Source organism: Mustela lutreola, chromosome 1 (genome assembly GCF_030435805.1).
Source record: "Mustela lutreola isolate mMusLut2 chromosome 1, mMusLut2.pri, whole genome shotgun sequence".
In the NCBI taxonomy this organism is placed as follows: Eukaryota; Metazoa; Chordata; class Mammalia; order Carnivora; family Mustelidae; genus Mustela; species Mustela lutreola.
In genome coordinates, this window is record NC_081290.1 from 58,968,795 (window position 1) to 59,112,973 (window position 144,179).

At 43.2% G+C, this 144,179-nt stretch overlaps 2 protein-coding genes and 2 long non-coding RNA genes across 8 annotated transcripts; 2 read left to right on the forward strand and 2 right to left on the reverse strand.

The window, feature by feature from the left end:
- Positions 1-7,356: 7,356 nt before the first annotated feature.
- On the reverse strand, positions 7,357-19,277 carry LOC131825965 (uncharacterized). The gene is made up of 3 exons (XR_009351383.1): positions 16,569-19,277; positions 14,719-14,793; positions 7,357-12,876 (listed from the first exon to the last, which is right to left on the reverse strand). It is a non-coding gene; the product is annotated as an uncharacterized LOC131825965 (long non-coding RNA).
- A 5,116-nt stretch (positions 19,278-24,393) lies between these two features.
- LOC131825998 (uncharacterized) lies at positions 24,394-53,551 on the reverse strand. Of its 3 annotated transcripts, XR_009351395.1 has the most exons (5): positions 53,445-53,551; positions 32,314-32,526; positions 31,903-32,204; positions 29,978-30,167; positions 24,394-28,101 (listed from the first exon to the last, which is right to left on the reverse strand). It is a non-coding gene; the product is annotated as an uncharacterized LOC131825998 (long non-coding RNA). The 3 variants fall into 3 exon arrangements; XR_009351388.1 differs by having other exon boundaries at positions 31,903-32,526; XR_009351394.1 differs by having other exon boundaries at positions 31,903-32,505; positions 53,445-53,549.
- A 49-nt stretch (positions 53,552-53,600) lies between these two features.
- BOD1L1 (biorientation of chromosomes in cell division 1 like 1) lies at positions 53,601-108,223 on the forward strand. Of its 3 annotated transcripts, none has more exons than XM_059165277.1 (27): positions 53,601-53,991; positions 60,626-60,750; positions 64,946-65,136; positions 65,869-66,483; positions 67,096-67,245; positions 69,564-69,730; positions 71,236-71,347; positions 71,990-72,128; positions 73,078-73,150; positions 75,504-81,618; positions 83,457-83,521; positions 84,420-84,504; positions 88,804-88,850; positions 90,216-90,276; positions 91,751-91,821; positions 92,420-92,492; positions 93,920-93,999; positions 95,668-95,752; positions 96,087-96,160; positions 97,442-97,517; positions 97,706-97,740; positions 98,753-98,798; positions 100,921-100,970; positions 101,067-101,151; positions 101,568-101,721; positions 104,132-104,272; positions 106,823-108,223. In XM_059165277.1, the coding sequence occupies exons 1-27, from the start codon at positions 53,755-53,757 to the stop codon at positions 106,938-106,940; spliced, it is 9,270 nt and encodes a 3,089-aa protein (XP_059021260.1). In that variant the 5' UTR covers positions 53,601-53,754; the 3' UTR covers positions 106,941-108,223. The 3 variants fall into 3 exon arrangements, with proteins under 3 accessions (XP_059021260.1, XP_059021265.1, XP_059021273.1); XM_059165282.1 differs by having other exon boundaries at positions 104,135-104,272; XM_059165290.1 differs by lacking the exon at positions 104,132-104,272.
- Positions 108,224-129,409: 21,186 nt separating this feature from the next.
- On the forward strand, positions 129,410-133,232 carry NKX3-2 (NK3 homeobox 2). The gene is made up of 2 exons (XM_059154342.1): positions 129,410-130,025; positions 131,541-133,232. Exons 1-2 carry the CDS (start codon positions 129,560-129,562, stop codon positions 132,068-132,070), a joined length of 996 nt encoding a protein of 331 aa, XP_059010325.1. The 5' UTR covers positions 129,410-129,559; the 3' UTR covers positions 132,071-133,232.
- The last annotated feature ends 10,947 nt before the right edge of the window (positions 133,233-144,179 follow it).

A 144,179-nucleotide genomic window follows, 5' to 3' on the forward strand; every position in this document is an offset into this window, starting at 1 on the left:
AATAAAATCTTAAAAAAAAAAATTTATTTCCAGTCATCAAGGAAGAAATACTAGTTAATGGGGAGAATTTGGGCTGTGGACTCAAAAAGATGATGGTTTGAATACTGTCTTGGACAGTTTCTAGCACATAGTAGGTATATATGTTAATTTTTTTTTCCTTTCTGCATCTGTACATTTCAATTCAAATGTAATGGAGTGGAAAGAATTTGAACTGGAAGCCAGAGAAGTGTGTATTCCAGCCCTCCTCTGCCACTGCTTTCCTCTGTGACCTTGGGAAGGTGATACCAACTTGCTGTTCCTTGGTTTCTTCAGTCTTTAAATGAGGATAACAATGCCAATCTAGCCTACCTCTAGACTATTGTGGGGATTGAATAAATGGATGTTCATGAATTCACTGTGAAAAGTATAAAGAGCTCCCTAAATATTAGGGATCACAATGGGACATAGCCTTCATCAATAATCTTTGGGACAGCCTTTAGGGAACAGGAATGCTTGCAGAAAAAATGCAAAGTGGCTGTTACCTTTGCAAGGTCACTGCTGTGCTACCGGCATTGACAAGCCTGAAGAACAAGCAGGTCGAATACGGGGAAAATCTTTCATGCAACAGAAGATTTTTGTCAGCAGAACTGAGTGGAATGCCAAGTCACAGACGGTTCTCTAAAAGCATGATTAACTTCCTGATCAACACTTTGAAGCAATTTAGAAAAGTCACCAGAAACCATAGACTCCTGGAAGTTTAGATGAGGAAGAGAACCTTGTAAGTTGTAATCTCAAATGCTTCCTTTTCCAGTTGAGAAAACTGAGGCTCATTCACATAGCTAATTTCAAATCTGTATTCCTTACTATAACGCCAAGTATTTCCTTATGATAAAAATGAGGAATAAGAATCCTCAAAATCCTAAAAAATCATTAAAGCAGAGTCATTACTGCACAGAGCCCTTCAACCTGGACCTCCGAGGGGATTGAACCTCCAAAGGTTTTGGAAATTGAGAAGAAATGTGAACAGAATATAGAATCCCCATAGACAGCATAATTTGTAAAAATTAGCGTGGCATTTGAGGCACGTGAGATGAAAGTCACCACAGAAATGCCCAGCCTTTCATGAAATAACTAAAAGGAATAGAGGGTTTCACATTTTATTATAGCTTGCAGGTTTCCATTACATTTCAAAGTTGCCCTGTTTAGTTAAAAGAGTTCAGCCCTTCCTGAAAAGACGAACTCCAGAGTTTTAACTCTTCTTTGGTAATTTAATATGACCCTGTACATTTTTTTCCTCCAGGCTGGAAACTGGGTTTTGTCACAGTAGAGGTGCCACAAAAAGGAGATAGCCCCCAGCAAATGGTCCCATCCAGAAAGGAAGTAGGAGGTCTTTTTTTTATTATTCATTAGAACACTATGATCTTGTTAGGATAATGAGAGAGTTGTGTGCACCCAAACAAACGTAGCTCGCAGAGGACATGTTCATAAACACATGTGTGCAAGTGTAAGCTTGGAACTGAGCTACTCTTCCTACCTACAAAGCAAAGACTTAAAAAGCATCCTCTCACAATTTCAGGCTTGACAGTTCATTACGTATCCCATTATTATGCCCCAAACTTTAATAAATGAAATACTCTTAGGTACTCTCTGTTATAGTTTTCATTGTGGCCCCTGTAAAGATATATTGAAACCCTAATCCCTAGTACCCTATAATGTGACCTTGTTTAGAATTAGGGTCTTTGCTGAAGAAATTAGTTAACATGAGGTTAGACTGTAGTAGGGCAGACCCTTCATCCAGTATGACTGGTGTCCTTATAAGAAGAGTTGAGATAGGTGAGGTGCCTGGGTGGCTCATTCAGTTAAGCATATGGCTCTGAATTTTGGCTCAGGTCATGATCTCAGAGTTGTGAGATCGAGTCCTGGGTTAGGCTCCACTCTGAGCATGGAGCCTGCTCGTGGTTGAGATTCTCTCTCTCCCTCTCCCTCTGCCCCTCCCCGACTCTAAGAAAAAAAAAAAAAAAAGTAGAGACACACGAGGGAAATGCCATGTGACAATAGAGACAGATGGGAATAATGAGGCTGTAAGTCACAGAACTTCAAGGATCGCCAGCAACACAAGAAGCCAAGAGAAAAGCATTGGGAAGCTTCTCCCCTAGGGCCATCCAAGCAGACGTGGCCCTGCTGACACTTTGATCTGGAACTTCCAGCCTCCAGAACTGCGAAAGAATATATCTGTGTTGCTTTCAGCCACTCAAGTTTGCGGCATCTTATCGTGGAAGCCCTGGAAAACAAATATGCCTTCAGCTTCAATAAGGACAGAAAATCAGGCCTGAGACAAGGAAAAGCAATGGGACAGGGGTGCAGAGCAAGGCAGCCAACGTTCAGGGCCTCCATCACCTGGCAGGCTGGGTGCTTAAACTCGGGTTTGAAAAATGGTCTCTCCTGTCACACGGCTGTGGAGAGAGAAGCAGGAAAGCCACCTTTATTGCTGACCTGGCATCATAAAAATAATTAGCAAATTGCCCCAAGGTGCTTCTGGAAGGTGATTCAGATGTCGCTGCCGTTCAGCCTGAGAGAACAGTACAGAGCAGCCGCCAGCCTGCTAATGCATCACTTTGAGGGAACGGCCATGTTTATGAGCAGATATTATTCTAAATTGTTCTCCATGGCACAGAACATCTTTTCTACACTGGGGCCGTCCAGACTTAGCTCACAAAGAACACCCGCAGGTGAGCAATGAAGGTCATGTCAGTCTGAGTGAGTGAACGTGACAGCTCCCATCAGCTTCCAAAGCCAACAGGCAGCCCATGGAGCCACCTGGGACCAGGAAGATTGATTGTGCAACTTCTCAGAAATGGGCCATTGTCCAGGAAGTTCAGAGTGTAGGACATAGGCCCTTGAAGTCAGTACCCGCAGAGTTTCACAGGCCTATAAGCATCTGGAGAAAGAAAACTAAATACGTTAAGATGGTTTGGTAAGATGTTCACAATCAAACTTGATGCCCAAGCTCCCTTGTCAAGTTCTAACGATCAAAGACTCTCATTCTTTAATCTAACCCTAAGCATGCTTTGTCTTCAGTACCTACATAAGGAATCATTTCATGGCTATCATTTTAATTTTACTTTCTACTATTCACTGCAAAGTTACACATTGACATTGAACATAGAGAAGCAGGACAGGACAGGGAGAACAAATGATGGTCCTTGCCACCATCTAACGATGACTTTGATGTTCCAAAAAGCACATTGAACTCTTCAGCTCTATGATGTCTTTTAATCCTTATTGTTCTGAAATCATACATGAGGAAACCGAGGCTCAGATGATTTACACGGATTATCTACTCCAAATCCCACTACAAGTTGAGGCACAGGTGTAATTCAAGCAGAGAGCTGTTTGCCATCAAAATCTATGCTACATATACTGCCTCATTTTTGTAATGGAGGAAAAAAAAATTCAAAAACTGAGACTAATTTGTGATTCTAACACTGTGAGTGAGTCTGCATGGATCTCAAAGACATTCTCTCTATCTTTCCCGGGCAGGCAAGGATTTCTAAACTGTAAAGTGTTGTTCTGCAGACAATGGACAAGTTTCTTTTTTGTCCCCTCTGGCAATGCTTGGCATGTGCCAACAGGCACTGTTTCTCTGCTTCCACAGGATTTTGAACAAAGCCAGTTGTGTGGATATTGTATGCAAGGCAGGCAGCATAAGCAAGCAATTGGTTTGTGTGTGTGTGTGTGTGTGTGTGTGTGTGTGTGAGTATGTGTGTGTTTAAGTTTTTATTTGTTTATTTGAGAGAGAGTGAGAGAGAGCATGACAGGGGAGAAGGTCAGAGGGAGAAGCAGACTCCCCGCGGAGCTGGGAGCTGCAGAACTGGATCCTGGGACTCTGGGATCATAACCTGAGCTGAAGGCAGTGGCTTAACTAACTGAGCCACTCAGGTGCCCCAGGCAATTGTTGTTTTGTTTGTTTGTTTGTTTGTTTGTTTTTATTTCTTTTCAACGTAATGGTATTCATTGTTTTTGCACCACACCCAAGGCTCCATGCAATCCATGCCCTCCCTAATACCCACCACCTGGTTTCCCCAACCTCCCACCACCCCCCCTTCAAAATCCTCAGGTTGTTTTTCAGAGTCTATAGTAATGTTCATCATCACTAGCCATCAGGCAATTGGTTTTTAAGATGAGACTGGTAGCAAGTTGAGGAGGCAAAGAATGAAGTGTATTCTCTACCCTATGTTCTATGGGACCAGGGGAGGAAGCAAAGGAAGTCTCTAGACAAAGGTAGTAATTAAGTCAATACAATCAAGGTACAGAATATCTTTGGTTCTTCCTTGGGAGACTCTCTGATCCACAGGGGGGAAATCAGTTGAGAGCTTGCAACAAAAAACAACTCAGGATTACCAGAGAGCCCCCAGGTCTCCCGCTTGGGACATATAAAATGTCTCACTCCCCTGCTTTTAAATCAAAAACAGGAATCTTTATTCAGTAAGTTCCAAAAACGGTTAAACAAATTATGGTATAACTATAGATTATAGTAATATGGCCTTACTAGAAGTCATATTTTCAGTAATAGTTAATGCCATGAGACAATGCTAATAAGAGAAGATTACACATAAAAAAAAGAGGATTCCAGGGGCACCTGGGTAGCTTAGTCAGCTAGGGTCCAACTCTTAATTTTGGCTCATGTCATGATCTCAGGGTCATAAGATCAGTGCCCATGTCAGGCTCTATGTGGGGTGTGGAGCCTGCTTGAGGTTTTCTTTCTCCCTTTCCCTCGGCCCCTCTCCTGTTCATTCTCCGCTCCTCTTCTCTCTCTCTCTTCCCTTCTCTAAAAACAAAACAAAACAAAACAAAATATGATTCCAATGTACCTCTAAAATACAATTCTATTTCTTTGAAATATATATAATGTCTGTTGATCTGAACGGAAAAGAGAGTGAAATGAAACATACTGAAATTATTAATGGTGGCTATATGTGAATGAAGAGATAGCAGTTGATTTTTATTTTTTATTTATAGTTTTCTTTATTTTTAAACACATTTCACAACTCCATATAATGCTTTACAGCAAGAAAAAATAATGTCTTTAAATATTTCTGGAAAATAAGAATATTGAGCAGTAAATTGCAAGAACCACTTTCCCACTCCAACTCTGCTTCAAATCCCTTCCCTGGGCCAGGTGTCCACGAGGAAAAAACACAGAGGTTGCTGTTCATATCTAGAGTTCCACGACTCCAATATACACCAGACCCATTAGTGAATGTAGGCAAGCAGGAAGCATATGGAAGGAATTGAAAAAAGCAGGATGGGGACACCTGGGTGTCTCACTGGGTTCAACCTCTGCCTTCTGCTCAGGTCATGATCTCAGGGTCCTGGGATCAAGCCCTGCATCGGGCCCTCTGCTCAGCGGGGAGCCTGCTGTCCCCTCTCTCTCTGCCTGCCTCTCTGCCTACCTGTGATCTCTCTCTCTGTCAAATAAATAAATAAAATCTTTAAGGGGAAAGAAAGGAGCAGGAGGTACAGAGGAGTCAGACAGGGCAGAAAAATTGAGAGAGAACAAAAAGAGCTAAGGAGAGAGAGATACAGACAAAGCAGGTATGAATGCAGATTTTTTAGATGAATTCTGATTTCACTGGGCTCTACATTTAAGTCACAGTCCTTTAAAACTGTGATTCTTCACAGATCTTCATCTGCCTTCATTATTAAAACTTGAAACATCTTGTCTAATGGGTTCACCACACAAGCCCACCAGGATAGAAATTAATCTCTTTGCTAAGGCAGGGGTAACTAGAGGAATGTGATGAATTCAAACTGAAATGTGAATCTAGTGCCTCAAGCTAGAAATGACTCACCCTTGAAATAAAGCAATTATTTGTGTTATCTGCCCACTTCACCTTTGGCCTTTGGTTTATGTGGAAAACAATTCAGTTAAAGATGGTACTGATTAACTCCACTCCACTAAAACACTCACAGGTCCTTTCACTCCAGACCCCCACTTGCCAGTGACTTGGGGACAAAACTCCCTCCCGTCTGAGGGCTACCAAGGCCTCTTTTCTCAGGAAAACAATGTGGGAAACAATCATTTTCACTCTGCTAATAAAATTGAGATCTCCATTTTCTGTCTCTGTTACGTCCTTCAGAACACCCAGCTATTCAAACCACAGGACACACTCAATAAGTACTTTAACTCTTGGGCAATCATAGTTTTTCAACCTTAGAGAACTCCATGGAAAATCAGAGGCCATCAAGATCATGGAACAAGTTATAGTAGAACTTTAGCTAGAGACCATGGAATGGCTGGACCATTATATTACCAAAGAGATTCCTTACTTCTTCATGAGTACACACCACTTTAGAATCTTTGCTCATTCATAACCTTCGGGTAGGTGGGAAAGCACTGATTTTCTGAATTTACAGAAACCACTCAGATTTCAATATTCTCTTTAAGGAGACTTGAGGCTGAATCCCCACCTGATAAGATTTTACACATTTCTGCAAGAGGCAAAGAGTGAAGTAGTTGAGAAAGCAGGTTCTGGGGCTAGATGTCTGGGTTCAAATTCTGACTTTGGCACGTACTAGTTATTTAACGTTTCTGCACCTCAATTTTCTCAACTACTAAATGGGGTATGATTCTGGTACCATGTAGAGTTAGCATAAAAATCAAATAGTTAAGTTCTTTACCTAGTCACTGACACAATACCTGAAATCATTTTAAGTAAATGGAATGATCACCAACCCCCGCTTGATCATAGATGTGCTTGGAATTTATTTCCTACCTAATTTCTATGAATTTGAAGAAACTACAATAAAGGCAAGTATTCTTTGCAAGTTAGTTAGTCAATGTGTTTATTATTCACATCAGAAAGTATTGTGAGCACTGAAAATTTTTCATGCCAGCCACCCCTCAGCTCCAGGCAAACTGTGACCATTGGTCACCCTATGACTAGTCCATAAGAGGATGTTACAGACTAGAAAGAGTCACAGAAGAAACCCATCGAGACTGGGAGTGGGGAACTTGATTTGTCCTGTGTTTACAGGCTGCATACACATATAAAAATCATCCTGCTGAGCAACAAAGATTAGCACACACCATGCACTTTACAGTAGTTATAGCCTGCCTTTAAAAACAAAACAAAACAAAACAAAAAAGGGGCGCCTGGGTGGCTCAGTGATTTAAGCCTCTGCCTTCAGCTCAGGTCATGATCTCAGGGTCCTGGAATCGAGCCCCACATCGGGCTCTCTGCTCAGCGGAGAGCCTGCTTCCCCCTCTCTCTCTGCCTGCCTCTCTGCCTACTTGTGATCTCTCTCTATCAAATAAATAAATAAAAATCTTAAAAAAAACAAAAAACAAACAAACAAACAAACAAAAACCCTGGATCTAGAAAAGATGATGAGCTGTTGGAGAAATAAGATGGCCAACAGTGCAGGAGATAGTGCCCAAAGTGGGTATTTCCCTTCTGGATCCCTACAAATCTCTGCATTCACCCCCTTCTCTGTCCTTCCCTCATATCTGACTACTAGACCTCAGGTCTTGGCACCACATCTGTCCTCAAGGAAGGAAAAAATGGTTGAAGGAGCCAGAATTCAATAATCCAGGGCTTTTTATTGATGGTCCAAATTAAAGATGGTACTAATCAATACCATCCCACCAAAACACTCACAGGTCCTTTCTTTCCAGACTTCCACACACTGGTGACTTGAGAACAAAACTCCCTCTTGTCTGAGGACTATCAGGGCCTCCGTGCTCTCAGGAGCACAATGTGGGAAACAGTGGCATCTCCCACAAAACCTCTGGGGTTATATGACCACCAGAGCCATCTCCAAAACTAGTCAACACTCACTTATTCTTCCCCCATTCTCTCTGACTTTTCATGGACCTGGATTCAACTCCTGCCCAGCCCCTTCAGGCTGGTGCTTCAGTCCTGCTGTTTGGCTCTCTCAAGCCAGCTTCACCTTCCAAAACTTCTGAAAGACATAGAATCTAATCTGAAGACCCAATGTGCCTGAACATTCCCAGCATCACCATAGTCACTACTCCTACAACTGGAGAAATTTCCTAGCGGCCTTAAGAAACGAACTCCCACTCTCCCTTCAAAGAATTAGGCAAGAAGTGGTTAGTAAATACTTGGCACACACACCTTCAATCCACCCGACTACACCCTCAACAGCTGTCACTCATCAATGCTGATTCTCCTCTTCAGACATGGAGGAGATCTTGGAGTCCTCATTAGCCCAGGATTCTGTGTGTGATTCACAGATGAGAGGAAATGAAACCTATTAGCTATCCCTACACTGGCTTCCAAATTCACAGAGACCTAATTAGCTTTGTACATAGCCTGAGAAGCAAAGGTATAATAGTGCCTGCAGTCTAGCCAGCCTATGCACTGCTTGTAGATGACCTCAGCTCCCTTGCTTCATAAAATGAATTTGGCCCTCCTCCAAGCAATTGGTCTGGTTGGGCTAGGTTTGCCCTCCTAAGGTCCTAAGCACTCCAAATATCACTTGCCCCACTAGCCAGTGCCATTAATTTGCCACTGAGACAGTGACAAACTATTTCTTCTCCTTTTCAGCTTCTTTTTATTATTTGTATTATTTTTATTGGTGTACTGATCTCAATAAAATGTATCCATATTAAATGTTCAGCTCGATGAGTTTTGCTAAATGTACCCCAGCCCCTTGTAACCACCACCCAAAACAAGACAAAACATTTTCCATGTCCTCCAAAGTTCCTTGCCGGTGGAACATTTCCCATCATGGAGAAAAGCCAGCAGAAGTTATCCGTTCCCTTTATGCGGATGGTATCAGATTCCTAGCTGGCTTGTTAAATTGCACTCTTTCAAGGGACTAGTCCAACTACAGCTATAACCTCAAATAGCGCCTTGTATTCTCTATCTAAAACAAAGAAAACTCCATTTTGTTTCTGTCCCTGAACTATTGAATTTTATCTCCCCAGGCTTCATTGACCTTCTAAAGGTTTTTTATATGTTTTCTTATATCCTGGTTTCTCCACTTATCTTCTTTATTGAAGTATCAGTTTTTCAGAATAGACTGTGTAAGTCCTTTTATAGCATTGCACGGCAATCTTATATATTAGGTATCTGGTGGGAGAGCTGTAAACTCAGAAGATTGTGGTGGGTATTGTGCTTGGGACCTGCCATAATATTTTTTTGTGTCTCGCTCCCTGTAATATCACACATGATTAGAGTCTCTGACTTAAAATCTATCTGGTTCTCAACCTGCGGGATATGTTATATGTTCCGCATAACCTTTCCATACTACTCCGAAATTTTCTCAAATTCATCAACCCCACTAAAGGAGAACTGTTTGTTAGAAATACAAAAAGAGTCATGATGTGGCCGCTGTTCTTCCTAAGGCAGAGTCATTTTGCCAGATGATGAAGGATGTGCCAGGCTCTGTGGTTCTAGGTACTTGCCAACCTCTATGCCCAAGCAAGTTAAGAATAAAATATTTCTAGGTATTTCCATGCTAGCCAGGAGTGGCCTGGATGGCAAAAATGTGAAAGACGCTCAATCTGATTCAGCTGAAAGGAGACGGACACAGGCAAAAGCATGAAGGAGAGAGCAGAGGTCCTGTCCCTGATGGTTTTTTTCCAGACCCTCATTGCTGCCTGGCTGGGTTATTTCAACAGCCTCCTAACTGGTCCCCTGCCCCTGGTTTCACCCAGATCTGTCCTCTATACCACTGGCCATGGCTTCCTATATCACTCTGCAACGGCTTTCCCATGACAACAAACAAAGCCCAAACCCTACTATGATCTCCATAGGGGAGGTCACCTCTGCCCTGCCTCCTCTGTTCCACTCCTACTACTACACCTGAGTGTTCCCTTCTGTTGTTCTACAGGCCTTGCCCAGGACAACCTGCTCTCTCAGATGTCCTTACATCCCCAGCTGCTTTTTCCTCTGCCTGACATTTGTGTGTGTGTCTCTCTCTCTCCTTTTAGTTAGTTCTGCATCACCATGAATTAGCTTGGATGTTATCTCCTCCAACATTCTTCCCAAACACTTCTGAATAGCTGTGTCTCTCCCTCTGCACCCCTGTAACCCTGTCACCATCTTTTCAGTGCTTCGGCATACCCCCTCCCAATAATAGGGGTACCATTCCCTTAGAACACAATGAATAGGACTCCCTGGAGTTATCCAACATGGTAGTGTTGAGGCTTTGCACCCAAATCAGGTGTGTGCATGCCTGTCTCCTGCCCTTCTCCCTCACTACCCCCACAGCAAACTCCACTTACAGTCATGACCACAGCTCTTTTCAGAGGCTCTCTTCTCACCTGTGGGTCTTCAGGTTCTCTTCTGAACCTTCAGCCTTCAAACCTATCAATTCCATCAAATAAACCCATTTTGCAGATTCTGTGCTTTGGGATTTGAAAGTGTTCATTTTTCCAATGGTTCTCAAGTTCAACTCTGTCTGAGTCAGTATCATTGACTTCCACTAGGGTCATGGGCAGGCAGCACCATTCCCCACACAGCCCTAAGCCCCAGAATTCCTCCCTGACCAGAGTCCCAGGGCTCCTTACAAAGATGAGAATTCAGCCACATAATAGTAATAAGGAAGAGTTTGGGACCCCTTGCCCCTTTAGTCTTAGCATTAGCTCTTTACAGACAAGGGTCATACCTTCTATTTCTTTTAACCTTTTCTCTCTCCCCAGGTGAGGTGACTTCATTCTGAAGGCCAAAGAGGTTGGCTCCATTGTCCTACCAGCCTCGGTGGTACTTGGGTTAATTTCAGTCCCAGAAGGCAGCCGTTAACTTGTCTTCTCCCTGGCTACTGCTTTTAGCAAAGGCTTAAGGAGAATGAATTAGAAACTGTTAGCCCTGTTCTTCGGTGCATATACTATTTGTTTCTCGGTTTGGGCAAGCCAAGGATGCTTACAGGTTGGTCAGTGCAGCTGCTGCATAAACAAGGATAGAAGGCAAATTTGCATAGAGCTTCATTAAAAAAAACAAAACAACAAAAAAAATCAGTCTACAAGACGCCCAACTAGGCTGTGAGCAGATGTTACCTAACAACAGAAACTTCAGAGCAGGAGCCCACCTGATCACGGTTTTGGCCCCAGGGCGTTGTGTTCACCAGTCTCTGCCTGGAGCATGAGCATCTCAGGATCTTTATTCTAATGTGTTCCTATTCTTAGGGAGGAGAGAGCTGCTAAGAAACAAACAAAAAACAAAAACAAAACACACACACAATTTTCTCTTTACCAACTAGTTAAAGTATAAGGTATACATAGTAATTACTCACTTAATGATTTTAGGTAAATGCACTCACAAATTGATGAACGATTTGGAGGTAAGAAATGTAATTTATCTTTAGTTGAGAGACGTATATATTTTTTTAAGATTTTATTTATTTATTTGACAGACAGAGATCACAAGTAGGCAGAGAGGCAGGCAGAGAGAGAAGGGGGAAGCAGGCTCCCTGCCGAGCAGAGAGATTGATGTGGGGCTCAATCCCAGGACCTTGGGATCATGACCTGAGCCGAAGGCAGAGGCTTTAACCCACTGAGCCACCCAGGCACCCAGTGAGAAATGTATATTCTTAAATAATAAATAAAAATTGAACCAAAACCCATTTTTGAAACATAAGAATCCATAAGCAATTGCACTACTGGGTATTTACCCCAAAGATACAGATGCAGTGAAAAGAAGGGCCATATGCACCCCAATGGTTATAGCAGCAATGTCCACAATAGCCAAACTGTGGAAAGAACCAAGATGCCCTTCAACAGATGAACAGATGAAGAAGATGTGGTCCATATATACAATGGAATATTACTCAGCCATCAGAAAGGATGAATACAGAACTTTTGCATCAGCATGGATGATGGGACTGGAAGAGATTATGCTGAGTGAAATAAGTCAAGCAGAGACAATCAATTATATGGTTTTACTTATTTGTGGAACATAAGGAATAACATGGGGGATATTAGGAGAAGGAAAGAAAAGTGAATTGGGGGAAATTAGAGGGGAAGATGAACCATGAGAGACTCTGGACTCTGAGACAAACTGAGCGTTTTGGAGGGGAGGGGAGTGAGGGGTTAAGTGAGCCTGGTGGTAGGTATTAAGGAGGGCAAGTATTGCAAGGAGCACTGGGTGTGGTGCATAAACAATGAATCTTGAAACAATGCATCAAAAACTAATGATGTATTTTATAGTGACTAACATAACATAATTTAAAAAAAAAGAATCTGTGAGCTATTTTGTTGATTTGATTACTCTACATTTTCACAAACCTGAGAAGAGTTACCTCTAAAAACCTCGAAGAACAAATCATAACAAAATGCCCAATTTGGCACCTGTGATCAATAGAGAATCTCTTTGACAGGGAGCCTCCTGCACAGTGAACCAGGTTGTACTTTTTCTTGCAAGTTGAATGTTGCAGATTCTCAGTTTATTCCTAGACAGTGAAGTCTCCCAAAATCATATATTAGAAGCAGATGTACCATGGGAGAGAGAAGGAAGGGAGCAGAGGGGTAGAAGAAGACTTTGGTTTATTTCCTGAACATGGCAGAACATCATTCTCTGCTCTCAACCTTGGTCCTGCAGCAACCTTGAGTCCACTTTCAGGGACAGCCCATAGGCCTCAAGAATCAATCTGCTTGACTGAATTTTTCTTCATTAAAAAAAAAAAAAAATCAACTTGTTCTTTTGAAGCCTCAAACTGCCAAGTGAAATAATTTGTCTCTCCACGCTCTGCGAGTTAACTAAAGGTGGTTGGGCCGTCCGCCTCTGGATCTCTGTTTGGCCAACTTCAGATCATATTCTATTCTTCATTGTTCATCATAAATCAGTTCTTCTGGTCTTTTAATCACCCTTATTGCTGTGTTCTAGACTGGCTCCAAGGCAGTAAGTCAATTAGGAAATGTTTGCAAAGTGGCTTTAAAAAATAAAAAGTGTGGTTAAGTACAGCATATCACAGAAATGTGGCAGTGCACCAAACAGGGAATCTGGTGTTCTAGATATGGCCTTTGTGTGTACAGGGGCATTCTTATAATAAATTTCTTATGATAGATTTCACAGTTGTCATACTACAGTGGATTGATTCATTTCCCCTTTGATATTTCTCTTATTTCCTAGGAGCAAAACCAAATCATATTTCTTTGAGATATTTGCGTGGGTTGAAAGATAAGGACAGCCCTGTTTTTATAGCAGGAGAGATTGTATTTGGATAGGACCTTCCTGATGGCTAAGCAAACAAAGAGATAATCAACGAAAGAAGACTGGAGATTCCATCAATGGAGATCTTCAGGAAAATAAATAAACAAGCAAAAAGAGAGAGTGCTTGAATTAAGCCTAAGGTAGCAAATAGGCCTCGAGTTAGGTTGAATTTGGATCAATTCTGATCCATTGGTAGCAGCCGCCTATAAAAATGGCTTTAATCAGGGATGTGGAGGCCATGTCCAGGCTCAGCAACGTCTTCCCCAAATGTAGAGGAGGCAGACAGAGGCATGCATGATATCTATCTTTTAGGTGTTAGGCAACCTGAAGGCAAGATGTACAGGGGTTGGCCTCACACAAAACACCCATTCTCCTGCCATAGGAGACTACACACTCCATACAGGATATGTGGCTATCAGCTAACATAAACTGCATGAGTGTTCAGAGGTATATGCTAAGCTCTTGGAGGTAGTGGGCAAATGCATACCACTTGTGACATAGTGAAGTTTACAAACATTCACATCTATGTTTCCTTATGTTACACTCACTTCATTTACAACAAGTGTATTTTGTGCCTCCTAAGATTCAGATAGTACCTATAAGCTGGATATAACTGTGAATCAAAAATAAAATACAGGTGCTGGGCTTTCTGGAATTAACATTTTCATGAAGGCTAAGTTGGAAGAAGACATGGGTATGGAACGCAATTTGGAGATGAAAAAACTAGTGGTGGTTATTATGAAGGGCACATATCATGGAGCACTGGGTGTGGTACATAAACAATGAATTCTGGAACACTGAAAAGAAATAAAAGAAAAGAAAAAAAGAAAACCAATGTTCAAATAACATGTATAATTTATCCATTAAAAAAAAAAAAAAGTGACATGCAGAAGAAAAGGACTCTAGCCAAAAGTTCCCAGTGTCATTTCTCTCTGTCTAGCCCTGGGCTTCTACTCCATTATTTTGCATAACCCCAATCCCAGAGCTGACAGCCCCCTACTTCCTCTTCTCGGAGGACCTTGAGGACTGCTTATCTCCTGGGCAGTGCAGACCTTCTGGGACACCCTTCCGCACCATGAGGGCTTCTCCAGTGGTGCCATAGACCCCTGATGGCTCCTTCAGAGAATGGGAACCCGGGTCTGGAAGGGACCAGGGGGCTTCACAGGCAATGTGAGTCAAGCTTGTCTTCAGACAGCAGTTAAGATCCGAGGTGGAGAAGAGAGGGAAAGGCATTGCAAATGGGTGGAGTGTAAGAGTAAGAGGTAGAAAGGGTGTGAGCTGCATGTGAGGGTAGAAAATCACAAAACATGTAAATGCCTTCAGGGGACAATGAGTAGACAGGTTTAATTAGCAAAGTAAAAAAAATGCATACATTTAGTGCCTGTCTCCCATAAGCAGTAAAAAATTCTATTTAATCCTCACAGCAATGACATGAGTTAGGAAGGCAGACATCTTCCCTCATCACAGATTGGGTAACTAATAATCTTCATTGCTGGTAAACCACATGCCCAAGGTCATAGACGATTAAGTGGCAGAGTCAGGATTCATCCCCAGGTCTTACCCTCTCCCTGACCAGCGTTCCCTCTGGTGAGTTCATGGCCAAGCATGCAAGGTCCTCGGTCCCAAGACGGTGAGACTGGGGGAAAGAGTGAAAGCCAACAACCAATTGGGCAGGAGAGAAGACAGGCAGACCAGTTTTGCCCATCTGACAATGTTGTTATCCACAGTGGCCTCATACGTGATGTGTCCGAGGAAGATGGGAGTCAGCTCTCCATCAGCAACCCAAGCCTTCTGTCTGCCACAAAAAGGAATCCTTGACTGTTTCTGCTTTGAGGAACTTTAAAAACCTAGAGATGAGCTCCTCCTAGGCTCTCCCCACCTGCCCTCCACCTGAAGATACAGGTAGCTGGCTTCTCAGAACTGACCCCTCTCCTTCGTCTTTCCCGCAGAAACTCGGCTTCACCCCTTCTCATCCTCCCTCCTCCACAAGGCCACAGACGCCCAGTCTCAGCAGGTGACTCCAGCTTAATCTAATCTACTCTAATCTAAGCCAGTCAGGAAGGTCCCATTCCCTTATCCAAATGGACTTAGATATGAGTATGTGTTGCATTTGGGCCCATGGGATATGAGGATGAGTCAGCCTGGAAGCTTCTGGGAGATGGTTCTTCACTTTTAAGAGGGTACAAAGAGGAAATGACCTCTGCTTCTTCTGAATATATACTTTGCTCCTCAATGCATGATGCCTAGAATTGTGGCAGCCATGTTGCAAACGTAAGGGGACCAGGCTAAGGACAGACCAAGGTCACAGACTAGTAAGTGGCAGTGCCAGGATTCATATCAATTTAACAGAATTGCTCTTACCAGCTCTTGTCATGTATTCAAAGAAAGATGGTTCCCTGTGCTGATTCACTATGCATGACAGTGTTTCTTTTGGGGCCAGGGGGTGGATTTGATAAATAAGAGGTTCTAAAAAGGTAGTATGGGCTATAGGGGGAAAGGGACAAAAAAAAACCATTATGAGAACAATCACTTTAGCTATTAAATGGGTACCACATAACATCCTTTGAGAGGAAGGAAAAAATAATGGAACTTTTAAAAATTTTTTTGGTTGTTGAACTATGCTTCTTGAATAGGAGCCACTCAGAAGCTAGACCACAATGATCACGGCTTCAATAGCGTGAAAACAGGACTGAAGGAAATGAGTCACCACACAGGAGGCAGCTGTCAAATGCACATTTGTTGGTTTTGTGCACTCTTTACTGTGGAACAGGGGTCTGCAAAGTGCAGCCCTATGGCCACATCAAGCCTGCTCCCTGTTTTTATAAATAAAGTTTTGTTGGAACACAGCCAAATCCACTTGTTTACATATTGTCAGGGTTGCTTTTGTGCTGAAATGTCAGTGTTGAGTAATCACAGCAGAGACTCTGCGGTGCGTAAAGCTGACCGTCCTTTTTCTATCTGGTTGTTTATCGAAGCTTTGCCACCACAACTTAGAAGGAAGAGGACTGACTGACAGGCTGAGGATACAAATGATATATCTATCACCCACAACTAAGGTTTTCGGGCGGACTCCCTTGCCATCGAAAGTGCGGGATACGTGGCCTTTGCTTTTCTCATCTGCCGGATCTCTGTTGATTTCCACAGAACTGAGAGGATCTGAGTCCTAATCCTGGATCTGCCACTTACTCCCTATGTGACATGGAACAATTCACTTCACCTGGAAGGAAATCAAAATTAAAAGTTAAAGAGGCTGATGGCCCCTGCTCATGGAGGCTCACAGGCTACATGTACTCTAAGGATGAGATTATCATCATTATATATATATATATATATATATATATATATATATATATATATATAATGTGCAAATATATATACACATATGACCAACCAAATATAAAAACAACTCACCTAAACCCATATGAATTCTGATCCATAATCCACAGCAACCAGCCTGAGAAACCAATCCATGACCCCCAATAACCAGCTCAGGAATCCAATCTGCTACTTATAAGTTAGACCTGGGGGAAATGAGACCACTATCTCTAGCAGCTAGTACAGCAAACAAATCCTGTAACCATCAGCCCAAAATAGCCAGGGCTTGATTAATAACTGACAGCTTTGCTAATTTTCATCCTCACTTCCAAAGAAAGACCAACCAGAGAAAGCCAAATATGTGCCCCACCCAATCTTACAGGTTACTCAGCTTTGAAGGATCCTCCCTGCATCTTCCCGGTGCCTCTGGTCTCCAGTAAGGACCTACCCAAAGCCTTCTTTGTTTCCCACTAAAATGCTTTCCCACTCCCATGCCTGTCTTTGAGTCTCTGTAGAAACAGAGGTGATGGTGAAGGATTCTTTTGCAGTATCAGGTTCAGCAAAAACAGCCTTGCGCTCCTCATTTGGTTGATTTCTCTTTATTTCCACAGATCTTGGAATCAAAGAATCTTAGTTCTAGTACCGGATCTGCCACTCATTTCATATGTGACATTGGTCTTACCACTTAAAAAAAAAAAATTTAAACAGGCAGTGTCCCTACCTACAGTTAGTTTATAGGCTACAAACGCTTTAAGAGTGAGATTATTTCCATACTGAATCTAGGTACAAAGGACAGAGGTAGCCCTGAAGGACTGACAGGTTGTATCTGGGTCATATACCTAGTAATTGCCTGATATTGATTAATTGATCATCATTGGTATCTTTGACTACTATCAGTAGAGTCATTGAGAAAATATCTTTCCCCTAAATTCACAAATTTCTTCCTTTCTAAGTAAACCTGAAAGTCCCTCATTTCAAAATATGGTGCAGTCATTTGTTTGAAAATCCAATTTCACAAATGGCTCAACTGTTAAAGTAATATTTTAATGGATCTTGATTCAAACCTTACTCAAACCTTCTTTTCTAAGCTTTCCATTAGTGGAGTCAGTTGAGTTTATCCAAAGCACTATCGGTTTGCTTCATGGGTGCCTAGAAATTTCCACAAATAATACACTTTTGAATATTTTAGATGTTTTTAATCTTTTGCAGAATACTTACTTGGTTTATGGTGTGCAAAACAAAAGACCGATTGTACAGAACTTTCACTAAGATATCACCAAGTGCCTTCGTTGATAGTATCATGATTTTGTTGCCCATGAGCATTCTATAAATGTCCTTAGAGAAGTCCCAAAATAAACTTATAAAGCCACGGTTTCTATTAGTTAAAAAAGCAATATATGAATATTTATTTGGATTTTTTAGCTTCAGCCCAAATGTTATGTGACATATAAGCAAAGTCCATCTTGTAAGTTCTGTAATACCCAGCTTCTCCTACTATATGCAAATTGAAAAGTACATGGGACAGTGTGGGGAGTCCTGGGATCCAGTCTGTTGTCTACCCCTGACTAAGCTCCAGACAGTAACATCACAGCTTTGGATCCCTATTTCCTCTCTTGTAAGATATCACTGAGGTTCATTTCAAGACTAAAAAGCTATCATCAGTGAGCTCCATGAATTTTAAGAAATAGTAGTAGAAAAACAATCTAAGGGTTTTGAAGGGGCAGGGGGTGGAAGGTTGGGGTACCAGGTGGTGGGTATTATAGAGGGCACGGATTGCATGGAGCACTGGGTGGTGGTGCAAAAATAATGAATACTGTTGTGCTGAAAATAAATAAAAAATAAATATAAAAAAAAGAAGAAGAAATAGTAGTAGAAAATGACATTTTCCAGATGTTCAAGAGGATGATGTCCATCTGGAGGAGGCTTAACTTCATGAAATTTTAACAATGTTCACCTCGAGGAGCACTGGGGTCAAAGTGGAATCTAGGATGACTTCTGTCCAGGTGGTGTTCCCGGACAGAACAATATTTAGATAGCATCATCAGCATGGTGATTGAAAAGGTCAATGAGGGAAGGCCTTGACTTGGCCACTCATGGAGCAAGAGCTGAGTTAAATGCCACTCATGGAGCAAGAGCTGAGCTAAATGCCAGGGATTTGGGAGTAAGACACTGCCCATCCAGATGCCACAGCAGGTGAGGAGAGAAGTGATTTGCAAATGAATAGAGACCATTCACTTGGCTCTGATTTCACTGTATGACCCATTTGGTAAAGAAATGGATGATTCTTGTTATCTTCCCAGGTAGTGTGGTAGTTACCAGCAATATGTCTGGATTCCAGGGTTCAAACCCCATTTTGCTACTGACCAACTGTCCTCTGCCTCAGGCTTTTCCTCATCTAAAAAGCATGCAAATCTGAACCTAATGATGTACTATGTTACGTTGGCTAATTGAATTTTTTTTTTTTAAAGGCATGCATAATAGTCATACCTACCTTGTGGAATTTTCTGAGGATTAATTAGTAAATATATATAAAGCACTTTGTATGATACCTAGCAAACTCTAAGGATTCTGCAAACACTGGTAACTTCTAGTTCCTGTTTATTGAGCATTGTTGAAATAGTGTACATGCATGATGATTAATCCTAAGGTAGGTTCTGTTCTTTTCATTTTGTAAAGAAAATGAGGCTAAAACAATTTAGGTGGGACCATGATTCAAGCTAGTCAGTCTGACTCTAGCATTAGCACTAAATGTATACTCTATAATTTGGGGGAGGGGTGGAGAGGATGTCCACCCTCTGCCTTAACCTGCTTTAACCTCCATGCAGGAGGTTATTTCATGTTAGAATCCACAGTGCCACACATCTTAAGGCATAGTTATTAGAGAACTGTAGCTTCAAAAATGCAAGTGATGTAAATATTTTTATTTCCCCCAAGAGGGCCAACAAAACACTGTGAGGTTCATCTGATAGTGTACAACAATCTAAATTAATAATGATAAAACAAAACAAGCTGCCCTTTATATTTAACAAGTATGAATAGCACATATGAAAACCACAACCAACAGACTGCCCCAATGATACATAATAACTAATTGTCCTTCCAGAAAATAGTGGGAATGTTAGCCTGCATGCAGCCATCCATGGGAGCTTTTTGTTTTGATTTGTTTTAAGACTTTATGTATTCATTTGAGAGAGAGAAATAGCACAAGTTGGGGAAGGGGACAAGTGCAGAGGGAAATAGACAAGCAGACTCCCCACTGAGCAGGGAGCCCTACTTGGCGCTTGATCCCAGGACCCCCAAGATCATGACCTGAGCCAAAAGCAGACACTTAACCCACTGAGCCTCCCAGGTGTCCCCATTCATGGGAGCTATTTGAAAGTGTCTGACTTCTCACTGAACACCAATTTCAGCCTTTCACAAACTCCAGTAGTACTTAATTTCAGTTTCTAAATACTAAAGTTTAATATCCCTTAATGAATCATGTAAAGTGTAGAAGTGCATGGCATTTGGAAAAGAAATGAAAGAAGAGGGGGAAGAAGGAAGTGATGAAGGAGGGAGGAAGGGTAAGAAAACCTCTGGAATTTTGCATCATCTACCAATAAGAACTGAAGAAAAGGATATCCTAATCTGTAAAATCTTTTCTTCCCAAAGTCTAGTGCACAGTCTGGACTGTGTATACATTTTCTTTTCACTAGAGCTCAGAAACTCTATGAGGTCATGGTCAACCCAAAAGGAGAAATCCCATATGGCTTCGTCTTACAGCTCTGTCACTTCCACTTCACCTAACCAATTAACAATTCATAATTAGGTCCAGAGTTGAAATTCCTTAGTCACTGCCCCCTATGAGGGGAAGTTGTCAGTAAAACAAAACAAAAATATGCCACACTTTTCCACTTGCAGACAGATAAAATTCGCCACAGTTAGCTGGAGAGGTGATGTGAGCCCCCATGACTACAGTATCCTAACTCTGAGCACTTTGTGATCTGGGCAAGAGAGACATCTGGCCACTTCCTTCAGAGACCCACAGGGCTTTTATTATACCTTTAAGGATGGCACTTCCGCACATCTATATCTGTACCTGCATCCTCTTCTCTGCAGGTTTATTTCCCCTCTCGTGCCCTGATATCCCTGAATATCTCTGTGAGTTTTATTAATTCAAATTACCCTCCTCACATAATAGGTATATGGCTTCATTTTAGCATGCACTAATACTGAATTCCAGCCCAAGTCTTGGTGACTAAATATCACATCTACCGCCTTTTGTGATTAGTTTTTTTTCTCATAATCTGCCCATCTGTATGGAGGTTTGGAGACATAATTCACCTCCTTTAAAACTGTTCTTTCCTCTAAGTCCCCAGACACAGTCTGCATCTCCATTCTTCTCTTGAAGTCATACTTATTATCATCCAGAGCAATTATTTTCATGACTATTTCTGCCTTCCTATCTGTATGAGTTTCCTCGAGCTGCCTTATCAAAGTCCCACAAGCCTGGCAGCTTAAAATGTCAGAAATGTATGGTCCTATAGTTCTGGAGGGTAGAGGTCTACCGTGTTGGTTCTTTCCACAGCCTATGAGGGATAATCCTCCCTGTGCCCTCTCCTGGCTTCCGGTAGTTGCCAGCAAACCCTGGTGTTCCTTGGCATGTAGAAGCATCACTCCAACCTCTGTCTTCACATAGCCTTCTTCTAAAGACACCAATCATTGGAATTAGGGACACCCTAACTCAGTCTGATTAATTACATCTCCAAAGATCCTATTGCCAAATAAAACCATTCACAGAGACCAGGGTTAAGACTTCAATATACCTTTTTGAGGAGACATGATTCAACGGAGAACACCATTCCTGTTCACTTTAGATCCTTGTGCTTCCGTCAACTGGACTTTAGGACAGATAACCTGTTCTGTATTCCCAGGATGGAAACAGCTCAAGGAGCCATCTCCATCTCCGCCCAAGCTCAGAATGCCAATTCCATGATGCAACCCCATGGACACAACCAGCCATGCTCCTCACAAAACTCCCACTCCCTTCCAAGATAGAAATATCTATCAGAAAAAAATAATGAAACCATGCCTGTGTTTCTACCATCCTGAAAACCCTCTCTGCTGGTGCTGTTTTTCCACACCTACTTAGTGGGGAGCTGATAATAAGGCACAGCAGGCCCTTGGCCACAACCCGAACATACCCATCATGGTTCCATTTTGGTCAGACTGGGTGGTAAAGAATGAAGTCTCTTATCAAACAGACCTGAATGTAGATAAATCCTGGCTTTGTCCTTTACCACCTACGTGACCAGAAACAAGATACCTCACCTATTTTGCCTCTGATTTTATATCTGAAAATGAAGTTATTAATAGTACTAGTAATGGAATTATTATAAACATTACAAATGAGTATGTAAAGTGTTTGGCTTGATGTCTGTGATGGGCTGAATTGCATCCCTCCAAAATTTGCATATTGAAGCCTTAAGCCCCAGTACCCCAGAATGTGAGTGTATCTGGAGACAGGGCCTTTAAAGGGATGACTAAGTAAAAATGAGGCTGTTAGGGTGGACTCTGATCCAATCAGACTGGTGTTATAAAAAGGAATTTAGAGGCACAGAGAGACACCAAAGATGCCTGAACTCAGAGAAAAGCTCTGTGAGGCTACAGCACAAGATGTGCATCTATAAACCAGAACCAAGCCTGCCCACAACTCGGTCTTGGGCCTCCAGCCCCCAGACCTGTGAGATAATATATTTCTGTTGTTTAAGCCACCCAGTCTGTGGTATTCTTTTTTTTTTTTTTTCCAGTTTTCTTGAGGTAAACTTGACAAATAAAATTGAATGTATTTCAAGTGTACACTGTGGTGTTTTGATGTAAGTATGCATTAAGAAACAATTACCACAATCAAGCCAATTAGTATAGCCATCACCTCACATAGTTACCATCTTTCTTGTGTGGTGGGAACACTTAAGATCTCTCAGCAAATTTCATGTGTTCAAGACAGTATTGTTAACTACAGTCATAATACTGCATCATACATCTCCAGAACTTATGCATCTTGCATAACTGAAACTTTATACCCTTTGATCAGTATCTCCCGTTTCCCTTTCCTCCCAAAACCTGGAAACCACCATCCAACTCTCTGCTGTTAGGAGTCCAACATTTTTTAATTCCACATATCAGTGAAGTCATGGACTATTTGCATCTTTGTGTCTGGCTTATTTCACTTAGCATAACATCCTCCAGGTTCATCTACATTGACACAAATGACAAGATTTCCTTCTGTTTTTCAGTGAATAATATTCCATTGTAGCTATACACCACATTTTCCTTATCCATTCAACCATCAACAAACACCTAGGCTGTTCGTGTATCTTGGCTACTACAAACAATACTGCAATGAATATGGGATGCAGACATTGAGATGCTGATTTCGTTTCTTTTATATAGATATGCCTAGAAGTGAGACAACTTCTTAATTTTTTGACGAACCTCCCTACTGTTTTCCATGGTACTCTACTAATTTACACCTCACCAACAGTGTACACAGGTTCCAATTTCTCCGTATGCTCGCCAGCATCTATTGCCTTCTGTCTTTTTGATAATGACCGTTTTAACAGGTAAGGTGCTATGTCATTGTAGTTTTAAACTGCCCTTCCATGATGACAAGTGATGTTGCACACCTTTTTATATACATGCTGGCCATTTGTAAGTCTTGTCTGGGAAAATGTCTATCGGACCCCTTGTCCATTTTGTAACTCAAGTGTATTTCTTTTCTTAAACTGCTAGGTTGTTTGAGTTTCTTATATATTTCCGATATTGACCTCATGTAGGATACATGGCTTCCTGGGCTTGCCTTCCTCCTCCTTTGATCAAAATCCAAATGTCTTTCAAACTTTGGCTAAAATGGCTCCTTGATAAAAGCGTCCACTGGGAATCATCTGCCCTTTCTCTGCCACATCCCAGAGGCCGGGAAACAGAATCCAGATCCACCCCCGCTTGCCTTCTCTGTGTTGCTGAGCACAAGTCCCCACAGATAAATTCTGTTTGAAATGAGGGAAAGTAAACATAAAGCTGCAGCCTGGAGTAGAGATGAGGAGTGCCAGGACATTGTCTACTTAGGAAACAGCTTTATGTTTGCAACTTTGGTAAAATTCAAAACAGGAAACCCTCCCAATTTGAATTCCAAATCCAATGGCATTCATAGGGAAGGAATTCTACCGGCCCCTCCAAGAAACACGAATCTTCCAGACACAATGAGGGGCTAGCTATCTTGTCCAACACCCCAGATTCTCAGCATCTCCTGAGTAAAGAGAAAATGAGTTCTCAAGGGAACAACAGAGGTGGCTACTGTCCCAATGGTGTCTGCAAGGCTGAAGGCGTACGTGGCTTTCCAGCATAATATAAATGAACCTGAAGAAAGTCTAAGTGTTACCAGTGACAAGCTGCAAAAGGTAAAACCTCATTGTGCACTGCCCACAACACACACCAAGGCAGGCTGGCCGGCAATGGGCATCAGAGACAAGAACTGGACCTCATAGCCACATGGCTATATTTAATGATAGGGTAACTTTGGACAAATCACTTAACCTTTCTGGGCCTCAGGTTTCACCTATCCAAAAAGAGAGCCATAGAAGTTGATGTTAAGTTCTTACTACACCCTAGACGCTCTGCCAATTGCTGTCCATGCCGTATGCAACCAGATTGAATGAGTTCACGTGTTTAAAGCTCCCGGTTCAGAATGCAACACAGGATAAACATTGAAAACAATAAATGATGGTTCTTGTTACTGTGAAGAAAGATGTTATCCCTACAGCCCGTTCAGATGGACTGGCAGATTTTTCGTTTCTCACAGCTCAAGCACTGGCTTTGTCCCCCCACCCCCCCACCCCACCCTTCAACACCCACCCCCCACCCCCCATCCCCCCCACCCCCCCGCTGCTGGATGGGGGCTTGGCTGCACTTCTAAAGATTCTCAGCCTCCCTGTCTCTGATCTTCCAAATGCGCGTAACAATCCCTGCTTCACAAGGTCCTTGGGACCAGATACCCGGGTGGGATGTGCAGCTGAAAGGCCTTGAAACGTAATGTATTGTGTGCGTGAATAAGAGTATTCTGAGTATTCCCCCCACCACTATGTTTTCTTCGCTCCCATTCCCACAGTAAATGACCATGACTGAATGCTTAAGGGAATAGAAGATGTAGATCAAGCCTCCCCATGGGCAAGTACAGAGGACAAGCTATAACTCCATGCTATGCCATCCCAGAGGTCTAAGCCTTGTACCCTTCAAGTTTAGAGGCCACAAATAAGCCACACCCTGGTAAGGTCAACAGAGCAATAAATGGGCCAATGCATTTGACCAATTTCTCTGTCCTCCCCACACCTTCGCACCACTCTGGCTGCAAGGAGCGCTGGTCTACTTAGAAGGTAGTTGCGATGACAATGAATGGCATTGGTGGGGTGGAAGAGGGGTGATTAGAAAGGAAATCATGGATTTTGGAGAGGCACAAGAAATGCTTACTTCTAGCCCCTGCTTAAGTGTGCTTCCCTTGAAATGTTTCCTGACCACGCTGTCTGAAATATCCCCCCTTTCCTCATGACTTTCTAACTCTGTGCCTCAGTTTCCCTTTATAAAATGAAGATAACAATTATACCTCTTTTAGGGTGATGATACGGATTAAACACATTATACAGGTAAATGTTTACAACAGGTATGGTGCGTGGGGTTTCACAAATGTTAGCTTTCATCAATAGTCTTAGTAGTATTATTTCCATCTAATCGCTATTTTACTCTAGCAGGTATGATATTCTGAAAGCATTATCTTGGCTTCTGATTTCTTTTATGTGGTTGTTACCTGACTTCCCCACTAGGTCTCAACCTTTATAAGAAGGAGCCTAGACTCTCTCTGCACTAAATGCTTAATAAATATCAGTAGGTTGGATAAATGAATGATTTAATGAGTCAATGAATGAATAGGCAACCCCTACACTCACATGACTCATCTCTCAAATCCCAACAACATATTTGTAGAACACAGTTTCTTTCTTTCTTTCTTTTTTAAGATTTTATTTATTTGACACAGAGAGAGGGCTTGAGAGAGAGGGAGAGAGAGCACAGTAGGCGGTGGGGCAGAGGGAGAAGCAGGCTTCCCACTGGTCAAGGAGCCCCTGCAGGACCCAACTCAGGACCCTGGGATCAAGACCTTAGTGGAAGGCAGATGCCCAACTGACTGAGCCACCCAGGTGCCCCTAGAACATAGTTTCTTATATGAAGTTTAGACATGAAGAAATAGGGACACTGAAAGATGGACTATCCACATAGGAATGTGGGTGAGCAGTAGGCTGGCTCTATGCCACGCACCATGCAGAGCCCTACTGATTGACTATGGATTGATTTAACCATCCTCATAGTTGTCTGTTCCACAAATATATGTTAAGTTCCTGTCCTGGACCACACACTGAGCTCCCCAACCCCATCCACAAGGGAGGCGGTCTTTAATCCTGGGCTGCACCATACTGCTGGACTCGCAGTTATACACACAGGAAAGCAAGACTGGGGGCAGACCTCACAGTGAAGTGGGGAGGCTGGGGGCCACAGACCCCACAGCACTCCTCCTGAAACAGCTGAAGCACAATTGAGTCTCTTCTTCCTGTGACACCTGATTAACTCATAGATGACTGTCACTGCCAGAGCTACATTGTCCCAAGGACAAGGCCATCTGGGTCCAGTTTCGTGAGCCTGCAAGTGCAGCTTTGTTTGTTCCGGTGGGGGCAGGGGGAGGATGTTGATAAGCATCACCATGATCCATGACTTACCATTCATTTCCTAATCAGTCATCACATTTTGTTCAAGCGTAATGCTGACCTATCCTATTTAACGCCACATTCCACAGGAAAAAGCTACTGCTGAGATGACTGAGGGAAACCCGCCAGCTCTTGGCCTTGCTGCTGCAGCAAGCAAAAGGAACTTGGATTTTCGGGATATTTTCCCTCTCGTTATCTAGGGGTTTTCACTTTGTTCAAAGCCTGTGTCCACCTCCTCTTCCCTCTTTCCCCCTATGGTGCCGAGACAACCCGAATTACTTACAGCAGAGCTATGTCTGGCAACTACCTCGACCTCCTCTCCCAGCTCCAGCCCCCTCCCAGCAGTTGCACGCACACGCATGCGCATACACGCACTCCCGTCATCAGCCAACACAACTCTGAGACCTTTGGCCAATCACCTCCTTCTCAGCCTACATTTCATCAACTCTAAAATGGGGAGATTGGACTAGGTCATCCTTTTCTGTTCTGAAATGACACCATTCCAGTTTCACATGATTCTCAAATGATGGCGTTCGAGTCCTAAATTATCTGAAATGGAAGACAGGTGTCGACATAATCCAAGATGCCCCTCCATCTTCCAACGGTTTTCCACATCTCCATACCAACTATCCTATTATCTACTCAATTATTTTCCTTTAAGTTGACTTTTTTGCTTAAAGGCCTGTAGTTAAAAGGGACAACGTATCACTACCATAATCAGAAAATCATAATCTTTTGTCATAAACAGAATCATAACTAAAAGAAAATAGAGCAAACAGAAAATTCTATCTAGGTACTATCACCCACCTCAAGACGCTAGCCAGCTGCTTGCACCTCTGTGTTGAAATGGCAGCATAGCTAGTGTTGAAAGGTGGCTAGAGTCATGCTTCCACAAAAGGTGATTTCTCCTGGCCTTACTCACCATTGACAAGGGCCACAGTTCTCTCCCCAAGGCGTGCTGGTGTTATTTATCAGAAAGGCTGGACACCATGCCACCCAAGTTCACTCTCACATCCTTCTCTTTGTGTAAAACATCGTCACTGTTGTTCTTTGTTCACTATGATACAGCGTTGGGAAGTGTCCCTGTCTGCATTTGTAACCATCTCCTTCACCTCCGGGTACTGCCAGGCAGCCAGGACAGGGAAGCAGAATACTCAAACATACTCTTACACACAAGCACAAAATGCCCCCCAACAGCTTTAAAAAAAAATTTTTTTTAATCAAAACAAACAAACAAACAGCACACTGCCTTCCCTGGCTCTTCCCCAAGTCCACAGCACTGGGACTCTCTGACCTTGGGCAGTTCAATGTTGCTGCCTTTTTGAAAGAAATCACTGCCAGCGTACAACCAAGAACAGCTTCCCCTGAACATCTGAGGAGCCTCTGGGCAGTTTGTCCTTTTCCCTTTCCTCTCTTCAGAGACACCAAGAGGAGGAGGAAGAGCAGGACAGAGACTAGAGGAGTAGAGGCAGGAAAGAGCACAGGGGAGGCGCTGCCTTAGTTTATTTAGCACGGTGTAGGGAAAAAACACTTCAGTGTCTCCTCCTTAGATGCAGTCTGGCACCTACTTCCAATTCTATCATTTTGCAGCAACATGAACTTGGGTGAGTTGCTCATCCTCTCAGAGCTATCATCTCGTCCTTTGCAAAATGGCTCCTGTTGGGAAGATGTCCAGAGTCCCGTCAGGTACAAGGCCAGCCAGGCAAGAGAAGAACACTTCCCAGAGATACCTCTTCTACCTCTTTTAGCTTTTCTTAACTTTGGCATCATTCATGGAGGTCCAAAATCTGCCCTCTTCATATTTGTTTATTTGTTTGTTTTGCCTCCCAAATCCTGGGTCTCATCTGCAAAGTAAAACAAAGAGAGAGAAAGAGAGAGACAGAGAGAGAGAGAGCACGTGCTGTGAATTTTCATAATTTAAGGGTTTCTCCTACGATCTGATTATGGAAAGTGATGTATAGGGGCCCAGTGGAATGACAAGGGAGCAAAGAATGGGGAAGAAAAGACTTTACACCAGCAAGCCCAATAATCAGCCGCTTTTGAATAATCATTAGCAGCCTACTGGAAGCTCCAAGTCCCCAAAAGGTTTTCGGGATGAGAGAGTAACACCATGAATCTAGAAAATGTGGTGCATTTTGTGCATAGATTTGAATTAGAATTCTTGGTTGGTTTTGCATCTGAAGTTGAGGAGGTAGGCAAAGGCACAAAGAAAAACAGAGAAACACTCCCCCCTGCTGGTAATAAGGTAAATAGCAGCATAGATGTAAAAAATTTCCATGAGTGTGGATGTAAAAAATTTCCACTCATGCCCTAAATGTTTGAAAAGGATTCACTACGTGCATTTGAATTTAAATTTTATGGAACCCATTTTCCCATATGAAGCTACCTTCAAATGTTGTAGAAGTGATCAAAGAACAGGGGCCTGTTTTCCAATGATTATGTTCTTCACAGGACATTATTTCTTTTCTTGAACAGGAAATACATTAATATGATTTTAAAATCAAAACAATATAAAAATGATATGTTGAAAAGTGTCACCTCTGTTTCTGCCTTCTTTGCCCATACTTCAGATGTTTTTATTAGATTTTTTATGTAAATACAAACATATGCGGCTATATAATCTTTTCCCTTCTTTCTCACACAATAGGTAGCTACTCAACACTGTTCTGTATATTGTTTTTGTCACTGATATGTCTCACAAATGTTTCCATTTCAGGACACTGTAAGCTTCCTCATTCTTTCTTCACCGAGCATCTTAAATACAGAAGGAAAAAAAAAAATACACTGCCAGTTGGGAAACCATATACATTGGTTGACTTAATTGCAAAATGTGAATGATTTAAAATTTTTAGCATAGATATGACCTTCAGCCCACATGACCCACAGACAAGCACTGTCCATGACCCTTTGTAATAAACTTGTCTCCTGCTTAGATTTTTGTTCCGGTCCTCCTGTGAATTAGCATCTCTGCTGTGGTACCCACCGCGTTCCGTGCCAGAACAGAGCTTTGTCACCAATGAACTTTACAAGCTGGTGCTCAGAACTAAAACAGCTTCATGCCACTGAGATTTCTATTAAAAACCCAGGGTGAAGAAAAAAGCCTTTCGCTTCAGCTGAAATGCTCTCGTAAAGGGCAAAACAGAAAATACAAACACCGCTGCCTTTTTGCTAGTTGGTTACCACAGCCGTCAGCACCTCCCAAGCGTGGCAGTGGGAGCCAGGTTTGGCGTATTTGAAACAGTTAGAAAATGGTGCTTCCAGTGCAGACAGCAAGTCAGTGAGATTGTCAAGGTCAAAGAAAAATCCAGTTATCTATAACAAACACTGACCGTACAATTAAATTATACCAGTCAGAAAAATGTTCGATCCTCTACAACTGGCTTTTCCAGAAAATTCACCCTCAAAGCAGTTTGCACCATTGGTTAGCATCCAGCTGACCAATTTCCCTTTGTCGGCCAACATACTGCAATATGTCAGTATTGCAACTAGTCAATGCGTCAGTGCCCACTCACATTTCCGGGGTCCACCCTAGCAGTCCCCCACAGCTTCAGTGCTAGCACACAGATATCTTACCATCAAGGAATTGCTTCTCTCTACCCAAGGGCTTTTTTGGCTACAGAAGTACACTCTGTACAGTCCAGGCATGCAAGGCAGGACAGATGTGCCAGGACATGAAGTTCCCCATAGAGCAATGCAGGATGAAAACTGGTAGATACATACCATAAATAGTCAGCCTCCTTCCCTCTTGCTGGAGTGATGCTGAAGGGTGTTGTACCCAGACTCTCGGGGGACACAAGTGCAAATGAGCCCCAAATGTTCACAGTAGTGAGCCACTCATTGACACGTTCTCTGTTGGCTTTTTCCTTCTCCACTCTCTTGTATTTTTCCTGGGATCACCCCCTATGACAATCTGGGTCCAATCAGGAGACAGAAAATACACAGTAACCCACACAAAGCAAGTTGAGTACAAAGAACCATTAACTGTGCTAGAGGAACCGTAAGATACAAAGAGACTCTGTAAGGCACCCTATGGCTTCAGATGAGTACCCATGGAAGAACCAGGCTTGGGAGGGATCCAGACATCTTTGGAGAAGGTGTGGCTCTGCCCACCAGGGAGCAGAGAAGTCTGCTGCTATGGCCAAGCTAGGGCTGGTCCAGAGGTACTTGTGAGGTCACACTCCAAAGAGCAAGTGAGAAAGCCAACAACTAGAAACTGATCTTAGGGTGTAGAGTCAGGGAGTCCTTCAAAGACTGTCTGTGCTGCAGCCTCTGGTTTCCATGTTGAAGGTGCTACACGAAAGTTATGACCACCTTTGCAGAGACTGCAAAGTTGCCAAAGGGCCATGTTTTGGCCTGTGGCTGAGGGAGGCCCCACTGGTGCTCTCACACCCTTAGCTGAGCTTCATCCGGTCCAGAAACGGCAGGAGACCTTCCTCTTTATTACTATTAATAATAATAATAATAATTTTATTATAATAAAAGACAGAGTCTCTGAAGGACTCCCTGACTCTACACCCTAAGATCAGTTTCTAGTTGTTGGCTTTCTCACTTGCTCTTTGGAGTGTGGCCTCACAAGTACCTCTGGACCAGCCCTAGCCTGGCCATAGGCCATGGCCATAGGCCATATCCACTGAAGTTAAATAATCACCAAACCTGTGGTCTAGTAATTCCACTAGCAGGTATAGACTGAAAAGAATAAGAGTATATATTCACCCAAAGATACTACAAGAATGTTGACACCAGCTTTACTCACAATAAGGAAAAAGAGCAAATAACCCAAATGTCCCCCAAGAAGAGATTAGATAAATAACTTGTTATATATTCATAACAATGGATAAAAAAGACAAAGTACTAATATGACATGATAAATCTCACAGACATTATGTTGAACAAAGAAGGAAGACTCAAAAGCAAAATTACTATAAAATGCCATTCTTGTGAAGTTAAAGAACAGTAAAAATTAATCATTGAGGCTAAGTGTCAGAACAGTGGTTATCTCTAGGTGAAGAGGTTACTGACTGAGAAAGCACACGAGGGAACTTTCTACAAAGGTGACAAAGTTCTGTATCTTAATCTCACTGATAGTTATACAGGTGTATTCAAATTACCCAGGTATATTTGAAAAGTCCACAAGCTGAACACTTAAAATTAGTGCACTTTGACAAACCTTGAAGTTCTTAATTTTACCTGTTTTTTTTAAGATTTTATTTATTTATTTATTTGACAGAAAAGGACCACAAGTAGGCAGAAAGGCAGGCAGAGAGAGAGAGACAGGCTCCCCACTGAGCAGAGAGCCTGATGTGGGGCTCAATACCAGGACCCCGAGACCATGACCTGAGCCGAAGGCAGAGGCTTAACCCACTGAGCCACCCAGGCGCCCCTCAGTTTTTTGGGGTTTTTTTAAGGACTTTTTTTGAACACCCCAGTTTAACAAATTAGTAACTGCAAATAAAAGGCCTTCGGAATCAGAGTTCTGGGTTCAAGTCTCATTTCCACCACTTCCTACCTTGTGAGAACTTGAGAAATCTATTAGCCTGTCTTGAGCATCAATTTCCTCATTTACAGAATGAACATAATAACTCAGTTGTCTCCAGTCTGCAGAGAGGATTCTATACATAACACGTGAAAAAGCACCTAATACTTACCAACTATTGTGTTCAATAGCTCTTCATTCCTTCTCCAGGAATTTCACAGTTCCTTCACTTTGACTTCCCCAAAGCAGGGTTTGTGTCTGTGATGGCAAACGTGGGATGGGCTCATCCCCCACTGTCCATTCCCACACCTGAGGATAGGGTAGTCGGCGGTGCTCCTCTTCCTTGCTGACCCCTAACGCGATCTCCACGAGGTGCTCCCTGAAGCTGCACATTCCATGAGGGCTGGCACATTAAATAAAACCTATGCACCATCCTGACCCAGGTTATATTAATCTTTGCCTTGTCTGTAGCGTCTGGTACAAAGATTTGTCGAGGTTGTGAAAAACGATAAAAGAACTGATATTTATTTAGCATCTACAGCTCAACCAACTCAGCCCAGGGTTATATAGAGAGAGCTGGTACCTCTTAAATCTTCACAAAAATCTTGTGAGAGAAGCATAATTCTTGTTGAGTAGTCAAAGAAAATGATGTTCAGTCTTACTGAAGTCAGAAGCACCAATTCACAGATCACAGGTGGCTAAGGCAGGTATAAATCCAGGTCAGTCTGTCCCAATGCCCAAGGTCTTTCCACCATGGCATGCCACACTTCATCAACTATGGAAAACCAATGCATGCCTATCGTGAGACAACAGACAATTATGGATGAATCATTCAGAATCGGGAACAAGGAAAATAGACATGCATGATGCCATTAAGAGTGAGTTAAAAAGAAAACATAGGAAATGATTTCATGCCAAGAAGTAAATAAAAATAAGTGAGCCCTGATGGTTACAAAGGAGCAACACAGAATCGCCAGTCTACCACAGTCATCATTTATTGGCTGCTAATTCTGCAGATTTGCTTTTTCAAACGTGAGCACATGAGGTATTCTGTCCATGGAGCAGAGAGCGCCTTGGCTAATCCCAACTGAAGGTCAGCTTCACAATCTCTGCAGAGCCCTGCTGATTTTTCTTGCTTTCAGTTTGGTCTGCTTTCCTGCCATTCCATGTATCTCATCAGAGATCAGAGATGGGAACACAGAGCTGGCCTCGGACAAAACAGAGCTCTTTGTTGGGGAAGACTGAGAAGACCCAGTGTGCACAGGCCCTGTGCCATTATGAATCTGGAAATACACACTGTAATGCCTTCTCTCCTGGGGAAGCAGAGGAAACAGGAGAAAAGACAGGGTGGGGTAAGAATGCCAGACTGTTAGAGCCACGAGGATCTGCAGATGCCATTTTGCCCATTTCTTCAAATGCCAGTCATGACTACCATATTCCTATGCCATCTTTACTATTATTTACTTTTTCTCTTCCTTTAAATAAGTCCATTTACTTGACTGTATTGACCCTCATCCTAGGAAGCAGATCAGTGAAATTATACGCTTGGTGTGCTAGCTATAGTTTTCCTCACAGATATTAAAATAAATATGGTACTTATGAAAGTTAAAAATGTTCACCCAAAATCATGATGAGATATCACCTCACACATGTCAGAATGACTAAATGGAAAACACCAGAAACAAGTGTTGGTGAGGATGTGGAGGAAAGGAACCCTTATGCAGTGTTGGTGGGAATGTAAATTGGTATAGCCACTGTGGAAAAAGTATGAAGCCTTCCTCAAAAAATTAAAAATAGTAAGAGTACACTTATCATAAGCACTAAGCAACATATTGAATTATTGAATCATTATATTGTACAACTGAAACTCATATAACACGTATGTTAAGGATACCTCAATAAAAAAAGAAATGAAAAAATTAAATATAGAACTACAATATTATCCAGCAATTCCACGTCTGGGCATTTAGGAAACAAAACCCTATTTCAACAAAATATCTGCCCCCTCACATTCATTACATTATTACTTACAAGAGCCAAGACATGGAAATAACCCAAGTGTCCACTGATGGCTGAAGGAGTAGAGAAAATGGGGTCTGTATGTAAAATAGAATATTATTCATCAAAAAAACAACAAAATCCTGCCAATTGTGATAATATGGATGAATCTTCAAGACAGTATGCTAAGTGAAATAAGTCAAAGAATGAATACTTACATGTGGTATCTAAAAACACTAAACCCATAGATACAGAGATTAGATTGGTGGTTACTAGAAGCAGAGTATGAAGGATGGGAGAAAATAGTTATAAAATAAATAAGTCCAGGGGATATAATGTACAGCATAGTGACTATAGTTGATACTATACTATAGATTTGAAAACTGCTGAGAAAATAGAGCTTTAAAAGCTCTCATCACAAGAAAGAAAAATTGTAACTATTGTGGTGATGGATGGTAACTAGATTTATTGTGGTGATCATTTTGTCATATATAGGATGTCCAGTCATTATGTTGTCACCTGAAATTCATGTAAGGCTATAGGTCAAGTGTATATCAAAAAAGAAAAAAAAAAATCATTCAGCCATCTAACATGTAAAATCAACAATGCAACCCCCTAGTGGGACATGTACCATTAACACGATGACAAAATATTGCTAAAGGTTGTTGGATTCTAGCCTTTTTTTTTTTTTTTTCAGTAGTAGCAGAAATTCGGTGGTACAGGCACCTGGCTGCCTCAGTCAGTAGAGCATTTATTTGACTCTTGAACTCAAGAGTCATGAGTTCAAGTCCCACATTGGATAAAGAGATTACTAAAAATAAATAAAATAACTTTTTTCCGAAGTGTCCATTTCGAGGGGCACCTAGCTGGCTCAGTTGGTACAGCAGTGACTCTAGATCTCCAGGTTGTGAGTTCAAGACCCACATTGGGCATAGAACTCACAAAAAATAATTAAAGAAAAATTAGAAGTTTAAAAAAAAAGAAAGAAAGAAATTTAGTGGTCCTAGGGGATTTTAAGGAAACCCAGCCAACCCAGTCCACAGCATAGTGACTCTGATGAAAGAGTAGCATCCACAACCCTTTAGCATCCACACTGCTGCCACCCCATCCCGAATCCTTGGCTGCTCCTTGTAGATCGCATAAAGTGCAAAGAGGGGTACTGGGGACACTGTCCTTGAGGAGGAAACTGAGGCACAGGGAAGAGAGCTGATGAGCAAAGATTGAACATGGAAGTGATTGCAGGAAAGATCTTGAGCCTGAGACCTCTGACATAATATCTCGAGATACCTGTATTACCCTTGTGCCTTGCAAAAGCTTCCACACTGTGCCAAGGAGATAGCCCATGGTCTCCCTCCTCCTCTGGCTTCCTCCACACCTCTGGTCTGGAACAACACTTGAAGCATGAGAAGAGGCAATCTGGGCCAGGACGGAAGGTAGAACAGTGGGTTTGGACGACGATGGCCAAGGTGCTACTGTTCTGAACGCTCTTTGCACCGAGAATATACAACCAACGCATGAGAGCTTCAGGGAAATAGACACAATTCAAATGCACCTGGACCATTTGGGCCCCCGTTCTCCCCTAACGGACACTGAAGCATCTAGAAACGCACCCACCAGCAAACCCAAATCCTACTCCACAAAGATTGAAGAATAATTTGAGACAGCTTCCACATCTTGGTCTCTTTCCTCAACTCCTCCCTTTTCTCCTCACCCTGTCCCTCTCCAGCCATGCCCCTCTGGCATCCCGTTCTCGGGATCTTTCTCTCTCAGGGCATCCAGTATCGTTTCACCTGGAGAGCACGCCAGCCTCTGCAGATCTCCCCACCCACTGTGCTGTTCCACACACCAGCAGCCCAGCCCACCTTGCTGGTGATGGAGTCTTCCTCGTCTGAAGCCTGGAGGTGGGATCATAAACAATGAAACTTGAACCGTCTTTTTCTGTCCACCCGATTTTAGCTCAATATAAGCAATCATTTTCCAGAGCAAGAGGGAGAGAGTAAATAGCACAGGGCCCATAGCCTGCCTTTCAGTGAAGAGCCCCATCACTCTAGCTAAGGTGACACCTCCCAATGGTGATCCTGTATTGGTTAGGGGTCAGGACCACTACACTGACAACTGCACGGGGGTGGGGGTGGTGGTGGTGGTGGTGGTGTGTGTGTGTGTGTGTGTGTGTGTGTGTGTAAGAGGAGAGAAGATGACTCAGTTGTGGGGTATTCGCTGTCCGGAGGGGCAACTCTGATTAGATGCTGATTAGAATAATGAATTAGTAACAGACATAATGATAAGGCACTACAAGTTGCTCATTCCATGTCTTGTTTATTGTTCTCAACTGCCCTGCGAGGTTGCCATTCATATGAACCCCATTTATGTGGACCAGGTTGCCCAGAAGAGAGTATTTTGTGTGGTTTCTCACATGAAAAACTTGATCCTACTTTTGAGGCAAGTGGCCCTTTGTCTTGGAAATCCCCATTTCAGAAATCCCTCTGGGTTACACATATACAAAGTAAGTATACAAACTTACAAAGTAAGTTCATTCCTACCCACAGATTTTGGGAAAAGGGGCTGTTTTAGTGGAGAGGGTGCTTAGGAAAAGCTTGTGTTTAGAAGAGAGAAGCTGGTAAGTGGAGTGATAATGGATCTTCTCTCATATATTTTCTAAAAAATTGATTCTTTATTTATTTATTTATTTATTAACATTTTTAAATCTGTAAGAATCCACATAGTGGGCCAAGAAGCCTTCTGGGAGAAGAGGGTTTGGTGTTTACCTACTATTTACATGTATTAGAACACATCCAATGGACAAGGGTAGACACATATGAGGCCAGATAATGGGAAGAAAAAGAAGGATCTCCAAGAGGAAATTTATCAAGGGGGAGGAGTATGGATGAGCACCCTAAGCATGTGTTGTTGGAGCACAGTGCTGGTTCTGAGTCATGAGTAGATGCTGTAACTCACAACACTGCTCTCTGGGTACCAGGCCATGACTTAGGAAATATGGTTGCTCTGTGGTGAAATGGAAGAGCTGACATCTGATGGGCCATGGACCTGCAACCCAAGCCAATCAAAGAGGAGTATTCCTAGTCAAAGGTAACCCAGAGAAGGACTATCGTGCATTGTTCTGAGGGACCATTTCTGCTGACCACAGGGACAGTCCAGCTTCAGCATAGCGATAAGGTTCCCAGGTATCGTTTGATATAGGAAAAGACGTTAGGGTTCAAAGCCAATGGACAAGAAAGAATTCAGGACATCTTTGATGCAAAAAGGTGGTTTTATTAAAGAACAGAGACAGTGTGTAAACCTGGCAATTCACAAACCTGTACCCCTGGGGCTAATAATGTATGCTAATAAAAATTTAAAAAAAAAAAAAAAAGAAAGGACAGAGACCAGTGGGCAGAAAGAGCTGCACTGGGGTCATGAGAAGTGGCCCATTATATGCTTTCAAGTTGGAAGGGGGTTAGGGTAGCCTAAGTCTGTAAGGAATTTTGGAAGCAAGGTTTCCAGGACCTTGAGGGGGGCTACTTATTGTTGGGAAAGTCATTTATTACTGTCTAATAAAACCCTAGTTATGAGACCCTTCAGATGCTTGGTCATACTTGGAGGATGATGGCCAACATGTATCTTAGGGGATAGAGATAAAGGAAATTTCAAAAGCAATTTTTTTCTTTTTTTTTAATTTATTTCTTTTCAGTGTAACAGAATTCATTGTTTATGCACCACACCCAGTGCTCCATGCAATCCGTGCCCTCCCCATACCCACCATCTGGCTCCCCCAACCTCCCACCCCCCCCCCGCCCCTTCAGAACCTTCAGATTGTTTTTCAGAATCCATAGTCTCTCATGGTTCACCTCCCCTTCCAATTTCCCTCAACTCCCTTCTCCTCTCTAACTCCCCATGTCCTCCATGTTATTTGTTATGCTCCACAAATAAGTGAAGCCATATGATAATTGACTCTCTCTGCTTGACTTATTTCACTCAGCATAATCTCTTCCAGTCCCGTCCATGTTGCTACAAAAGTGGGGTATTCATCCTTTCTGATGGAGGCATAATACTCCATAGTGTATATGGACCACATCTTCCTTATACATTTGTCCGTTGAAAGGCATCTTTCCAAAGCAATTTTTATATGTTAAAGTAGACTTACAGGATTCTGGGGATTACCTGCTGCCCTTAGCAAAATATTAGCTGAATTCCTAGAAGAAGGTCACTCTGCCTGTTTCAAAGACTTGTCAATGAGCTATAGGTGTAGGAAAATTTAGTAATTTCTCTTCTGCCTTTGTCTCCTGCATTCCCTCAGCGGAACCCCAGTGGGGATTCTTGGGCATCTCATGAAAGGCCCCTGAAGACAAGGGGTGGACAGGGGAAGAGACGGCACTGCCTGCTCATCTGAGCAGGAGGACTGCAGGTAGGAGGACTGTTAGCAAAGGGAACCATGTTGTATTTCTATGAGCTGTTGAGGTCCAGGGATTTTCAGTTTATGAGCATATGAGCCAGCTGAGGCTTAGAGAGGCTTAATAAGAGGATCTCAGCAGTTCTTAACCCTCACAACTCACAGAACCACCCAGGGAGCTTCTCAGACAAACTGATGCTGTGTTTGAAACCTAGTCCAACAGAACCAGTCCTCTGGAGTGGAGCCAAGGAATTGACAATTTTTGAAAAGCTCCCTAGGTGAATCTAATGTGTGGTCAGGTTGTAAAGTACAGGACTAACTCAAGATAGAGGGGTAGATGAGAGAGAGAGAGAGGCAGATGCTGCCATTTTATGGATTAGGAAGCTGGGCGCTCGAAATTCAAAGGAGCAGCCCCAGTTCATTCTGTCAGTAGCAAAGTCCTAGGTCACATCAAGGTCAGTCTGATTGCTGCCCCACATGGACTGTATTCTATCATGTTGCTTTCACAACTGGAGAATGAGAAAAAAGAAACCAGGACAGACCGAACAACAGAAACACCCTCCAAGACTTCAGCTTCCTACCTGTTAAAAATATCCTTGCAGGAAGTAAAAGGATTTTACAATACTCCTGCATAGCAAGGAAAAGCCACTCAGGTCAGATCAACATATTTCAAGAAAGGCTTCTTTCTTCCCACTTCTTTGTAGCTGGAAATGTCAAGCTCAAAGCACTGAAGGTATGGAGGCCGGAGCTGCATGAAAGGGAGAAAGAACACAGCTGGTGTGGCTTGGACTCCGAGGGAATCGCAGGCGTGCCTGGGCTCCCAGCCACAAAGAGCTCAGACAGAGACCGCCACCTTGTGGGAGAAATAGTGCAAGACAGGCTGGTCCCAGAGCCTCAGACCAGGGCCTCTGGGCACTAGCACTTTCCTCAGAGTGTCTGTGAATACGCAGTGAATTTCAATTAGAGCTTCCCTTAGAATTTGAATCAGAGCTATCATTTATTGAAAGCTTACAATGCACCATGTTCTAAGCAAGGCCGTTCAAGGGGGCCCTTCACCAGCCACCCCCACCAACACAAAACAAACACACACAAACCATGGGGTTGGCGGTATTCTCTTCATGACAGCAATGAGGAGACATGCCTAGAGATGTGTCTCTAGCTCAAGTTACAGAACAAGTAGTGATGAGCCGGGATTCAACCTTGGGCTCAGGATGGGGGGTGGGGGCTGACAGTGACCCTCATTTGCTATTAGGAATACAGGGTCCATCTGACTCCAGAACTCTTGGCAGAGTATGTGATGGGGGAAAATGCAGGCAGGAAAAATGAATGCCAGCCAAAAACCTGTCCTGGCAACTGTCCCACTCGCTGTCTTTTTATGCCCTCTCCTTGGTGTGTAACTGGGCAGAAAACAAGGGTGAACCTGAGGGGCACTTGAGTAATGTACTGGTAAGTATTTAAAAACTGGCTTTGTTGGGGGGAACCCTCATTCGTGGCATTTTTCAATGTCTGTGGTATAAATATTCTCACTGTGGCCAATTTCAAGCTACCAACTTGGCATCAACTACTTCACAAATTTCCTAATAATTTAACACAAGCTTGTTGTCTGAAGTGGCTCCAATATACCTATGGAACCGATTTGGTCGAAGAAAATAATACTGGGCAGTTAGAAGTAGGGACCACCCCATCCCCCGGTCGGTCCAAATAACCCAGAGTGTTTTAGCACCCTTCAGTGATCTCATTCAGGTTTCTTCTCACAAGGGCTAATGTGTAATTTAATTCATTTTGGCAGACCCACACAACCGGGTTTTGCGACTGGCATTGTGCACAGAACACTAATGAATGAAAGCTCTGGGGTGCCCGGGTGGTTCAGTGGGTTAAAGCCTCTGCCTTCGGCTCCGGTCATGATCCCAGGGTCCTGGAATCGAGCTCCGCATCGGGCTCTCTGCTCAGCGGGGAGCCTGTTTCCCCCTTCTCTCTCTCTGCCTGCCTCTCTGCCTACTTGTGATGTCTGTCAAATAAATAAATAAAATCTTTAAAAAAAAATGTCTTCCAAAAAAAAAAGAAAAACAAAAGAAAGCTCTGGGTTCCACAGGCTGAAAATCCAAGTGAGTGACATTCCAGACCAGAGGAATAGGTTTCATGAATCAAACTGGAGAAAAGATCCATCCAAGTCAAGACTGGGTTCAATGGATGAAGGAACAAATTAGAACCCTTAAAAATGAAATAGCAGAGTGAGAGTGGAGATGAACTACATATGTATGTATGTATGTATGTATATACTCTCTCTATATGACTCTCCCACTAGGGGAGAGGAGGTCACAATGAATATTCGTCTTTGAACATCAATATAAACCTAAACAGATAATAATGGGATTTCTATAAAAGAAAAAGGAATAAGGGGCACCTGGTGGCTTAGTCAGTTGAGCAAGCAACTCTTGGTTTCAGCTCAGGCCATGATCCTGGGGTCATGAGATCAAGCCCCACATGGGACTCCTACACTCTGTGCAGAGTCTGCTTGAGATTCTTTCTCCCTCTCCCTTTGCCCCTCCCCCTGCTCATCCTCTCTCACTCTTTCTCTCTCTCTAAAGTAAATAAAATCTTTAGAAAGAAAAAGGAAGGAAGAAAGAGAGGAAGGAAGGAAGGAGGAAGAGGGCGGAAGGGAGGGAGACAGACGGACTATGGTAACCGGGAATCGTGCTTTCCTTTGGATTCAGATTCACTTTGCTCCTTCTTAGAACACTGGGTTAAGTTTGGTCTTCCTGGGAGGAAACAGTGGAATGCCTACCTGCACAGGCTTTAGGGGGATAGCCTGTGACACTGATCAAGTCACATGATATTTATAAACCTCAGATTCCTTGTCTGTAGAATGGTGGTATTGATGATACCTTCAAACCCACTTCTTAGGTAAATCAAGTGTGAACATTTATCCACATTTTATTTCAAATTGTTGGCAAGGGAAAATACCTCAATAACACTAGTTCAAAGGTTTTCTTTGCGGAGGAAAACAAATGTGATTTAATAAACATTACTTGACTGGAGGTTTAAAAGATGAATGTGTGGTTTACAGATTATTAGAATAGCATCAGGCTTAAAAGAGCATTGTACCTTTGAATATCTGGTTAAAAGTTATTGCATGTATCTAAAGAACAAGAGTTAGCAGAATGGAGTCAATCTAACTTCCCAGAAGGACTCTAAATCACATTAAACTCCATCAGAAAAAAACACCAGCACTTTATCAGGAAGGCGGGAGCCTTCCCAAAGGGGCTAAAAATCACATCAGCCCACAAAGTTCTGCCCCAGATCAGATTTGGAGTGATTTCCTTTTGTGGTAACCATCACACTGGGCTGGTGTGAGGATTAAATGAAATGCTAACAGCAGTTAACTTCTACTAAATGTGTGTCCTGTGCCAGGACCAGTGGTGAGCACTTGACTTCCATTAAAAAATCATGTCATTCACCAGTTTAAAATTCTCCAGGGGCTTTTCCTTGCACTTAAGAGAAAACACATCTCCTATCCTTGATATCAAAGCCCTACATGGTCTGATTCCATCTGCTATCCCTTTACCCCTTGCCCAATATCCTCCAGCTGCAAACCTTGTTTCTGCTCCTCAAACACAATAAAGCTGAATCCTGCCCCAGGACCTTCACACTAGCTGCTCTCCCTGCCAGGGCTGCTTCTCTTCCTTTTCTCATGGCTGGCTTCCCTAGGACCTTCAGATTCGAGAAAGACCATCCCTAACCTGAAAGCTGCTAGTCCCTCACCCTCGAGCATATGGCTCTACTTAATCTTCTGTAGGGCACTTATCTCTGTCTGAAATGTTATTTTTGCATTTATTTGATGACCAGCTAATTCCACTGGGACAGAAGCACCGTTAGGACAAAGGTTTATCTGTCTGGCTTACCTGCACTCCCTCCGACATCTAGAACATTTCCTGAGAGGGCACTTGGGTGGCTCAGTCAGTTAAGCTTCTGCCTTTGGCTCAGGCCATAATTGCAGGGTCCTGGGATGGAGTCCTATATTGGGCTCTCTGCTCAGCAGGGAGTCTACTTCTCCCACTCACTCTCCCTTTGTGCTTTCCTTCTCTCTCTCTCAAATCAATAAATAAGATCTTTAAAAAAAAAAAAAAAAAAAAAAAAGGAGCATTTCTTGACCTGTAGTAGTAGCCCAAAACATACTTGTGGAATGAATGAATGATATCAATCATATCTTCTCCTAAACCATATGGTTGCTCTATTATTCTTTGCATTAAACAAATAAGAAAACAGCACAGAGAGATGTGGAACAATTTTCCCAGTCAGACTGCTAGAACCAGCAAAGCTAAAAATGCAAACCCAGCTGTTGCTCCAAAGCCCCCAGGCTCTACCCCTTCATAGTCATGCCTGTAAAAACAAGCTTCTTCACTCATATAATCTATTTTATATATTACACATTTAGTCTAGAAAATTGGTATAAATCTGCCCTTGCTTTAGACTTTAATCTGTTCTTCTGCATTCATTAGTCAAAGAGCTATGTACTGTTTTATGTTAATCAAAATCAAGAAACAAGCTCACTTCAGGGGTGAACATGCCCATATTTGTATAACTATACTTTTCCTATGTCTAACCTTGAAAATTAAGCTTACTAACTTACTTACTCATGCCTTCCACACCCCCTGCCCACCCACTGACTATCATTTCTTTTAAAACCAGGTTCAAGGCTGCCTTCCTACAGACTGCTTGCTTCACTTCTGAACTCAGCTTACCCCAGCACCCTTCCATATATGTACATGTTCATTTTTTGCCCATGTTGTCCTCATTTTTTACATGATCTGACTGCATTTATTTTACTTCAAATATATATTATAATTTAAATTGAAGTTTAAAAAGTAGTTATTGTTTGTACCTGCCAAGCATGTTTTGTCTTTACAGTGAGCACTCTGGCTCCTTGGGAAAGGGGCCCATGCCCACGGGGCTTCCTGTATTAGGCAAATGTACATGAGACCAACAAGATAGTGGAGAACATCTCTTCACTTGCCTATTAACAGAAAATTGAATATATAAATAAAAATGCACTTTCTTCTCTCTTCCTTCCTTGTTGAAATGTCTAGATTTGGGGAACAACACAGATATTTTCTTTATTGCAAAACTCACTGTTTAACCACGACTGTAACTTGTTCAACATATTTACCACATCAAAGTATGTATTTCTGATCACCTAAAATAGTGGAAATTCAAGTTTACATTCAAGCTAAAAGAATCTTGAAAGCTAGTCAGGCTTTTTATTTTCTTCTTTGAGAAATGTGGTTGGGGAGGCACAGAGGGAGAGGGAGACAATCTTAAGCAGATTGCATGCCCAGCACAGAGCCCAATATAGGGCTGGATCCCATGACCCTGAGATCAAGACCTGAGCTGCAATCAAGTCAGCGACACTCAACCAACTGAGCCACCAAGGTGCTCCAGCTACTCAGGCTTTTATTATCTTTTTTTTTTTTTTAATGGTTACCTGAATCTCACCTGTTAATTATGATCTCACTCTTTTGCACAGAAAGAGTGTGCAAAACATTTGAATAATTTCCTAACTTAAATCCAGAGAAGCACAACCATTGCTTTAGTATTCATTGCCAAAAATAATTACTGATGACTATTTTATTGTTTTCTTTGAAGAAGTGAGCATTTGTCTTGTCTTTCTCTAACTAACTTTGATATATCTTGAGGCATATGGTTCAACTCCATGGAAATCATTATCTAGGTACACCTGGGTGGCTCAAATAGTTAAGCATCTGCCTTTGGCTCAAGTCATGATCCCAGGGTCCTAGGATCCAGTTCTGCTTCTCCCTCTGCCTGCCATTCCCCCTGCATGTGTGCATCTTCTCCTGCTCTCTCTAATAAATAAATTAATAAAATCTTAAAAAAAGAAAGAAAGAAATCCTTCTCAAGTCAAATCTTTGTAGTGAGAAAGTTCCTGCATTTTAAGAGTTGTCCCCACCCAACCCATGGCCTCTCTGAATAACTGAGGCACTAATATGGAAAGAACAATTCATCTGCCTTGAAAAATATCACATTTGTATTGACACTGTGATGCACATCCATATCGATTAGGAGTAAGTGTTGAGGTCAAGGTGGTTTACAAAGGGGTAAACACTGATGAACACTGGTGTTCATTAGGCTCCTGCACACCTGACACCACTTTTCAGCATCCCTTCTCATCTGTGGGAACATCTATGAAAGTTCCCTCCCATAAACATAACACACACATTCCATATTAAACAATAGGACTTTCATCAGTTAGGATGATTTTTGCAATTTGTCTCACATAATCAAAGAGGACTAGGACAAGTAACTGGGTAGCAGAACTATGGGGAATGCGGGCAGAGCCTTCACCGCCGATCTCTCATCTGTGCTTCACTCCGCGGGTTCACAGTTTTTGTTTTTTTTTTCCCCCTCTCACAGACTGACTCTGTCCGTGTGGAACAGGACCTGGTGGTTGACTACTCCAGACATGTGTTTACATCATGGCCACCAGAGAGGGACACCAGTTACCTTCAAATGTCACAAGTTCTAATTTGTGCAGCTCAGATCAACGGCTTAACCCTAGATTGTTAACGGTTGTCTATAAACCTCTTTATTTTCCTCATTGTCTATAAAGAACATGAGTCAGCAGTGTAATCAGTGCCAATTGAATTTAAAGCCAATAAAACTGGCCAATAAAATTGGATATAACCTGAGATAGCCTAGCTGATCACCCACACTGCTCCCTATGGCAATGGCTCAATTGGTTCACTATAGTGTGGGGCGACCCTTCAGTCTTGCAAGGCCAGAAGGTGAATATCAGGTCACGAAGAATGGATGCGAATCCCGGTAGTTTGACAATTAACCAAACTCTTAGAGCTTTGTACATTAAAATAACTCCAGGGACTGGAATTAGACTAAAAAATTAAAATCATTCATGGGGAGAGGTACTTCCACCCAGTGGAGAGATTACTTTGAATCTCTCCAGGTGTTGACAGCATCTTTTCTTCCTATAGTAAACTACCCCCCCCTTTTTTTTTTAAGATTTTATTTCTTTATTTGACAGAGAGATAGCGCAAGAAGGGGTAGCAGCAGGCAGCAGGAAAGGGGGAAGCAGGCTCCCTGCTGAGCAGAGCCCAATGTGGGACTCAATCCCAGGACTCAGGAATCATGACTTGATTCCATGATTTGATTCCAAGGCAGACACTCAACCAACCGAGCCACCCAGGCACCACCACCCCCACTTCTAGTAAAATCCAAATGTGAAGCCAAATATGCCCCAAATGATCACAGAGTCACAAGAGGAACAATTAAGATCATCTAATTAAACTTAATGGCTTCCACCTAATAGCTGAAGGGGTTCAGAACAAGTGTTTCCAAAATATGCCACTTTGTCATGAGGGTTATTTTGAACTAAAGGTAGTCAAGACCCAGCAGATTCAGGAAAAGCTCTTTACCTCCTCCTCAGCTGCCTAAGCTTACACAGGAAAGGGAGCCTGTAACACGAAGAGAACTATTACCAGTTTTTTTTTTTTTTAAAGTTCAGCTTTTTATTGGACATGTTACGAAAGAGGTTTAGTCAAAAAGACCGAAGTCCCTGTCATCATCAGACTCCTCAGATTCTTCTTTCCTTACTTCCATTTCTTCTCCTCAGATGGGACAGCAGGGTTGAAAGGGGCAGGAGCTCCTGCTAGGGCAGTGCCAGCTGATGGGGCAGGTCTACTAGTGCCTACACTGCAGCTGTGCTGACATTGGCCAACGTCACTGCAAACAAGCCTGGCCAGAAAGCTTTAACATTTACACCTGCTGCTTTACAGCGGGCATTGATCTTATCTTCTGTGACTGTCAACTCATCATCCAGCAGAGTGGATGCAAGTGAGCTCCAGGGGGAGGCCAGACTGCAGGTAACTGCTGGATGGGCTCTGCCAGGCACCATGCTAGTCACTGATGAAGGAGGACCTCACTCCAACATGGCCTCACCTTCCTTTGAATAGCTGAGCACCTTAGTGGCGCTGAAGAAAGGGGTTAGAGATCCCTTCTTTCCTAAGAAAGGTACCTGCAGAGCAGGGCAAGCTTTGTTTTCCAAACATCTCTCGCCTTTCCATGAATAGCCTTCCTTCCCTTCATATCCCCAGACCTCTACCGCTTTCCTCAGCTGTTACCTGGCTGCCCTTCGGGTCTCATATGTTCATAGGGTTCCTGTATGTACAGAATGATATTTGTTTTTCTCCTGTTAAATCTCATATCTATTTAGTTGTTTGACCAGCCAAATAACCTAGCAGGGAAGAAGGGATAATTCTTCTGCCCCTACATACCAAACATATTCTCTCCATAGACAATGCCAATTCTAGACACTTTGGATCCCTTCCTTTCACAGATGCCTGTCAACCATCTCCCCTCTGAAAATATTCCTTACTCTAAGATCAAATAGTCTGTATGCAATTTCTTGCTTAAAATCACTGTTTTCTCCTCCTCAAAATTTCTACCTAGAATTTCTACCTAGATTCCACCTAGACCTGAATTGGATTTAAGGTATTCAGATAATATCACATAATTTCCACAGATCTTCCTTTCATTTCCACTTTCCCTAATTTCCTTCCAGGAGGTGTGACTTTTAGTTTTCAGGGCACCATCTATCATCTAGAATATTCAAGAAACATATATATATACTAAAGCTATTTTTAAGATAAAAACAATTGGGTGCCTGGGTGGCTCATATCATGATCCCAGGAGTCCTGGGATCGAGTCCCACATCATAGTCCCACATTAGGCTCCCTGCTTAGCAGGGAATCTGCTTCTCCCTCTGCCCCTCTACCCTGCATCCTCCCTCTCTCTCTCTCTCTGTCTCTTTCTTGCAAAAATAAATAAAGACAACCATCATGAAGACTAATTCTTATTACTGTAAAGCTCTTTTCCATCTTTATAAGCACATATAGAATATCTTTTATTTAAGCCATCTGCTATGTCACCCCAGTTGTCAAAATAGCCAGCAACTCAGTAACATTAATAGATACTGGCTCCTTAACTGCATAATAAATCTTAGTTTTGTTAATCTGATCACTATCATTACCAGTTTAAATCTTAAAAGCTGAGTAATATGAAAAAAGTGAAGTCATCTGCGTTAAAGGAGTATCTTCTTATGAAAAAAAAAAAAAGTGTTCACACCAGAAAGCATGGAACAAAAATATGATAAAAATACTCATTTAAGGGAAAGATAAATGGCCATCAGAGTTCCCCAAACACAGATGAAAAATTCATATTCTAAAATTCTATCTTGGTATACCCACCATCTCCTTCCCCCAAGGCTAAGAGCAATTTTTTCACAAAGTAGCAAATCTGCATGTATCTTAATGGACAGTTTAATGTTAACTGATGGGCTACATCACAGAATATTTCTTACAAAAATGAAATAAACATCCCATAATAAATTAGCATCTATTATGCATATAGTATATACCCAGTATAAGACCTGGTTTTCTACCTTGATTATATTCTCATTTATGGCACACTTTGACCTTTTACTTTATACCCTGACCTCTGCTCAACATGCAGAGCTTCCCCCTTTCTCTCTGTCCAAATTCCACCCATTCTGTGTGGCAGGGAGGCAGAGGAGAAAATCCCAGATGCCAGGCTTGATCTCACAACCCTGATATCATGACCTGAGCCGAAATCAAGAACCAGAGGCCGAGAGGCTCTTGGTGGCTCAGTTGGTTAAACGTTTGCCTTTGGCTAAAGTCATGACCCCAGATTCCTGGAATTGAGCCCCAGGTCACATTCCCTGCTCAGAGGGGAGTCTGCAGTTCCCCTAGCTTGTGTGTGTTCTCTCTCATGAATAAGTATCTTTACAAAAGAGAGATGCTCAACAACTGAGCCACAGAGGCATCCCACAACTCCAACCATTCTTAATGATTTACTTCATCTGAGATGCATTATTACAAACCACCGTCATTTATATGACTTGGCTACCCTGTGAATTAAGCATTATTTCCTCTGTTCAGAAAAGTAACTTGTTATCTAGTGAATGGCACTTCTTCAATACAGACTTCCCAACTGAAAGGTCTCACAACCACACCTTTTGCTGCCTCCTTCCAGCCCAGGGATTGGCAAACTTTTCCTATAGATTGCCTTATGGTAACTCGTCTTACCTTTGCCAACCAGTCTCCATCTCAACTGTAGCCTTGCAGACAAAGAAGCCAGACAATTGAAACCAAGCAAACCCAACAGGTGTGGCTATGTTCCAATTAATATTTATAAAGACAGGTAAACAGGATTAGGTCCGTGGTTTGTCTAGTCTGATGTTTCTCAGATGGTGATCCCTCAGCGTTTGCTGAAAAGTGAATCTCGGGTCATGACCCAGACCTACCAGATTAGACTCTGGGCATGGGGCTGGCACTGTGTGTTGACCAGCCCTCCAGATTTGTGAGGCATGCTAAAGTTTGAGAGCCACTGCTAATGTTCCTGATTACCCCCACAGGACTCTCCTATCGCATAAAGTATGAATAACTAAGGTGACAGATATGTCCCACTTCACCAGAAAGTGTCCATTCCCTGCCTCCCACCCCTCCTGACTTCTCTCCTCCTCTGGATTTCCTACCCCAATATTCCAGGGGCTTATGTTGCCCAATCCTGGTTCTCTGCAACCATTCCCACGATCTTCCCAGTTCCATCATCCATTCTACCAGCTAGGTCTCAGCTGCCTTCTTGAATTCTGCAGCTCTTCCAGCCCCCATTTCCAAAGCACTCCTACTCTTGAGCACTCCTAGAATCGCAAGGAATGAGGTTTCCAGTGTCTGCCAAATGTTGCCCAGGAACCACCCATCCCCCTCTCTAGCTTATCATCCCTCTGCACCGCCCCATCTCCATATTCTGACCCCAGAGCAAGAAGGCAATTCTTTCAAGCTCCTTCAAGACAAAAAGCAATCCCCCTTCCAGATTCACATTTGATAACGCTCTGCCCAACTATTACCTCCACCTGTACTGGTGATTTTATACTGCAGCAGAAATAGAGAGATAGCTGTGAGCTTGGAGTTTGCTATGGAAAGGCAAATAATACTTGTCCTCTCCCATACAACCTTACAAAAACTGTCACAAGAACTTAATGCGAGTTTGAACCCCACCTAAAAACGTGTTCTATTCTCACTGAAAACATGAACTTTCGAGGTTTCAACTAGGATTAGTGTTGATGGAGAGTCATTTAGGAAATGATATTGGTCAGTCTTTTGATTATGAAAGGCAAGGCCTAGGGCCTGATTTGGAGTGGAGAAGCCCTGGGGAGGGGAGGGAAAGGAACCAATCCCGCCCAATAAGCCAATGGGCTTCGTTGGGGGTTAGGAGATAGCCATAAACCACTGACCTTCACTGGATTAACCCTCAGAGACAGAGTTTAGAGGATGGGGTAGAGGTGAGCGGTCAGGCAGGCTGGTCTGTAAAGAGGGGGAAATCACAGGGCCCTGTAAGGGCCTACTTAGCCAGAGCGATTCCATCCAGTTAAACAGTGATTTTGTTGTTTATACAGTAGAACTTAAACTGTCCCTGTCTCCCCCCCCCCCCCGGGACTTACTTAAAAACAAGTCCTAGAAACCAGTCCCAGGTAACAAAGCCCAAATACAAGGATGGGTCAGGCCAAGTGGAGGTATCCAATCAGTGGGGACCCATACTGTCTCCCTAGCAACCAAGGAGTATGGGCCCTGCCCTTTGGGCACCTTTTGGACACCAATTCTGACTAAGGTGATAGGCTAGTTCAAATATCTACTACAGGGTAAATTGTAATTCAATTGGTCACTTATGTGTGACCTAGCATGACTGTGTAGCTTTCTCTGTGTGTTACAATCTCATTGGCCACCTGTGTGTGGCCAGGCCCAATCACAGAGCCTTTACCCTTAAAAGCTAGTCTGTAAGGCAGAGAGAGGTCACCTCTTTGTAAGAGATGGCCCCGACCGGTCAGTTTGACAGTCAGTTTGATTCTCAATGCTTGGAGTGAAATAAAGCTTTGCTTCACCCTTCGCTTTGTATCAGTCTCACTCCTTTGATTATGGACCCAACAGCCCAGACACCTGGCAGGAGTATGGTGTCCAAGGATATAAATGGCGACCAATGAGTTGCTGCCATAATAAATAACATACACTTAACAATATATTATATCATTCCCCGCATTCCCAAAGTACTCATAAAATTTGTTAACCATCATCTTAGCATCAGACTTAGGGAACAAAATCGCATTCATGTTCTTTGAGAAAAGCAATTGATCCTTATCAGAATGTTCCAAATTCCGACACAGTGGGGTAGGGGAACAATGGCATTTTTTTTTTAAGACCTCACATCACTATTGTCAAAAATTATATAGACAATTATATTGTCACAAGAGATATCAAAGCAAAGAGGTCATGGTAAGAAATGATGATTGCTTAAAACAGATTAAAAAAAAAAAAAAGATTTAAATATATGCCATTTCCCCTCCAGGTATTCACAATACTCATCTCTAGGACCTGTCTTCAAGAGTAAAGAAAAGTACCTTTGAAGAGTCAAAGCAGTGAGGATTATCGACCCTCATTCTTTCAATGTAACTAGTTGACAAGGCTGCAAAATTTTCAAGTTACACTGTATCTAGTATGTGTATACCCAGTGTAACTTGAACCCATGGATACAAACAGTTATTTCTTTTAGATTCAATGTGTATTATTGAGTAAAACAGTTATTTCTTTTAGATTCAATGTGTATTATTGAGTAAAACAGTTAACACACATTTTATAAAATTGATTGTGAATCATCTATTTAGATTATAATCAGTTCTCACCTTATTACATTTTAGAAAATATTTAGGATTTTCTATAGGTTACTCACAAAACAAAAACAAAAAATATTAAAATTTTATTTATTTATTTGAGAGAGAGAGAGCACACACAAGTAGGGTGGAGGGGCAGAAGGAGAGGGAGAAGCCACTACCCACTGAACCAATTTATTTTTGCCAGCAAATGCCTTATTGTCTCATTATATTTTTAAAACCTAGATCACTATGCCTAATTAAATTTATGGAATTTTGCTGAATGTTTATGGGTGATTCTTAGTTATTCCCCAAAAGCTGAATAAATTTGATACATGCACATAAATATACCAAACAAATGCCATGTCTTTTATCCTACTATACACGTAGTAAATAACACATATTTAGCACCATATTGTATTGCATTGTTGATAATTAAGGGAAACATCATACTTGCATCTTATTTTCTCTAATTTTAAAAATGGATAAAACAATTATGTCTTACACTATTTTAATTTTCATTGCTTCTAGTAATCTTTTAAGATTCATTCCATGACTTTTTCTCTCTGCAGTCTTCATTATGATCCTCAAAAAGCAGGACACTTTATTTGAACTGAAACAATGAAGCCAAACTGTTACTCACAGAAAGTGAATCCGATTTGGCTAGTTTTATGTTGAAAACAGGCTCTGTTAACAATGGCCACAGTCGCCAAACTGTGGAAAGAACCAAGATGCCCTTCAACAGACAAATGGATAAGGAAGATGTGGTCCATATACACTATGGAGTATTATGCCTCCCTCAGAAAGGATGAATACCCAACTTTTGTAGCAACATGGATGGGACTCGAAGAGATTATGCTGAGTGAAATAAGTCAAGCAGAGAGAGTCAATTGTCATATGGTTTCACTTATTTGTGGAGCATAACAAATAACATGGAGGACATGGGGAGTTAGAGAGGAGAAGGGAGTTGGGGGAAATTGGAAGGGGAGGTCAACCATGAGAGACTATGGACTCTGAAAAACAATCTGAGGGTTTTGAAGGGGCGGGGGGTGAGAGGTCGGGGTACCAGGTGGTGGGTATAATAGAGGGCACGGATTGCATGGAGCACTGGGTGTGGTGCAAAAATAACGAATACTGTTATGCTGAAAATAAAAAATAAATTTAATAAAAGGAAAGAAAGAAAACAGGCTCTGTTAATTAGGGTATATGACACACTTTCCATGGTTGACAAAGTTTCAACCTGAATGAGCTGTATCATTAGCAGAAAAGTTTTGACCAAAACAAAACTGAAGTATAGGATAACAAAACAAAATTTTAAAAAGCACTTTAACTGAAACAATTTATGAAAATTAACAATGTCTAGATTTTCCCCAAACTTTGGAATATATCAGGTTAAACAATGTACATCTCATTGGAAAAAAATAAAGTCTCATTTATAGTCATTTGATATTTTAATAAAGTCTATTTGGTTTATTTCCCAGAAACTGAAAAAGTGAACAAGGACTAGATAAACAAATCCTTTGGCAAGTCAGGTGGTTTTCAATTCTTTTGCTTTGAAGGAAGGTTGAACAGTGAATTCGTAAGTCATCAAATCTAATTTTTTGATACCAAGAATTGAACGGCATTGCTACAATAAAAGTCCATTCCCGGATATAGTGCCTGTTTATACGAATACGGTTTTTCAGGGCATGCAGATGTAAAAATTAGAAATAAGAATAAAAGCTAAAAAAAAAAAAAAAAAGAAAAAAACAGAAGTGATGCTCAGCTTTCCAGAAACGAGACATATTCAACCATACACATATGAATTTGTAAAATATCCACTTCGCCAAGAAAAGTATTTTCCAATAAACTTTACATTCCATTAAATAATTATGAAAAATACTTATTCTATTTTGACCACCTACAACAGTAATTAAAAACAAAAAAACAACAAAGAAAAAAAACCTCAGTCCAGAATCACCCGATTTGCCTGCTGTCTGTATAATCTTGGCATTTTACTTAATGTCTCAGTTTCCTGATTTTGCAAACTGAGGACAGTACCTACTAAGACGTAGCTCAGTGTTGTTCTAAAGACTAAACGAATTAATGCGTATAGGAAGCGCTTAGCGCCATGCCGGGCACAGAGTGCGAGCTTTATAAGCGTTTCCTGTTACTACTAGTAAAATAATCCATAGCAAACCCTCAAAACTAAAAGCTTGTGCGTTTGTCTTCACCGTTAGGAAGATGCTGGAGGGATGGACCAGAGGCACCCTCGGAGAATTAGAGGGGGATGTCCCCGGGAAAACAGGACGTAGAGAGGGGAAGAGAGACAGGAGGTCCCTGGAGCTCCCAGCTTGGAAGAGAACGGGAGCGGGTCACAGGCTGAGAGCGAGCGCAGACGGGTAGGAGAGTTGAGATAAGCAGTTCCTCCTACGGTTCGCATCATGCCTGCGGATCGCGACTGCTCCGTGAAACAGGAGCAAGAGCGTCAGGCCTAAATGCCACCGGGAACCCGGCCAGCTCCGCACCGGCGCCCCCTCGGCCCCCGGCCCGGGGAGTCGCTTGGCTCACGCCCCAGACCACCCCCGACTCCGATACTGACCTTTGGCCCAGACGCCGCGGCTGGCTCGGCTTTGTAGCCGCCACTTCCGCCGCAGCCCGGCCTCGCGAGGGCGCCCGCGGGCAGCCGGAACTGGCCCCTCGCGGCCCCCGTCGCCGCACCTTCCTTGTTATTGTCACCGCCTTTACCCCCACTCTTCCCCTGGTTCCCTTTCACTTCCGGGGTTGCTCTGGATCCGCTGGTTCCGTAACAACATCCCGTTGGCTTCCCTCAGGCGGCGGGACCGGTGCAGCCGCCGCCTACCAGGAGCGCCCGCCCGCCCGGGCCTGCGCCTTCCCTGGCCCAGGCCTCCATGGCCACCAACCCGCAGCCGCAGCCGCCTCCTCCGGCGCCGCCGCCTCCCCCGCCGCAGCCGCAGCCGCCGCCACCGCCGCCGGGCCCCGGGGTTGGCCCGGGTGCCCCGGGCGGCGCGGGGGCCGGTGCAGGTGCCGGAGACCCGCAGCTCGTGGCCATGATCGTGAACCACCTCAAGAGCCAAGGGCTCTTCGACCAGTTCCGCAGGGACTGCCTGGCCGACGTGGACACTAAGGTTCGGGGCGCGCGGGGGCTGCGGGGGAAGGGGAGGACTCCAAGGGCCGTCTTCTCCGCCACTCACTCTCATTCGTTCATAGGCAGGCTGCGCTTTGACTTCTTCAGCTGGGGCTCCTCCTGAGCCCTTCCCAGGTTCACTGTGCCACTGCTTCCTCTTTGAGAGGCTGCCAAGCACCAGGCACTGTGCAAGTCTCGGTGCGTTCATTCATTCGCCGATCCTTTCGTTCGTTTAACCGACTAGTGTTAATAAGCTACTACGTGCAGGCACTGCTTAAGCGCGTGGAATATAGTGGTGACCAACACTAAGTCATTGTTCTCAAGGAGACTCGTCTGAAACACTAACGCTAATCGGGCTTTCATCTCGGATTTCCCCCCCACCCCCCTGCGCCTCACTTTGTATCCAAGTTATTTTTACCTCCTCTTTTGAAGATTTCTGGGCGGTAAGAGTCTTGTCTTTGTCCTTTGGGAAAATGTTTAAGTGATAATGAATCAACTTAACTTGCAGTGTGCCTTGCTGTACACTGTGGGGATGCAAAGGTAAGGAGGCAGACCTAGATGGCTGGAAGGTGGCTTAGGGAGATCGGGACTCTTGTTTCTACCAATGACTACCTGATTAAGGTAGTTTAGGTCAGGTCACTTCTCTGAAGTGGCAAGGGGTTGGGGATACGGTGAAGGGTTGGAGGAGAGGTGACAGCAGGTACTGAAGGGGAAAAAAGACAGGAAAGAAGAGTGAGTTCTGGAGAATAATGGGAAGAGGGGGGATGGTCAGCAAAGTGCTTCCATGTATAGAAAGAGTTAGGGGCTAGAAGGGGAAGGATTTTGTACCAAATGTCAGAGTGAAAGGGGTGGTAGCAGGAATGGGTACACTGAGCTGGTTCTGCGAAAAATGAGCAGAGAACACCAGGACAGAGCAGTCAGTGAGACAGATGGAAAAGGGAGTCTGGAATTCTGGAAACTCTTGAAAGAAACAATTAGAAAATTGGGGATTTGGTCTTATATTTGGTTGGGTCCATGAGACTGTAGTTTTGATGGAATGAGGGTTTTCTCAGCAAATTCAGCTTTTTTGAGGAACCTCGTTTCTTTGAGAAAGGGGTGTTTGCAGCTTTCATAGATGCTTCCTTGTGACATGGAGTTCACCTGGATTTGATGAGAACAGCACACAAATTTGCTGTCTCCTCTGGGAAAACCCTTCGGACAGTCTGGGGGTATCTTCTCTTATAAGGGCTCTGATCCACCTTATAGACCAGGAGTAGAATTCAGAATTGGGGTCTTTACATCACAGAGAATTAAGTATACTTGTGGATGTTTTTCTGTGTAGGAAGTATATAGTTTTCTTACTTTGTTATAGGGAATATGCACAGCCATCATTTTGAAAAAAATCCCTTTTGCTCCTTCCCCCCCCACCAATGGGAGATTAGACAAGTCCAGGTAGATGTTACCTAAATAAAGCTGGTTATTTGTATCCATCAAGTAGAGATCTCAGTTTGCTATTCCGAAACTTAAGGATCTGTATGTTATCCTTGTGTACCCACATTGGAAATTTAAATATGCTGAAAGGGGTGCTACATTATCTAAGACTCAACTTTTTTTTTTTTTTTTTTAAGATTTTATTTATTTATTTGACAGAGGGAGAGAGATCAGAAGTAGGCAGAGAGGGAGAAGCAGGCTCCCTGCTGAGCAGAGATCCCAGTGTGGGCCTTGAGATCATGACCTGAGCTGAAGGCAAAGGCTTAACCCACTGAGCCACCTAGGCACCCTAAGGCTCAACTTCTTCTTCCCACTAAATGTTATTGTTGCATGTCAATAATGTCCCTGCCAGATCCTCTCAAAGTAGAATTTGAAAACCTTTATTGGGGGAAGGAAGGAAGTACTTTTGTCTTGACAATCTAATGAAGCTAGGACCTTCTCCCAAGAAAAATGCATATACATATTAAAATACAGTTTTTGTAATTCAGAAATGGTCAACTCCAGACAATTACATGTGGCTTAAACTAATACATAGTTTCAAGGAGTTCAACAAGATCTCTTGTTTTAATGTTTGAAACTAGGGAAGAGTAGAACCGAAATGATACCCCTTCCCTGGCAGAAGAGTTTGCCTGGGTATGGTGGAAATTCCGCAGCCCTCACGTCCTTTCTCTTTCTTTATTCTTGATGCCTGCCCCCCTCTTTTTCTCTTTGTCTTTCTACCTCTGTGAACTGCTCTTTCTGGTTATCTTGCTCCTCTCCCCGTGACTGTCTCCCTCTTCCTCTTCTTAGCTTTACAAATAATTATGTCAATTTTAATTTAAGGTATTGCTTCTTATTTTATAGCATCTTATACTCCCTTTTCTTATTTAAAAAAAAAAAAAGGTCTTAAGTTTGAAAGTCTCAATAAACATACAGAAGGGGCGCCTGGGTGGCTCAGTGGGTTAAAGCCTCTACCTTCAGCTCAGGTCATGATCTCAGGGTCCTGGGATCGAGCCCCACATTGGGCTCTCTGCTCAGCAGGGAGCCTGCTTCCTCCTCTCTCTCTGCCTGCCTCTCTGTCAAATAAATAAATAAAATCTTAAAAAAAAAAAAAAAATACAGAAGCCACGATTTTCTTTGGTATGAGCTTAACATCTTCCCAGTGTGCTGAGTGGACCAGAGTAGGCCTGAGATGCCTCATGCAGAGGCACATCACGAATAGAACTGTTGAATCTCAGCTGTAAGAACACCTTACAATTGAGACCTCTTGTGGTATGGTGCTTTTGGTCACTGACCCCAGAAGACTGACCTGCTTTGTGTCAAACTCTAACCTACAGTATATACTTTGTAGGGTTGTAGCAATAACTGAAGTGTCAGTCACATGCATATTTAAGAATCAAGACATTTGATACCTATCAGGTGTTTTCCAAGAGCTGAACTGTCATCCAGCCCAGTGTGTTTAAAACAAGGTGAGAAGTACCAAAGTCTGTCTCCATTCCAGAAGACTGTAAAACCTTTCAAACTGCCCTGGGGTCCTTAGCCGACCAAGAGAGGGATCTGACCATAGCAGACCAAATCTCCTACCCAAAGAATTGGAACCTTGGACATCCTAACTAATGCTAAGGCTCCTGTGCTGTAGATTACAAACTGCCAGATCGCTGGAGCAAACCGAGAGGTTACAAAGTTATTCTGACCTTTTGCTCTGAGGTCACACTGGAGAGTATGAAGAGGGAAGATCAAGAGAGGCCCATCATTCTATCCCAGGCAGGGAGCTCACCAACCAAATAAATGTAGCACCTTTCTCCCCAGGTAATAAAGGTCAATTTTGGATACTTTCTCAGTTACAAGTGTCTCCTGCTCACTGTGATTATTGCCTGTCTTTTTCCTTTTAGATTTGAAAGGAATATCAAAGAGCATATAAATTTATTCACCCAACAAATATTTGTTACGTACCAGGCACTATGTTAGGTGCCAGGATACAGCATCCCTGCTGTTATGGAGCTTGCATCCCAGCAAAGAGAAACACAGGGAATAATGTGTAATAGGTTCTGTGGAAGAAATAAAGCAGGGTGAAGGTGGAAAGGGATGCTGATTTGTTTTCAGTAAGTTGTCTGGGGAAGATTTCAGTAAGATGATACTTGAGCCATCACTGAATGAACTGAAGAAGCCATCTAGCTATATGGGGCTAAGCATTCTAAGTAGAGACCACAGGTGAGGGGGAAAGTGATAGAAGATGAGAGAGAAGTGGCCCTCCTGTCCTCCCTTCACAGATCTGACAGGCCCTGGAAGCTATCATAAGAGTTGGGCTTTTACTAGAGCAGAGAAGCCACTGGCAAGTTTTGAGCCTAAGGGCATGATCCAACTTCTCTGTTAGTAGATGGATTGGTTTTAGGAAATTATTAGTAGTCCTGATATGGTTTGGATAATGAATTATATGATTACCCTGATTTTAGAAGATTTACCTAACTGCTGTATGAAAAATAGACTTCATTTGTTTAGGAGTAGAAAGAAGCCAGGAGATCAGTGACAAATCTAGACAAGAGATGAGTGCCTTGGACCAGAGTGGGAGAAGGGGGGGTGGGTCTGCCCAGATTCAGACTGTATTTTAATGCTAATGATGACAATTTGCCAGAGGTGTGAAGCTGGGGAGAATCAGGGATGACTCCAGGTCTTTTTACCAGAGAGCACTGGCAAAGAAAGAAAAGAGAGAGCATCTCAGAGGAAGGTTGGAATCCAAGATACTGCTGGAATCACTAGGCTTTTTATTGAAAGGAGAGTGTGGCAACAGGGAGAATTACCTATTATCCTTCACATTGGAACTTGCCATGGAGCCACTAGAGGGCTAATACGCTGTGATGTTTGAGCCCAGTGGGAAGGATTATGTTTTAGAATCACTGGGTGAAAAGAATTAGTTTTAGTTCACATTGATGTTGGTTAAATGGAGGGGGGTGTGAGAGATGATCATGAGTGTTTCTTGTAGGATAGAAAATAGGTATCAGCAAAAGTCTGGAACTTGGGGAGGGATAAGCTGACATAACAAAGGGATGAAACCTTACCATCTGTGCTGGAGATAGTTATCTGGCCATCTCCTCTAATAACTGCATTTTAATTGCTTATCTGCCAAGCAATGTTGTAAACTATGTGAAAGCAAAGATTCAGGGAGTGGGAGGAGGAGGCTTCCATTCAGTGGAGAGAGAAATGCCGGCCCCAACCACCTACAGTAACAAGAGTTGCTGGAAAGATGGTATATATAGAAGGAACTTGGGGGAAGGCTAGGGGAGCCTAGTATGGGTGTCGGAATGACATCGCAGAGCTTACCCTTGAGCTCTGAAGGTGAGAAGTTTGCCAAATGGAAACAGGGAATGATAAGTATAGAAGATTGAAAGGCATGAGAATTTATCGCAGGAGTATAAGCTTTGAAGGATAAAGAGAACAGCAAATGGCAGAAGATGAAGCTGTAGTGTTGCTGAAAGTCATTCAGAGATGTTCAAACTCATTTACATAAAAAGCCACATGAAAGATAGAACATGAGCTGGGGGGGGGGGGCCTCTAGGAATGGAGTGTGCAGCCTTGCTGGGGTGAGCAAACATTCCTTCTAGGCAGTGTCCTTTTAAGAAGTGACACAATATGGAGCACCTGCCTGGCTCAGTCTGTTAAGCATCTGTCTTTGGCTTAGGTCATGATCCCAGGGTCCTGGGATTTTGCTCCCTGCTCAGCAGGCAGCCCACTTCTCCCTCTCCTGTTTCCCCTGCTTGTGTTCACTTTCTCTCTCTCTCTCTCTATCTGTCAAATAAATAAATAAAATCTTTAAAAGAAAAAAACAAAGAAGTGACATAATCTGTGTCCTCTCTTCTGATTCCCTTATCTTAGGGGTTCTCAGCCTCAGCACTGTTGACATTTTGGGCTAGATGATTCTTTGTTGTTCTGGGTTCCCTTCTGCACTCTAAGATATTCAGCAGTATCCCTACCCTTTACCCACAGAATGCCAGTAGCAGCTTCCTGAGCCGTGACAACCAAAAATGTCTCTAGACATCATCCAATGTCCCCTGAGGTGAAAGTAGAGGGCGAAGTTGCTCCCAGTTGAGAACCACTACCTTACATCAAATTAATGCCCAGTTCTAGTTTTGCCCCTTTGTAACTTCTCTTGGTTCCATGCCTTTCAGCCTATTTCTGCCACCCCAGTACAGACCTTCATCACTGGAGTACTGCATCCTTTCCTATATATATTTTAGGTCTCTTTACTCTCTCACTCTTGGAAGATTAATCATCAGAAAACTCAGCTGTCACATATCACTCTGCTCATGTGCACTCAGTTCCTCTCCTCAACTCCATAATTTCAGGCTTCGTTTTTTGGTTTTTTGTTTTTTGGGTTTTGTTTTTTTTTTTTTTTTTTTTTTTTTTAGATTTTATTCATTCATTTGACAGAGATCACAAGTAGGCAGAGAAGCAGGCAGAGAGAGGAGGAAGCAGGCTCCCCACCGAGCAGAGAGCCTGATTCGGGGCTCGATCCCAGGACCTTGGGATTATGACCCAAGCCGAAGGCAGAGGCTTTAACCCACTGAGCCACCGAGGTGCCCCAATCCCAGACTTCTTATACAGGTACCCAAAGTGCTCCAGCCCCCAGCCCCAACCTGTTTCCAACCTCCTATCTCTGCCCTTTTATATTCTCTTATCCAGACAAATTGGATGCCCACAAATGCTCCTGACCCCACGTTTTCTCATTCAGTTGCTCTTTGCTTCTGTTGTTGGCTGTTTGTTCAGGGCCCACCTTTCCAGTTGCCGGTAGCATTGGGGAACCTTGAAGGTCCAACTCAGATGCCACGTTATCAGCAAAGACTTCTTCCTTTGCTCTTCTCCCTTTCTTTGCTCCAAATCATCTAACATTAATATTTATTTGTGTCTTATTTTCTAGTCCCTTGTCTACAAATAAGACATGTCTTTCTTCTTTGTGTTCCTCCCATCTCCAAACATCTTGTCTTAGGCAAAGAAAGTAGTATTTGAATGTCTAGGTTATCCTAAAGCAGCATAGGCATAAGCTGAGAAACTTGGTTGCCACTAAGTTTGATACGGTAATCTAAAACATATTGACACTGTTAAAAATACTCAAATTCCTAAGGCTATAAATACTGATATTGTATAACATTGAAGATTTTTAACATTTGTGTTTTTTTTTCTCCCCTCTCTAGCCTGCCTATCAGAACCTGAGGCAGCGAGTTGACAACTTTGTTGCGAACCACTTGGCAACTCATACATGGAGTCCCCACCTCAATAAGAACCAGCTAAGAAACAATATTAGGCAGCAAGTGCTCAAGTAAGTCTCAGAAGGGCCCAGCCCCTGGGCAGGCCTGACAATGTCCATCTACTCTGTGGAAGGCAGGGATGTTACATGGAGGTCTGATGTTATTTTGTCAAGTTTGATTGGCTGTTGCATATGTGATGCTGTGTAATTTTAGAGCGAGCTGTCTTATCACTGCACATTCCCCATAAATTATAGCAGTCTGATTTCTCTGTAGACCTGGGGAACTAACTGAAGGAAGAGGATGACAATGTGACTTTAAAAAAAAAAAAAAAAAAAAAAAAAACCTAGCCCTAGCGTAGAATATTAATAGATGGTAAGTGCCAGAATATTGCTATACCATTCATTCACAACTATTTTCTTGACCCCAAAAGATCAGGCTTTTTTATTCCTCTTTGACAAGTAAAAAGACATTCTAGATTATTGCAATTAAGATAATTGCCTCTGACTTGAGGTTGTGTCTTGTATCTTCTAATACAGTACTCCCAGTACCCCCCTCTTTTTTTTGCACTTTACTATGACTTTTAACTCTGTTTTTAGTGATGATATGCCCAGTAAAGGAAGGAAAGTGTGTTTGGACCCAGTAAAGGAAGGAAAGTGTGTTTGGGTAAACATAAGATAAAGAGAATGAAAAGAACTGGAATGTTTAGAGGGACCTTTAAAAAAAAAAAAAAAAAAAAGGTGTTCCTAAAAAAGCAGATTTACAATACTATCTTGTTCTTGAATATAAATATTTGACAAGACAAGAAGACCTCGACCCTGTATCTTTGCTTCACCACCCCACAGCCTGCTCAAGGGGTTACTAAGTTATTTAAAGAGTACCATTTCTTCCTCTCTTGACAAATATTTACATTCAAGTTCATCTTTTAGAATGAAATGTGACTTCCAAACCGTTAAATCCATTTTCTACCTGCCACCTTTTCATACCCTCTTGTCCTATAGGAACCTCACTAACCTAATAGTGTGCATACTCCATTGATAGTTCTATCTGCAAGAAACCCCACAGAACTTCCTACTCTGACTCAAAGACCTATTTAGGTCCAGGTAATATGAGAAACCAGGAGCCTGGGGGCCCTTACTAGCTTCTACCACAGAAGAGAGGAGGGAAATAGAACAATAGTTTTGTTGTCTACATTTTATAGGAAGTTTAAGGAACCTTTATAAAAGAGCCTAGGAGAGATCAGAAGATGCCAGGGAGGACTGCATAGTAAGATCTGATGAGAGAAGCCAACGCCCTTCCTAAAAACTTGAGGCAGCCGTGGTTTGCTGGGGACAGGGCCTGGTGGGGTACTTATTTCCAGGCTTTCAAGAAAACAGGGGGAAGGGGGAGAAACCTACTGACTATTTCTACAGAGTACTCCTAATTACTGAGGGCTCTCACCCTTTTCACAAATGATTACATAGCTTTAAAAACAGAGTTTTTCTTGGGTTGGAAGGGGAGGTGCTTTCTTTTTTTCATATATTGAGAGACTAAAGTGGAAGGCAGATTTCCTTGTATTGCATTTACTCCTTAGCATACAAAACCTAGAAAGGATGGAAGCTGTCAGTTATTCTTTTCTTGCTCCTGTAAAATAAGGCACTTAAAACTCTTAGGGCACCAATATTAAGACATTTTCACAGACTCTTGTTTGGTGAGAGGTTGCTATACCCCATCAGTAAGGGGTTCTCATGACTACTAATAGTTACTGTTGTAGTGTGACTGGCTTCTAGAGACATTTTAGAACAAGGGAAACAGCTGTGTCTTGGATAGCTTAATCATTACTCTTCTTGGGACATTTGTTAATTTTCTTCTAGCCATGTTATTTATTTTTAAATAAAATATTCTTTTATTTAAATTCCATTAGTAAAGTCATATGTTACTGATTATAATATTTTCAGGCTTCCTTAAAGAAAGAGTTGTCTCCAACTACTGTTGTAGGGAGAGACTAGTCCCTATAAATAGAATTTCTTTTTTATTTTATTTTACTTTATTTTTATTTTTTTACATAAATAGAATTTCAAAGAGTTTTTCATACAAAGACATTGAGAAATATTCAGTTGACCATTAGCTTGAACCATCTACAGTTGCCATTTTTGTAGAACAAAAACCATCTAATTTCAGCAGTTTCAAATAGTTGAACTTAATCGTTGGTATTCTGACTCAGTAGCATGCTTTTTATGCATTTATTTGAACAACAAAGTCTAAAATGCTACTTAGCTCTAAATAATGATCTTAACTGAGCAATTTAAAAGGAAGACAATGAAGTAGCTTCAATCAGGAAAAATACCACCTGCTGGCCTTTTGGCCTTGCCCTTGGATGGATACAGGGTTGTGGCTTCTCAGGTGAGGCAGATGTGACCACACTGTGATTGAGTGAGCCCACTAGGAGCCCACAGTTTTCTTAGTGGGTTTACTTGAGCGCAGTGTGGTCACAGAACTGGCCTCCACTTTAAGATCAGAGCTGACCTTGGTGGAAGACTAGACTGAAGTAGACGAGGACCTGGAATATAAGCAGAGAAAGAGGCTGCAGCAGTAATTTTAGGGAGGGTGGGTTTTATTTTTTATGTAACGCCTTTGTATTATGCCTTAAAACATTTTTTAGATTGGTTGTCCTTTTCTTTTCCACCTGCTACATTTTGAAGGTACCTCTAAGATGTAACAGTGTTTGCAGGACTTGCAATTTTTTTTTTTAATCTTAGAACTTTAAAAAGCAGGTTACCTACTTTATATGGTGTTGACTCATTTTTCTCTATGGCCCACATAAGTAGAATTATAGTATCACAAGGCTGCAAGGTGCCTCAGGAAATGGAAAGCTAATCCATCCTCTACTCCAGACTGAGCTGCAGTCAAAAATAGCATTGTAATGTAAAAGAAGAAACACCTCCCCCATTCTGCAGAGAGCCTGAGGCCTAGTGGCTGGAGGGACCAGCACCCTGCTCTTGCAGCACTCTCCAGGGAACTTTGGCTCCTTGAGTGGTTTGTTTTGTTTTGTCTTAAGGAAGAAACACGTTTTAGGTACATTTCTTAAAATCCTTGTCCTCTTCTCTATCGCGTGCTCTCTCTCTCTCAAAAAAAAAAAAAAGGAAAAGAAAGAAAAAAGAAAATGCTTGTCCTCTTATTTTACTCAAGGTTTTGTGATTTTCTACAATTTCAGACTCCGTTGCTCCCTTTGCTCCTGTATCTCTAGTGTATATTTCTCTGAGCTCTTTCTTCCTCTTCTGTGGAAATCAAGGCTCAGTGCAAATGTCTTTTCTTTGTGACACATTCCCAAATGTTCTTAAATATATCTAATAATTCTTTATTCCACTTTTTCCCTACAGTAGATAGTGTGTTGTAGTGCCTATCTGGTATTTTAATTGTTTGTTTCTATTTCTCCTGCCAGCTGGGGACCAGGTCTGATTTGTAGTGGACAGTGACCAGCATAGTAACAGTCATAACATAATTGTTGAATGAATAAATCGCCAGTTTTTATAGAGGAAGATAATAAAAAGAAAGCCTGAAGTCTTAAGTCTTAAGTTTTGTTTTTGTGTTTCTGAATTTTTCTTTCTTTTTTTGTAAGTTTTAATGAAATTACACGCTGTGTGTTCTTCAGTTTTCCTAAAGATCCTAATACTTATAAAAGTTTTATATTTTTCTGTTAAAAAAAAAAGTTGTGGAGTACATAGGTTTATTTTATACCCAGAATTCAGCTTTAGTGAACATTTTATTCTCATATGCCCTGCCAGGGTTGGAGTAAGATAGGCATCACCTGTTAAGTGTGGACTCTAGATAGTCTATTATGTCTAGCTTTCTCTTTTGTTTAAGATTTTTTTAATTTATTTGACAGACAGCAAGAGAGGGAACGCAAGCAAGAGAGTGGGAGAGGGAGAAGCAGGCCTCCCGCCAAGCAGGGCTCAACCCCAGGACCCTGGGATTATGACCTGAGCCAAATGCAGATGCTTAAAGACTGAGCCACCCAGGTGCCCCTATTGTGTCTAGTTTTTAAGGATTTGGTTTTTGTTTTGTCTGCTTTAGTATTTCCACTAGTGATACCAATGATAAAAAGCATACCAACTTTCTTGTAGTGTGGTGTATTTCCCACCGCCTATTCTTTCCATATATTAAGATGAGTGGATCAGGGCAATTTAAGGTTGCACATACATGTAATAGATACAGTTTACTTAAAAGTAATTAATGCAAATAATTTGAAATTGTTTTTTACTTTTCTGTAAAAATTTTCTTGTGTTTCAGATCAGGAATGTTGGAGTCTGGTATTGACCGAATTATTTCTCAGGTTGTGGATCCAAAGATCAACCACACATTCAGACCTCAAGTAGAGAAAGCTGTGCATGAGTTTTTGGCCACACGAAATCACAAAGAGGAAGCAAGTGGCAGCACAGCCCCCGATGATGAGAAACCAGACTCTTCCATCATTACACAAGGTGCCTTGCTTTTCCTCTTGGTCAGTTCCATTGCTTTGCTTCTTGAACCGAGTATAAAGTTAGGGATATGTAGTTCCTTAAAACATCTATCTCTGTGGCAATGCTAGTGAAATTATATTTATTTTAAATATCACCTATATTCCTTAACTGACAGAACGTTTCTTTTTTAGATTATCACAAAATAATAGACATTTTACTAATGTAGTGAGAGTGTATGCATGTGTATGTATGTGTGTGTGTGTGTTTATGTGTGTTTCAGTAGAGGGAATAATTGAAATAGCTAAAGGGAATTAAGACTATTCTCAGTATGGTGGCTTTCCTGTGATTCAGTAGAGAATTTAGAATGTGCTAGGTACTAACAATGGTATCCAAAAGTCTAAAGAAATATGAATGGTGTGTATAGCATATGTGTCTTATAAAGATGGCAGTGGCTTGTAGTGTTAATTCAGCAGAGGGGCTTATCTTCTGCATAAATGTTTTCTTTCTCTTTTTTTAAAGGATTTATTTATTTTAGAGAGAGAGTGCAGGTGCATGAGCACAGAGAGGGGCAGAGGGACAGGGAGAGAATTCTCAAGCAGACTCCCTGCTGAGTGCAGAGCCCCATACAGGGTTCAATCCCACGATCCTGAGATTGGGACCTGAGCCAAAATCAAGAGTTGGGCACTCAACCAACTGAGCCACCCAGGCGCCTCTGTGTCACTTTTTTTTTTAACACTTGTCTTTCCCTCAAAGGTGTCCCAGTTCCTGGACCCAGCGCTAATGTAGCCAATGATGCCATGTCAATCTTGGAAACCATAACTTCTCTTAACCAAGAAGCCAGTGCGGCCAGGGCTTCGACAGAAACGTCAAATGCCAAGACCAGTGAGAGAGTATCCAAAAAACTCCCTTCTCAGCCAAGCATTGACACTAGTACTGAAAAGGAAAAAACTTCAGAGGACATAGCTGATAAAGAAAAACCTACACCCGATTCTGCAGGGGAAGGACAGGAGACAGCTCCCAAGCCTGAAGAATTTACTGATCTCCCTTGTCCAATTGAAGAAATTAAAAATCACACAAAAGAGAGCAATAATTCAGTTCTGCTGAATAAGGATGTTCAACAGGAAAGCAGTGACCAAAAGAACAAATCAACAGACAAAGGTGAAAAGAAGCCAGAGAGCAATGACAAAGGAGAAAGAAAAAAAGAAAAGAAGGAAAAGACTGAAAAGAAATTTGATCACTCCAAAAGGAACGAGGACCTACAAAAAGTAAAAGAGGAAAAACAAACAAAGGAAAAAGAAATAGAATGTTCAAAACTCCCTTCAGAAAAGAACAGTAATAAACCTAAAACCATTGAAGGGACAAAAGAAGGTATATAAAAACTTGCAAAAATCTACAACTGTTTACACATCAGAAAGTGTCCATTGGGGACGAGGTGTCAAATTTGCCTTCAGATTTTAGTAACTATTTCAGCTGTTTCAAAAGCCTAAAAAGTCATATCCCCTTTGCTAAAAAATGAAGAATAAACATTTGTATATTTTCCATGCCAATGTACCAACTCACAAAGTAAATGAAGAGAAAAAGTCTAAACCTTATAATTTAACTTATAATTTATGCACATACATTATTCCAAGCAACTTAATTTATAGTTATATATCCTAATCTTCAAAATATTAGTAAATAATTCACTTTCTTAATATTTGCTTTGGTATATGTCATTTACATCATAAATTAGTAGTTATTTTTACAGAATACTAGTTTGTCTTTGTATTTTCTCAAAACAGCTCTACCTTGATACTGGTTACAAATGATGAGAGATTTCTATTTTTTTTTTTTCTATTTTTTGAGAGATTTTTATTTCTAAAGTTGAAGATCTTTGACATGTATTTAATGCAGGAATTATAGATGTAATTTAGGAATCGGGTGCTGAATATGTTTTTGTAACAACGTGCTTTATCTTCGTGTTTTGTTTCCTTTTTGAAGATTGCTCTTTGATAGATTCTGATGTGGATGGACTTACAGACATTACAGTTAGCTCCGTCCATACCAGTGACCTTTCCTCTTTTGAAGAAGATACCGAGGAGGAAGTTCTAATGTCTGATAGCATGGAAGAAGGAGAGATTACATCAGATGGTAAAGCATTTTACTTAATAATGCCTCTGTGAAGCTTTCCGTGGAACATTATTTGTATATTCAGATGGCTGTTTCGTGAAAGACAGTGTGGTATAGTGGCAAGAGCATGGGACTTTGTAGTTGAAAGATTTGTTTCTGAGTCCCAGCTCCGAGGTTGTCTGTCTGAGCAAGCTTGGTAAGTTACTCAGTAAGCCTTGGTACTCCATCTTTTAACTCCATTCCTCAGGTTTATTAGACGGTGTAGATGAGACAGTGTACATGAAGATGCTGTATGTGTAAGTGTATGTGTCTGGGTTTGTACAGGTGATGTTGAGGGAACAGTCTATAAGATTGCCCTTACTTCTGACACCAGTTGCAAATTTGGGATCCCCAAACCCACTGTTAGGTTTGATAATTCTCTAGAAGGACTCACTGAAAGCTTTAAAATTTATGGTTATGGTTTGTTACAGCTGAGGGACACACATTAAAATCAGCCAAGGAACAGGCATATAGGTCAGAGTCCAAGAAAGTTCCAAACACTGAGCTTCCAGTTGGCCTTTTCGTGTAGAGTTATGGAGAGCATTACTTTCCTGCCATTGATGTCAGACAATATGTATGGCTAATCGCCAACTAGGGAAACTCACATAAGCCTTGATGCCCAAAGTTTTTGTTGGGGCTCCATCATGTAGACATAGTGTCTGATCTCAGTCCCCAGCCTCTCTGAAAGTCAGGCTGATACTTCATGGCCCAAATCTTCCAACCCAGATCATACTGTGATATGATTTAATTTGACCCAGGAGCCCCAAGCAAACAAACACCTGTCAGACATGACATTCCAGAGACTCAGAGATCACCTCCCAGAAGCTAGACCACAGTCATGCCTTGTCCCAAGACAAAACCATACTTCTCTTTACAGTTTGTTTTTCAGCTAACCCTTATTAAGCACTTACTGTATTCTAGTCATTGTGTTAAGTTCTCACATTCCTGTGTGTATGAGCTTCTGTAATCCTCACAACAGCCCTGGGGAGTAGGTCCAAGTGAGGAAACAAAGTTCCAAGAGAAGGGTTCCTGTCCAGGGTCACGCAGCTGTTGAGCTCCAGGGCCAGTTTCAAACCTGAGTCAGGGCTTCTAACCAGCATTTTGTGTGGCTCTGTATCACACGATTAACTTCTGCTTTATGACCTTTTTAAAAAATCAAATATTTGCAACTATTTGTAAGTAGCATCTTGTAAATTTGCTGTTGGCTTTTGGATAAAACACTGTAAAGAGAAAATCCTAGAGGAGAAAAAGTAGATGCTTTTAATTCCACAAATGTATTTTTCAGTCTCTCCCATTTTGCATTCTTAGTAGCCCCAGGATGACCAGCTTAAAAAGCAACATCAGTATTCAGCCACTTTTCATACCTCTTCATGAGGTCAGTTCTGTAGGCTTTATGTAGGATGATGAATGCTACTCATCCTGTGAGCACCCCACTTTCTGAAGCTGACTAAAATTCTCATTCTGGGTGCTTTTGTGGGGCTCTTCAAGTTTTTTCCTAGACAGGACTCCTGGTTTTCTATGTATGAGATCCAGAAAGTAAGAAGGTGATTATTTTTAAAGTACTAAGTGGTAGGAAATGAAAAACTTGTTTACAAGTGTTCTACTTGACTGTGTGATGGGGCAACATACCCACCATCCTAGGGTAGAGGTGTTTTATTATTATTTATTTTAATTTTATTGATTTGAGAGAAAGAGCATAAACAGGGCGAAGAACAAAGGGAGAGGGAGAAGCAGATTCCACACTGAGCAGGGAGCCCAACTCCGGGCTTAATCACAGGACCCTGAGATCATGACCTGAGCTAAAGTCAGGTACTTAACCAACTGAGCTACCCAGGTGCCCCAAGGTAGAGGAGTTTTAGTGTATACTTTGTGTAGGGCCTCTTGTGTAGGGACTCTTGTATCATTAAAATCTCAAATTAAAGAAAAGAATTTCAAGCCCACGTTAAAATGTGGCTTCAAGTAAATTTATTCAATTTTACGGTCGTAAAATATTCATACCAGGTCCACTGACCTACAAATGAGAATTAACTATTTGTCAAGGAACAATAAATAGCGATAAGATCTGATTTTTCTTTGCTTTCTTTATGTGTGAGAAGTTAATTGTAAGAAATAAATTAAGATTTGGATTACAGCCATTAAAATGTTTATTTGTGATTTTTTGCATACTGATATTTCCTATTGGACCTCAGATGTACTTGAACTACATTGGTACTGTTTTGCCACTTGATGTGGATCAAGCATAATGTTAATTTTATTGGTCATTCACAGAAGCACTCCTTTTTCTGTTGGCTTTCTTCCAGATGAGGAGAAGAACAAGCAGAACAAAACAAAAACTCAAACCAGTGATCCCAGTGAAGGAAAAGCAAAAAGTGTACGGCACGCTTATGTTCACAAACCTTATCTTTACTCAAAATATTACAGTGATTCCGATGATGAGCTTACTGTAGAACAACGGCGCCAGTCGATTGTAAGTTCAGACTAGATCTGTTGCTATTTTAACCTATTTGACTGGTCTGTATGCAGAGTACTGGACAGCACACCAAACTGACATGTCAGTTCTGCCTTCAGGAGCTTGACATTTAATTAGGCAGTACAGACATAAACATGGAATATGGGTCTTTGTGTCTTGATCAGTAGTGAGAACTTGGTAACAATGCTTCACAGTATGGACATGTTTGAATCCAGCGTGGATCGAGCCATACAAAGAGGATGTGCAGCCATCAGTCTAATATGAAGAGGGGGTACAGTCTGCATATTTTCTAGTTAAAGATAGGTGCTTGGATTACTAACAGCTTCTTTTTTTTTATTTTTTTAAGATTTAATTTATTTATTTGACAGAGAGAGAGATATCACAAGTAGGTAGAGAGGCAGGCAGAGAGAGAGGAGGAAGCAGATTCCCCGCTGAGCAGAGAGCCCAATGTGGGCCTCGATCCCAGGACCCTGGGACCATGACCTGAGCCGAAGGCAGAGGCTTTAACCCACTGAGCCACCCAGGCGCCCTATTAACAGCTTCTTAAAGAAAAAGATTGCCACTTCATCATATGTGTACATCTGTTTTAAGATGACTTAACAGTTTTAGAAACATTAAAATACGGAATTACACATTTTAGAATAAGGAAATATTGCATAGAAAAATTATTTGAAAGAAGTGAGAATGCTAATAATGGCTTATCTCTTGAGAAACTGGCTTCATCAGGATTTATACCAATACCTAGGATTTTTGGCACTTTGAGACTTTGAGTTCTGAATGGGTATGGGGTGGTGTGAGTAACCCACAATAACTGGATTCTTGGCTTTTTTAAATAGAAAGGCAGAAAGTCCCACATTTAAAACCTGGGTTTCCAAGAACATAACCAGCCAGTTGTATTTGTTGTAGGACTAGCCTGTCTCTTAAATCTGTACAACTTTCTCCTTTAGAATAATATTAAAAATTACGATATATTTGCTTATGTATACTTGATGTTCATACATAATTTCTAGCTTTTTTTTTTTTTTTTTTTTTTTTTTTTTTTGAGAGAGAGAGAGACTGAGCAGTGGGGCAGGGGGTAGAGGGAGACACAGAGAGAGAATCTTAAGTAGGCTCTGTGCCCCAGCGCAGAGCCTTACATGGGGCTCAGTCTCATAATCCTGAGATTATGACCTGAGCTAAAATCTGGAGTTGGATGCTTAACTGACTGAGCCACCCAGTGGCCCCTCACAGCCCTCCTTTTAGTTAAACTAACTGGTTTATTAAATCACCATTTCCCAGAATGATACCTTTCCCATTCTTTAAACTAATGGCAATCTGAAAGAGTAATTAAAAATTTTCACATCTGTCCCTTATTCTTCTGGTAGCTTCCAAATGGTATAATGAATATGCAGCATTGCAAAGCCCCTTATTTGTAAGAACATTTGAAGGGTAAACATACTTTTTTTCAGTGTTTTTGCTTTTTCCTCATGGTCAGTATAATTGTGACTATTTTGTGGTTTTAGGCTAAAGAAAAAGAAGAGAGACTTTTAAGAAGGCAAATTAATAGAGAGAAACTTGAAGAAAAACGAAAGCAGAAAGCTGAAAAGACAAAGTCTTCAAAAGCTAAGAATCAAGGTATAGGAAGTGTTAACTTTAATATTTTAAATGTCTTATATACTTCATTAATTTTAGATATCCATCTTACTTCTGAGATGATTATAAAATAGAATTATCTAAATTACATCTCAAAAAACTGTGTTAAAAAATTAATCTATTTTCAGGTATGGGAGATTCCTTTTTAATCTGATGTGTTGAATAACTTTTTAAATTCTATTTCTGTGTCTAAACATTCTGTCAGGTGCCAGCTTATACAACCCACATTTTAGCAATTTATTTTCTGTGATTGTGGAATGAATTATCTCTGGAAAATCAGTTGTTAATCCATGAGTAATCAAGCCTTGATGGTGATATGAGTAGAATTAATCAATGCTTTATGTTATCTAAAGTTTCAGACATTTATCTGGAGTATTTCATTGACCCAAACTGAACTTACTCTGGGCAGTGATCCTATATAATATACAAAAACATATATACATTTGCAATTAAAAAAGTATGGCTCCTCCATCTAAAATATTTTTTTTTATCCCAGCACAACTTAAGGATATTAAAGCTATCTAGCATTTTTACAGTAATTAGAAAATCTTAATGAAAAAGAAATACTAATGTTGTTTATAAACTCTGTTCTGAAATGTAGTTTATTGATTATTTCTTTCCTAGGCAAAAATAGTGTGGATTTAGAAGAATCATCAGCAAAGAGTGTGGAACCTAAAACCCCCAGAATTAAAGAAGTCCTTAAAGAACGGAAAGTTTTAGAGAAAAAAGTAGCCTTAAGCAAAAAAAGAAAGAAAGATTCGAGGTACATATTTTATCTGGCAGCATTCCTATGGTAACATTCCCCCGGCATGCTTTCAGAAGAGAGGCATTGATAGGGTTAATAAAGAGCCATACCTTGAATGTGTGTGTCTTTATCACATGTTTATGAAAACCATAGTGTTTCACTTCTTGTCGCATAATTCATTGTGTTAATATCTATATTTCAAAATAGTGTTTCTAAATCATTTTTGGAGGGTGGTCCCCAGAAAAACGCACATGTATAAACAGTTGTTTCTAGAATTTCAGAGTTCATAGCCCCTCTAGAATCTCAGGAAATATCTCCACTGTGGACATTCAATAACCTCTTATTTACAGTGACTGCATGCATTTTCCAGGCTTGCTAGTATTCATGCATCTCCCCATAATCCAGAGGGCTGAACCAAATTCTTACTTATCTTTGTGTTATCATAGTTAATTCTATAAGAATTAGAAAGCTGAAGAGACTCTCAACGTGACTCTGAAGTCCTTGGAGCCATAAGCTATGACCAGGTTGCAATTATGGACATTTATCACAGACTTCAAGGTAGCAGAATCAATAATCTGCAGAACTCAGAGGAGTCTGCTCTCAGTTTTCTTACTGTACCTCATTACTATTGATCTGAATAAATACGACTACCATATTTACTCAAAAGACAGTAAGACGTTTGAAATCTAATTATAGCCAATCAGGTATTCATTTTCAAGCAACAAATTTAGGAATTTTTTTTCAAGTATACTTAACTTTAGTGCCAAGAGTAAGTTACTCACAGTGGGGATTATATTTGCTTCTGTTGACTGAGATAGGAATTAAACTGAAATGCAAGGAGGCTTCCTTTATGGATCAAGTGTTTATAATAAAGAAAAATGAAGCTTTTTTTTTTTTTTAAACCTTCTGAGAAACACTTATATTTGATTCAAATCAAGTTAATGTATGACTCTTCCCTCTCACTTAGGAATGTTGAAGAGAATTCTAAAAAGAAACCACAGTCTGAAGAAGATTCAAAAGAAACTCTCAAGACAAGTGAGGTGTGTCTTAATTAATAAAGCCTATTTTAAATTCTCTTTTGTTAGATATAGGCCATTCAGTCCTTTGGAGTAAAACTTAGAAATTCAATTTGCTCTTTTCCAAGTTAAATAAAAAATCCCTCATCTTTAGCATTCTTGAACTCCCATTCTATTATGGCCTGAATTCCTCATTTTAACTAGTTGATTCATGTAATCTTTTATTTAGTTAACAGCTACTTTTTCCTACTTTCCTTTCCCTCACCCCCTAACCCCCCACCACTATTTCTTATACTGACAATAACAAAATTGCCAGTAATGATAATAAGAAAAAGGGTGGGGGGGATGGCGCCTGGGTGGCTTCATAGGTTAAACGTCTACCTTCCGCCCAGGTCATGATCTGAGTTCCAATATTGGGATCCCTGCTAAGTGGGGAGTATTCTCCCTCTACCCCTCCCTCTACTCATGCTCCCTCTCTCTTGCTCACTCTCTCTTTCTCAAATAAATAAATAAAATCTTTAAAAAAAAAAAAAAGAAGAAAGAAAAAGGAGGGCTCTAAAATCCCTCCACCGTAGCGGACCATCCATTTCATTCTCACACACTCTTCATCCATAAATGTATGTAATTTTGTAGAGTGGATATAATCTTGCAAAATGATTTTAACATTCCTTCTTACTCATCTCGTGTTTCTTTGTAGGCTTCTAACTTATATTTAACGATTGCCTAGTGTTTGATTGAATAGACATACCATGATTTAAGCATTTCCTTAGAGTTGAACACTTAGATTACTTACAAGATCTGATCAATTGAAATAGTAAAAATTATGTTCAATGAATGTTTGGATTATTTTCTTGGGATAAACTTTTACTTTCACTGGATTTAAATTCTTATTTGCCCTGCCATATTTATAATTCTGAAGCCAAACTTTTTTCTTTTTCTTTTTCTTTTTTTTTTTTTGAGCAAGCTCCACACCTAACATGGGGCTCAGACTCATGACCCTGAAATCAAGAGTCATATGCTCTGCCAACTGAGCCAGCCAGGTGCCCCTAAACCCTAACTATGTTAGGGAAAACTAATAAAGATTATTTGTTCGTAGCCAATAAATAATCTTCATTTCTTTATTTAGAAATTACAGATATATTTATGAGTATATCCTGATGTATTAACGGCGTATTTTTAAATATTTAGCTTAATTTTGTGATAAATTTCTTTGAAAAAGTATCTCATAAAATTTTATTCATGTTAATTGGTTGGAACTACTATAAAATTAGGTTGATAAAATCTCTGTTCTTTCTTTGATGAATTTTAAAGTGTTTTTTTAAAGATTTCACTATGCCCTACTCCCTGAGTTAGTAGAATTTCATTAATCTTTGTGTTAAATGCTAAGACAGTACATTGATAAACTGACCCAGAGACACAGAAATCTTTCTGAGAACTTCACCCCATTATTTGAATAAGAATAATTACAGGTAATAGTGAGACTGTACTAAAGTATATTTCATTCATTAATACTAATAATCTCCTCAGTGCCATGCCTTGGGGCTGGAAGGAAGGTCAGATGTGCTCGTCCATCAGTGTCTTCCTTTGGTTATATAAACATACACATGCTTGGGGCACCTGGGTGGCTCAGTGGGTTAAAGCCTCTGCCTTTGGCTCAGGTCATGATCCCAGAATCCTGGGATCCCAGAGCCCTGCATCGGGCTCTCTGCCTACTTGTGGTCTCTGTCTGTCAAATAAATAAATAAAATATTTAAAAAAGAAAAAACCATACACATGCTTTATATGTGATATGGTTAGTGTTACAGTGAGTTATCATGTGCATTTGAAACTTCCTAAGTAAAATGCCCTACAAGTAGCCTGGATTCATGAGGTTTCCATAAATAATTCAGGCTCCTAAATTAAAATGTTAGGAAACTTTTATTTATTTCAGTATAATATTTTTAATTATTTTCATTGTCAGATATGCTTTGGGACTAAAAATATCAGACTGTCATTTGTGCAGCTTATATTTATTAATGGCTACTGGGTATTAGTGAGCTTTATTAATTTAAAGTTAAAGGCCTCCCAAATGCATGGACCCATCTTAGGAGAAATAACTAATTGTGCACAGATGTCTGTGATATAGTGGGAAGAGTCCCCAACTGAGAATGAAATCCTCTCAACTTGTTGCCTGGGTATCAAGTTATAGAGCCACTCTGACCTTCAGTTTCCTGGTGCATAAAATGAGGTCACCCATACCTACCACAGGCTGCTGGCTGAGATTAAGTGACATGTCATACATGACAACATTCAGCATATCCAGTGTACCCAAATGTTAAGTTTAAATATAAAGGTCGATTTTAGTATTGCTCATATTTTAACTTTTATTTTCTTACAGCATTGTGAAAAGGAAAAGGTATCTTCTTCAAAGGATCTGAAGCATGTTCATGCAAAAAGTGAACCAAGTAAACCTGCCCGGAGACTTTCAGAATCTTTGCATTCAGCTGATGAAAACAAAAATGAATCCAAAATAGAAAGAGAACATAAAAGACGCACATCTACCCCTGTTGTGGTGGAAGGGGCACAAGAAGAGCCTGATACAAGAGATGGGAAAAGGCAAGCAGAACGGTCGGAAATTGGCACAGAAGAGCCCCAGAAACAGAAAAGCACACTTAAAAATGAAAAGCATCTAAAAAAAGACGATTCTGAAACAGTACATGTGAAAAGCCTACCTAAGAAAGAGACAAAATCTTCCAAGGAAAAGCCTGAAAAAGACAAGACTCTGTCAGAAGACAAATTATCAACAAAACATAAATATAAAGGTGACTGTATGCATAAAACAGGTGATGAGACTGAGCTTCATTCTTCAGAGAAAGGTTTAAAAATGGATGAAAATATCCAAAAGCAAAATCAACAAACGAAACTTTCTTCAGATGAAAAAACGGAACGAAAAAGTAAACATAAGAATGAAAGGAAGTTATCAATTTTGGGCAAAGATGGAAAGCCAGTTTCTGAATATATTATAAAAACAGATGAGAATGTTCGTAAAGAAAACAACAAAAAAGAGAGGCACCTATCAGCCGAAAAGACTAAGGCAGAGCACAAATCAAGAAGATCAAGTGATTCTAAAATTCAGAAAGATTCTCTGAGTTCTAAGCAACATGGAATTGCATTACAGAGAAGAAGTGAAAGTTATTCAGAGGATAAGTGTGATACAGACTCAACTAATTTAGATAGTAATTCAAAACCAGAAGAGGTGGTTCACAAGGAGAAGCGAAGAACAAAGAGCTTACTAGAAGAGAAACTTATGTTAAAGTCTAAACCAAAAAGTCAAGGCAAACAGTTAAAAGTAGTTGAAACGGAATTACAAGAAAGTGTCACAAAACAGGTGGCCACTCCAAAACCAGATAAGGAGAAGAACACAGAAGAAATCGACACAGATAGACAGCGGAAGTCTAAAGTTGAAGACAAACCTTCTGAGGAAATTGGTGTCGAAGTTGTATTGGACAGTGCTGCTTCCTCAGCACATGGTACACAGAAGGATTCTAGTCACAGAACCAAGTTACCATTAGCAAAGGAGAAATACAAAGCTGATAAGGATTCAGGCTCCTCCAGACCCGAGAGAAAGTTATCAGATGGGCACAAAAGCAGAACCTTAAAGCATGGTAGTAAGGAAATGAAAAGGAAGGAAGAAAATAAATCAGATGACAAGGATGGTAAAGAAGTTGACAGTAATCATGAAAAGGCCAGAGGGAATAGTTCAGTTTTGGAAAAGAAATTAAGTAGAAGGTTGTGTGAAAACCAAAGAGGAAGCTTATCCCAAGAAATGACCAAAGGAGAAGAAAAACCAGCAGCAAACTCCTTGAGCACTCCCAATAGTTCCTCTGTTCAGAAACCAAAAAAGAGCAGTGATACCACAGTAATGCCTGAACAAGAGCCAATGGAAATTGATTCTGAGCCATCTGTTGAAAATGTATTTGAAGTATCTAAAACCCAAGATGGCAGCAGTAATAGTTCTCAGCAAGGCAGTGACTCTGAAAATGTTATGAAACAAAAAACCAATATCGTTCTAAAGGATGAATTAAGAACTTCCACAGTAGATTCAAAAACACCAGCTCCAGCCTATAAATCAGGACGTGGAACAGGAGTTACTGGTAATTCTGAAAAGCACACTGACCATAAAGGCACCCTTACCAAGAAAGTGCATATCCAAAGTGCTGTGTCCAAACTGAACCCTGGGGAAAAAGAACCCATTCAACAGGGAACTCATGAAACAAATACAGACTCTGAAACTAGTCATAGACTATTGTCACGAGCCCCATCAGAAAATGATAGGACACAGAAGAATTTGAAAAACACAACCACACTCACTGAAGAACATGTTGCTCAAGGAAATGCTGATCATGAGCATTCCCCAAATTTAGATCCTTCACCGTCCTTAAGTTCAGTAACTGTGATCCCTCAGAAGGAATCTTGTGATGCAGATGTAAGTCCTTTGATTGACAAAAGGACTGTTTTAGAAGGTGGCACAGCAAGCACTTCCCTTGTAGAGCACTCTGATATTCCTAACCAAAGTTTGACTTTTAGGGAATCAGAAGTCCCTAGGACAAGTGACAGCAAAGAAAGTGGGGCAGTTTCCACAGTAGATACACTGGCAAAAGCAAGCATGGATAGCAGAAGACACATTCCAGAAGGTTTCCAGCCTGCTGTGCTGCACACTAAACAAGGAAAAGTAATTGTGCCTGTTGGTAGCAAGTTAATGGATGTCAATACAGAAAATGAGAATGCTCACAAAGAAGGCAGCTTTATGGACATGGCCAGAAAAGAAAATGACTTCAACACAGAGCCCAGTTCAAAGGAGACAACAAGAGTGGTACTAGAAAATGGCAAAAAGCATGGCATCACTGTTGACCCTGTGGTAGGCATGAGAACAGAAAAAGATGCTGAGACCATCAAACTTAAGTGTAGTAGTGGCCCAGGTGAAATGGAAAACAAATCAGTTGTGTTTGAAGGAAGGACTGAAAGTAGCGAGGTCGACACCAGTGCTGGAAATAACGCTGCTTCCTCAGTTTTACAGCAAAGGAATGGAGAAACTGCTGATGGCACAACCGGGTCTGGCAGAGCAGAAAAGACTTCTTTTGCCACTAGCACTGCAAGGAAAGACGAAGGTGTTCCCCTAAATACAGTAAAGGCAGGGGATGCCACGACCACTTCCTCAGAAACAGGAGAGGGTGAGGTGGCTGTGCCCTGCACAAGCATTGAGGCAGATGAAGGCTTCATAACAGGTGCATGCTCTAAAAACAATCCTCTTCACACTGGGGCAGAAGCCAGTGAATACACAGTTTTTGCTGCAGCAGAAGAAGGCGGCAGCGTTGTCACAGAAGGATTTGCTGAAAGTGAAACCTTCCTTACAAGCACCAAGGAGGGAGAAAGTGGAGAGTGTGCTATGGCTGAATCTGAAGAGAGAGCAATGGGCCCCGTGACTGCTCACGAAGTTACGGTTGAAGATGATGTCAACAGTGGTGTGACAGAAGAGAAGGATGACGCTGTCACCAGTGCCGGCTCTGAAGAAAAATGTGATGGTTCTTCACGTACAGACTCAGAAATGGCTGAAGGAACTGTTACCTTTATTAGTGAGGTTGAAAGTGATGGTGCGGTGACAAGTGCTGGGACAGAAATAAGGGAGGGCTCCTTAAGCAGTGAAGAGGTGGATGGATTCCAGAGAAATATGACGAGAATGGGCCCCAAAAAAGAAACTGAGGGAACTGTGACATGTACTGGAGCAGAAAGGAGAGGTGCTACTTCTATTATGTGCCCAGTAACAGGCGCCAAACGACAGGAAGAGCATGTGGTTACAGGCGCAGCTGTGGCCCTTGTCAGTAATGACACACCACCAGGAACCAGTGCCCCCCAGGAAGGAAATGCTTCTGTGAATGACGGGGCAGAAGGCGAAAGTGCCGTCACCAGCACAGGGATAACAGAAGAAGATGGAGAGGGGTTGGGGAGCTGCACAGGTTCAGAAGAGGGCAGTGAGGGCTTTCCTCTAAGTTCTGAGTCAGAAGACAACGGAGAGAGTGCAATGGACAGTACAGTAGCCAAAGAAGCCACTAACATACCATCCGTCGCTGCTGGGCCTTGTGATGATGAAGGAATTGTAACCAGCACCGGTGCAAAAGAGGAGGATGAGGAAGGTGAAGGGGTAGTGACCAGTACTGGAAGGGGAAATGAAATTGGGCATGCATCCACTTGCACTGGGACAGAGGAGGAGAGTGAAGGGGTATCAATTTGTGGAAGTGCCGAAGAAGGTGACAGTCAGATTGGTACTGCAGCAGGGCACGTGGGAGCAGAGGCTGGAGCCACCATCACCAATGCCAACGAGAGCAATGTTGACAGCATGAGTGGTGCAGAGAAAGGCATGAAACATAGGGAGATCTGCTTCAGTGCAAAAGGGATTGTAGAAAGCAGTGTAACCAGCGTGGCCTCAGGGAAGGGTGAAGTGGCACCAGTTCCCGAAGGTGTTGAGGGTCCCATGACTAGTGCAGCTTCAGGTCAGAGTGACAGTTTGCTCACCAGAAAAGAAAAAGTTGATGATACCACAATTTCCACCGGCCTGGTGGGGGGCAGCTACAAGGTGCTTGCATCCAGGGCAGTCCCAGAATGTGAAGCTGGTCACACATCACCCAGTGGAAAAGAAGACGAAGGTATCATCACCTCAGTGGACAATGAAGAATGCGATGGCCTTATGGCTAGTACAGCCAGTGACAGTGTTACCAACCAGACTTGCTTAGCTGGGGGTAAAAGTCCAGGCAAAGGCTTGATGATTTCCACCAGTACCACGCATGACTACAGCACTCAGTTAAGCACAGTTACAGGCGTGGAAGAAGGTCATTCAAGTGTGCTGAGAACCGGAGAAAATAAGGAAGGCACCAGACTAAGCATGGAGGAATTTGAGGCCCCTATGCCCAGTGCAGTGTCAGGAGATGAGAGCCAGCTCCCTGCTATGAGAAATGAAGAGAAAGATGAGTGTGCCATGATTTCCACGAGCATAGGGGAGGAGTTCGAAGTGCCCATTTCCAGTGCCACAACCATCACATGTGCAGAAAGTCAGCAGCCAGTGGCCACCATGGAAGAAGGCGCTCAGGACTCCGGCCTAGTGAGCACCGACGACTTCGAGGGGCCCATGCCCAGTGCAGCCACAGCGGTTGAGAGCCCTCTTGCCTCAACTAGCAAGGAGGAGAAAGACGAATGCGCACTCATCTCCACCAGCATAGCAGAGGAGTGCGAGGCTTCTATTTCTGGCGTCCTCGCAGAAAGCGAAAAGGTGCGACCCACCACTGTGGGTCTGGAAGAGAAAGATGGGAGCGCCATCATCTCCACCAGCTCGGGAGAAGACTGCGAGGGCCCCGTGTCCAGCGCCGCCCCACAGGAGGAAGTCCAGCCCTCCGTTACCCGAGCAGAGGAGATCAGCGACACCACCATGATTTCCACAAGCACCTCTGAAGGCCGAGAAGCAGTCATGATGGGCGCTCTCCCGCAGGACGACGAGCCACCTGGCACGGCAAGGATGGAAGATTTGAGTGACGCCGCCATCATCTCCACCAGCACTGCTGAGTGCGTGCTGGCGCCGGCCGGCCTTGACAGGCTGGATGAGAACCCACGGACTGCAAGTAGCGTGGATGAGAAAGCGCAACTGTCGGCTCACAGGATGAGCAAGGGTGAGGCCCCGAGGCCCCGCCTGATGTGCGCAAACAGCTGTCCACACCCTGGGCCGCCAGCAGGGGGCAGAGCCGCAGGCATCGAGGACGGGAGCAGCAGGGTGGCAGTCTATGAGCCTTCTGCTGCGGGCGGCCCGCCAGGGGCTGCACAAGCATCGGAGGAGGGGTGCAGGCGGGACGGTTCCTGCGAGGTGCCGCTAGTGAGGAAGGGACAGAGTGAGAGCAAGTTGGGCCTCATAAATGCGGCAGAGAGGAGTGTGTGGCTGAGCTCTGTTCCGAGAAGACAGGGGAGCCAGGAGGTGGCTGCCGCAGGCCATAGCACCTGTTGGGCAGGAAGGGATCTGCGGAGGGGAGTGGACTCATCTGAGAATCTGGCGGGACCAGAGCAAAGGGCGGGGCCAACAACTGAGGACCCCTCTCTCGGGATCTGCTGCTTGCCAGCAGTAAGTCCTGGTGCTAAGAACACAGATGACGTGCTGCCTGCCAGAGACACTGCGGTGGAGCCGTCCTCCCCTGAGCAGTCCTGGCCCACGGCCCCCGTGAACACTACCACTGAATGTATTAATGGCCAAGAATCAGAAATTGGCCCTTGCCACGCGCTAGTCCTTCCAGCTGCCTACAATATAGCTCTGTCTGCTCCAAACTATGACCACGGCTTGACTGTAAAGAGTGATAACAATGGCAAACGGCTGGTTCAAGGGTCCATTGAGAAAACAAGAGATGGTAATGGCATGAGGAAATCATCCCAGGAGGAGGTAGACCTCAAGGTTCCTCCTGAAGAAAATTCACATGACATAGGTGAGAATCTCTGTAATTGTACATTTTAACATCTTAACAAAGATGATTGCTTGTAGAGTACATTTTAAACAGCCTTCCAAAAGAGGATTTTGATTCCAGAATGTCACAAAATAACTTCTCAAATGGGAAGATTGGGCTTAGAAACTTGAGTTTAAAAACTGAAAACCTTAGACCCATTTTTCCTGTGCTAGGAGAGCAGAGTCAGGAAGCTGGGGGAAGGGAAGGCAGCCAGCTAGCTATGTGCAAGTTGCTAAACCTTTGACCCTCAGGTTTCTTGTGAGTCAAAATGAACACTACCTTACAACAGCCCTGCGAAATGAGTATTTTTTTATCATCCTCATTTTACAAATGAGGAAATGGGTTCTGATTGTTTAAATAACTTGCATAGTCCTTCAGGCCTGTTAGAAAAAAATTACCTCAGAACTTCAGTTTTCTGTTGTGTAAGATGGGGACAATAGTTATAAACACCATTCCAGCCTTCATCTGATGTCCTATTGTCTTGTGGTATATGTCAGTTTAGTTCAGCTGGCTACTTAAAATCAGGGAAGCACTTTTTTTTTTTTTTTTTTTTTTTAACTGAGTTTTATGTTCAGGTAAAATGAGTTCTGATTTGAAATTTGAAAGAAAAGAAAAATGTTTCCTCCTGACAGGCTTCAAAGAGTGTCAATCTTGCTAGACATACTTGATAACTTTCAAAGGGGTAAGCTTTGGGGCTCAGTCATTCACTATGCCATACACACAGTAGGGCCAGCTACTATTGTGCTAGGCTCTGGGAATGCAAAGGTAACTCTTCAAAATGGGGAACAGCTGTGAATCCAGCCTTGTATTTTAAGTAGGTAGTGACACTCTGGTGGCAGGTGCTTAGAATCTTTGAGAACTCAGAGGGACATCATGGGCTAGACTTGAAGGGTCAGGGATGTTGACTTTTCTACTCTGGCTGTATAAATTTTGGTGTCCTGGACTTTTAAACTGGAACAGACCTTGAATGTCATCAAATACAGCCTCAGGAAGCTGAGGCCAGTAGATTGAGTCCTGTTCATTATAGGGACTTAAGAAAGTATTCCAAGGGTTGAAATAACTTGAAATTTTTCCATGAATTTAGCCTGGGTAAATTGAATGCTTTGCAGATTTTTATGACTTAACCCTTGCTACAGTCTGTTACTCCTTCCCCTCCCCACCTTTGTTTCTGTGAAGGAGCAAAAAACAGAAGAGTTTTTACCAAGGAAAAGCCTGCAGCCTCTTAGAGAAAAGAAGGATTTTTCCCTGGAGGCTTCTGTATGGGTGGGTGAAAGAACTGGAAGCCACAGTCACAGAGGGACAAGGGAGAGAGAAAGAAAGGACTACAACAGGGATAGGATTGAGTCTCCACCAGAGGAAATGCCATTTTCCTTTTGTCTGCCTCACAGCTTCCTAATTTGATTTTCAGCTTTGCTGTGTCAGAGTGAAGCAACAAAGTGAGTCTGTTCATAAACATTTTCTTTGTTGAGAATATATATCAGTGGCCCAGAATATTTTCTTTTAGGGCCAAACTTGATACAGAACACTGTAGAAAAATATTTGGAAATGTGATGTCTCCAGAAATAGTCTTTTGTTATTCTTTCTGGGCCGCCGTCTTAACAGCAAGAAACAATTTCACTCCCCAAAATGAGTAAATGACCCCTGCCTTTCATCCAAGATTTTTCATCCATATTCCTTTTATTGTTTTCTACTGATGGCAAAATAAAACAGCAGAGGAAGGGGTCATGGCATGCTAGATAATAGCATCCTGTTACCTTTTAATTCAGCGTGTATTTTGTAAGCAAATTCTTTAATTGGTTTAATGGTCTGAATTTCATTAGGCAATGAAGAATCTCCACCGAATGTTCTGGGAGGACGAGCACTGAAAGGCACCTTGAAAACTGAGGTATGGCTGATAGTCCAGTTATGCTGAGCTATAGGTCATATGAGTGCCATTTGACTGCACGCAGATGTATGTGTCCTTAAGTATCATGTGGCTCCTGCTGCCAGTGTACTTAATACACTTACACATTGTTTCTGTCATATCATGAGGCAGGAAAGCTAAAAACCTCAACAATCTCGGTAAATAGTGCCATCATATTTCCATTTTCTCAAACCAGACAGCAGGAGTCAAGTTCAGTCTCTTCTTGTCACCCCATATTTAATCCATTGCCAGTTCTTGCCCGATCTATTTCCAAAATATAACTTGAATCTCCACACCCCCTTTGCAGCCTGACTTCATGGCACCCTCTTGAGTATATGAGAGACAAGGTAGCAATGTACATGCAGAGGAGACTCCACTTACTAGCCAGAGCCATGGGTACACAGACAGGAGGGTTTGCAAGGAAGATATTAGAGTGGGGTTTTACAAGTAGAGTAGAAGTTTACCAGAGGAGAAAGAAACAAAAAGAGCCTTGCAGGCAAAGGTGCATGTTCTAGACACAGAGCAGGAGGGCCAATTGTGAGCCATGGGCACTGCAGCGATAACTGCATTGTGTGGACAAATGCAGACCTGATGAGGGAAGGGACATGATTAATGAAGATCATGTGTGTCGTTACTGATTTGGAGTTTAACTTTTAAAGCAATGGGAGAACCATTGATGGATGAAATATGAGATTAGATTGATTTGTTTTTTGTTTTAGAAAGTTGGCATGTATTCATTTTCAATTTTGCACAGACTTGAAAGTAGTCTTTTATGTTGTTACAATATGCTAGATGTTTTAATTAAGTTTAGGTTAGTCATGACTTCTTGTTCTAAAAACCTCAGTTAACTTAGTTTTTTATGGTGCTTTGGTCTTTTTAGACATTTGTACCATCAGAGGAAGAAAAAAACCATGAAATTGTAACAGCACCAGCAAGTCCATGTGGGAGAAAGCCAAGTGGAGTAGGTAAGTAAGCTCCTTTCCGCAGTGGTTCACATTAATTTCCTGGCCTATGGTTTTATCTTTCGTTAACAGCTTAAAATCAATAGCTGAGAGGTGCCTGGGTAGCACAGTCAGTGAAGCATCTGCCTTTGGCTCAGGTCATGATCTCAGGGTCCTGAGACCAAATCCTTCATCAGACTCTCTGCTCAGTGGGGAGTCTGTTTCTCCTTCTCCCTGTGCCCCTCTTCTCCACTCATGTTCTCTCTCACTCGCTCTGCTCTCTCTCAAATAAATGAATCTTAAAAAAAAAATAAAATAATAGCTGATTCATAATAAAAACCTGACAGGCTATGTGAATTTGCCTCTCACTTTTTAAAATAGGCTGGAGAGGATTCTTTACTATTTTATTTTTAGCATATACTTTTTCTCATCAGTTATCAGTCAGTTTTATGTAAGGTAATGTGTAAATCTCTTATTTCCAAATAAGTACAGCAGAAAGCAAGTTGCTTTGAAGCAGACTCTTGCTCCTTCCCCAAAATGTGTCTCCATGCACCTTCCTGCCCTTCCAGGTGCTGTCACACCTTCTTTCCAAAAGCTAGCTTACAGCCCATGCACCCATTCACACCTCTGCCTGTTGGCCTTTGGACTCTAGCTAGGCCCCAATGACCACTGACGCTGCTACCAGTTTGTACAGTCTCTTCCCAGTCTCTGCACTGTCTTCAGTGTCTACTTCATGTTTTGTAGGAGAAAGTCTCTTAAGGCAGAAGCTCCCAAACTCGGGACCACTTTATACTCTTAAAAATTATTGAGGATCCTAGAGAATTTTCGTTATGTGGATTATACTTGTTGACATTTACCAAATAACAAACTAAAACTGAGAAGGTTATAATATACATATCCATCCAATATAATTAACTCACTGTAGGTTAACATAAATAACACTGTTTTTCATGAAAAGTAGCAGATTTTCCCAAATGACAAAATGCAGTAAGAAAAGCGACATGGTTTTGCATTTTCGCAAATCTCTTTAAATCTAGCATAATAGAAGGCAGCTGGTTACTCGTGCTGTTCCTATATTCAATATGTTGCTGTTGTTGCCTTGGTTGAAGTATATGAAGAAAATTCAACATCACACTTAACATGGTTGATTTTAATAGCCTTTTCAGATAATTCTGGGAACATCACATGGCCTCTGGAAAATTGCATTGTGTACTCATGAATTTAAAAGACGAATAACATCTTAGTATTTTGACAGTGGTGTGGACCTCGTGGAGCCCTTGAACGATGATTTCAGGAGCCCCAGGGGTCTTTGGACCACACTTTGAGAACCACTGGGTTAGGGAAATAGAAATGAGAATTGTGACAATGGACAATTATTTCTGGTTTGTTTTCTAGTCATTATGGTATTGTCTCTTCTGATCTGCATGTTAACTAGTGGGGGAAAGTAAAAGCAACTTTAGAGCCTGTCACCAAATTTATGCTATTTCTTTCTCCCCCCAACCCATGTTAAAATGTCCATGCAAGCTGCGTAGAGCAGTCAGGGTGATTTTAGTTGCAAGTCACAAAAAAACCTGCAAATGTTTACAGGAAATGTATTAGCTCACCATCTTAGGCAGTTTAGGCTCTTAGAACAGAATTCCATAGACTAAGTGCTTAAGCACCAAATACTTCTTTCCCTTGGTTCTGGAGCCTGGAGGTCTAAGTTCAGGGTGCCAGCATGGTCAGGTTCTTGGTAAGGAATCTCTTTTTGGTTATATTTTCGCATGTGTGCATGTAGAGAAAGAGATCTCCTCTCCTTATTTCCATAAAGACACTAATCCCAGCACAATGTTCCACCCTCATGATACTTAAACATCCCAAAGGCCCCGCCTCCAAATACTATCACACTAGGAACTTAGGGTTTCAATATATGAATTTTGGGGGGACTCAAACATCCAGTTCATAATATTATTCACAAAATTGCAAAGTTCAGGCAGAGCATGATCCAAGAGCATGGTGATGTCCCCAAAGACCCATCTTGCAAAGACCCAATTTTCTTCCCTTTCCCTTAGACCCCAGTTGAGGTAATTGCTTTCTCATTTGTAAGTCTCTAGAGAAATATCTTTGTCCTCTCATTCCTGGCCAAAATCCCAAGACTTATTCTGATTCAGCTTAGGTACCTTTGTCCATCCTAAACTAATTACTTTGGCCAGATGAACATACTTGCTGGTTGATTAAAAGTAAATCAAGTGCTCTGTTTCTGGGATGAGAGTAGAGCTGGTATCCCTGGAAACACATTGTACCCCAGACCACAATCCAAGTTCTTAGGGAAGGTGCTAGGAGAGCAACTATATGTTTACAATGTGATGACCTTGGTTCTTTAAATTATTCCCCCAACAAACATTGGTAAGCAAGGTAAGGGAAATTGAGGTAGAGAATGAAGTCCCTGTCTGCGCTCAGGGAGTTTGCAGAAATAACATGCCGGGAGAAAGGTGCTCTCTGTAATAAAGATACGTTCGTGTCTGGTGGGGTCAGCTTTGCTGGGGAGGGCTTTGGGGAGGGCAAGGTTTAAACTTAACCAATCTCTCTCTCCCCTTTAATTATAGAAAGTAAGACACATAGAAGCGCATAATCGTATTCCCACTTCTCATGATACCCTCCTTAAATACAACCCTATATTCAAACAAAAATGTAATCATAGTATTTGTAGTGTTTTCTAATTTCCTTTTTTTTTTTTTTTTTTTTTACTTAGTGTATACAGATTGACTTCATTTGTTTTAACAGCTGAAAGTAGTCTGTAACGCCTTTTCCCACTTGTTAGATCTTCAGTGGTCTCGTTTTATAGTATTTACTATTATAAATAAAGCTGCAATGAACTTTCATATGTGTGTAGTTACGTGTTTCCCTAAGTATTTCCATGAAAGAGAATTGAAGGCTCAAAGAATATGTAAGTTTTGAATTTTCATAACACTCGTCACTCCCCCTAAGTTGGAACCAGATATGGAGGCATGAATAGGTTTGCATTAGGTGGACACAGCAAAGGGAAGGGCAGTGTGTAAGGAGTAGTGTGTATAAATCCTCACCCAGGACTATCTGGGGTGATCAGGGCAGGGACCTTCTAAGGCAAAACCATCTGAAGGAGTGACCTTCAAAGTATGTGATCTCAAAAGCCTTATAAACAGAAGTATCAGGCAGTCCTGGAAGACCACCCCAAGGCCTGAGAAACCATTCATGCTGATGTGTTAAAACCGAAATGATGACAGATTTATTCAAAACCTAGATATATTAATTAAAACTTGTATATATGTGTTAAAGTACAAATAATTGAGCACCTAAGTGGCTTAGTTAAGCGTCTGCCTTCGGCTCAGGTCATGATCCCAGGGTCCTGCGATGGAGCCCCACATCCAGCTTCTTGCTCAGCAGGAGTCTGCTTTTCCCTCTGTCCCGTCCCCCACACACACAAGCTCTCAAATAAATAAATAAAATCTTTATTTTAAAAGGTACAAATAATTAATAATCCCATTTGTTAATTGTCAAGAAGGTAGCATTTTTGGATTCTGAAGTCCTTTGTTCCCACAGTTTATTCCAGATGACTTCACTGTGTTTAGGTACAATTCAATAAGGGATGTACTTACGTAAAAGGAAGTTTTTTAAAAGAAAAATGTGCGTTCTGTCATTGTTGAGTAGAAACAGTAGACCTCGTACTTCAAGTTTCTAGAGAATATAAATAGACCAATGCTGTTTGAAGGAATAGAATCTAACTTTTCACTTGATGGCATTATTTTTAAATGAACAAGTGTCACTTTGCTGCGGAACAGTTACAGCAAAGGTCTACCTTTCTCCTAAGCTTCATTTGATCAACATAGTTAAATAGGTGCAGGGATTTAATGGACCATTGCCATTATTATAAAAATGCAGTTAACATTAATTTCTGTTGTTTTTCTGGAATAATGGCAGGCACAGTTTATAGAAAATAATTGGTCAGAATTTAATAGTTCACAAGGCAGCTAGGCAATAGCGACATAGTCCTGCTTTACCTTAAAAAATTCTAAGATAAGGGGCGCCTGGGTGGCTCAGTGGCTTAAGCCGCTGCCTTCGGCTCAGGTCATGATCTCAGGGTCCTGGGATCGAGTCCCGCGTCAGGCTCTCTGCTCAGCAGGGAGCCTGCTTCCTTCTCTCTTTCTCTCTGCCTGCCTCTCAGTGTACTTGTAATTTCTCTCTGTCAAATAAATAAATAAAATCTTTAAAAAAAAAAAAATTCTAAGATAAAAAATTCTAAGTTTATTCTCTGTGGTTCAGAAACAATATTCAGTTTCGTTATTTCTCATTTTTGTTTTCGAACAGCCGAACTACAGAGGGAGCCTTTCTTGGTGAATGAATCACTTAATAATGTAAGTCACCATAATGGTTTGAGTTTTGTTATGGGGCTTGGTGTTTTGAGAGCAAATGTAAAAGGGACATCTAGCAAAGGTAGTCTGTGCATTCTTTAGGAGACAGGAGGCTATTTGTAGTATGCTCTCCACTCACGTGCAACATACCAGCTGAGATACTCAGGCCAGTGTACAATTGTATTTACTGATGTTAGGAATTTTAGTTGTTTTCCCCAAGAAAAAAGATCACTTGTGAAACATTTAAGGAAACAGAAGAAGGCCCAGATACCTCAGACTAGGAAACTCACCTCGGAGTTACTAATGAAATCCTTCAAAGAACCATGAACTTTCTATTTTTTATTACTGTAACAAGTTTGATAATTGGATTACAACATCTGAAATTATCCTAGTGCTATAAACAAAACATTTTATTTTGAGAACTAAAGTTCTTTTTGTGTTTCTGGAAAGCCTTTATGAAGATACTACACTCTAATTGCCACATATACTTCTTCTTTCCCAGCTGTGGCTGTCATAATGTCTTTGGTGCTTGAAAGAAATTTTATGTCTTTCTTAATGCACAGGGGACCTGATACCAGGAGAGAACATTCTGTAAAATGCCTGCAAATTGCAAAGAGACACATTATTTCTAGTGTCCCAAGAGAACTCCGGGGAGCTCTGTGCACTGCCAGACATCAGAGGGCTATCTTCACCCCTTGAAACATCCTGCTTTATGGCTAGAAACTCATATACAGTCAGCTGAGTAAGAGGAAAGAGAAAAACCCACTTGGTTTGGTTCAGATTTACTCTCCAACAGGATTCCAAATGTGGAGCCAGTGCTCCTCCACACCTCATTACCCTGAGGACCCTGGCAGCTGCCTTTCCCTAATCTGAGAATATCACTGGCCTTTCCAAATATGCATGAAATTCTGTAGTTAGGATTTAGAATGTTGTAGGAAACTCTAAGACTTCCCCTCAGTTAAAAAAATAAAAGTACAGTTGACGAGATTTGCCAGAGAGATGATGACAAAATGACAGGATGCTTTAGCATTTTTAAATAAAGAAAAAAGTCATGAGAATATGAGATGGGAAGAAAATTCATAGAATTCAGAATTTATTTTTTTTTAATTTCTTACACTTTTGTTATAACTGTTTTAAAAACAAGGAGAATAAAACAGTAGGATGATAATTTGTTAAACCCAAACTTCTTCAAAAGGAAGATTCTCTGTGCTCTACCTCTTGTAGATGAAATTTAAAAGAGCATGTATTCCAGCCCATTTCCACATTTCCCATAAACAACCAGGTTATGTCAGTTCTCTTACTTGTTTTTTCTGCCTTTAAGACTTTGGTGATACTATCCATAAATAACCTTTTCTGTGGTATGTTTAGGCCAAAAATATGGGCTCAAGAGCAAATGAAGAACTTTGTAGCAAATCTCCTAACACAGAAGGTAAGTTAATGAATTTTATAGTATTAATATTGGTTTTAATTGTAGTTCCCATTTGCTGAATGCTTTCTATATGCCAAGCCCTGTGCTAATTACTTCACAAATTTTCTCTTAATTCATATCATTTGGTAGGTATTAATAGCATTACTTCTGTAGCTGGGGAACCAAGGGTGTGAGGGGTCCACTGCCTTGTTCAAGGTCCTGCAGCTATTAAGTGGCGCCTTGATGTAAATAGCTACTAGAACTTTCTCAGTAACTTCACTGTGGACTTAATCCAATGTGAATACAAATGTGTAGCTGCCTGAGGTTTGTACTGTAGAAGTTCTGTGTTTACTTCTGACAGGCAGTCTCTATTTGGTAGATCAAGTGTATCACATTTATGTCGATCTTCTCCTAGGAGTCAGGCCTCATTCCATGAAACCTGTGGAGGCTACCTACTCCAGAGGAATAATTCTCCTCTCAAAAAGAACATAGAATGTTGTTGATACCTTATTCCAAGAGTGGGGAAAGAAGTCTTTTTATAATATACCATATTTCAAACCAAAGTAAAGCAGCAATAATTATAAACAGTCATGTACTTATCACCTAGTTTTGTCATATCTTTAAAAATGTAGTATATTCGCTTCAGGTGCTTTTTAAAAAAATATTAACAGATATAGTTGAAATCACTTATGCCTCACTGATCCCAATCTCTCTTATCTTGCTCAAAAGGGAGCCACTGTTCTGCAATTGCTATATATATTTCCATAAAAAATATGTAGCCTGATGTCGCATAGTTTAGGAAGAGGGGATCATGTTAGAGAAACTGTCTACCCCTTGTTTTTTCATTTGGCATTATGCTCTCAAATTGTGTCATGTTGATATGTATAACTCTGATTACTTTATTTCAGTTGCTCTTTGGTATTCCATTGTGTGAATATACCACTGTAATTCTCTTTTGCTTTTGCTGGTGGACATTTGGGTCTTTTGCAACTTTTCCCAATTTCAGAGTGCTGCTGTGCATGATCTTGTACCTGTCTCCCAATGCATATGTCATTTACCTGGAACTTAAGTGTGGAATTGCTGAGTTAGTGGGCACCTCTTCAGGGATGTGCCAAATTATCCCCAGGTGGTGTACCAGTTATAACTCCACACCTTCTCTTTTTTGGTTTTACCAGACTGGTGAATGTTTGCTAATCTGACAGCTATGAAATAATACCTCTTGTTTTCCTTGGATACATCTTCACATTGTGTTGCTCCATGAGCTGGAGGAAACTGGCTGTGAAGTCACTGTGCAGAGTCCAGTGACCTCATCCCTCCATAAACCCATTTATTTACATTCTTCAAATGGGAATCACAGAGCTTACGTGGTTGCTCTGAGGACCCCGTCAAAATGACTTATAAAGTGTCCTTCCAGCTGCCATGCACACCCTAAAATAAGTATTGGAATGAATAAATACTTAACTTTTTTTTCCTCTTTTTTGTATTTATTAATCAGAGATATCCAGCGGCAGAAAAGACAGTACAGAAGGCTTAAGAGATCACAGTGTTGAAACAAATCCTAAAGAGGTGGGTTTGCATAAGAAACTCAAGTATTCATGTTTTGTATATAGTGCTTTTGTACAAAGGCCTTAGTTCTTTGTATGAATTAAAAATTAAGTGGCTCTCCATATCACTTTTATCTGTTTATACTCTCGTGTAGGTAATTATTGGTAACTATGTCCACATTGCAGTCAGGAATGCTAAATGTTATTTCTTATACTGTCTTTCCTCAGTTCTTTGCTAGGCCACTGAAAGAGGAGAACACTACCAATTAATTTAGGACATACCACTGATTGTAAGACATATCTTGACTTCAGAGATGGGAAAAGAAGCAGTATGTTGTTTGTTTTTTTTTTTTAAACATATTTTAAAATGGTTGGAATACAGTGACTAACCAGAAACATGTTCTAATGTTTTGTATGGATTTACATTCAAATACAATACAAAAAAAAAAAGAAGACTCAACCTTACAAAATAAGGATCATCCAAATCTAGATGCTGAAAGTGTTATTCTAGATTTTTAAAAAACTTATTTCAAAGACTAAAGCTAATAAATGTACTGTCATTTTAGTAGATTTGGTTCCAAATTCTGTTGACGTTAATATATAGTCATTCTTGATTCCAGGATGAAGAGGAAGAAAGGCAGATGCCTAAAAGAAAAAGAAAGAAGCATTACCCCTCTTCAGAAGATGAACTGGGTAACATATTTAGACCATATATATTCCTTTTTCAGACATCTTGGAAGATCATATTATTTTTACATCCAAAATATTGGGCCAATATCAAAAATTTTTGAGAGGAATAATTGCTTACTTGTACAGCTCTGGAGTCCAGTTTGTATCCAGACTGGCTTGACATCTACAGGGCTTTTTTTTTTTTTTTTTTAATTTTATTTATTTATTTGACAGGCAGAGAGGCAGGCAGAGAGAGAGAGAGGAAGGGAAGCAGACTCCCTGCTGAGCAGAGAGCTGGATGCAGGGCTTGATCCCAGGACCCTGAGACCATGACCTGAGCCGAAGGCAGAGGCTTAACCTACTGAGCCACCCCGGCACCCCTCCAGGGCTGTTTCTGAAGTTGATTTAGAAACTACATTTTTACCTGCAGAAGACCCAAACCCTGGAACTCAAACAGACCCACACTCCCTCTATAACCTGTGCCTGGGACCCAGCCAGATGCCATCTAACTCCTTTTTTATATCATCAACAGATGCTCCACAGAGCTAGTGAAGCATGTTAATAAAAATTCATGTAATAGCTCTTGTGTGCTTCATACTGTTGATTTTCCCACAGTCTATAACAGTGCTATCCCATAGAATTTGCCACGGTGATGGAAATGTTCTTTTGTCTAGTACAATAGCCACTAGCCACATGTGAGTGTTGAGCATTTAAATGTGGTTGATGTGAATGAAACACTGGATTTATAATTGCATTCAATTTTAATTACTCAAATTTCAACAGCCACATATAGCTAATGGCTACCATATCAGATGATACAGAGACTTATACATTGATACCTGGCATAAGGTACAAATGTAGCAAATATTTATTAAGTAATATGTGAGAAAGAAAGGATAAATACTTTCCTTTTTTGGTTAGGAGTATGTAATTATTTTTTAATTCTTGAGTTCATATTTTAGGTACTATTCATGTATTTTATACACATTCATAATAACTGTGTGAGTTAGGAATTATTACCGTTTTATAAATAAAGAAATTAAGATTCGGCAAGATTATGACTTTATTCCCACCAAGTAAATCTGATTCCTAAACCCATGGTCTCAATCACTATGCTGTACCTCCTAGATGGTAACACATTCGGGAAGTTAAACAGATCTCTGGGAACTTTGTATGCCCTAAGCCCTTACCATAGAGTCTTCTAGCATATTGATATCAGCTAAGCATTTGTGGATTTTTTATTTTACTTTTTATATTTTACTTTCTTGGTTTTGCAGGGGCCACAGTCAGTGTTTAGTACTTAAATCACATAAGTACATTTAGAATAACTTTTCTCTTCACTGTATCAGAAGACTAAAAAAGAAGTCTTAAACTGTCTTAAAATAGAACTGTGCATTTCATTTTTCATTTAGCTTTTATTCCTTTGTGATTCTGTCCAAACTGATTTACAGATGATAATCCAGATGTCCTAGATTCCAAAATAGAAACAGCACAGAGGCAGTGTTCTGAAACTGAACCGCAAGATATAAAGGTATTCTTTCCATGTATTAATTTTAAGTTTTGGGGTAACCTAATTTCATCACTGTGAACACTTAATATTCTTTTTCGTTCTAGTATTCTTTTTACTTTATGTATCTCTAATATTCATTATATTATAAAATGTATATTTTTTAGGATCCTGCAGGAAAAAAAAACAAGTACTGCACTTTATTATTTTATACTGTGAGAGTGTAATAATTTCAGTTTGTATATAACCATTGCTTAGGTTTCTGTTCAATGATGTCATTGACTTCAGGCTTCTAGGTGCTTCCTTCCAAAGTGTCAGATGCTTTACCACAGATGTGCTTGTATCAAAACATTAAAATACAGTGATACATATTATGTTAAAGTTTTAATAACCTGCCTTCTCTCTTCTTTACTTCCTGCCTCTAAAATATAAGTTGTCCAAGGATTGGCCTCACTCATTGCCTTTTTTTCATATGGTCTTATTTTCATCTGATGACTCAGGGAAGTGGCTCACAAATTTTATTTCTGTTCCTGCTCTCTAGGCCCAGATTTCTCCATTTCCTGCTAGATAGCTCTTCTTAGGCATGCTTCCATTTCTGAGACTCAGTGCTGCTCATTGTCTATTCCAAACTAGTTCCATCTTTTTTCTCTGTCTTTCCCTAATTTATTTTTTTCCACCATGTTCCAAAAGTGTTTAAGTTAACTTATAGAAATATATGCAGTTGAATTCTAGCTTACTAAAACCAGTTCAGAGTCTCTGTTTTCTGCCAGTGACTGATGAACTAAATAAAAAGTAGTCAAAGAATTTTTAACAACCAAGCAGAGAGTCATGTATCGTCATGAATTTCAATTGGTCATGGTGAGGGAAAGAAACAGGATTTTAACCCTATCCTTCCTCCTGCCCTATCTATCTAGAACAAGAATCCTGAGACAGTACTCTTTAATTTGGAGAGAGGCAGGAATATTGAAGGGGTATCTTTTTATTTTCCCTTCAATATCATGAAAGTTTTTTAATGCAGAATTTAACTAAAATATACCAACCATTTTCACTAAGAAATCACATCTAGATAATGTTTTCAATGTTTATAAGACAAATGTTTAGAAGACAATTCTAATTTTATATTTTAATTTGTGTGGGTTGGGGTTTGTTTTGTTTTTTACATACTATATCAGTATTAAAGTACAACATTTTGGTATTTCATGCTGAAAACTGTTTTGCAACTAAGAGTGAATGATTCAACTGTTGAGAGACCGTTGCTCTAAATCAGCCTACCCTGATACCCTCAAATTCTCATAGGTGCTTTCCCTCTTTATCCTTTCCCCTAGTCCCCTCCTCCGACACCCAATAAAGGAAAGAAATCTGTTGCAAGTTCCTATCAGTTCCTTCTTTGGAGTTTCTCTCAGAAAGATAAAATACAGGATGAGGGAGGAAAAGGCCGATTCTATTTTGCAGGGAGGAAGATAGTGCCCTTGTTGCTTTATGGTTGAGTTTTATCTCATTCTGTTCCACCTTCAGAATTTGTATCTCTTTGTATAGCCTCACTAGCTGCAAAAAAGAGTTACTTTTTAAAATTCTGCAACAAACTTATTAAAAAACAGCTAGAAATTTGTTTTTGAGATAAAAAGGAAAACCTTGGGGAGGACCAGTGAGGCAGGGTTAAGAAGCTTCTTGTATTGTTTAACTTCTCCACAGGAGGAGAACACTGGAGATTTGGAAGGATTATCTAAAACAAGTTCTAAGACAAACAGCACTGCTTCAAGGGCCATGGATGAAAAAGGTGAGTATACTATACAGACTTGGATGAATTGTTTTGAGATGAGACTCCCCTCTCACCAGGCTTCGTAGCCTAAACCTCGCCAACTTGTTTGCCCTCCCTTGAGAATGTACTTTATACTCACAGGGCTTGGGAATCATTTTGAATTTGGGTCTTAACCCAAAGTGTGCTTCTTATCAGTTAGCCAGACTCCTGCTTGTTAACTTCAGTGGCATAGGCCTGCGATGACGTACATGTGCATGTGTGTCTGGGGCCGTGCAGGACACCTGGGCAGGTGTGGTGGCCATGTGGCTGACTCTGGTCCCCAGCCCTGAACAGAGCTCTGCTGTCTCTGCAGACGAATACAGCAGCAGCGAAGCTGCTGGCGAAAAGACAGAGCAGAATGACGATGACAACGTGAAATCTCAGGAGGTAGGGGATGTCTTTTTTGTATCTTCCTGTTCAGATATTTAAGTACTAATGGCAAATAAAATGCATTAAGTGCTATTACCTAAAGATTTTGTCAAGTGCTTTTGAAGTAGTTCATTTTTTTAGTGCAGTGGGACACCCTTTCATACTGTGCATTTTATCAGTGTCAGTTTGATTAATTTTGGTCTCTTCATTTTCATTTCATCCGTACATTTGTTTGAGACCTATTTCTGTCAAGACTGCATAGGATAAGCCCAGAGCTGTACCTCAGTTGTTAAGTCACGTTCCTGTCCTGGCAGTGGGGCATGGCCGAGTCAGGCAAGTGTTTAGGTCAGAGAATCGGGCTGCTGTGCCCTGGAGTGTGGACAGGACAAAATGGGCGCAGCACAGCAGGGTGTGCAGAAGGCCTACAGCTGATGCCCAGTGGAACCCAGTTTTGTGAGGCCCCGTGGGGGATTCCTGGAAGGCAGCAGGAGCAGGCCAACCTCCAGCCCTGCCCCTCCCTGCCTCAGGGGATTTACAGGGAGCCCAGTGCAGGGAGGAATCCACTGGCCTGAGACAGGCCCTAAATCAAGGGAGACAGCCTATACACCAGACACATCTAGATAACCATTACCAAGTTTGTCTGACACCCTTTTTTTAATTTTATTTTTAAATTCAAGTTAGTTAACATGTATTATTAGTTTCAGAGGTAGAATTATGATTCATCAGTTGCATGCAACCCCAGCACTCATTCCATCAAGTGCCCTCCTTAAATACCCATCCCCCAGTTACCCCATCCCCTCACGCACCTCCCCTCCCACCACCCTCAGTTTGTTACCTAGAGTTAAGAATGTCTTCTGGTTTGCCTCCCTCTCTTGTTTTTATCTTGTTATATTTTTCCTTCCCTTCTCCTGTGTTGATTAGTTTTGTTTCTTACATTCTACCCAGTACAACTTCTTAATAGTTCCTATTGTTTTCTCACACTTCTGTATAAGAAGTTCAGTGGCCTCCTTTATTTTTCGTAAGGGATAACATTTGGTCACAAGTGACTAGAACTAAATCCAAATTTAAATGTGCATGCATACCGATTGCCGAAGTCAAAGTGGACACAAAGTGCTCACTTAGATTACCTCATCATAGATTCACAGTACAGTTCTCAGTGTTTGTCAGGTGATGGAATGCACAGAGAGAAATGAAGCACAGGGGTCATGTATTTTTTTAAATACAAGTGACAGGATCGGAGACCTCTGAGGAGGGAACTCTAAATTTTTATTGCTTTTTTTCCCTCCCTTTCCCCCTTAGGAAGATCAGCCAGTAATTATTAAAAGGAAAAGAGGAAGACCTCGTAAACACCCCTTAGAAACAGCATTAAAAACAAGTAAGTATTTGTTGTGTTTTCGGTTCACACGCAAGACATTTTCAGGGGGTGCCTGGCTGGTAGAGTGTGCAGTTCTTAATCTCAGAGTCATGAGTGCAAGCTCCATGTTGGGTATGGGGCCAACTTTAAAAAAAAAAGACATTTTCAAACTGATTTTCTAAATGAGATTTTTATTTTTTGTTTTTTAGAAGAAGACTGCAAAACAGATACTGGCATTGTCACTGTAAGTAATTGTAACAGACGAGAACTCTGGGAGTTCTTGACCTGGATAGTGTATACTGCAATATTTGTATTTTCCACTACTTTATTTTTTCAAATATTAGAAAAGTATTAAAAGAATCCCTTAAATAAAACACTGAATAACCATTTAAATAATATTTCAGTTACTAATGTCTTTACATAAATAGTCTTCAGTCTGATCCCATCCTCACTTGTGAGTTTGCTTATATAAAAATTATCTAGGGACTTCGCTTCTTGTCATCCTTGATTACAATACAGAAGATGGTTGTTTTATACGGTTTTTAGGTAATTACTTCTTTATGGAACTCTCCTCTTATTCCTCTCTGTAGAGTTCCTCTCATAACAAAACGTACACTGATTTCAATGCAGGAAAATCCTCAGTGACACTTTATCTTTTTAAACTTTATCTTTGACTCTGAAGTGTATATTCAGCAAAAATCATTGTATCAAGACTTTATTGCATGACAGCATTAATAGAAGGACAAATATATGTCCAGTGTCCTAAAAGCAAATGAGGTTTCAGCCTCAGCTTTGCCACTTACTCCCAGAACTATGATGCCGAGCTGATCATGTGACCCTCTTAAAGCTCCTATTGGACATAAAGTAGCATAATAATACCTATAGTGCTCATCTCAATAGAATTATTACAAGACAGCAAAACGAAAGCGCCATAGGCAAACACATTTGTTGACACATAAGACATCATGGGGAATATGAGCAGTGGCCTGGCTGCGTCACCTCCTGTGCCCCCTCCCAGGGTTGCAGTGGAATGGCTGGGGAAGAGGCTCGTGGGAGCCCTGATTGTCTTGTTGAAAGACCATATGTTCAGAAGCATGGCATCTATATTTGCTTGGTATTCTTAATTAGCTGCAAAAGATAGGTTCCAAGTACTCTGCCTCCATAATAGAGGTCCTAAACCTGCCTTGCAGAACAGATGACTTTATTTGTGATGATGACTAACTGCTGACTTCAGTTTTTTGTTGGTTTAAATTTAGGTAGAACAGTCTCCACCTGGCGGCAAACCAAAATTAACACAGACAGGTGTGTACCTAGAGCATTATTCTGCATTGGATCCAAGGAAGGGGTGGGGGCAGCTGGCTATTGGGGAAGGTTTTAGAGTTTCATTGTTTCACCATGAAGTGGATTAGAAGGTTGTCCTTTTAGCCGTGGGAGACTACAGCTATTGGCTTTTCTTGTGATCTGAGCTCTTCTTGGTTTTGGAAGTCTCTAGGAAGCCTCCAGAGAGGAGGATAAAGGCAACAAAAAGTAAAATGGGGATGACATAGCTGCGTCCAAATTATAATTTACTGGATATGTTTAAGGGAGAAATAGATCAGCCTGGGAACTAGGCACTCTTACCAGGAAGTCGGGAATTTACTCAAGAGCCTATTATTCTCAGAAAAATAAGAATTTTGAAAGCAGCCTGTGTAGTTTCTAAAGCCAGAGTGCAAGAGATAAAACTGTTTCAGTTATTTTTTGTCCTCATTCCAAGGAGAGAAATACTCCAAAATGTTGACAATGATTGGCTCTGAGTGGTTAGATAATGGGAACATTCCATGTTGTTAACATTGCCTAAATTTTCTGGAATTTTTACAATGTGTATATATTAATGTCTTGGTTAAAATTTTTTTCTACATGACAACAGCAAGACTGGGGCACCTGTAGCTAGGTTGATTAAGCATCTGACACTTGATTTTGACTTAGGGCATGATCTCAGGGTTGTGAGATCAAGCTCCATGTCAGGTTCCACACTCAACAGGGAATCTGCTTGAGATTCTTTCTCCCTCTCCCTCTGTCCTTGCCCTCAGCACACACGCTCTCAATCTCTCTCGTAAAATCTTTTTTTCTTTTTTAAAAGGCAACAAGGCCTTTTGGTGAGTTTCAAAGTGTTGGCATAGGCAAAAAAGATGAATGTGACAACTGTTTTGGATAAAATAAATAGCTGATTAGATCAGGAAAGTATGTACATAATCTGACCAAGGTAAAGCAAATATGTAATTTAGAAACCTTTCCACGTAGTTAACTGTGTGTGATCTTGTGATCATATTTCAGTTTTTCTTGTCTCTTGGAAAATTAAGGTTAATTTATTATTTTTTTTTACAAGGGGGAATTCTGCTTATGTTTGGATTTTAACCAGTTTTATTCATAATTTTATAATGTTTTGAATCAATACAACGAGAAATAATTATAAAGAAACCTTTATAATTTGATTGCCCTTTAAGGATTGTAATTTGAGCTGTGTGATTATGTTTTGAGGTTTGGCAGCAGTTTTCCAAGTCTGGGTAATGATGACCAGTTATGACAGGCTTCTTTGCTGTAAGCCTTCTTGGTATAACTCTTCTGTCTACATCAGTGTACTGAACTTGCAAAAAGGGTGATACATGGACCTCGCCACCAGTGAGAAGTACCTTTGGGTTGTCGAGTGTCTAGGGAGCATCCCTGAACTCTAATTTCAAACAGTCCATTAAACTAAACTTCATTTTCCCCCAAGATACATTGTCAGAAAATTGTAACTTCTACAGAAAGCAAATATATAAAGAGTAGGCATACACAGCCTAAAATAACTTAAATATGTACTTTTCTAATTGCTCTGATGGAACTGTTTATAGTCAAGAGAACTCTAGCTATTGCACTACTTATTAGTCCTGTGACTGAACAAATTACTTAAATCAAGTTACTTGAGTCTCATTTTTCCTAACTACCAAAGGGGTATCATAATGGAGAGGGAGCTATATAAGTTATCAGTGAGATCTGTAATCCTGACCTGTGGGTCCTGGTGTGGTTTGAGGGCTCCGCAGATGTCCCTTTCCCTCCTCTCTTTCTGGGTGCAGAGCATTTGATCTGAAAGGGACCATACAGGTGGTCTGACCCTTTTATCTTATGGATAAAAACTGAGGCTTGAAGAATTTAAGTAATTTTCTCAGATTGCATAGGTTATTTGTGAAAAATCTGAAGTACAAATCTGGAGGTCCTGACTTGTATTCGAATGTACTTTCTGCTAGGTATTCTGACTCCAACTCTGCTTGCCTGATATAAAATAATGTTGAATTGTTAAACAGTACATTAATCAGCACTGGTACATTCAGAGACAATAAGCCAGACTGTTGAAAAGTTAATTTTATACTAAGAGAGTGTTAATGCAGACATTTTCCTTTTCTTAAAGATGAGTCCAATAAAGAAACCACTACCCTACAAGAAAGAGGTATAAGCAACGTAAGTGTCAGTTTTCTTATCAAGGTATGTCCTTTAGGTACTGAACAAGGTATGTTCAATTAGCCATCCTTTCAACTTTAATTTTATTGCTTCCAGGACGATGGTGAAGAAAAAACAGTAGCAAGTGTGCGTCGGAGAGGAAGAAAGCCCAAGCGTTCACTCACTCTGTCAGATGATGCTGGTGTGTTTCTGGCACATTTCTTAATTGCAGGGTCTTATCATTTCAAAATCCCCTTTTTTAAGAGTTTTTCTCTGGATGAGGAAAAAATCTAGTGGGGCACAGTCAGTATTAATATTACGTAAATATGTGTGAAATTACTCTAATCCCATGTCAGAAATGGTACATCCCAGATGCTTTTCTGAGTACATGTGAATTTTTCATGAATGCTGGCTGTGAACTGCCTAAGTAAACTATCCCAAATGTGTTTGAGATTAAGTTAAACAATTGTGAATTGCAAGTGCTGAAACAAAAGGAAATGGAAAACCACTTCTTCTGCCTCCAAGTCCCTAATATCCTACATTCTAAACTCCATGACTCTCCTTTGGAAGTATCTTGGGGAATTGTACAATCCAGGTGTTACCCTTCTATTTGAACAGAATCTTCAGAGCCAGAAAGAAAACGCCAGAAATCAGTTTCTGAAGCCACTGAGGACAAGAAAGACCAGGATTCTGAGGAGGAAGAGGAGGAGGAAGAAGAGGATGAGCCCTCAGGAGCCACTACACGGTCCACCACCAGATCAGAGGCTCAGAGGTAACGGGGGCAACAGAGAGCTTCCAAAGGCCTTCACCACCTTCTCCATCAGACAGCAGCTTTGGCTTTCATTGATTCTCTTTTCATTGACTCACTCGTGCCACAGTGTAAGCCATTTCCTTTCGTTTTATCTTAAGCAGAGAGCACATGCTCTTAGCCATTGGACACTGCAGTTCTTCTTAGAGAAACCTGCCTTGCATCTTAAACAATTGTTGAGGATCACACCAGGCTTTGCCAGGTTCAAAATGCCTGTTCGGTAAAACGCATTCAGTTCCTGTACAGATATTTATTGAGCCTCAGTAGCTATCTCAGATACTATTCTGGGCCCGTGGGTGAAAGCAGGTCTTGTGTATACAGAACAGTCCCTACGTGTAGTACGCCCAGGTCAAGTGCAAGAGAGAAGGCAGGCATACCCATCACCATCATAGGATGCTTGGAATTCTGCAGTGCTATGGTATAGGTTGACATGTGAAATTGCCCATATGCAACCATGTTTTACTAACATAAACTAATTTCATGTTCCCAAAGTTTATTCTGCCAAACCCCAGTATGGCCAGAAGCCCCTGGAAAAAAGTGCCATGGTCAAATGAGTTTCAGGAATGCTGGTGAATTCCTTTTCCTTCTTAAGTCACAGCGCACATTAAAATATTAAGAGCCTGGCATAGTCCTAAAAGAAAGAAACCTGTTAAACTTTGAACAAATATTATTTGCCAATTATACCCCAAACCTATTAATACCAGTGTTCCTTTCCCCACTGCACATTTTGAGACATATTGCATCCCTTTACTATTTATCAATCTACTAAAGCAAAAATATGTTCCATTTCCAAGGTGATTCAGAAGTTGTTGATTTGGTATCATCTTTTGTCATTTCATTAGCCATCATTAATCAAAAAGTTCAGGAACATTTATTTCAAGAGTATCACTTACTATACCTGTCACCGAAGTGTAACAGTAATAATGTCTTGTGTTTATATAAAGACTTAAAATCAGCCTATTTCTGTTCACTTCATACTTGCATATTATTAGCCATTCATGCCATGGTTTGATTTCTCAAAAGAGTCAGATTTTAGAGCCACAAGACTTTAAGAGCTCCCACAGCTGAAGGTAAGGTGGGGTCCCATATTTGTTTTTAGATGGAACAACACAAATAAATGGAAGAGACAGAAGCAAGTTTCCTGCTGATGGGAGAGGCTGGGGGTGCTGGAGCACACAACCCCAGCACCACCACTCCTTAAACACCCACACAGAGGTCACCCAGGACAGCAGGGCCCCACTTCAAATTGTTTTGTAGGTCAAAAGGCCCCACTTCAGATAGTTTCGTAAGCCAAAAGTAGCAGTGAGGTTGCCCTTTTAAACTTCGTTCTTTGAAAACAAATCTTATTTGACCTGTGATTCTGTAAATACCTAGACTGTCAATATTCCTCCTTAACAGACCTTGAGAACTGTTGATTTACAAATGAATCCTTTTCTCTTTGTTTAGATTCGTCAGCATCAGTCTCAGTTCCTGGGCTCTGGCATCTTCCTCATTGCAGATTCTTAGGGTTGGCTGGGGTCTTCATGGGTTACTGCCTCACTGTCTGCAGCAGCAGCTCCTCTGCGAAGGTCTTTCTGCTTGCAGGTTCCTTGGGGACAGGGAAGCCTCCTTCTCCTCAGCATTCTCTTCCTTGTGTCCAGTAGAAGTCGGCCTCCCTGAGGCATCTGCTCTTGTTCTAATTCTGCTCTTGGGGCTTCTCTGCAGCATTTCCCTGAGCATTGGAGGGCAGCTTCCAGGTCTTCTGTTTCGATCCCCCTCCTCACCCCTGTTTGTTCAAGAATTTATCTGCTCTCCTCTGTAAGGTTCTACACAGAGCGTGGGCTGATGAACTCCGAAGAGGGTTGCCCCACCTTATCCTGGGGTACCTGCTTCCACATGCACCCAGTCTCTGTTCCCTCCGCTGGACCAGCACACTGGCTCAGCGAGTCCTTTCTCTTACAGTTTCATTGGCAAGCCTGCTCTTCCATCCCCTAGTCCTTGTGCAGTTGCCTGCCTGGACCAGTTGCAGGGTCTGACCATCTGGCCTTGTGAATTACACTATTTTTACTATCCTGGCCCCTTATTCTACTCTGGTGAGCACTTGAGGAATTGTCATCTTGTCCACCAGTGTATTGTTTATTATCACAGAGTCGTCTTTCTCTAAAATCATGACAAAAAACCCTGCATAGTAAAAGCAAAGACACCGTCATGCAGGCAGGCAGTTGTGGACCACATTAGACCTACTTTTTACCAACAGTCCAGAAAACCAACCATTTTCTGCTTTTTTTGTCCCCATTCTCTGACTCACCCATGAGGAGCGTCGTCCTTTCTGAAGTGGTCCTGGGCCTGGCGTGTTCAGTATACCGCTGCCCGGTGTTTCTGTCATCTGTTTCAGAAGGCATCATAGCAAGCCATCAGCACGTGCAGCATCCACGTTTGGCAGCCCAGAAACCATTTCTGCTAGAAATCGCCAAATATTAGCAAAAGAGAAGTTATCTACCCACGAAAAAGTTAGTAAATCTCCCCCATTAGGAAGGTAAGTCCCTGCTTACACTTGAAGTCATCTTTAATCCCCAGAGACTATTTTTTGGTATGGTAATGTTTCCTTCCCAAATTCCTTTTAAGATTTTTCTCTTGCCACATAACTACCTTGGGATCATTGGTTTCCCAAATGGAAACCCACTCCAGAAGGCACTGGGGCCACAGAAGGAATCTCAGGCCTCATTTCACGCCCTCCTCTACAGACTTGCCTTTGAGCTTTGTGAGCCTTACACATGGGCTCCTGTCCACCAGGACCAGAGGTGAGGCGTGTTTCTTCCCGAGTGGTCCCAGGTCCGAGTACTTGGCTAAAGTGGCGCAGCGTGGCCAGTTGCGTCACAGCCCAGAATCGTTTCTGTTTTAGCCAGCATGTTAGAGAAGCAGTGGGGTAAACAGAGTAAAACAGTCACTTCCAGCTCAGCCCTGGCTGGCTCCCACCGTCTATAGCCTCATTCATCCTACCACTTCCCACAGGCTGCGCCCAGCCCTCCTTTGTGGCCTTGGCTTGTGCTGGTTCTTGAGTGCCCTTGCCCCAGCTGCCAGCAGGCCAGGCACTGCCATCCTTCCCACTCCCTCTTTAGGAGGCCCCTGCTGCTTTAGTTCCTCTCTGACCTTCCCGCAGCACTACCAGCCTGCTATGCACAGGATGGTGGTGTATGCCGTCTCTGAACTCTAAGCTTCTTCCTTGAGTCTTGTCTTACTTTCTGTACATTTTAGCATCGACAGAGCTAAAAGACTCTTCACAGTGTACAAAAACTGTCATGGTCTTCCTCGCATATGGATAATGTAGTATGTGTTATCAGCCCCATGTTCTAGAAAGGGAAGCACAGTAAAGTGCCAGGTGTCTTTCATACGCATTCTCCCACTTAATCCTCATTAAGTGAAATGTCATATTTATCCTTATTTTATAAGTGAGGGAAGGAATCTCAGGAAGGTCTGGTCCATATTTCTCAAAATGGAATTGCAGACCAGTCAGGAAAACTCAGTGCTAAGATTCTGGGTAGGGCCTGAGAGTCTGCATTTCTAGTAGCTCCCTGGTGATGCTGGTGTCACTGGTCACAGACTACACTTAGGGTGCAGGAAAGGGCTTGGGTGACCCCCTGAGCTCAGACAGCCCAGAGGATGCACCATGACTCCGAGCTGCTGTCCCCTGCTACATGGAATCTTGCACAGCACTGGCGTGCCCACTGCTCTCCAGCCCCTCTCGGTACATGCATGTATGTCGAAATTGTATCCTATGCAGCATCGAGCGACTCGGTTCGAGTTTACTCACTTGTGCCATCAAAAGAAGAATAAGAAGACCTGTCTTATCAGTGCAGCGCCATCAGTCCATCTCCTGCAGTCTTGGTTTTCCAGGCCTTTTTCTTCAAGGATAGAACTGTGGCTGCTTGCTGATATGTGCCTTTGTGCAACATACTGGGGAGAGGAAAAGGAGTAATACCCAGCAGTGGCCCTGGAAAAGGATCCTAGCGGGGATATTTGTCCATGACTTGGAAGCTTTTTTGGCACCACCCACACTAAACCTCTGTTTTGCAGTACATTTGCAGAATGCTCACATTCTGCCGCTATCACTGCAACAAAACTTGCACATTGTTCAAAATAATGACTATATCCTACAGCTGGCAAAAGCCATCAGGTAATTGACAGTGGTAAGCACTCTGTTGAAGACACAAAGTGCTGTGGATATCCAGAGAGCATCTTACTCTCTGGTGAGGAAGGGTTGGAGGGCTTGCTTTTGAACTGGGACTTAAAGATGAGGATGTCTGCTAGATGGGAGGTATGGGGTGATCTCTAAAAACTCACATGCCAAAGCATGAAAATGTGAAAGAATGTCCTGTGTTTGGAATGGCCGTATTTTGGCAGGACTGTAGCCCAAGGTGGTGCAGAAGCCAGGGCAAATTATAAAGGACTCCGTGAATTCTCAGGATGACTGATCCAGAGGGCATCCGATAATCAAGAGGAATACACGTATAAAAGATAAACAGGACAGTGACCTGATTCATTGGGGTTTCTGACAGATAAATCTGGCAGATGGGAGAGCAGGGATAGGCTGGTAGCAGGGAGATTGGCCAGAATGCTGCTCTGAAATTCCCATGCGTTTTCTGACATTGCCGGCTCTCCTCCATAACACTGTCCCATGAGACATGATCGGGCACCACTCAGACATAGTCCACAGTCCTCTACTCCCGCTGGTCGCCTCAACTTGGGACAGCTTGTGGAGGACTGACTGGCTGTTGATTGTTTTGTAGATAAAAGAACTAGGACCCAGAGAAGAAGGTAGATTTGACACAGGCCAGCACCGGGAGTGTGACCAAGCTGGAACCGGAGCACGGGCCTCCAAGCTCCTCTCGGGCCATTTGGGTGTGAGCTGGTCAGCAGATGACCAATTAGCACTGTTCTTCTAGAGTCTCCTCTTCTATATAAATGTGACCCAGGTTTTCTCTTCCTGGCTCTCAAGTCAAAAACTTTCCCTGTTTTAAAGAATTCCCAAATTATTGAAGCCGCTCCTTTCAGCTCTTACCACTACCTTGATTTTTGTTTACTGCAGATCGAAGGCCCAGCTCTCCCCTTCTAGCAAGCGCAAGAGGGAAGCCAGCCCCCCCGGAGCCCGAACCAGAGGCCAGCAGAGGGTGGAAGAAGCCCCCTCGAAAAAGGCCAAGCGGTAATCCTGGCCTCCACTGCCCCTGGCTTGTTGGGGACACAGCCAAGAGAAGAGAATCAAGCCTCGGGGCCATAGCTTTTTTTTTTTTTTTTTTTAAACCAGGGAAAGGACATGCATGTGCTCTAAGTTCCTAGGTGCAAGCTTTTTCTCGTTCTGTTTTAAACAGCTTTATAAACTATTGTTCATAGAAGATATTATGTACATTTATTTCAGATAAAGGAAAATAAGTTTACTTTGTATCTGAACTCAAAACAAAGTAGTTGTATATTTTAACATTTGAAATTGGGATTTCCCGATGTGACACATCACTAATGCAAACCCTTCCAGCCCATCAGACACCAGGCTGCCTACTGGTAATCTGTGTACAGTATATAAACATGTAAAAATAGGTTGTATTTTACTCTATGTATGATGCTAATCAATGAACACTTTATTTATTTTACAGAGAAAACTTATCTGTGAACTTTACTATATATCTGTTTATTTTATTTTATTATTTTTTTTTTAATAAAAAAAAGGGGGGGTTTTAAATGCTATGCAGTCATTAGTAGAAATGTTTTAGGATGCTGCCTGCCTTGTAACTCTGAAATATGATCTGGCAGGAAATACAGAATCTTCTCGCATGTATCCAAGTGAAGTAGTTTAGCTCAAGAAAGGGTCTGCATTGCTCCTCTGTTCACAGTTGTGACTGTTTTTAAGAATGTAACTTGTTTTTAGATTATGCTCGCATCTGTGACTTTACTTCCAGCCCCACTGGTGTGAAAGGTTCTGGTTCAGGTAAAGTTACATCCTGTCACCTGCAGCAAACATGCCTCTGTCATTGTTCATTCTTCCCCTCTGTGCTTTTCTGAGGCTTCTGCCCATTCTCTTTCCATATTGTCCTTTTCAGTGAAGGGAAATGCATCGAGATTAGGTCACTCATGTCTATCGAGCTTCAGGATTTTATGTTGTTTTATATGCAATTATTTCAGGATAGAAACTGGCTTTATTGCCAGATTCTTTTTTAAACATGTTTTAACTCCCATATGAACAAACTGTCCAACTTAAGTTTTTCATAAAATTAAATTTTTCTTAAGATCAAATTTGTCTCTAGCAATGATGTGATGAGTTGCCAAATAATTGAGATTATTTTAAAATGTTTTGTTCATATTGTTTTATAATTAAAATTTACATTCAGTGTGTGTGAATTTTTTTTTTTGACTCTTAATGTAAGGTGGATATTTCTGTCATTTTACATGGTTTCTTACAAGATTTATATATAAATTATAAAATGTTTCCAAAACTTGAGTGGTAAGAATTTTTTTTCTATATTTTAAATTTTCTCCCTGTGGAAACCATTTCTTCTCTCCAAATACTTGGTCTTAGGTATATTGTTCCATTTTCACGTTCAAATATGAGTCCATGATGGCCTCCTGGTAGAATTGAATGTTGGATCTGGAAGGGACCTTAGAGACAAGGAACAAGATGAATTTAACCAAAGCCCAAAATGCGAAAGTGATTTTTCTTAAAGTTGGTCAGGAGAAGCCAGAGTAGGTCCCCAGTAGGTTCCCAGGCTCCAAAGTTCCTGACCAACAATCTCTGCCCTGTGAGTGTGAGGTTGGTTACACACCTGAAGATGTGTTCTCAGCATGTTCAGTTTCGTCACGCCTGCTCTGAGCATACAGGGACCAAACAGTTGGGTTGTGAAGATATGTTACCTCTTAAAGTTGGAACTAAATATTGACACTGGAATAATGAATTTTCTGGTGGGAACTCAACTAGACCATTTGGCTTCCAGTTGTTCTGAAACACAGGTAGGAAAGAGATACCATCCTAGGGGGCACTAGAACTGCTGCAATTCCTGGTCATCATGATAACTCGGTCCTTCTAGTATTTAATAGAAGGAAGGCCGGGAAGGCTACACCCTCTACAGTGCACAAGACGGTCTTTGCCTCCACAGAAACATCTATGCCAAATGCCCATCACTTCCCCCTGCAGACACACTGAGAAACACATAAACAACCTGAATGCAAGGGAAAAAGCAGATGTGCTGTTCTTTGAGTTGTTTATGGAAGAGCAGTGAGCCGAGACCAGGCAGTGGCAAGTATGGCAATGGTCTGGAGTGTTTCTCAGTGTGTCTGCAGGGGGAAGCTATGGGCATTTGGCATAGATGTTTGTGGATGCAAAGATCATCTTGTGCACTGTAGAAGGTGTAGCCTTCCCGACCTTTCTTCTGAGAAAAACAGGGTTTTGGAGGGGAGGGAGGTGGGGGTTAGGTGAGCCTGGTGGTATGTATTAAGTAGGGCATGTATTGAATGGAGCACTGGGTGTGGTACATAAACAAAGAATCTTGGCACACTGAAAAAATAAACTTAAAAAAAAAAAAAAAGTGATGGGACTAATTCCTCTTCAGCTGAAGCTGGTAGCCCACAGGCACAGTCCTTCTCTCCCTACCTCAGGCCTCTCAGCATTACGACCCTTGGCCACCACTGCCACCACACCACCTAGACTTGCTAACTATGGCTTGTCCTAAGCACTCCAATTAGAAATGGCCATAATGGGACATTCCTCTACCTGACAAGATCTCACACTCAACAGTTGGTGGCAAAGTTGAGACTCAACTCTTCAAATGCTCAGGTCAGCGTTCTTTGTGTGAGAAATCTAACCAATTTGAGATTGGAGGTTGATAAGTCGAATTCGGAAATACTGAATAGATTCGCTTTCTGTAATTTTATTTTCATGTCTTTTCTTCACCCTGTGTGCAAGAGCACTTTACCACATTTCCCAGAATTACTACTTACCTATCATTCTATGATTGAGTCAAGAACAAAGCAGTTTTCATTATTCACAGACAGACACTTCTCTCAGGGGAAGGAAATGGTTCTAGAGCCTCCATCTTCTGACTGATGAGCTCCTGTGTCATGCCCAGCACAGGAATGCAAGTCTTGAGGGGTGACAGCTCCAAGAAGCAGATAGCTGTGCCGCACTGGGATTGGTGTCCAGTCACGGGGCACACTGCGGGAAGAAAATCTTCCTGAGGGAAGCCGATAAGGGACTAACTTCTGACAGATGAGGAAGACTGGGTTTTTGGTTTGGTTTGGTTTTAACGTATAAAATAGAGTTTTAAGCAAGGTTAGAACCTAGAGATGAGGACATTTTGGAAACTGAGGATCAGGGAGAACTAGAGGTAATGACATACAGATAATCACTGTATAGCTCTACATCATACAAAATACTAGTCCCAAGAGCTACTCCTCAAACAGCAGCCCTTCTGCGATATTCATGGGACACATTAATAGTACACATAAATTTCCAAGAAATCAGGTTAACTTTTTCCTTCCTTACTAAACCTAAAACCCCTGTTTCCTCACCCCATTTGTGCACACGCAAACAACATCCATGAACATTGGTGATACACAAAACTTTGAAAACTACACTCAGTGTGAACAGCCCTGTAAAGGTGTATCAGACCCCCTACTTTACAGTTGGGGGAGGTGAAGCCCAGAGGTTCTAGAACTCACTGTTGAGAACACACACATTACACACTGCTAGGACTGGAACCAAGATGCCGGGAGTCTCATCAGACCTCTCTCCACAGAGCAACTTTGCCAGTGCCTGCCACAGCAGGATCCGTGTGACCTGTGGGCGCACATCAGTTACCATTTTGTCACATTCTCTTAGTTGTATGCTTGACCTTTTTTTTTAACAACTTATATGAAATCTGAATGTTGCTCAATAATGGTATTTTTGTTCTCAAAGTAATGTCCTGGTTGTAGGGGAAAAAAAAAAAGCCATAGGCAACGATGAAAAAAATCACTTATAAACTCACAAGTCAAATGTATTATTTCTTTGATAGCCAATTCCTCCAGACTTTTCTATTTAATTAAGTCCAGAACTCACATACTGTATTTCATCTCATCTAAGATGCTATTGACAGTACACTTTATATACTCCTGAGGGGAAAAAAAAACTAAAAGTGTGACACAAAAATTAATCACAGTCTCACCAGATGCATCAATCCATCATATCCACTTGCTGTTGCTTTGAAATGTCTTTCCTCTATTCCAGGGGATTTGATGATTCCTCTCACCATTAGCTGTGTGACTGGGAATGTACTGGATAATACCTTTGCGCATATATCAGGAACAAAATGCAACGGCCTCACTACCCTGGAATATCTTCCTTTCTTAGGTCTCAGAAGATCCTTGGCTGTTACTTTGCAAGAAGAGATGAGATCACAAGTATTTCTTCAACACTGAGTACTGCCCCCCCCCGATATAGAATATATTTCTTGTTGCCAGATTCCTGTGTACACAGTACCCCTGGCTTGTTGCCAAATTATAATGAAGTCTATTTAAAGACATTTTAAGTGGTATTTAAAATCAAAGCGCATAGAATCAATGATGCATATAATTAAGTGACAGTAATATCAATAGTTAGAAACAAGAACACATGACAATGGTGATTATAGCCTAAGTGCTGCTTGTTCAGTGGCAATTTTAAGATACTTTCTAATTTCATGGGTGTTAAACTGTGGAAAGAAAAAGTGTGCCTTTGAATTAATGAAATACGTAGATACTTCTTTTATACAAAAAAAAAGTGGGATTTTTACCTATCTACCTCTTTATACCCTTTTAAAAATATTATACAACTTTATGGAATATTTTTTTAAATGATTTTTAACTTTAAATTTTAAAATTTTGATTTAAAAAAAACTTTTGAAATAGTGTACAACAATATGGAATATTTCTTATAATCAAAAGGAAAGAGAGCTTTTATATATATACATATACATATGTATATATACAGGTAGATAAGAATATTGTATATCTAATATGTATATATAAGCATAATATATCATGTGTATATGCACATGCTATAAGATTATATATATATAATGTATATATATATAATATATGTATGACATATTATATAAACAACTGGTTTTTTTAAATCCCATTTACCTACCCTTCAGCCTGAGACAGAATAATAGCAACATCCTGGAAGCTTCCACATGTCCCCAAGGTTACCAACACTCTAAATACAAGTTTATCATTTTAACTACATATGTATACAACTCTACCCATTTTAAGTTGTGAATGTTTATACACCTTACATAAATAGAATCATATTTTAAGGATCATTTGAGACCTGCTTTTTCCTTTTATACTGTGTTTTGGAATTCATTTCTGGTAATGGGTGTAGCTCAGGTTAGTGCATGTTCACTACTGTCTAGTATTCCACTGAAAGCCAGTATTGCAACATACTAAAGCCATTTCATTGCCTGGTCCTGGTCTTTGGGCTGTTCCCAGGTAAACAGTGGTGCTGTTAGTATTCTATGAATATGTTGTAGGCAGACCTTAATATCATTGTACATACAGAAAATTCTATCTGTAGGCACACTGAAATAAGCAGAAGACAAGGCTGGTTGCTGCCTGAGGAGACCAGCCTTTGAACCAGAGGACCAGGTCAGCCGTCCACTCTGAAGGCTAGAAGATCAATATGTCCCTCTTTTCCACACCAAGACATACCCAGCTTTCTGCTTCAGGGATACAACTACTGATGTCCAGGGTAAGCATGTTTTCAGCTTTGCAAGGTAATGTCAAAGGGTTTCCCAAACATTTTTACCACCTTGTACTCCCACCAGCTAGGTACTACTCTCCCTTGACATTTAGTAAATTTAGAACTTCTTGATTTTTGCCTATTTGGGTTTTTTATTTGCACAGGTTTCAAGATCGACTATCTTTTCATGTATTTATTTTCCATCTTATTTCCTCTTCTGTGAAATGCCTGTTCCTGGCTTTTGTTCATTTTCCCATTTGGCTCTTTATGTTTTTCTCATTGATTTGTGAGAGTTCTTTATATATTCTTACATAAAGATATAAATACAGGGGTGCCTGGGAGGTGCAGTTAGTTAAGCATCTAATTCTTGGTTTTGGCTGGGGTCTGATCTCAGGGTTGTGAGATCGAGCCCCATGCCAGGCTCAGTGCTCAGCCTCTGTCGGTTTCCCTTTCCCTCTTGCTCTGCCCCTCTCCCTTCTGAATAAATAAATAAATCTTTACAGAAAGATATAAATATATATCTCTAGTATTTGGGGCAATAACCTTTGTGTATATGTGTCATAAATACCATGCCCTCAAACACACACACACACCACATACATGCACACCACACACACACACCACACACATGAAACCACACACACACCACACATACACACCACACACATACACACACACCATACACCGCATGCACACACACACGCACACACCACACATACACACTGCACACATGCATGCCACACAGACACACACCACACACACATACACACACCGCATGCCACACACGTGCACACACATACACTGCACATATGCACCACACACATGCGCACACATACCACACATTCACACACATACCACACATGCACACCACATGCACACCCCACACACATGCACACAATACACATATTATGTGGTTTATCTTTCTTTGTCGTACTTTTCGTGAACAGTTTTTAATTTTAATGTAATTGAATATAAATTTCATTTTGTAGTTAGCTCTTGCATCTTAAGATTGAGATCAAATAGATATTCTACAAGTTTTGATGTTTTGCCTCTCAGGTTTAGGGTATGGAAAGGAAAGCAAGGGCTGTATTAGAGCGAGACCCAGGCAAGCCAAGTATATGAAGAAATCGAGCCAAGTTCTCCCAACCCAAAGCCAGAAGGCCTCTTGCTGAAAACAGCTCCCCATCTACTGTCTCTTGGGTCACGCTCCTCCAGTGCCAACTGGCCTCCCCCTCATCCAGGGTCCTCTACCCACTGCCCCAAGGATGCCCTTCACTCATCTCTTGGATGCCCTAGGCCTGTATCCTACATCTTCAGCTGTTGTTTCCTCCCCTATTTTGATGAAGCAAGAGTAGCATTCTGAGAAATGGCCTCTGTAATAACATGAAGGACCAACTGTCAAATCAGACTCATCTGTATCAGAGTTCTTACCCAGCATCACGTGTTACCAATTAGGTCAAGGACATGCGTCGTTGCTGGACACAAAGGAAGCACAGAGGTCTGGGCCAGGTCCTACTCCCTCGGTCCCTTCTCATCAGGACACCCATGTACCCTTATGAGTGCAGGTCTCTGAAAACCACCTACAGCTCTGTTATTTACACGGAAAGAAGATGTTTCAATCATGCAACAGCCCTCCTCAGATGATTACGTGGCTTGTGTGACCTTTTCCAGAGAGCTATCCCCATAAATCATAGATTCCAAACAGGGATTGTTTGTTTGTTCTGTTGTTGCTATAAGCAATCATGGAGGGACCAGGTACATCCTGCCAAAAGCATTCCGAAAGTATCAAGTCTCCCACAGCAAGCACCATCACTTGTCTGCCTGGGGGCCCCTCATTAGCAGGTTTTTAAGAACTTCCAGCTCCAGGTCACCTTGTTTCTTTCTCAGGGTCTCTCTCAGTATTGGATAAAGACCTGATGTTATTCATGTTCTTCATATGACATTATAGCAAATCATTTGAAGCTTGTTTCATCCTGGTTCAGTCAGCTATGAGAAAACACATCAGTTACTGTAATGAATAACTCAATCTAGGGAAATGGCTTTGATTCACAAGCACCAGGGTGACACAGATGGAAAGCAGAGTAACATCAGAAAGCCACCATCACCACTGTGTGGCTTGGGAAGCACAAAGGCAAGGTCGTGACTGGCAGGAGACAGAAAGAGAAGAGTTCAGGGGCTCAGACTCAGAGGGGTGCTGCCCATTCGGCACTGGCTCCCCCCACACAGGACAGGGAGACCCATTCCAAGCAAGTGGGGCAAACTGGAAACTGAAGTCAATTGTGACCCATCAGCTGCCACCACTGGGGTGAAGAAATGTTGCAGGAGTGACACTAACAAAAGAGTGAGCCGACAGGAAGCAGCAAGCCCCTTCCCCAGCTTCAGCCTTTGTCTCTTTTCAGTGCCTCCAATGACAGACTACAGAGAGCCAGCGGAATAGGGAGAAAGTCGGGCTGCAGAGAGCTGGTTCCGGACCACCAACCTGAGGAGACCTCCTGGCTCAGGAGCTAAGAATTCATAGCTTAAGCATTATTAACAATAGCCGGGGATGCCTGGCTGGCTCAGTTGGTTAAGCATCTACCTTCAACTCAGGTCATGATCTCAGGGTCCTGGGATAGGACCCCACCTTGGGCCCCCTGCTCAGCAGCTCAGCAGGGATCTGCTTCTGCCTCTGCCCCTCTCCCCCACTCATGTTCTCTCTCTCTCTCTCTCAAACAGATAAATAAAATCTTTTAAAAAATGAAAAACAATAGTCAAACTATGAAAAAGGTCAAATGGCCATAGACAGATGAATGAATAAAGATGAGGCATCTGTACACAATGGACTATTACTCAGCCATCAAAAAGAAAGAAATCTTACCATATGCAATGACATGAACAGAACTACGGTGTGTTATGCTAAAGGAAATAGCCAATCAGAGAAAGACAAATAATACATGATCTCACTCATATGTGGAATTTAAGAAAGAAAACAGATGAACATCTGAGGGGACAGGAAGGAAAGAAGGAAACAAACCATAAGAGACTCTTAACGATAGAGAACAAACTGTTGGGCTAATGGACATAGATGCCTGGGGGGTGGGCTAGATGGGGGATGGGCATTTAGAGGGGCTCTTGTTATGATGAGCACTGGCTGCTACATGTAAATGATGAATCACTGAATTCTCCAGAAACCAATATTGCACTGTATATTAACTAAGTAAAATTTAAATAAATACATATTTTTAAAAAGCACAATAGCTTAATAATCGGCACATGCCACACTTCTGACTACTCACCCCCCACGCCATGCTATACATCCTGAAATTTCAGTACAGGAACGATAGGTGGCTTGTGCATTTCCCTCATTCTCTAGCAAGATCAGCAATGCATTTAAGTCTGCAATCCAAGAGTGTATCACCTAGCATCTGGGTGTTTTGCTGCAGTATGGCCTTGGTGAATTCCTACTAGGGCATGCTTTCTAAAGTGGGGACTCCAAATACATGTTTCAAATCCTCTGCAGAAATCGTTGGTGTCCTCATTCACTCACTTTATATCTCCTGAAGGATCAGCCTCTCTGTGAGCTTCTAATAAATGTGTTCCTTATGACCACTAACAGAATCCATGCAATGTTTTTTTTTTTTTTTTAATATCATCTTTTCAAAATGAGTTTATCATCAAAACACAGACTTGTTTTTATTTGTGGAAACCAACCTGTCGGGCTTCACCAAGCCTTACTTGAAAGAGTCAACATTTTTTTTCAATTGAAAGGAAGTACTCCATAAGAGCTTGCGTTTTCCTATTTTGGCTCATGTGTCCCTGTTTACCCTCAAACATTGTTGTTCACTTCATCTCTGTCAGTTTCAAGTCCTCTGGTCCTTTTCCCAGTAAACACTATTAGAGTTTAAAAGGATATAGTTTGGCAGCGGAGGGCGCCTGGACGGCTCAGTTGGTTGAGCAGTGACTCTTGATTTTGGCTCAAGTCATGATCTCAGGGTCATGGGATCGAGCCCCACTTTGGGCTCCAAGCTCAGTAGGCAATCTGCCCAGGGATCCTCTCTCTCCCTCTCCTGCCCCTCCTCTCTCTCTTTCTCTAAAATAAACCTTTTAAAAAAATTAAAATTAAAAGATATAGCGGGTCATTTTGAGTTTTTAAAATTAAAAAAGTAAATCTAACTTTTAAGTGAAATACATGTCTCAATAAATGTATCCAGCCTCCCACCCCCAAAACACCACTTCCTTGAATCTGGACTGATTATAGAGCCACGGTTTGGACAGGAGGTGCCTTTGCTTTTCTTTTTGTGTACTTCACTAAGAATCCTTTCTGAGCCTACAAGAGACACTTGTCTCCAGCCCAGTTCACCTGCGTTTGTGCAGGGATTTCTCCAAAGCCGCCTCGAGCGTCTTCTTTTGACAGTTCCCAGGACAGCTCGGTCCCATCTGTTCATCTGACTTTCCATTAAGTCCGCATGCTACCACGATCTCCTGTGTTCCCCTTCCTGTTTCTAGCCACACTTACTCAGACAGAATGACAGTTTGCTGCAATTCCTTAACATAAATCTCCCCAGTGAGCTTTCTCCCCTGCCCAACACCCCTTCTCTGAAAGCACAGCCTTCTGGCCCTTTCCCTTTCAAAGCCCGGTCCAAAATATCCCATAATGGAAATAAACATCTCTAAGTTAGGTCTCAAAGATGATTTAACAACAACAGAAGAAACTGAAATATGTTATTTGTGCTAAAAACCTAGGAGAACGGCTCTGTAACCGAAGATGATGGAGAGCTCACACGTTTTACAGGGCAGGCTCCCTAATGCAGTGGCCGTGTTCTGCATGACCTTGAATAAGGCCACTTGGCCCCTCTGAGTCTCGGGTTCCACATCTGTAACTAAAAACTCTGATACCCACCCCACCGGTCTCCAGCATTGTGTGAGGATAAAATGAGACCATCCAGGAAATCGATATTTGCTAAGGGCCTGTGAGGTGCCAGGCCCCTCCCAGGTATTGGAGATCCAACCATGAGTCATTTAAACACCGTGTTTATGAGATCCTTTCACGTGGCTGCACGTGGGATTAGACTGCTGATTCTCATTGCTGCACAGGATCTTATTCTGGGACTGTATCAGACTAGATTTATCCATCTATTCTTCTTCTTCTTCTTTTTTTTTTTTTAGATTTTACTCTTTTATTTATTTGAGAGAAAGAGTGAACATGATCCAAGGGAGGAGCAGAGGGGGAATGAGAAGGAAGGGTAAGAATCCCTAGCAGACTCTGCACTGAGCCTGGAGCCCAACATAGGGCTCGATCTCATGACCTGAGCCCAAACCAAGACTGGGATGCTTAATCGACTCAGGCACCCAGGTGCCCCATCCTTCTTACTCATAATGAGCATTTAAGTGATTTCCCAGTTTTTGGAAACTAGAAAACAGGGCTATGGACATACTGATATATGTCTTTGGCAAACTTATGTACACATTTCTGTTGGGTCGGTTCCCTTTCAGTCTTTTTTGTTAGGTCAGAAAGACTCCGGCTGGAGCTAGCGTGTTGGCAACACCTCCCCACCGCAAGAGAAGCTGTCCCTATAACAGGGAGCCAAATTCGGGCTCCCATCTTCAGCATCCCATTATATCTAGCTCTTTTACTAACACTGTTTTATCGGCATCCAGTATTTTTTCAGATTATATTGGCAAGAGGTTCTTGGTGCTCCATTTATTTTTATATACTTATATATAAATATATGTTTTTTATACAAAGGTTCTTTTGAAAATAAACCTCTTTCAAGTTTAAAAAAGCACATCACTTAAATAAAGATGTTAAGTAACTAATGATTATAGGTGGCTTCGGATGGCAAAAAATGTGAAAATGATGGGGCACCTGGGTGGCTTAGTTGTTAAGCATCTGCCTTTGACTCAAGTCATGATCCCAGGGTCCTGAGATTGAGCCCCACATAGGGCTCCTTGCTCTGTGGGGAGCCTGCTTCTCCCTCTCCTTCTGCCCCTGGTTGTGTTCCCTCTCTGTGTCTCCCTCTGTAGAATCAATAATTTAAATCTTTTTTTTTTTTAATGTGAAAACAGGGGCGCCTGGGTGGCTCAGTGGATTAAAGCCTCTGCTTTTGGCTCAGGTCATGATCCCGGGATCCTGGGATCGAGCCCCGCATCAGGCTCTCTGCTCCACCGGGACCCTGCTTCCTTCTCTCTCTCTGCCTACTGTGATCTCTGTCAAATAAATAAATAAAATCTTTTTTAAAAAAAATGTGAAAACATACCAAACGATGGTAATTTTGGAAAGGCTATTCTAAAAATAACCCACACTTTCTAATTAAATATCTTTGTTTATCATCATTGGGTGGCAACTTACCCAGATGAGTCAGTTTAATTAAAGACAAAGTGTTCAGGTCAGGTGCCTCAGCAAATCATCCTAAACCACTGTTTTTTTTTTTTTTCCTTTATTTATTTGAAAGAGAGAGATCACAAGTAGGCAGAGAGGCAGGCAGATAGGGAGAGGGGGAAGCAGGTTCCCTGATGAGCAGAGAGCCTGATGTGGGGTTCGATCCCAGGACCCTGGGATCATGACCTGAGCCGAAGGCAGAGGCTTAATCCACTGAGCCACCCAGGCTCCCCCAGATGAGTCAGTTTAATTAAAGACAAAGTATTCAGGTCAGGTGCCTCAGCAAATTATCCTAAACCACTGGGTTTCCCCATTTCTGGGAGGAAAAAATCACAACAGTACAAGTGGAAGAGTCCCATTAGGACTCAGAATGAAAGCAATATATGAGCTGAGCTTAGCAGGTGGAGAACAGTATCTTTAAAAAAAGAAATGTACATTTCTCTTCTTCCGTGTTCTTTTTTAGACTTTGTGGGTCAGTGGGATCTCCACAATAAGTACCAGGGCAGAAGGTGGGAGGTGGGAGAAATAGGAGCCAAGGTTGAAGGGGCTTCTTAGGAACATTACAACATCACATGGCTGTGTTAGAAGGCAGGAGAGCACCCCTAATCATCAGTGCTTCCACCCACCCTTGACCTCAGCATCACCAACAACCTGAGCACCTCTGAAATCTTGACTGTGTCCTCAGATCTATGGCCATGGCTCTTTCCAACTCATATCCCTGATATTCAGGCTCCACGAAGTATCTTACTCTTCCAAGACTTCTAAGCCTAAATCTATTCTAAATCTATCGGTCACCTTGCTCTCGTCGTTATTTTTGCCCTGATCCAGCTTAGACTCCTTGGTTTCCTGATTATAAACCCTCCCCTACAGGCAGCCTGAAGCCCTGCCTGCTCTCGTTCTAAGTGGCCCCATTATGCCCTAACCTCGGCAAGTCCAACTGTCTACCCGGTCTACGCTGGGGTTTTTTTGGTTTTTTTATTTTGGGTTTTGGCAGGGTGGGGGGGTGATTTTTTGTTGTTGTTGGTTTTTCGTTTGTTTGTTTATTTGGTGTTTGACTTTTGGGTTTGTTTTGTTTTACCCAGAGCAGGGAAACATTGCTGGACAGAAGCACACATCCGTGCTAACTGGTCACATGTCAAGTTCATGCATGTGGGGGCGCCTGCGCGGCTCAGTGGGTCTCTGCCTTCCACTCAGGTCATGATCTCAGGGTCCTGGGATGGAGCCCCGCATTGGGCTCTCTGCTCAGCAGGGAAACTCTTTCTCCCTCTCTCTCTGCCTGCCTCTCTGCCTACTTGTGATCTTTGTCAAATAAATAAATAAATAAAATCTTAAAAAAAAAAAAAAGTTCATGCATGTGAATCTCAAACAAGCCCTCAGTCCTGCTTGGCTCTTCTACCTCACCCTGGTATCTTCCTATCCCATTGTCCAAAGTGACTATTTCTCACTTCCTCACTGTCCCCACCCAGTCCTTCCTGCCCCACTGTCCACACTCATCTAGCCCATTCCAGTTAAGAGAATGAAATCAAGTAATAAGCATTAAGCACTTGGGGCACCTGGGTGGCCCAGTCAGTTAAGCGTCCAACTTTGGCTCAGGTCATGATCTCGGAATCTGGGGATCGAGCCCCACATTGGGCTCCTTGCTCAGTGGGGAGCCTGCTTCTCCCTCTCCTTCTGCAGCTCCACCTGCTTATGCTCTCTCTCACTCTCTCTGTGAAATAAATAAATAAAATCTTTATTTATAAAACAAACAAACAAACATAAATCACCTGAACAGTGCCTGGCTCATGTGCTCAGTAAACACCAGCCACCGTTGTTATCCCTTCGACCTTACCTTCCAGCATTCTATTTACCAGAGATCAGCCCCCCTCACATTCTCAAGGGCTTCACTTCTGCCATTCTCTCTTTTCTCCTGAACTATTAAGTATCCCTCTTTATTAGATTCTTTACACAAATACATAAGCATATTCTAGCATCATGTATGTAAAACTGACATTCTAGATGAAAGAACCCCTCCACTCCCATCTTATTGGTCTATAATCCTTCATGGTCAAACTTCTTTAAAAAGTTTGGAAGGGGAGGTGAACCATGAGAGACTACAGACTCTGAAAAACAATCTGAAGGTTTTGAAGGGGTGGGGGATGGGAGGTCGGGGTACCAGATGGTGGGTATTATAGAGGGCACGGATTGCATGGAGCACTGGGTGTGGTGCAAAAATAATGAATACTGTTACGCTGAAAATAAAAAATAAATTTTAAAAAAAAGTTGTCTATATCTACTATGTTCCCTTTCTCCCCTCCTGAACTCATTCCAATCTAGTCCTCTTTCAACTAATTCCCAACACGCTGCAAGACAGTGCCTGTCAAGTTGGCCAATGACTTCCATTTGCCAAACCCAATGGCCGTATCTCTGTCTCATGCTACTTGAATGCAGCATACTAATCTCCTTCACCGTGCCAACACAGACTTCTCTTGGCTTCCTCAAATACTGAACTCTCCTGGATCTTTCTACTGCACTGGTGATTCTTTCTCAGTCTCTTTTGGTGGGTCTCCCTTCATTGCTGAACCTGTTGGAGAACCCAGGTTGGAAGTCTCTCTCATTCCTAGGTGACCTCACCCAGTTCTATCCATGCTACCTACTGTCTGAAAAATACTCAAATTTCTGCTTCTGGCCTGACCTCTTCTTGACATGTTATATTCACTGGCTGCCTTCACACCTCTACATGGATGTCTATAAAGCATCTCAGACATAATATGTTCCAATGGAACTTTCCTCTCACTCTCACCCGCAACAAGTCTCTCAAGTCTGTCCCACCTAGGTGAGCAGCAACCCTACTCACCTGAGCCCAAGTCCAGGAGGTAGCTTGGGTCAATCCTTTTCTCTCGCCTCTCCATCCAATTGACTGCATGCTTCAAAAATACTGCCAGACAGTCCACAGAGTGGTAGAAATATTTGCAAATTATATATCTGATCAGAGATCAATATCCAAAATACACAGAGGACTAAAACTCACCCAACACTACCACAAAAACAACCACTCTGATAACATGAACAAAACTGTCTACAAAGATATTAAGATGGCTAATAAGCCCACAAAAACAACCCCTGGGGAAACAAGAATTAAAACCACAGGGGTGCCTGGGTGGCTCAGTGGGTTAAGCCGCTGCCTTCGGCTCAGGTCATGATCTCAGGGTCCTGGGATCGAGTCCCACATCAGGCTCTCCGCTCAGCAGGGAGCCTGCTTCCTCCTCTCTCTCTCTGCCTGCCTCTCTGCCTGCTTGTGATCTCTCTCTGTCAAATAAATAAATAAAATCTTAAAAAAAAAAGAATTAAAACCACAGTGATATATCATTTCATACCCATTAGCATGGCTACTACCAAAAACACAACACAACAAAAAATAGTAAGTGTTGGCAAGGCTGTGGAGGAATTAGAACCCTTGCTCACTGTAGGTGGGACTGTAAAAAGGTGCAGCCATTATGGAAAATAATATTGGGATTCCTCAAAGAACTAATGTAAATCACCATGTGATCCAGGAATTTCCTTTTTGGGTATACACCCAAAATAACTGAAACCAGGGTCTTGAAGAGTTGTTTGTACACCCATGTTTACATCAGCAGTATTCACAATAGTGAAAATGCATATAAGCAACCCAAGTATCCACTGATGGATGAATGAGTTGTTTAATACGTAGTATATACACACACAATGGGATATTATTCAATCTTAACACAGAAAGGAAATTCTGACATATGCTACAACATGGATGAAACATGAAGACATGATGCTAAGTGAAATAAGCCAGTTGCCAAAGGAAAAATACCGAACGATTCCGTTTATATGCAGGACTTAGAATAGTCAGATCCATAGAGACAGAAACTAGAATGGAGGCTGTCAAGGAAGGGGGTTGTTTCATGAATACAGTTCTAGGAGTTTCAGTTCTGTAAGAAGAAAATGTCTGGCAATGGATGGGGGGGATCGTTGCACAACAATGTGAGTGTACTTAATGCCAATGAGCTGCACACTTAAAAATGGGTAAAGTGGTAAATTTTATGTTATGCACATTTTACCATGATTCTTTTAAAGAAATTATTTTTTAAAAATAAGGGCACCTGGCTGGCTCAGTCTGTGGAGCATGCAACTCTTGATCTCCATGTTGTAAGTTTGAGCCCCATGTTGGGGGTAGAGGTTACTTAAAAATAAAATCTTTAAGGGGTGCTTAGTTGGCTCATTCAGTTAAATGACCAACTCTTGGTTTCTGCTCAGGTCATGATCTCGGGCTTGGGAGATCAACCCCCACCTCGGACTCTGAGTTCAGTGAGGAGTCTGAAATTCTCTCTCCCTCTCCCTCTGCGTCTTCCCCCACTTGCTCTCTCTGCCTTTAAAATAAATAAATCTTAGGGGCGCCTGGGTGGCTCAGTGGGTTAAGCTTCAGCCTTCGGCTCAGGTCATGATCTCAGGGTCCTGGGATTGAGCCCCTCATTGGGCTCTCTGCTCAGCGGGGAACCTGCCCCCCCCCGCCTACTTGTGATCTCTCTCTCTGTCAAATAAATAAACACAATCTTAAAAAAAAAAAAAAGAACACTACCAACATAGATGTCAAATCTGTCTATTTCCTCCATCTCCAGCACCACCTAACGCAGGCCACCATCTCTGCATAAGACTCACTAGCTTCTAGCGGGTCTCCCTGATTCCCCATTTGCCACAGCCGGAATCTTTTTGTTGCAGAACAACCAGATGAAACTCATATTCCATTAGCTCTGTGCTTACAATCTTCCCGTGGCTTCCCATCACACTTAGAATAAAGTTCACTTCCTTGACTGTGTTTTATAAAGCCCCATGCCAACTCGTCCCTGACCACTCTGCCCCTCCCACTTCACTCTGGCCACAGGAATGTCCTGTCCCCGTCCCCAGAGCACACGGACTCTCCCCACTGTACGCCCTGTGTAGTACTTTCTCCCTCAGAAAATCTTACCCTCCATATCTCTTTCTGCCTCGAATCTCACTCCATCTAAAGCAACCCCAAATCACCTTTGGCCACATCACTCTGCTTCCTTCTCTTCCCAGCCCTAACACCATCTGATGGTGCTCTGCTGCTTTCATAGACATTTGTTTCTGAATGGTATTTCTCCACTAGAATGTTAACCTGTGGGGAGCAGTGCCTTACAGTGCCTTCAACCCCAGGGCCTAGAACCTCTCCTGAGACACTGTAAGTGTTCATAGGAAATGAATGAAGGGAAGAAACTAGAGAAAGGTAAAGAAGTTGGAACTTTTTGCAAGGAGAAACTGGCATAAGGGTTTGAGGCCCCCCAGGATAGTTACGCAGAGACAGGAATAGGATAAAATCCGAAGACTCCACTTGTATTTTATAAGCACCTCAAACTCGACACAAGCAATGGCATATAACATCTTCCTCTTTACCTACTCAAACTTGCTCCTCAGACTTACCCGCCCTCCCCTCAATTAGCGCCATCATCTGCCCACTGTCCAATAGACAACCCAAATGAGAAAATAAAACCTGAGGGACAAGATGGGCTAGTTTGTAATGCCTGAACTTTCTGATGTTTGAGGTGAAATACCCCTATTAGTCTCATAAAGAAACTAGCTCCTGAAGAAACAGGAAAACCTTCATACGGCCCCAGTAAACACAGTGTGTGTCCTAAATCACCATCCATCGGAAGCCTGGTCAAGCAGTCAGCCTACCGAGCCAGTATCCAGGAATGGAGGTGCTGTTAGGTCAGGAGGTCTCTGGGATCTCCCCACTGCAACCACTTCCATTCTGTAACTGGTCTCTTGGCACACCCTGGGGGAATCCCATCTTCCCCTGGCCTGGAGTGCGGGGAGTCTCCAGTGGGGTTCCGGACAGTGTCTGCATGAGTTTTTAAAATGGAACACCTCAGCTATGACATCACTGACAATGCGAGACTGGGGAAACATAAAACTAAGAGCAAAAACATGCCGTTTTGCGAAGCCAACATGTTCTTCTCTAGAGGAGAACGCCATACATCCCTCCGAGGTGCCCGCTAGGTGGCGCTCGTCCTCCACTGTACCCAGGCGGGTTCCGGAGCCCGGACAATTCTTTTTAAACCTGAGAGGCTTTTTACAGGTAAGAAAACGAAGCTCCAAAGTGTCTTCCGTGAGGCCGTATCACTGCATCTTGGAGCCTCGAGCAAACTCAGGTCCTCATATTTCTGAACCCAGCTAACTTCCATCACCTGGCTGTCTCCCTCTACACACGGTTTAGTTTATTGATTAAAATAAAAACGGTGTTTCTTTCTTTGTATGTAACAAGGTTTGGGTTCAGATCTGCAGGCCTCAGAGTCCTTTATTTTCAAACGCTCGGAACAGAAAAATCGTCATATTCGCCTGCCTGGATCCTTTCTTTGATTTCCTTGAGTTCCGAGCTCCGTTTCTGATGAATGAGTAGCACAGAAGTGGGTAAGGAAGACTATGGGAAAGGTTTAACGAGAAAAAATGTGAAGGTTTAATGGGGAAAAAAAAAAAAAAAACCGATTAGAGTAGAAAACCCAACTAGATTGGCATTAGACAGTCAGATTTAAATACTGATTTTGCCACTTGCTGATGTCAAGTCATTTAAACTCCCTGAGACTCGGTTTGTTCATCTATAAAATGGGGATAATCATGTTTTCTCCTAACCACACCCCCAGGGTTGTGTAGACTAAGTAAAACAATAGGCTGTGGCTCCTGGTATATTGTTGGTAAACGACACTTGTTTAAATACAGAACCTCCTTGGCCCATAATAATCCTCTCTTCAGTCTAATATACCTGAACCATCTTCATGAAAAACCCTAGTGAGGTAGGGAAACGGATGATTTAGGAACACAGGAGCTGGTGTCTGCTGGCGGGACAGTGGCGTGTAGCTTGAAGTTTGGGGTGCTGCGGCTGCTTCGAGTGCCCTCAGGAGCCCGCGGATGGGGACAGACGGTCAGTCCTGGGCGCGACCTCTGCCTAGACCTGGACCTGACGAACCTGCACGCCTCCTCCTCTCACCTGCACGCCAGTGTGCGCGGTTCAGGGGCGCCTTGGAAGACGCCTCACACAAGCCCTCGTTTTAAAGGACTGGGAACCCTGGCCTAGAGAAAGCAGGTGACTTCTGTCAAGGTCATCGGTTTCTGAGGGCCAAGTCCCGCGTGGCCTCCCACTGCACAGCCGCTGCGGGAGTGGCCTCACTCCCTGGGGCCTCTTCCCCGCACAGAAGACTGTCTCTCTTCTCCCCTCCACTCAGACCGAGGACCGCCAAAGGAGCAGGTGGAAGGCGGCAGGGGCGCAGACGACGCGTGCTCAGCAACTTTCGGCTAGCGCCGGAGGGCCGGGGTTTCCCCTCTCCTGGTCCCCGCGCCTCGCCCACCGCCCTCCCATCCTGCGCCCGCGGCCGCCCGAAGCTTCGCTGCCCCGCAGCGCTTCGGGCCCGGGGCCGTTCCTGGGGCGGAGGGGGCGCGGCACGCCAGGGGCGCGCAGGAACCAAACAGCGGAGGAGAAAGAAGAGAGAGCAGTGGGAGGCGAGAAGAAAGGGAGGAGAGGAAAAAGACTAGGAAAGAGCGGAACGCAGGGCCAGGGAGGAGGGCTCGGGAGCGGAGCTCCCCGGCCTCCTCCTTGAAGGCTGGCCGGCTGCCGGGGCTCCCCGGCTCCGCCGATTCCCGCGACGGGCCCAAGGCCGAAGCGCGGCGCCGACGGAAGGTCAGGCGCGGTCAAGGAGCCGCGGGGTTCCAGGAGCTCGTGGCCATTCCCGGGGCAGATGGCCTCAGAGGGCTGGGAGTGGGGGCCCCGCTGCGCCCGCGCGGACGCGCCCCTTCCCCGCGGACCCCCGGCCCTCTGGCACCCGCTGACCTGCCGAGCCCTCGGCAGACACCCCAACTCACCGGCCTTTACTCCGCGCGTGTCCGGGACAATCTCTGCCTACGACCACTTCTGCTCACCGTCTCCGAAAACCTTTTCATCCCCACCCAGCCCCTTAGTAGCAACTTTTAGTTGTAGTTCTAGACCAGGGTACTTAACACACCTCCTGGCCCTGCCTGCAGCCACTCACCAGACTTAGAGGTCGAAAGCAGCGTCAGTTGCCCAGCGATGACACGGGTCTCTCTCACTTTGTGCCTGCTGAAGTCTCGGAATGCAGCCACTGTCTTGCAGTCTGGGGACGCACAGAAAACGGACAACTCAAAACCTCCTCGGAACTGCATCTTTAATGCTTTGACGACCTCTGCTGAAGACTGTGGCAAAGGGCATATCCTACCGTGGATCGGATTTCTTTTTAAAAATATATTGGGGGGGCAACTACATAGTAGTTGCTATTTACAAGTAAGTCTTTGTATAGCCCCCAAACTTACTTATCCTAGGTCATTCAGCCCTCAGAACATCTCCGTTGCCTGTGTGTACAGAACTCACCCTATTATTTGTCCACACCAAGCCCTCACCCCACAAAGGCACACAGTTCACACTTGTTCATCTCTCACCTTCTGGGGCACCTGTGTCAATCTTCCCCTAGACGTGATCCCCAGAGAGTAACAAGATCCACCATCCTGTTAAAGGGAGGTAATTTAAAGAGTAAATCAAGGTCAGCGGGAGGAAGGAAAGGACACTCTTTCTTTTGAAACCTCTGAAGCTTTCTGTTCTATTTCCTTCCCAGCCTGAAGAGCATCCCGTTTCTTATATTTGCGTTATACTGACACCAAATTTAAGCACCTTTCCCTCAAAAGTGATGTAACCCTAAAGAACTAGAAAGGACAATGATCTTTTCAAGTTAGAATTTGTAGCCCAAGTACATTACAGGATCTACACTGTAGTGTATTGAGGATGCAAAAAAAAAAAAAAAAAAAAAGCATCATGTAGCTAAAATTCTGGAAAGTACAGATGCTGCAAAGCCCTCTTCCCCTCCAACACACCGAGCTGAAAACTATGAAGAGTGTGTGTATTTTGTACTGCAGTGCACAAGGACCACCAAAAAGAAAGCAACAGGGAGAAATGCTATTTATTTTAGTGACACCAAGAGCACAAATTTACTAAACTAAAATCACAGTTCTTTAAACTTAATGGTTCAGATTGTGTCTTTAGTGTTAAGTTAAACCTTTGTAAAATTTATGGAAGGCAGTAAAGTATGTTACTTGAGTAAATTTTTTATTTAAAAATAATTAACGTAAATAAGTAACAAACGTTTTTATATTACAATATTTGTGTTTCATAGCTCGGTTCCTTCTATTTCATGAAACAATTCATTACTTATTTTTTTAAGAAAATTAATTTAATGCCGTCAGTTCAGGATCATGAGTACGGTAATTCCCACATAGTCCTTTAAACAAACACATATCTTTTCTAATCTTATTCTACTCACTAGTAACAGAATATTTAAATAACAAGTTGAAATATTTTTTCCCTCCTTCCTGGTGTAAAATTTAACAAACTCCAATTAAATTCAGTATTAACCGTCCAGGGAAATGACCGCGCAATTTCCAGAAACTCTCCCAAAGATGATTTCTCATTTCTCGCCTGCCTTTAGTTCTCTAACTGTACCATCTTTTTCTTTTTAATTCCTCCATAGAATTCGAATCAAGTAAAATAAGGTGAAGGAAAAAATATATTTCTAGTGATTTTAATTGATTATTTCAGTGAAAAGAATTAGCAGTCAGGAAGCCCTGAAACTATAAAGGTTAAAAATTTTTTTTTTCTTATCTTTGACCCTTCCTAGAAAACAGAAAACTGAGCGCGCGGTTTATCGAACTGCGTTATCTTGGATTTCCCCCCTCCCCACACTCCCAAGCCTAGATTTCGACTCGACTATCAAATATCGTGTTCCACAAAAGCGCAGGAATGGGTGGATACATCTGCAGAGATAAGAAACGCGGTTTCTCAGACACGGTGTGTAGGTGGGTAAGCCTCCGGTTGCTGGAGGATGCTTCGAGGACCAGGCTTGGGAGGAAAGGGGTTAAGCCAGACCCTGACTTTCTCCGCGCAACGTGCCGGGTTAGGTCTGTAAAAGTCAACGTCGCCCAGCTGGAGCCAGCCAATAGGCGGCCGGGAGGGCCCCGGACAACCCAGTGAAGGGGCGTGGCCTGAAGCTGTCATTCAGCGGTGAGGAATGACACCCGAGCGGGAGGGGGGATACGGTGGAACGCCGGGGAAGGAAAGAGAGAAGAAACAGATAAAACCAGAGCAGGGGGTAAAAAGGTGCCCCGCGCCTCTCAGAATCCAGAGGCCGCCGTCGTCGCCGCCGTCACTGGGGGTGGGCTCCGGAAGAGCCGGACCAACTAGGAAAGGACTAACCAAGAGCGAAATCCTGCAGCCAGTGAAGAGACCGAGGCGCAAAGAAAAAGTGACTCCGGCCGTGCGCCCCGGAGGCGCTCAGGAGGGGACTGCAGCCGCGGTGGGGGCCCCGCCGATCCGCCCCCAACATCCTCCGAGGGGGCAGACCCCGGCCCGCCCCTAAGGGCGCGAGGCGATGAGATAATCCAGCTGAGCTGCGAAAGTCGAGCGTCTGGCTCTGAATTGGGGGGGAGGGGGTCTTCGGGAGGGGTGGGCCTCGGAAGTGGGGGTGAGGGTCGGCGCTGATCCCCGGCCAGAGGAAGGCGGGGGCTGCTGGGCCGCGCAGGAGTGCGCTACTGGGGCCTCGCGAGCCGGCTCACTCGCGCTGCGGCGGCCCGCGCGCTGCGTCCAGCTCCGTGCTGCCCCGCGCCCCAGCCGCCCGGCCGGCCGGCCGCTCTGGCTCACGGAGCAGATGGCTGTGCGCGGCGCCAACACCTTGACGCCCTTCTCCATCCAGGCAATCCTCAACAAGAAAGAGGAGCGTGGAGGGCTGCCCGCGCCAGAGGGGCGCTCGGTACCCGGGGGCACCGCAGTGGCGGTGGCTGAGGCTCCCGCTGTCTGCTGCTGGCGATTGTTCGGGGAGACAGACGCGGGCGCTCTGGGGGGCGCGGAAGACTCTCTGCTGGCGTCGCCTGCCGGGACCAGAACGGCTGCAGGGCGGACCGCGGAGAGCCTGGTTGGTTGGGACTCGGACTCGGCGCTGAGCGAGGAGAACGAGGGCGGGCGGCGCTGTGCGGACGCGCCGGGGGCCAGCGGGGCCGGCTGTGCAAGGGGGACGCTGGGCCTCGGCCAGCCGGTCTGCGAGCTGCCCGCCGCCAAGGACCTAGAGGAGGAAGCCGCAGGCAGGAGCGACAGCGAGATGTCGGCCAGCGTCTCAGGTCTGCCGAGGCTTGGTGGGGAAGGGGGCCGGGCAGAGGGGCTGGCAAGGAGGGAAAACATGCCGAATGGGGTGGGCCTGCTGTGAGAACCCTACGCCCAGGGGCCCTGGGGCTGGCCAGGACCCGAAGCTCTTCGCGCTGGCGCAGGCTGCTCTAATTCTCTGGGAACCGAGCCCGAGAGAGAACCGAGAAACTCCTCAGAGCCTGCGTCCTGGGGCGAGGCCTGAGACGTCCTGGGGGCAATTGTGCCCTAGACTGCACTAAGAGAAAACCACTGCACCCTGCCTTTAAGTCCATCGCCAGTGCTTCGGCCCTGTCTATGTCCAAATCCCCCAAATCAGAGACAGGGAAGATCCAGGGGCCCGGAGACCTCGAGTAGTCAGTGCCATGGTCCCTAGCCCATAGAGCAGAAATGCTCCCAGCTCCAGGTCCCAAGGCTCCGAGGTCCTCTGCTTAAGGATAGGTGGTGAGGGATACCTCTAAGTGGTACTGAACATGCATGTGCCAAGCCTGGGCTTTGGGGGGAGGACTTATTTAGCTTTCCCAGACCCCAAGTTCAGGGGAGCTGGGATGGGCTGAGGACCCAATACCTGACAGCACACCCTGCAGCCAGCTGAAGGCAGGGGGGCTTAATGTGGGTCATTCCACAAGTAGCACGGAGAGGAACATCCCCTGCCAGAGCTGGCAGGTCACTGGGTCAGAAAGACACCCCACACCCACTCCCCTGTGGGCTGGTCGCTGCTGTAGGCCTCACCCTGGCTCCAAGTAAATAGTACTTGCCCGAGGCCAGATCTCTGAACCTCTCTGCTAGGGTCCTGTGGGGAGATCCAGGAAGGGTTGAGGAGCTGGTGTCAGATTAGGGTTCAAAGACGTGAAGCAGGGACACCTCTCTCTCTTCCTCTCAATCTTCTCATTTCCTTGCAAAGAGAGAGACAGAAGCCCACCAAAGTTGCTCTATTGCCACAGATCTCACACAATTCCGGGAGGTTGAGGGGGTTGAGGGTAAGACTCGGAATACATCTGTCCGAGGATTCGGCCCCCCATCTTCCCCTTACGTGCAGTTGACACGTGTGTGTTGCACCAATGAGTATGTATGAGCGTTGAGTATGCCGGTGGCGGGTAAACCCAGGGAGAGAGCAACCAAGAATTCCCCCCTCACCCCAGAGCTCAGCGCTGAATACTTATAAGGCTTGTGAGGATGCTTAGGCCTGGTGCCCCCACATTACTGAGGGAAGCCTGGGGCACAGTGAGGGCAGGGAGCTGGATCTTGGCCACACAGCATTGATACAGCGGCGGAGTCCCCTTCCCGAGTGGACAGGCCTAGATGTAAGAAGCTAGTAGAACAGGGTTCTGAGTCCGGTCTAAAGGATCCGTGGTTTACAGACCCTCGCCCAGCGCTCTGCTGGGATCAAAGCGTATTTTCGTCCCCCTCCTCCACCCCCCGCAGTTGGGGCCAGACCTCCTTTGTTTGCGGCGCTGACAGTCTGTTGTTTCTGTTCCCACTGGGGTTCGCAGGCGACCGCAGCCCTAGGGCCGAAGACGACGCTGTTGGCCCCGGAAGTGCACGCGTACCCGCGCTGTGCAGCCGAAGCGGCGGCGGGGGCGGCCCGGCGGGCGGCGCGGAGGAGGAGGAGGAGCCCGCCGCGCCCAAGCCGCGCAAGAAACGTTCGCGGGCCGCCTTCTCCCACGCTCAGGTCTTCGAGTTGGAGCGGCGCTTCAACCACCAACGATACTTGTCCGGGCCGGAACGCGCCGACCTGGCCGCGTCGCTGAAGCTCACCGAGACGCAAGTGAAGATCTGGTTCCAGAACCGTCGCTACAAGACCAAACGCCGGCAGATGGCTGCCGACCTGCTGGCATCAGCGCCAGCCGCCAAGAAGGTGGCGGTGAAAGTGCTGGTGCGCGACGACCAGAGACAGTACTTGCCTGGCGAGGTGCTGCGGCCACCGTCGCTGCTGCCACTGCAACCCTCCTACTATTACCCTTACTATTGCCTTCCCGGCTGGGCGCTCTCCACGTGTGCAGCCGCGGCGGGCACCCAGTGAGCCGGCCTGGGTCGAGGCAGCAAACGATTCCCGGGTCCCAGCTCCGGACGGCCGCTGACGGCTGTGCAGGTTGTGCTCTGTACGAGGGCGCCCCGGCGAAGGGGCAAGTGGAGGTTGCAGTACAGCCCAGGCTCAAAATCCAGGAGTGCTCCGTGGCAGCGGGACTGAGTCTGTCCAGAGGGGGCGCCTTTTTCTAATTTGAAGGCACCCTTTGCCTAATTAGGAGGGACCCTATGGTCTAGGGTTCTTGCTCCCCCGTTGCCTGCGTGGAAGCTCTTGGACATTATTTATTATCACAACAAAGTTGGATTTGGATTGTATCTGCCAGGACACGGCGTTTCTCTGGAGCAGAGAGAACTCCTGGATCCACATAGCCTGAATCCCCAGAATTTCAGGCTGTCTGGGAGCTTCGTGCAGTAGGCCACAATAGTTCATGGTATCCATGCTACCAATCTATGTTTATCTACATATCTATTATTTTTGGAAATTGCATTTGTAAGGAACGGGTGCAGAACCTTGACAGCCCCAAGGAGCCCCGAGCCTTAGAGGGTTGATTTGAACGTGAAAGTTTTGCTTTTTGGGCCCTCTGCCCCCACTCCTCCCCATGTCAGAGCTGGGGTGTGGACGCCCTTTTGGGTGCTGAATGTAAAGAAGGGAGCTTCTGAGCACAGGGCTGTGCAGAGGCCCCCCAAAATCTTTCCTCTCCGGAGTCCACCAACAACTCGGGAGCTTCCGGGAACCCGGAATCAGGAAAGGGCAAACCCAGCAGCCCTTGGCAGAAACTTTCTTTTATTTCTTTTTATTTTTTTAAAGGAGGTTAAAACGTGTAGCACTTTTCGGTTGTTTGTATTCAAATAACGGTTATTTTTGTATTCAATGTGAATATCCCTGACTGGCCTTTTCCCAGCGTATCCTGCAGTTCAGATGCCGGGCCCTCTGTTTCTAACGTTCTCCATGATTCCTGCATTCTGACCCAAGATTCTTCCATTCCAGCCCCTGTCCCTAAGACAGATGATCCTGTCAATATTGTCGCTTTTTGCCTCCTTAAGGGCACTGTGCACTCAACTAGAATATTAACTTTAAAAAGATTTGTGAAGTTTGGAAGCTCTGTTCGCTTTATCTTTCTTTTTCCTTTAATTTATAAACTTTTAGTTTCACATGCCCTGCTGGACACCGTGTTGTCTCTGAGCCTCTCTGTCCAGCTGTATGGTAAAAATGTCTGGGGCTCCTCTCCAACCACTTTTCAGTCCTGGACCAAGAATGTCTCCTCCCTCTAGGGAGCGGCCTGGCTGCCCATCGGGAAGAAAGTGTTTAAATCCACTCAGCTCAGGGAATTGCAAGTAGGGGACTTCGCAAAAGTCACAACTGAATCCCACTGAATAAGGAGCAAATGGCTAGGATTCTCTCTCTCTCTCTCTCTCCCTCCCTCCCTCATGGGATTGGTCTCAGAGTGTGGAAAGTGTCCATAGCTGAACCCACAACCAGTTTCAACCCCTACCTAACCTGCTGTCTCCTTCACCTGCCCACATCCTCTCTGCTTTTGATTTTCCCAGCATTTCTGGAACTGACCCTGTCTTCATTTCGTTTGGAGAATAGGCTAGCAAAAACTCGCCGAAATTCTGAGGGCTATAATAACCAGATCTATTAGAGGTCTCTTGGGGAGGGACAGCTGAGCTTTGACCCCGGCAGGGTGCACATGGCCCTCTACATTGTTTCAGAGTGATGCCACTACCTCCGTCTGTGACATGGTCTCATGTGAGCCCTCATAGGAGGACTAGGGCCAGGGTTATTTATTATTTACATTTTACAGACGAACACCCGCCCCCATTGCACAATTCCCCAGGCTGTCATGGATTCGCCAGAGCAAAATGCTTAGGCTTCACTCCCCTCGCTCTGGGTCTGGTCGAGCAAGGAAGAGTTAATGCCACATTGCAGGCTCAGAGGCCTCCAGCAGCCAGCGGAAGCCGGGAGTTGCCAATCCCAGGCCCCAGCTACTTTCAATTTTACCCCAACCAGAAAGGCCTACCTGCCCTTTTCAGGGTCGGCAACCTTTTCCAGCCTCAGGATTCCCAGGCCTTTGTATCCCAAAATCCATAGCCAGGGGTCTGTGAACCCCCCGCGAACCCCCCCTCGGCCCCCCCACCCCGTCACAAGTGCTTTTGGAGAAGATTCCTGCTTGTGGAAACAACAAAGCGAGAAGGGAAAGGCATATGTCCTCGGGATGTGCACGCCCTTACCCCCAAGTCCAACCACCTTCTAAATGGTTCCTGCAATCATTTTATTTCTTTTTGGCATGTTTTAAAAATTCCATGTAAGCTTCATAATTAATCATGAATGCATTTTCCCTGTAGAAAGAACATTTCCAATAACGCTAGAGTTCCCTCCCTTCCTCTCTGCAGAGATCGCCACTACTGAGGGTTTTGGGGGAGGAAGCTTGTTTTTTTCTCCCCCCCCCCCTCCTGAAATGGCATTTGGTTGTGACTGCATCCTATGAGGTGAGTTTGTCCTCCAACCCTGCGGATTTGGGAAGTTGAGGGAACTAGGGATTTTCTCTCAAGTAGGCCGGGCGGCGCCCCTTCCCTTTCCCGTTCCTTCTGCACTCCCCGTCTGGACCAGCTATGCCGGGCTTGCTCCAGACGCCCGGGGAAAAATGACTCAAACGAATTCAGTTTGCCCCAGATTGTTGCAGTTTCGCTCTGAGCTGCCCCGCACCCGGCTCTGGCAGCAGCACCTTTAGATCCAATTTGTGGAGTTGGAATCAGCCCGTGGGGCCAGCTGGGCTTCCGAAGAACTCCCCTCTCATTTGGAGACCTGAGGCGGGTGCCTTTACCTGGGGTTCCCCCACCACCACCATTGACAAGGCTCCTGTTGGAAATCGGCGCTATTGCTTTCTGAAGTTCCTCTTCCTTCTCCACTTCCAGCTCCTCCGCCACCCCCGCCGCCGCCGCCGCCGCCGCCGCCGCTGCTGCTTCTTTTTCTTCTTCTTCTTTTAAGATGAGAAAGAGTCAGTCGAGCTCTTTGGCCTCCTTGCTTTCTGACGGAGGCTCTTCCTCCACCACTCTCTATGCTCCTGGGGCGCAGTGCTCCTTGTCGGCTTGCTTGGGGCCCGATTTCCCCCAGAGTAGTCAGCCAGCGGAGCCTTTGGACCTATTCACCTTTCTCCGCCCTTCTGGGTCCTTAGCGAATCTCAGAGCTGACCTTGGAGATAGTTGGGTATGACCCGCACACTTAAATGGGTAAACTATGCCTGGAGGAAGAGCTGGGAAGAGGACACACTGTGCCCAGCCCTGAAATCCATCCCAAGGAGTCAGGCTTAGCCCATGAATCTTCCTCTGGCCAGCAATTTGAGATCCATTTACTACCAAATATCGCTAGTGTGTGTGTGTGTGTGTGTGTGTGTGTGTGTGTACTCGCGCACATGTGTGTAACTAAAATCCCTGGCCTGTTGGTATCGACTCTCCCAAGCTGCGTCTAACTGTAAACCTCTAGGTAGGAAGGGCCCTGGGACCCCTAGGAGAATCTCAGAAGAGCTGGGTCAGGCAGTGGGAGTTTGGGAATGGGTTGCATTTCAGGAAATAGATGACTTCCCCGCCACTGAGAATCCAAGTGCTCTCTCCACTCCTCCGCACTAGCCCAAGGTAAGAGGTTGACAGAGAATCTGATTTTATGGGAGAAGGTCCGAGGAAGGCTCAACCGAGATATCATCTGCCCGGAATCCCCGATCCCCTAAGGGCTGGGCCCCTACTGGGGCGGTGTCTGAGGGCTTCCGGGAAATGGGGAGCTTTTGCAGGGAAACTGGCAAAACCTGGAAACACCATACCAAGCATCTCACAGAAGCAAGACGTCTTCCAAGGCCTGCAGACATCTCTCGGGCCGGGATGCTGTGACTTTAACTCCCCAGCCGGCCGCCGGAACTGTGTCCTGGCCAGGCGGCCACTCCATTCACGTTTCGTCGGTCTTTGCCAGGAAAAGGGTGGAATACAGCCTCGAGCGCGTCCACAGAATTCTACTAGGCAGACGAAGAGACTTCTGCCTCAGGGGAAAGCTGCCGCCACCGACGGACCCTGAGTCGCGGAGAAATTTAGACATCTCCTTGAAAGCTGAATACTGGCAGAGGAGGTCCTGGTCCGCAAAGGACTAGGAGGGAAGCGACGCCCACCCGCGCGGGGGCCCCGCTGCCCAGGCGCTACAGGACTTGACTGGCGGGCGACCTGCCTCACTCCGCTAACAGTCTTAATTGGGAATCACACCGAGCTGCGCGGGAACTGCAAGACACAGCAAATGTTTGAACGCGCTTTGTAAGTCAGAAAGCGCTGAGGGCAGGTAGTTATACCTGCACAAGCCCTGGCCTCCAGGGAAGGCCGCGCCCAGAACCTCGAATGTAGCAGGAGCTGAGGCTCTAATCGGAGGGCGACCTGGAGAGCAGCCAAACAACACATAACAACAACAAATATCTATAACTACATTCGGTTGTTCGGTTGTCTGGGACGCTGCACGTGGAAAAGTGCTTCTGCATTCTGCTCTGCACTGTTTTCCTGAGGCAGCCTGAGCAGCGTGAACATGGCCTCCATTTTACAGTTGTGTATACGGTGTCCGAAGTCACAGGCCATAAGGAGGCCTTTCAGGGTCTTTCAAAGTTCAGAAGCATATTTTAGTATTTGAGGCCGGCAGTGTGGATAGATAGTCCCTTAGAACTAGCATCTCTTGGTTTGACTTTGGGGTGGTTGGATTACTAAGGGTGAGTGTGTTTTGAAAACCATTAAGCACTGTAAAGCTGGTATGGACTTATTACTAATGTTGCCATCATCATCATTATAATTCTTATTATTACAAACTTCTGGGCAATGCTTAGTAAGCTGATCTGAAACAATCTTCCTTAAACGCTTGCACCCTTCAGAAGTTTCCAAGTGACCTACGGTGTGCTCAACAGAGAGTCTCTTAGAGGGGTAGAGACTCCAAGCTTCCACCAGTTTTCAAGTCTCCTGATAAATACGTTTTTTAAAATGAAGAAATACCAAAACAGGTTGCAAAAAAAAAAAAAAGTGTTATATTGTAAATGGTTACATCATGTAATAAATTAATTTTTTCTGTAGTTACACACAGAAGTTATTCAACATAAACTAGGTTGCTCAAATCATTAAAACATTTATAAAAGGAGATTGATTCCCAGGGCCTTTCAAGCAGGGGTGGTCCGGTATGGAGTCCAGGTTAAGTTGAACGATGAACTTCTTTCAAACCTGTTGGGTGTGTATAAGGCTATGCCACCTATGAAGGAAACGTCCAACGACCAAATTTGGGTCAACTGCGGACATGAGAACTGGCAAACGGCCCTGCCGCCCCGCACCCCTCCGGAGCGCTGCTGTTACTGTTACTTTTTGCTTTGAGGCGGGCAGGGAAAGACCGGCGGGCGCCTGGCTTTTGGCGGATCGGAGCTGACCTAGAATCTGCCGCACAAGCGAATAGCACTTAGGGGTTCCTGTTGGAAGGTCAAGTTTAAAGGGAATACACAGTGGCTTCGGGAGCGGAGCCATCACTTTGCCCGGAGCCTCTGGCAAGGTGAGCTCGCTCCTGGGCTCATCCTTTCCCCTGCTGCTGGGACTGTGTGTGATAAGCTGCCTCTTTTCCTACTCCTCCCCCCACGCCCCTTCACCCCCGTCGCCACTCACTCCACTCTGCCTCCCATAAGCACCCTGTTTTGTCCCTGGGTGCCCCGCCCACAGGTCCGGTGAGGCCCCCCGCAGCCCAGGGGTTAGTGCGCCTGCGGAGCCCAGAGGGCGTGGTCTCTGCTTAGGCCTCAGGGTCTTCAACGAGTACCTACATCTCTCCGAGTGGTTTCCACAATCGCAACAAGAGCTTCTGGAGGTTTCTGGGGGCTTCTCAGTGAGTCCTTCTCCTCCCCAGCCTGGCCTGCTTCTGATTGTCACACTGAGGCCACCTAGCTGAGCAGGGCTCCTACGACTTGGGCGTGTGCCTTAGGTGATTGCGGTTCTGGACGTCTGGGAGACCAACGTGAGAGTGTCTCCCTGCAGCCAGCACATCTGGGGGCGGGAAGTGGTCAAGTCGGGCTCAATGGCCTCCAAGATCCATTAGGTGATTCTACCTGGGTCCTGTGTCTACAGGCTGGAGGCAACTCTGCCACTGACTTGATGAATCCTAGGCAATTAACTTCTCTTCTCCGCATCTATATTAAAAAGGCGGGGGGGGGGGAGTGTGAGATGCTCCTTAAATCTGAGTAATGTTTGGAGTCCACACTGACCTCTGGCTTGGAATGGAGGGAAATAGAAATATTTCAAATAATGAGCCATGCCCTTCGTGCACAGATTTTGGAAGGAGGGTTGTTTTGCTTCTTTTTTTAAAAAAGAGCTGGGTCCCCCAATTCCAGTACCATAGGTCTCTCCAAAATTATTATCTCTACGCCTCCTTTGCACTTCCCGAGCCTGGGCAGCTGTGGTCCTCGGTTTAGACTTCTCCCCACGCACCGCCCTCTCCGGAGGTGGGAGGCCTGAGGCTATTCCGCCTCGGTGGCCGCAATGAGCCCCGCAGAGTCCCCTGTCCTTGGATGAAAACACGGAAAATACGTTAAGGGAAAAAAAAAATTAATGTCACTAGTACTTTCTCTCCCAAAGTCCACCAAGGGTGGGCAGCAAGCTGTAAAACAAGAGCCAGTAAACCGATTATTTTAATAAGCTTATTAACATTTTTGAATGGCTCCCCTTGTGTGAGCCAAGGCCTCCCTCGGTGGAGCTACGGAGTTCTGCGGCGGAGTTTTCGGAGGTTTTTACGCAAGGACACGCACGTTACGGAGCCAGCGCTGCTGCCCTCTGCGCAGGGCGCCCTGTCCAGGCTGGTGCTGCCAGGCTGTGCCTACAATATTTTCTCAGGACCTCGGGGTCCCCCGCTGGTCCATGCTTTGATGCGTGCAGCCCAAAAGGGCTACACAGGGTCAGAAGTCGCCAAAGAGCTCGAGTGACCCAATGCCGCACTGAAGTGTCCCCACAGCTTCGAGCAACCCGCGGGCCTGGGGTTTTGTTCCGCCCTACTACACTCTTGCTCGTGTTTTTGCGATAGTCGTCAGTGAAACTGACACTCTTCCCTGAGGATCGAAAACTAAAGAGTAAAATCTCCTTTCTTGGACAGGTGTCTCGGGTATTCCTGAGGACAGTGGCCGCTTGGGTTTGGTCCACATGCGTCCTAGCCCTGGAGCAGGAGTGTCACTAGGGTGATGACTTCTGGGAATCCCTCTTTGACTAGGCCTGGGACACTGCCCCTCTGGAGGAAAGTGAGCGACTGGGCTTTGTCCCCACCCCCAACTGTGGGAAAGGAAGCTACACACACACACACGTATAAGGTCGTGACAACGAGGAGAAAGACCTTCGAGGACACAGAGCAGGTGAGAGAAAAACCAGGCTAATGGGAAGACCTAGCCTGCCCAAGTTCCATGTCCCTGCAAGTCTCAACTTACAGGTCTCAGGCCTTCCTGAGTCAACACTCCTGGGAGGTTTCAGTTAAATGTCGCTCCTGAAGCTGTCCCACCTACTTGCTGCAGTGATAAGTAATACTGGATTCAGTGCCGAGCTCTAGCGTGGTCTGACCTGGCCTTGGAACCTCTGGGAAGACAGGTCCAGAGGTCTTAGGGCCTGCCCCCACAGGGGCCCTAAGTGCCTAGCATGGAGACTGTTGCTCTTGGATGTTGGATACATATTTGAAGCACTCATGAATGAGGATCAGAATCTTTCAGCTTTGTCCTTGTCAGCCCCCACCACATCCCTCCCTCCTGGTTCCAAGTGCGTACCCACAGATCTTGTTGAGAAGCCAGCCAAGGGCAGGACGGCCAGCGGAGCTTTCCCAAACCTCATCAAGGTCTTCTCCTGGCCAGATGGGCACCAGTCCTGGGAGTCTGAGCAGGAGACCCCCTCATGTCTTGGGGTCAAGCTCTCGGGCCTGGGGCTCAAATTCTTCCTGGTACCACCTTAGCTTTGAGCAAACTTGACAAATCATCTCATCATCTCAGACATGATCCTATTAAAATGTATACCATGCCTGACCGGCTGAAGGCTGAAAAACACCATGGTGTTGAATGAACGTTGTACTGCTGATTTATATGGGGGTGGGAGCTGGGAGTGGGGTGGGAGAATGCTCCAGTTTGGAAATTGGAGAGCATTAGCTGCCCTGCAGAGCTCAGAGCCAGGCCTGGTGGATGGGGATAACCTTGGAGAGGTATTTGTGGTGGATCTGGTGGTGAGACAGACCTAAGGGGTGGGGGGTGGGGGAGGCTGGGCCTCAGTGGCCCCGGGCAGAACTGCTTCCCCTATAGGCCTTGAGGTGAACTTGGGATCCTACCTGCCCTTCTTCCCGGGTCGTCTTATGATCACACCTAAACACAGTGCTGCTAGTTGGGATAGCTGCTTTGGACAAAGGGCTCAAGGTCTCTGGATTCCCAACTCGGGATCTGGCACTCACATGTTTTCATTGTTTTAAAGATTTTTTATTTATTCATTTGGGAAAGACTGACACAGAGAGTGTATAAGCAGGGAGAGAGGCAGAGGGAGAAGCAGAATCCGTGCTGAGCTGGCAGCCCCATGTGGGGCTCAATCCCAGGACCTGGAGATCACAACCTGAAAGTAAGGCAGCCACTTAACCATCTGAGCCACCCAGGCGCCCCTTCACATGGTTTTGTTTTATTTATTTTTTGAAGATTAAATTAGAGGTATTTGGGGTTTTTTTTTTAAAAGACTTTATTTATTTATTTGACAGAGAGAGAGAGAGAGAGATCACACACAGGCAGAGAGGCAGGCGGAGAGAGAGGGAAGCAGGCTCCCCCCTAAGGAGAGAGCCTGACGCAGGCTCAATTTCAGGACCCTGAGATCATAACCTGAGTCACACAGGTGACCCTTCACATGGTTTTAGATGAAAATTTCCTACTGTATAGTGTCTTATATTTCATGAATGTATTCTCCAGCCCATTTCCATTGAATCTCACTAGCAAGGAGTTCGGGTTCCATGAGTAACGCCCAAAGAGGAAGAAGGTGCTGTTTCCCGAATGCTTAGCTGGAGAAGCTGAACCCAGGCATCTCCAGGAGGGAAGGCATTAAAATCTACCTCCTGAAAAACCCTATGGGGACAGAGCATGGATTTGGAACCAGATGGTTGATGAAGACCCAAAAGGAGTTGCTCTGCTGAAAATATGGAAAATTACCCCCACTGCCACGAAGATAAGGGAATAGGCACCTAAACAGTAGGCACCATGAAATACTCACAGCCTAATAGATAATATTATTTGCCAAGTTAAACAAAGACATTTACTATTTAAAGAAACTTATCTGTGGAGATGGGAAGGGATAGACAAGCAGTGTTGAGTGATTATAAAAACAATCAGAACAGAAGAACAGTTAGCCCTCGTTGGAAACCTTGGCTGCAACATGTTCTGTACATTTTTTGCAACGGCAGTTGTGCTTTTAAAATAAATTCAGTATATAGACTTCTAGGTTTAAAAACCTACAGCAACTGCTTTCCAGTTGATTCCTTCTTTTTTAAAAACTATTTTATTTTTTAAAAATATTTTATTTATTTGAGAGGGACAGTGCAAGAAAGCACCATGAGGGTGGGGGGTGGTCTTCACTGAGCAGTAAGCCTGGCCATAGGGCTGGGGCTTGATCCCGGAACTCCTGGATCATGACCTGAGCCAAGGCAGACTCTTCACTGACTGAGCCACCGAGGTGTCCGAAGATTTTATTTTTTCAAGTGATCTCTGCACCCAATGTGGGGCTTTTTTTTTTTTTTAAAGAGTTTATTAATTTGACACAGAGAGACAGCAAGGGAGGGTACAAGCAGGGAGAGGGAGAAGCAGGCTTCCCGCCTAGCAGGGAGCCTAATGGGGCTTGATCCCATGACCATGGGATCATGGACCTGAGCAGAAGCCCAACAACTGATCTACCCAGGTATCCCCAATGTGGAGCTTGAACATACAACCTCGAGATCAAGAGTCTCATGCTCTAGGACCAAGCCAGCCAGGTCCCCTCCAGTTGATATTTTTCTGTCCACAATAACTTGCAGAAAAGTTTCTTAAAATAATGATTTTATAAGATGTATATTATTTATTTGATTTACACTAATTGTTCTCTGCAGTGTTTCCTAAAGGAAGGCCCTCCCTGTCGTACTGGGCCTTCTGTTTGTGAGAGGCTAGTGTCCTACTTTACGATTCAGTCTAGAGAAGGAGCTGCAGAACTCACTCAGAAAGATAGCCACAGGACACAGAGGGAGAAGAAATGGGGTCTTACCCTTCACGGTGCAGGAAGGGCCAAGGGGAAGGGAGGTTTTCTTAAGAGAAAAATATTTGCATGGAACTGTCTGACATTCTCTCTTTTGTCTTTTATTCATTCATCCAAATATTAAGCCGTTTTTGTTAAGCAGCTACTCTGCCTGAGGGGTACAGAGGAGAAAGGCCCCACACTAGTGGAGTTTATCATCTAGTGGGAGACAGAGATTGAAGTGCCAAAAGGAAAACGAAGTAAGTGTAGGTTATCGCAGGGCAAGCACGGGGTATCATTTGAGAGATCAGTCAAGGAAGGTCACCGGAATGTTACTTTTTTTGAAGGAGGATGAGGCAGTGGGAGAGGGAGAAAGAGTCTCCCACCAAAGTAAGCTCCACACGCGTGCGCAGTGGGGAGCCCAAGATGGGGCTCTGGGGCTTGATCTCACCAATCTGAAATCTTGATCTGAGCGGCAATCAGGAGTCCGCTGCTAAACCGACTGAGACACCCAGGAGCCCCTTGGATGTTAAATGTTTCTTTTTTTTTTTTTTTTTTTTTTTTTTTTTTTTTTTAAAGATTTTATTTATTTATTTGACAGAGAGAAATTACAAGTACACTGAGAGTCAGACAGAGAGAGAGAGAGAAGGAAGCAGGCTCCCTGCCGAGCAGAGAGCCCGATGCGGGACTCGATCCCAGGACCCTGAGATCATGACCTGAGCCGAAGGCAGCGGCTTAACCCACTGAGCCACCCAGGCGCCCGGATGTTAAATGTTTCTAAGAGCAGTTTTGGTATGTGCTAATCGCTAGGGACAAGTCTTTGCTGGACTCCGTCAGGTCTCTCTATTCAGGCTACGTCTCTGTCCTGCTATGTACCCCTCCCACCCCCTCCCACCCCCATTTAATTCCCTCTCTGAGTCTGCCCAATTCTGAATGTGCACCGAGTAGAGAACAGGCCGGGAGCCCCAGGGGCCTGGTGTTCCCGCCCATCCTCCCCCACCTTTTTCTTTTCTTTTTTTTTTTTTTTTTTTTTTTTTTTTTTTTTTAAGATTTTATTTATTTATTTGACAGACAAATTACAAGTAGGCAGAGAAGGCAGGCAAAGAGAGAGAGAGGAGGAAGCAGGCTCTCCGCTGAGCAGAGATCCCGATGCGGGACTCGATCCCAAGACCCTGGGATCATGACCTGAGCCGAACACAGAGGTTTTAACCCACTGAGACACCCAGGCGCCCCCATCCTCCCTTTTGAACAACCCCTCCATCACCCGGGGGCCTGTGGGAGGATGAGGAGGCACAGCCCCGGGACCCAGGAGCCGCGTGGAATCGATGTCCCCGTTGCCACCCCTAGTTCTAGGAGCTGCTGAAACACTGAGAAGTTTCTGGAGGGGGCTGGGGTCAGCTTCTTCTCCGCCCAGGCTGCGGCCCTCCAAGCCTGTGCAGGCCAATCACTGCTCTGGTAATCAGTGTTTTATTTAGCGCTTAATCTGTTTCCCTAAGTGCTTTCCTTGAATTATTTCATTCATTCCTCCTGGCAGCTCCATTACTATTATTCCGCTTTGGGTATGGACCATACGCTGCGGCTATTGCTGGCGGAGATGGGGTTCGAACTAGACTGTCTGGCTCCAAAGTACTCAGCGCTGGCCATATTTCCGTTCTGTTCCCCCACCGCAGAGCCACGGCTGCAAGGATCCCATTTATAGAGGAGAAGAATGAGGTCCGGAAATGTCAGGACCCAAACTAAATGTTTTACTGCCTTAGCTCATTTCATTTTCACCACTTCTCTGAAAGGGGGGATTCCCCAACCATGAGCAAGAGGGACAGAGAACCAGGTAAGGGAGGGGTGGCTCACCATGGCGTTGTAGG

Coding starts and splice junctions, on each gene's coding strand:
- BOD1L1 (XM_059165277.1), top strand. CDS start 53,755: ATGGCCACCAACCCGCAGCCGCAGCCGCCTCCTCCGGCGCCGCCGCCT. Junction 96,161..97,441: donor ACAACGTGAAATCTCAGGAG/GTAGGGGATGTC, acceptor TTTCCCCCTTAG/GAAGATCAGCCAGTAATTAT. Junction 97,518..97,705: donor AGAAACAGCATTAAAAACAA/GTAAGTATTTGT, acceptor TTTGTTTTTTAG/AAGAAGACTGCAAAACAGAT.
- NKX3-2 (XM_059154342.1), top strand. CDS start 129,560: ATGGCTGTGCGCGGCGCCAACACCTTGACGCCCTTCTCCATCCAGGCA. Junction 130,026..131,540: donor GATGTCGGCCAGCGTCTCAG/GTCTGCCGAGGC, acceptor TGGGGTTCGCAG/GCGACCGCAGCCCTAGGGCC.